This window comes from Rhinichthys klamathensis, unplaced genomic scaffold (assembly GCF_029890125.1).
Source record: "Rhinichthys klamathensis goyatoka isolate OS25496 unplaced genomic scaffold, OSU_Roscu_1.1 h1tg000090l_1, whole genome shotgun sequence".
Taxonomy (NCBI): domain Eukaryota; kingdom Metazoa; phylum Chordata; class Actinopteri; order Cypriniformes; family Leuciscidae; genus Rhinichthys; species Rhinichthys klamathensis.
The window spans coordinates 3,945,807-4,067,702 of NW_026606629.1; the positions used below are offsets into that span (position 1 = coordinate 3,945,807).

Here is a 121,896-nt window from a genome sequence, read left to right on the forward strand (position 1 = left end):
TGGGAACAGAGGTTGGGAGACCGGCGAGCTCTTTTGCATGCAGAACGCCAGTGAACGGAGCGTGCGCGAACAGAGCGCATCCGTACAGTGAGTGTGTGATGATGAGGAGAGCCTGAGCAGTGTGGCAGACTATCAGTAGGGCTCTCATTGAACAACACCCACCCCGGACCCGGTATGTGAGTCATGACAAGTCATGAAATGCTAAACAATGTAAAAATTAACACCTATCGTTCATCGTCGTAAATGTCTGCCGGGGTGTGAGACTGTTTTAAGACATGTCACAATACTGACATAATGAGAACGGCTCTATTGAATAGAAGCATGGGAATGAAGTGTGTCATGAGGAGTATGTTGTATAAGTAGAGCAGGGCTGGAGCTATAGAGAACATACTCAATAAAGTGTGCAGTGTGTTCACAAAAATCTTAAGAAAAAAGTCAAAAAAAGAGAACTTCTAAGATATTTATGAGAATGTTCTAAGTGCAGTTAAGGGCATTTTTCACATATTCGTTTAAGAACAATCTAATTAATTTTATCATAGGGATAAAATGACAGACTTGTTTATTTACTATCTTACTCATGAGTTTGCCTTTTTTAATACCGTAAATTAAAAAATAAAATTTAAAAAAAACTTTACACTGGTAAATCTAAAAGGGTTAGTTCACCCAAAAAAATTATTATCCCATTATTTACTCACCCTCCAGCCATCCTAGATGTATATGACTTTCTTCTTTCAGCCAAACACAATCATAGTTATATTTAAAAAATCCAAGCTTTATAATGGGAGTGAATAGTAACAGATTTTGAAGCCCAAAAAAGCGCATCCATCCATTATAAAAGTAATCCATATTATGCTCCAGGAGGTTAATAAAGTCCTTCTGAAGCGAAGCAATGCGTTTTTTTAAAGAAATAGATCCATATTTATAACTTTATAAACTAGAATCGGCTACCGGACGTGAGTTGAGTTCCGGTGGAAGAGTGACCTCTGACCAGACATATGACGTATTGATGATCCACGCAGAGGATAGAGCAAAACAAAACACTGGTCACGAATTAAAGTCTAAAACGAGAATTTTTAAAGAGAAATATCGGAGGAGCTTGAGTTTGTAGCCCTATTTGTTTGAACCGCGCGAGGCGTCTCTCACCTAAGCTTACGCTACTCCAACATCCTACATGTCATACGCCGGAACAAGACTCTTTCATGAACTCGCGGACAAACGTTAGCGAAAGCTAGTGATTAAAGTTGTAAATATGGACGTTTTTCTTACACAAACGCATTGCTTCGCTTCAAAGGGCCTTTATTAACCCCCTGAAGCTTTATGGATTACTTTTATGATGGATGAACGCACTTTTTTGGACTTCAAAATCTCAGGTACTATTCACTCCCATTATAAAGCTTGGAAGAGCCAGGATATTATTTAATATAACTCGATTGTGTTTGGCTCATATAAGAAGAAAGTCATATACACCTAGGATGGCTTGAGGGTGAGTAAATTGTGGATGCACTGACCCTTTAACAATATTTGCCCATCTATTAACCCTTTTTAACACTAGAACGGCCACGGCGGTCATTTTGACCGTTTTGAATTTTATATCTGCAATAACTTTGTTGAAAAAATAAATAAAATCCTGCTGGTACCTGACTTTTCCTAAAAGTGTCTGTATTTTCATTTAAAATGTTTTTAATATAAATTACACATAAGGCAAAAAAAAAATGAACATATTTACCTATTTCGGCCATAGACGGTCAGATTGACCGCACTGAATTTCGCGGTATTCTTTTGTTACATTACTCGCGGTTGACAGTGTCTATTAGGAAATAATCAGAAGATTCAATTGCAAAATGACATATATGTTTATTGAGAGCTGGTCAGATGCTGGGAGAGTTAAGTTGTGTAAATGTCCGGTATGAAGCCCTTGCGGCAGCACAGGGACGCTGGAGTGAGTGCTGAACCAGGAGTGCTGAACACGGATGACACACGGAAAACGGATACAGGCAGGGAACAAGCACGCAGGAAAAATCCACAACGATCTGACAAAGACTAGGCGACAACAGTAACACTAAAAAGGGTCGAATCGCTGATCAGTTGCAGCTGGCGCGTTGATCAGAGCGGGCGTGCTGATCAGCTGCAATGATCAGCGGCCACGCACACGCACGCACAGACACACACACACACACACACACACACACAACAAGACGAGAAAGGAGACAGCGAATTCATAAACCGTGACATTGTCTCTCTCACTGTCAAAAGAATATCTAAATAAGATACTTTTAGTTGTTATCATCTTGTTCTGAGTTATGTTGAATGGATATGGAAATAGCGCTATCTGTTGTGAATATGCGATAAGGGCTACTGATATTATTATTTATAAATGTATAATTAAACTTTTTTAAATGTACAGTTTGGTGTTGTTTTGTTTTTAAAAGATATCCTAAGACAATAAATGCATTAATCTTTCAATTGGGTATTTATCATTAAAGATATAGAGATTGCAATCTAACGGTCAAAATGACCGCTTGTGGCAGTTCTAGTAGTTATGGAATTCTGGCACTTCTAGTGTTAAGTAGCAAGCCCCTCATTATATTTTTTTTTCAACTTAAGGTGTTCTGAGATGTGCTAATGACTTTGATTGTTACAAAAAAAATTACTAGCTATATTGTGTAAGTAAAATCTTGTATTAGTATTATATGTAGCTAATGCTGAGTTCTTAAAGGGGTCATATAATGCCATTTTTGTACAAGCTAATATGATTCTTTAGGGTCTAAATTAAAAGTTTGTAATATACTTTAATTAAAAATTCTCATTAGTATTGTAAGAAAACACTTATTTTACCTGGTCAAAAACAGCTCTGTTTTCAGCACGCCGTTTCAGTGTATATGCCTTTAAATGATCATGAGCTTTGCTGACTCCGCCCCTCTGTTCTATGCGTACACCAGAGCCGGCTCTGGCGTACACCGTTTGTAACACAATAACCATAACACGTTGTTCAGTATAAACGTGGGATTATGCATTATATTGAGAACGTCATACATAGAAAACATGCCGTACCCTGAGTGTAAACCTTAGATGCATTCATTGTGAAGCATGCAGCTAGCGATTTACAAGGATTAATAGAAATATTAATATAAAGTTTAATAAAACGTTACACTCACTTCAGTTGTTCTAGAGGTTTAGCAGGAACACGAATAGATGGTACCGATCCTTTCAGGAGCAGCTTCTTAGCAAAACCAGCTTTATACCTCCTGGTTTATAAAGCAGTCTGGTGTGTGAAATGATTCGCGCAAACATGAGAGCATTGACGTTGCTCGTGGGGAATATTCCCTTCGAAAACAAACTCAGCCACTGCGTCTTCGGCGGTTCGGATTTAGGAACATTAAAATGACTGCTGTGTTCGTTATTACACCCAAGAACAGAACACCACAATCGCTTAGACGCCATTCTGCTCATAGACAGTGCTCCAGCATATCAACAATGTCCGCGCCGGTCCGCGCAGACTATGATTGACAGCTGGCTCACGAGCGAGGGCGGGTCTGTGTTGAAACGCGGCTGTCATTCAACAATCGCGGGAGGGGCGTGCGAGCTTGTGACGTCACAGGCTCGAACGGCTCGATTTGAGGCAGGGGAAAACATATAAGGAGATTAAAACAAAACCACTGGATGGATTTTTATCATTATATGATGGTTGTGTGCAGGCACTGCCAACACACATTTCAGTACAATCAACTTGTAAAAGTGCATGTACCATTATGACCCCTTTAATATTTGAAACCACCCAATAAATTGAATTAAACATCTGACCTTTGTTTATTTTAGACAATTTGGAGCATTAATAAGTTATTTACAATGAGAGAACATTCTTTTCAAAATATTTGCAAGTTTTGTCTTAAGAACAATCTTAAGGAAAAAGGTCAAAAATTCTTAACGCGATAGTTCATCCAAAAATGAAAATTCTGTCATTTTTTGTTTTGCGAATACAGCCCCAAAGAAGTCTTAGTAAAAAAAAAAAGTATGCTAGAAAAGTGTACATAAAGAGATCTGGAATATAGAGCATACTCAGCATAGAGTAAAAGAGCTTGATCAAAAAGTATGCTAGTAAAGAGTGCATAATATCTCAGATATGAAGTTTACCAGAGAAGAGTTCATAAGAGGTTTCTGAGAATGACATGCTAGAAAAGAGTATATAATAATAGCTTTGCGATTGAAGATCTCAGAGATGCTAGAGAAGGGTACACGAGGAAATCTCAGGGGAAAAGTATGCAGTGAAGTGTACATAAGATGATCTTGGGAATAAAGTATGTTAGAAAGAAGTAAATAGAAAAGCTTTGGAATATACTGTAGTATGTTAGCGAAGAGTTCAAAAGAAGCTCTTTTCAATGAAGTATGCAAGAGAATTGTAAAGTCGTAGAACAGGAATGCTCATTCTGAGTGAGCGTGAGTTGTAACACGGGCTGATACTGTGGACAGTGGATTGCTCTCTGTAAACACTGAGATGTGGCTCTCATGCTTTGTCCATGTGCCAAGAGACCGGCCACCCCCGCACCTCTACCACAGCTCCTTCTGACCATCTGCCTTCTCTTCGACTTGCCCAAGACACCAAAGGGACAGCACAGGCCAGAGGGAACCAGAACGCAATAAATAATTGCTCTCCTCACCCATGTGGCATCCCACAGACCCCTCAGTTTTCTGTCTTTTGGTGGGTCCTGATGCTCCTTTATAAACCGGTTTCATGGCTCTTTCTGCTGTAGGTTTAATTCCCTTCATCATTTATATAGAGTTTTATTAATGGAAAGTGTCACAAAGCAGCTTTACAGGGTGTCGGGTCTCTACTTCGGTCAGCAAGCGCAAGGTGACCGTGGACAGGAACAACTCAGAGTTAGATGAATAGTTGTCATTACGATATGAACAGTTTGAGCTTCACATGCAGGTTCACTTTTTGTTGCTTTCTAAAATGCGAGCGATTTTCAAAATGCCAGTGTTGAAGAGTATGCTGACCTCAGTAGTGTTCAGTGAATGATTTCAGCTGAAATCACAGTTAACTGAGAAGGGGCTTCCACTGAAGTAAATGGCAGTAAGTAATCAACTAAAGTTAGTCCTTTTCTTCAGAGTGGATCATGTCATTTGTTTTTAGATCACTGTCGTTTGTTCTATACTTCCAACACGACCCTGCTTAGCCAGGACTTAATATCCTCCACACAATGCATTCTGACACGGTTACATAAGAAGGCGTTTGTGAGCTATTCTTAGCGCTGCCTCACTGTGATGCGCTGCCTGGAATAAGAAAGCCCAGACCTGACAGAGCGGGAAACATTCGTGTCGTGAGGAAAATAAGGCTCCCGTCAATTTTTTCCCCTCCCTCTCTTTATTATTATTTTATTGCTGCTTTTGGGGCAACGAACAAGAGGCTGTGTGTGTTTGATAATAATACATTTGATCCACAAAACAAATGGCTGACAGTAAATACACAGTTGGATATAGCATACAGCATATGTGAATATATTATTACTCGTCTTTTTACAGTGATTTACTGAATTTTCATAATAACTGGTTGACTATATTTTGTCTGAAAAAAAAAGATATTTATTTGGATATTTAATTGTTTATGCTCGTTATCTTTATTATATTTAGATTCATCTAACTCTCACTTAATGTTTATCTTTAAAAAACCACTAAGGCCGTGTGTCCACCAAAGCGTTTTTCCAGAGACTATAGCATTTTTCCAATTGTTTTCAGCGGGAGTGCCACATTTTCAAAACGGCAGCAGCGTAACGAGACGCTGAGCGTCTATTTCACATTTTTACCGGTCGCCGAGAGTTGAAGAATGTTCAGTTGTGGGTAAATCGCAGCGCTCATCACTGTCATTTTTTACCCAGCTGTCCAATCACAGTGGAGGAGGGGCGGGACAAATACCACATCGACCAACCGCCACATTCTGCTTGTATAACGTCAACAGATGACAACAACAAGCATATTAACGGAACAAAATAATTTAAAACAAGAGCCAGAGCAAATAGTTTACATTGTGTCAACATTTTTATATAGAAACAGCACAGAAACAAACTATCTGTGAAATGAGAAACACTTCAGTGGATATTCCGTATCATAGCAAGCAAAGCGTCTCAACTGAAAAAAAACGCTCAAGCGCCCACAGCTAAGCATTTTCACCGGAGTGTCTTCAGCTGGCTAAATACGCTTTGGTGACACACGGCCTGATCATTTAAAAACACACTTAAATGCAATTTTTAGCAAATCTCAAAATGAACATCCATTGTTCATACTGTAAATTATAACGTTGTGTAATGCCAAAATTAGTTTGTTGAATTTAAAACAACTGACCTATTTTTTAGTAAAATTTTAGTTTCTACTGTTTTATTTGTTTATTTTTTTACATTTATTTAGACAAAATAGAACAGAAAATAATAGATATTTATATCGGCTTATCCGTATCAGGCAGAATTTTAATATCACTTCATCCCAAGTTAGCATATTTAAATTATCCAAAAATGTTGGCAAATGTTAGCATTCTCAGAGTTCTGCAGACACAGAGTCCATGTAGATGTGTGTGAGGGTGAATATTGTTGCAGTTTTAGGTGTTAGAGAGCCATCATTTCATATTGTGAATGCTGAAGTCCTAATCTGCCCTCTTTACCTCCTTTTCTTTTTCTAGCTCTCAATCCTATTATTCTTTCTGGGAAAACTCCTGAGATGTATAGAGTTCACAAAGCATCAAGATCTTTGACATGCTTGTCAAATAGTAGCATTGTGGAGGTGGATAAAGGATAGCAGGCACAGATTTCTCTGTTGAGGCACTTCATAGCCCTCCATGCGAAGCCTACGGTTTGTTCACCTCTCAGCAAACCTCTCCTGTGTGACCTTTCAGAGGAGGAGAGTCACAACATCCCCCAGCAATGCTGCACAGTCAGGCAGGTTCAGACCTCTCCACTTCTCATCAATCAATAAACACTTTATAAACACTGGCAGGCAGCTTTTTCTCTTCAGCCAGGTCATGACTCAACAAAAGAGATTCACAGGTCATACCACATGCTGAAAACTATTGCACGGCAGTATTCAGAGCCTTGGGAAACAAAAGCCATTTAAAGACTAGTTTTTGCTAAAAATATACAATTATTGATCAAATTAGGAGGATTTACTATGAGTCAAAATCTGCTAAGGGGTAATAATGGGATGACCGTTTTATTTTTCACTATTATTTACAACAGGATCAGAATTTTCATTGGTTTAAAAAAAGATTTTGTTATAAGAGACAATAAAAACAACTTTGTGCCTGTGCAGCTTCAAAATGCTGTCTGTCAGAGAAGATAGCGTGCATAATAATACACAACGCACGTGAATATAAATTTGTTCTTCCCTCGCTGAAATTGAATTGTAACGATCAAGGAACTGAGTGAAATACATACTTCACACTGCATGCTAAAGAGAATAAACGCAGATCCAACTGAAAAACTTCACCTGGTTAGTGAACATCGTTCAACATGGTGTTTTTTTGACGAACATTTTTTTGTGCACAAACTACGCATTCTGTTTCTGATATTCCTGATTTGAATATTTTCAATAATTTTCTTTTCTTTGCTTTTCTATTTTTTAAAATAATTTTGGCAATAGATGAACTATTAAATAAGTGATTAAAGAAGGAAGTAGTCCAATTTGACTCTCATATGCTGATGTACAGTATATTATAAACTTGACACGTGGTTTTTATAAAATGTAGTTTGATCACTATCTTTTTAAAAGATTAAGGCAGTTATCAATGTTTGGTAAAATTTGTTTAACTTGTCCAAAAAAAAAAGATAATACATTTTACATGATTTATTAAATTGAATTACCTCTCAGCAGATTTTGACTCAAATGTTGTCCTCTGCTCAATGAAATGTAGTGAAGTTTCTCACAGAAGTCCTTGTTGAGCGAGTAGGCGTTCCTGGAGTGTACTAAGCACATAGAAGTTGGCCATGTTCACCGAGGACAAGTTTTGTGATATGTGCCGTGAAATTTGCTCTGTGAAATATTTAAACTTGACAATGACTCACTAACTTGCTCCCTGCGTAAATGCAATATTCACAGCTGCTGAATTTATTATCTTAACCTACAGTATCAGTAACACCGAAATCAGGGACGGATTTTTCCCATTTCAACGTGTAGTTTGTACTGGTTTCAAGAGACCTGACCTTTATATTAACATGTTTCAAATGTCTGGGTTAATTCTGGATTTTACTGTTAACAGACAGCAGATTTTTTTTCTGAAACTATTGATTGCCGTTTACAATATGTTAAATTTGTTAACATTGGTTAATGCATACAATTTCATGAAATAACAACGATAATAGCATATTCATACATTAACATTAACCTATAGAAATGCTGTAAAAAAATTGTTTATTGTTTCTTCATATATACGTACTGTATATACTAACTATACTATACTAATATATAAGTATATATTAACTAATGATAATATGTTTAACCTTGTAAAGTTTTGGCAAAATAAAATTTGTATTCTTAATATTTTGACCTTTCATTGTAACCAAAAGTCAAACACTGTCCGTTTTGAATGGTATTTCTGTCTGGTCAGCATTGGGTGTGATGTTCTCTGGAGCTCAAACTTGCATCATTGTTCTTGCGCAAGTCTCTATCTAGGACAAGAATAAGCCAGGCGACAGTTTCCTGCAGGGTTGCAAAAGTGTCTGTGTTCTGTCAGGTGACATTGTGAAATTATTAACTATGTTTACGGTGTGTTAAACAGCATACAGCCTCATCTAAACACACCATCACTGCCTGTCTGGACTCTGCAGATGTGCTTTTAAGTACGTCACGCATTAGAGACCTTTTTGTTAATAATAGTCTGGATGAGCTTTGATTTTTATAGGCGGACCCTACATGAGTAAAATTGGAACATCTCTTTGACTGATCATCTTTGACTGTATGGTGAATATTTGGCTTGAACTTATGATGAATTCTGGGTTGAGCAGCTTGCGAACAGCTATCTAGAGCTTTCACTGATTAGCCAGGAATCTGAGTCAAATTTTGGAATGGATGGAGTGTGAAAGAGAAGAGGGATTTGTACTACATGGTCTTTTGGACTGCAGGGTAGTAGCTTAGAGTGCCTAATATTCTTGAATGATTTCTCAGTCTTATAGCGTTAGTAAACTCTCATTTTAATCACTTCTAATTTGCAAATTAACATAGGACATGGTTCTCAGAACATGTCAGAATTAAAGTTTTGTGGCTTTTCGTCCATATCTTTAGCACAATTTGGGGTTCCGATTGTCACACTTGTTACAATGGAACCCATATGTTCCAGCATGATTCTCCTACTCTGCAACAGACATATAGTCATTCCCGTGTGCGTGAGTGCGTGCGTGCGTGCGTGCGTGTGTGTGTGTGTGTGTGTGTGTGTGTGTGTGTGTGTGTGTGTGTGTGTGTGTGTGTGTGTGTCCGTGCATATGGGACACTTGCTGCCATGACCCTAGTGTGAGAGAGAGAAAGTTAATGAGTGAGTAAAGGGATAACAATGTTCCACAAGCATTTACTAAATCCTTTGCTACTAGTAGGCTTAAGAACTAGAGGGGACCTCAATGTCTTTTCCCCTCTAGTTCTATGCTCATTTTATATGCTTATTTCTCATACTACCACCTAAATGCAGTTTTACTTTCCAATTAGAGTTTGCTATTGATATGGTTTTTAAGATGCTATTTAGATATTTATATGACTGCCCTGCTCTTCCTTTCCTATAAGAAAGTAAATTATCTTGTATCTTTAATATCACAGTTGTTTTCCTAGACAACAATGAGAGATCACTTCTAATGAATTGAGTCTTTTCCCCTACATCTTATGGTTCTCATATTGTTCGCAATGAGAAAAATACCCCAGTATTCTCAGAATGTGTCTCCTTTGGAGTTTCAGAGGAGATCTTAGATATCGTGACATTTTGGTCGTATTCTCATCTTCATGTCGTTCCAAACCCATAAGATTTTTGTTCATCCTCAAAACACAAATGAAGATAGTTTTAATAAAACCTGAGACATTTCTATTCCTCTATTAAAAGTTCATGAAACCTAAACTTTTATGTTCAAAAAGTTCATTAAGGAAACGAATATGAAATCCACATGAATTGAGTGGATTGATCCAAGTCCTCTGAGGAGAAACAATTGCTTTATATGATGAACAGATTTCACCACTTTTTTTTTACATATAAACATTGATCAACACACATACATAGAGCACATCAAATATAGTAAACAGAAGCTCAAACCTGCTTGACGTGCAAGAAGCAATGTGGTCTGTTCCTGTGCGTCAAGTATGCTTGAGGGTTTTATGTTTGTTGGTTTTGTTTTGTTTTGACCTTATTTGTTGTGCTCTATGTATATTCAGTGATCAATGTTTATATGTGAACATAACAGGCTTGGAATGACATAAGGTAATTGAGTATTGGAATATGGAATTACATAAGTAAATGATGACAGAATTAAAATGTTTGGGTGAACTAACCCTTTAATGATGTCACAAACTGTGCTGCAATCGAAAGATTTCATTATGAATATGAACTCAGTTATTTTGCATCAAATTCTTAGAAGACCAAATTATCTGAGTTATGCCATCCACATTAACTAATAATAAATCACTATAAAATATCCCTTTAGTTCTCCTAATGAATTTTAGGAAAAAACATCTGAGAAAACGTTGATACTTAAATGAAACAACTAAGAATCTATCGGTCTGTTCCTCTCCGGCTAAACAGATCTGAGTGATCAGCTTCTGGAGGTGGTGGGTTTGGAGGGAGCCATCGAGATGGGTCAGATATACACGGGTCTCAAGAGTGCTGGGCGGCGCCTTGCACAGTGTTCCAGTGTCACCATCAGGTCAGTAGTTCATGCCCGTCCACATACACATTGACTAAGAGTTCAGTATTTGTCCAACTCATTGACAAACACTCTGACTTCTCGTGTCCATGACTCTGAAACGTCTCTCTATTCCCCCTCCCCCTCAGCAGGACGTCCTATCTTGGCCAGTGCGGCTAGTAAATCAGACCTTTGACCCGCTGTCACTCGCTTTGCCAACAGCTCTAGCATTCTGGACAGCTCGTACTGATGAATAATGATGTTTGTAGCATGTCTAAACACACACACTGCTCAGTCCTGACGTATGCTAATGAACCAGTGGAGACTCATCACGTCTGAGGTGCTAGTTCACAAGTTTGTGTTGCCCGGCTTGCTACGCTCCATTAAACACTCATAATGACCTTAACAGTTAGTGCTGAATTGAAGCGAGGTGGTTATTCACAATTTTCACTGCTGTTTCCTCACCTGTACAGTCTGCCTACGACCTAATACTTTCCGTAATCTGCATTAACAGGGCATTCATCATTGTCATTCTCCCATGCTGTGTTGCTTTAACTCGTAGTGGCCCTGCTGAAAAGACTAAACTAACTTTTTGTAACTGTGTGTATATGGAGATGGAGGTGCTGAACTGTGTGAGTGTGTTAGTTTAGAGAGTAAGGGGCCTGGCTGGGAATGGGGCTGTGGGAACAAAGAGCACAGTGTTTAGAGCCATCCAGGAAAAGTGTTGTATAGGAGCCTCGTGCCCGCGGTCTGCCTGGTCAATGACCTGACCCGTAACAGCTCTGTCTTTCTTTCCCTGTTCTTGTCTCTATGTCCGCAGGACGTCCCGGCTGCTGCCCATGCAGATCGATGGAGAACCGTGGATGCAGCCTCCATGCACGGTCAGCTCATTTGATTTTGCTTTCATTTACAGTTTTATTTGAATGTCTGAAACACACTCTTTCATGACCCATACCAGACAATTTGTCTGACACATTATGACACTACATTATGAATTTCTGTGGAAATCCAATTATTCTTAATCCAGAATTTCCATTATGAAATCCAGTCATTTCGATAGGAATCCAAAAAATCGAGGCAAAAGATTTTAAGAGTTTAAAGCAGCACTAAGTAGGAATTCCGTTTTTGTCAAACAGTGACCCCTAGAGTCGCTGTGGAGTACTTGTACTGTCGTGAATAGCACTCATGCAGAGATGGCTCGCACTCACGGCCGGATCCCCTCCCCCTGTACACCGGTACCTGTTCAGTAGGATGGACGCTGTAACTAGTGGAAATAAGGTATGGCCCCTTTAAGAGCTGCGCGCGCCCTGCGCCTCGAACACCACATGTATACGGCGCCGGGTTATTTCTGTTTTTTGCCGTAAAGCAATTCGTTACCTCGCGAGACCTGATATCACACGATACTCCCTAACACTCACTGTAGAGATCCACTTTTGCTACACGACAGTCGCGTGGTGTCGCGACGCCTCCCCACATTTGTACTTTGATGGGCGTTCCTCAGGTTTACTGCTATGGGCGTGGTTTTGAGCCAGCGGCCAGTCTAGAACAGAGGACCTGCGAGAGACTTCCCCCCGTCTCCATATGCTTTACTTCTATTGGATAGTCGCGTCGCGTTCAACGGAATTTGCATAAAGATGGGCATCGGCCAATCGGTTGCTCTCAGCAGTGTGGGCGGCGTCAGATGTTCGATAACAGTATATCGCTGCTCACGTATTTCGAACTTTGTTTTACCTCTAAACGAAGAACGAAAAAGAACTTTGCCGTGAGTATATCGGGGCCTTAAGAGTTTACTACTTGGTTTTTTTTTTCACGCACCTTGTTGGTTCTTTGAAGTTGCACCAGAATAACTCCACAATAAACACATAAAAAAAGTACATATTCTGAAAGAGACCACAGTATCTGTCTGCTCTTAAAGTTCACAAGAGCCTCTGATGCAATGTGAAGTCAGATACACCCAAAGCTCAATGATATGTGTCAATTCAGAGTAGAACCTTTTCTCCATCTCAGAAAATTGCCTCCTCCGATCTGTTGCAGCTTTGTACATTCAGCCGTCCCAGCGAGCAGACTGTTAATTAAAACACTGTCATGTCACACCCTGCCATTGACTGATTATGTCATTAAAAGAGGGGAATAAACATGTAGCTTTCCATCTGCACATAGCGCCAACCCAATGTCCTCCGCTATATATACATCTCTGTGAGCGCAAGCGCTATAAAAAGTGTGCCGCTGTGCTTTTAGTCCTCTCTAATTTGCCCAACTGTGCAGAGGGGAATATGGGATGTTATTTCAGTTTCAAGGTCAGCTCTCACGTTCTCAAATTTGTGCCTGTTAATTTGGACATGTGTGATTTCTGTCAGCTCATTTGCTGAATGTGAATGAGACAACTGCTTAAACCTGTGAGTGATTAACAACCAGAAGGATTTAGCCAACTGTTCAGATTTGGTTGTTTTCGGAGAGTAATCTTTCCTTCTTTCCTGCAGATACGGATCACGCATAAGAACCAGGTGCCTATGCTGCTGGGACCGCCACAGAAAACTCCCTTCTTCTTCTTCAAGAAGCGCAACAGAAGTCGGGACTAAATGTGGGACTCCAAAAATCAGCCACTCTTCTACAATCATACAAACACACTCAAGCATCTCCACCTTCCTCAGCCTCTTCTTTGTCGTTGGCTAGTGGGACCCAAAGAGAAGAGACTTTTCAAACAGCTTTGTGGAACAAATCAATACAAATACAACACTGCAATGGGCCTCTAATAGACTCCATCTCTCAACACAGCCTGGCTGAACCAGTTAAATGGACCTTCTCTGAGTGTCATGACCACTTCCTGTGTCTTATCATCCAGAACGTCTTATCACAGGCTCGTGACCTGTAAGCTATGACTCAATTCCAACCAAATTCTCCCTACCAGTAGGCCACTGCCTTGGGATCACACTGTGTGCCCTCTCCCTCCTCTTGAGACGGCTCGTCAGAAGATACTGCCAATTTCCAAGAGAAAAAGAGAGAGGGGCAGGACCAAGAGCAAGAGACTCACTCAGTAAATGGACAAGAAGTGTGTTCAAGTGAAAAGAGAAGGAGAGCGAGACACTCTGGCACAATAATGTTCTTCACATGACAGTTGGTGGTACACATATGGACGTCACTGGGCCCTGGCTTAGCCTAACAGGACCAGGGAACAAACTTTCCTCCTAAAGGAGCTTACTGAATTATACATCAGTGCATGCAAAGCACTCATTCCAGTGCCTCTCTAAGGCTCTACAACATGCCACCACTAAAGAGATGAAACGGCAAACTCATCCATTATGAAAATGTTTATGGGGGTCTTCTGATAGGGATAGGTTAGACTGGCCTGAAAGAGATGTAACATTTCAGCTTCCGTAGTTTGCCCCGGGCTTTTTTGGTGTTCGTCCTCAGGCCGCAAAACTGACCAGTGCAAGTTGTTACAGTTAGCTGGATGTTTATTTAATCATATACTCCCCTCTAAAACAACAGTGCTAGTGCTCAGTGTTGAGAATGGACCTATAGTCTTTTAAAAAGGAAAACCCTTAGAAAAGAGAATGTGTTCTAAAACAGTTTTACCAATTAGCCTATCATTTATTAGCAAAGTGGCAATTTGTGCAATAATTTTATTATATTTTTAAGCCAAATCAAAAATATTGTGCCATTAAGTTTAGGGGAAGATTCCATTTGATTTTCATTGAATACCCTGCTGATAAAAAACAGCCTATGCTGGTTTGCCTGTCTGTTGTCTGGTTTTAGAGGGGTTTGGGGCATTTTAGTCCGGCTGGGAGACTTGCAGGTTACCCAGCTAGACCAAATGAAGACCAACTTAACAGCCTATTCACACCAACACAAACATTTGGCATGAAAATGTTTGCATTTGTTTTGTTTGTTTCGACCAGAAAAATGGCAGACCAGGAGAATGAAAATGCAGCTTCACTCTCTAAAAGTAGGTGGCGCTTAGAGAAAAGAAGAAAGTCTGTAGTTTTATGTAACAGTAGTGGCTCTGCATATGTGACCTATAGCACAAATCTTATTGTTTGGTTTCTTCGTAGTGCTATGGATTAGAACACCACTCTGTATCTGTTGCATTAATGACATGCACTTGTTTATATCGGTCTGAACAGCTGCAATAACAGTCATTCATTCAATTGAAATGTTTATAGCACTGAATTTTCTCACCAAACATTCGTCTTGGCGTGAGCTAAGACCAGCAAACCAATTTAGGCTCTTTTATGCCGGTTTTGTCAGCAAGGTATGATTTGAATTAAATTATTTACAAATGGAACAATAAGGAAATAATGGTAATGCTTTATGACTTTAAGGGTCAATTCATTAACATTAGTTAATGCATTAGATATCAAGAACTAACAATGACGATGCATTTACAGCATTTATTAATCTAGTTTAACCCTAATTTATACTGTTCTTCGTTGTTAATTCATGTATATTCATAATAGATTAAATAATATTGATTTACACAGCCTAAATGTTCAAAAATCTATGAATATATGTAGAAATTAGCATTGACCAAGATTATTAAATGCTGTAAAAGTATTATTAATTGTTTGTTTACACATTAACTAATGTTAAGAAGTTGAATCATATGAGGTGTTACAAAAATAAGAATTTAAAGAGAATGTTCTTTGTATTTCTGAGAAAGTCTCCGCTGTAGCTTACTGCATCTACCTTTAGAGACGGGCTGAAATCGATTGAGCGCTGGTATGAACACTGAATCCTCTGGTCCTCGTCTGTCACAACAAGCTACTGCAGTGGGGTTTGATTTACTGCTGCATGGACAGAGCCTAAATTTAACTTCCTATTTCAGGGAGTGAAACACTATTCCTAATTGCAGCATGAAAACATCAGCTCACAATTTCAGGTCGACAGTTAAACGGGTGTGATAGCGATCCAGATGAATGAAAAGAATGTAAGTTACTTACCATTACAGTCAACAACAGTAACTTCAAGATCCAAAAAGTTAGCTTTTTCATCTTTTAGCCCTTCTGAGAAGGCCTGTGAAGAGTATTTAACCTAAAGATGCCCACTATGTATCAGTATTTGTATAATCCAAGAGCCTTGTTTGCATATATATGAATGTGTTTAAAGGTATAACTTAATATAGTATCAGAGATTAGCAGGGATGCCTAATGGGTCACATGATTGACTGTAGCCATCAGGCAGATGTGCCTGTTATAGATCAACATACAGTGATCATCAGATGCTTTCGCAGTGTGCTGTAGGGTCTAAAGGTCTGTGTTGGAACTGTATATATGTTTCACCAATACAGAACTGGGGTCAGATTGAATTAAAGTTCAGGTGTGGGCTTTGGAAACTGAGCTCTTACCAGGGTTAGCAGGTTAATGTTCCCTTTAAAGAACACTGAACCGCAGAAGCTACGCCAGTGTCCTAAAAAAAAACGAATCTCTCCATATGACCACAGAACTGACGTCCACCTCCAGTCGATGGCTTTATCATAGCAGTGAATGTTGGATTAGACTAAAAGAGCCCCATTGTTTCTGTGGTCATTGGACAGATGGTTTATCCAGTGTGACAGCCTGGTGTTTAAAGAACGGCGGTTTGGTTACGAGTGCATGTTTACAACTACTTTTCATTTTACAGTTTAGAATGATTTTAAACAGTCATGTATATATAGATATTGTTTATATTTTCTCTAAAGTTTAGCCACCGCATGCCTGCTGAAACAAAGAAGACAAAGACGTCTGCTTGAAGAGAGACCACGCTGATTGTTGCTACCTTATTAGTTTCGCATTATTATATTTTGGACCCTATCCAAGCCCCTTGTATCTATCCACTGTACTTTCCCTTGATCCGTTAGTAGCATGTTCATTGTACCTCTGTGGCGGTTCTTTGTTCTGTTTTGTATTTTGTAGACTGAGGTTTGGCGCCAATATATGCTGATCAATGGGCAACTGATGAATGTCACCTGGAAATGCCATTTCTAAATCGTACCAATGTCCCCTTCTGTCTCATTTCTGTGAATAACTGATAGCCTTAACTTACCGATACAAAATAGCGTTTTGCCTGGAGCAAAGAATTTTGCAATACAAGTCACTGAAAAATCAACCAAATGAAGAAAAAAAAGAGAGGTCAACATCTGTTTTGCTGTGTTGCAATAACTCATTTTTGTTAGTGTCATCACACTGGCCTATACCCGCTCTCAGAGAAGGGAGGTGATGGAGCGATGTCCTGCACATCACAAAGGAGCTTCATGACCTCTGGCACCACATCCGTCTTCATTTGTGGACTGACTGACTTTTATCTATTATTTTTAGCCGTCCTAAAACTGTGATTGCTCAATCTGCCCATCACTGTCTCTATTCTCAAAACAATAATCCATTTTTATCTGTCAAAACCGTGCTGCCTCTTGCAGGGTTGTGCTCTATTCAGAATTGAATTGAGAATGCCTTTTTAATTCTAATTAAATGCAGGATGCAGAATTGCATATCGAATGTGAATGTAAGAAAGCAGAATTATGAATTGAAAATGAATTGAAAATCAAAGAAGTTCATATAATTGTCATTTTTAAACAAAAAATCTTTATGTTAAAGTTTTGCAAAGATGTCTTGAAGTTTAAGGGGTTTGACAGAGAGAACTATTGATTGATTGATTGATTGATTGATTGATTGATTGATTTTCCAGGATGCTTTACCTGTGTTGAATTTCTTTGAATTACAATACATTCAATTACTCTTACTGTCATTCCAATTAAAATTCATGAGGGACATGGGCAATTCTTTTTAAATTTCACCCCATGATTTGAAAAGGAGCAGATTCTTCAGTTCTTAGTTTTGACCAACCCTGGACCCTTGAGATTTTTAAGGAAGGTGAACCACAATCCGAGACTTAAATATGATCTTCTAAGCATCATGTTGCCCTCTAACAGTGAGAACCAAACAGATGCTCTCTCTTTCTCTGCTCATCTTACCAGTCTCTTAGAGACAGTATGGCTTATCTCAGTGTAGCTCTATTCTTAGCTGGGACAGTTGAACAGGATTGAGCAACACTGATGCAGTAGAGCCCATATCAACTCTGAATGTGTTGTTCTACATGTGTGTTAACGCACTGTCTTATTCCTGCCTTAGGGTTAATGTGGTTTGTAGCAAGTCCATCTGTGTGGTAGGCAACAAAGTTCAAGAACAGGAGTCCTGCAGGGTGAGATGGGGTTAAAGGGTGAATCTTGCCCTTGACAGACCCACTTAGACTCTGTTACTCTGTTTCTTGTAAGCTGTTGGCATCCATGTTAATGGACAAAAGAGTTTTATTGAATAAACGGAGAGACTAAAGCTCTGTGTCTGGTGTCGGTCTTTGGGTGGCTCGATTGGGATGCTTTCTCACATTCGGCAAAGGCGCCGACACAATCCTCTACTTAACGTGATTGAATTTCAGTTCACACAATAAATCACCGAGTTCTGTACTCCTGCACTGATGATATGAGATTCTCGGGAGAAATACTGTGAGCCTTTAGTGCTGTACTTAAGATCCACTGACTTCAGTCCTCATGTTAGCATATTTTCACACTTGTTTCCATCTCTCAACAACACCTTCAGTCATGATTGCAGAAGAGTTTAAATCACACCATGTTATAATTGCAAAAAATTGACAGATTTTTTTATTCAATCTTTCCCAAGTAATGGGTGTGTTATTATCCCATTATATGCACAGCACTGCTGACCCTGCACACTGAAGTGAGAATCTGCAATGAGTACTGACTGGATTTTGTGGCTTCATAGACTCTCCTTTATGAGTACAACAGCTTGTCATTAGGGCAGTACCCTACTGATATGCATGCTTTAGGTGTTGATAAGGTAGAAAGATGTGTCTTTGGAAGGTATCGCCCCAGTGACAATGTTATTGTATTTTGATAACCAAACAATAAATCCTCCACTTGTCAGGTTTCATGAAATACATTAATGTTCCAGCTTCACTACAAATTGAGCTCAACATTATGCTACACTCTTAAAAATAAAGGGGTTTTCTCAGCAATGCCATAGAAGAACTATCTTGGGTTCCCCAAATAACCTTTCAGTAAAGGTTCTTAAAATAATTCTTACAATCTTAAAAATAAAGGTTCTTTATTGGCATTGATGGTTCCATTAAGAATCTTTAACATCCATGAAACCTTTCACAAAAGGTTCTTTATGGTGGAAAAGGGTCTTTAGATTATTTAAAATGATCTTTACTAATAAAAAAAGCGGTTATTTTAATAACTGTTCACTGAAAGGTTCTTTGGGGAACAAAAATGGTTATGAAAACACTCTATTTGTGGCATAATGTTGATGCAAACACCTGTTTTATATGAAAAAAAAAAACATTTTACAGTGAGGCACTTACAATGTTGACGCTAACTTTGTTGCCATAAACCCTAAAAAGTCCATACAAATTCATGCTTATATTATATAAAATATAAGCATCACATTTCTGCTTTTAAATCCTCCAAAAACTGGCCCATTTGCTTCCATTGTAAGTGCCTGACTAACCTAGGTTTTTTGTGTGTCTCTCTTTCAAAGAGAAAAAGGGGGGGAAATTAATTTGATAGATTATTAAAGCTAGGCTACAATATGTAATTTTTTGCAATATGTTAGCTAGGGGTCGCTAACCTCTTACAATAACAAAGGCGTTAAGCGGAATTATTGAACTTCTTGTCATGCCGAAGGATCTAATAATGTTTATGGAGAAGTGAATACATTGATGTTTTTAATATGACTATGGAGCAGGTCGCAATTGCTAATGAGAGACAGATCAGCGCCACACACGAGTCCCGCGGATATAAAGGAATAAGGACATTTCATTCTACCGAACTACCCGCAAGTGCTGTATTAATACTCACACAGGTCAGTTTATTTGATTAATTAAACTTGTGAGGTAACGCAGCACTGTTTCACTTGGTCTACACTATCACACTAAACTGCATTTGAGTGTGGTGAAAGTTATAATGTTATTCTGTGTGTTAGTTTGTCTGTATGAGACAGTAAGCTAGATCAACATTAGAATAACATACTGATCATATACTAACATGTCATCATGTTGAGCTATATAACATTGATTCGTTTTATACATTTGCTCACCTGTCTAATAAAGTACATAAAAAAGCTGCGTCTCTGTCAAGTCGAAATTTGTCACGGATGTGGAGCTCTCGGCATCTCGAAAACACCACGCTGATATTGATCCTCGTTTTATTTCTCCTTTTGTCCCAAAGTCTGCTTGCCATGGTCCATAATGTTTGAACGAAACAACAACAGCGTGAGCGTGCCACTAGACGTAACGCAGTTGTCCACGTCTGTCGCCATGATTACTATATCAGTACGAGCGGAAACCAGGGATAACGCGGATATTGACAGGCGACAAGTGAACAGGGAGTCAGGGACGAGCCATTATTTAAAATAGGAATTTCTCTGAAATTAAAAATCTTTGGGAACTTTTGGGATATTGTACGTACACAACTTCAGGAAATATATCACACTGTGCAAGTGATTTTTGGATAGTTTACAAAAATCTTACATATCTTTAATGGGAAAAAGTAAACTTTGCAGTAAAACTTTACAGTAAAAATGGTTTTAAGCCAGTTATTCATTTCTTTTGCTGTAGGAAATATCAATTTACATGTTTAAACATTTCTTTTGCCATTAATTGTAATAATTGAGTGATATTTTTGTATGCACAAGGAGTCTGACAACAGCTGGTATGATCCACACGGAGATCTGATCTCACCATCATCGAGTTTGTCTTTGATTACATGAAGAAACAGAAAAAACTGAGACAGACTAAACCCAGAACAACTGCGGCAGCATTTCCAAGACACTTGAAGAAACTAACCATCACAACCCTTCCAGTGCCATTTACAGTATCCGATGGATGCCCTGTGAGGCTGTATATGACTGTTTGTTTTTGTCAGGCAGCCCTATGGCCTCTGTGCTTGTAAATACAGCCCTGTTAGAAGAAAAATGCAGATGCCACAACAAGAAGCTGTGAGCTGGGACGAAGCCTACGCTTCTTGGATGTGCGGAGATAATGAGGAAGGAATTATCTCTCCATGAACTATTAATAGTCATCAAGTCCCATCATGTCTCTCTTTGGGAGAGCACCAGTAGCCTAAGGCTGCGTTATCCTTCATTCCACTTTATTAACTGCCTGTGTCAAGCAGATTATACAGAGTGCATTCCTTTATTCAGGACTCGCCAATCATATTACATGGGTTACATACAAGATTAAGGTTTAAACTTTCCGATTTTTCTTTGTTAGATATGATGTAGGTGTAGGGATCAGATTTGCTGCTCTGTCTGTCACTATTTTCATGTGCAGTACATCTCCTTCCATGGATTAGCCCACATTTTCAGAGAGGGGCAGGCTGCCAGAACTGTCACACTGGCCCAGTCATGGGCACAAATAAGCCCCTCTGATGAGCTGAGCCTCTCTGTGTATCATAGTGAGTGAGAGCGGATCACTTCAATATTCGTCCCTTGAAAATGTAACATATCAAAGAGAGCGGTGTGCTGCTGTGCCACTTATTCCAGTGTCACCACCACTCAGGATTTAGGAAGCAGAATGGAAATACAATATGCTCTTGGCCACCCCCTTCCTCCCACCACCCACCACATTAGTGAAAGGTGCTATAAAAAGGAGACCCTGGCAGCTCAAGGAGTGTCAAGCAGGAGAAACAATGACACCAGTAACTGCATATGCACATCTCTTTCATGCTATCATTGTCCTCTGAAAGTGGGCTCTGCTCGAAAGCCAGAAGGATTTTAAAGATTATCCTACTCAAACTTGACACATGTATTACTCTCCCACTCTTTTTCACAGAAACCACTGTTAAATATAGATTCTAGGACATCTGGCCTTGACCACAATAATACATTGTAAATCCCTTGCACATCACAAGATTGCGCAGTTCATTGTGATACCACTGTAGTAATAAATAATAATAATAATAATGCACTTTACTTTGAGTAAAATAATGTATTTTGTTAACTACTTGAAGAGACTTTCATGTTTTATTCAACAACATAAATTAGAATAACTTTAGTTTTTATCATAAACTTATAATCAATATTCTATTATACAAATTGTAAGTATTTAACTGACTTTTTGTTGTTTTGAGAAAACCTATTTTAAAATGTTAATTCAGTTTTTGAATATTTATTGCGTAGAAAAATTAATGTAGGCCTAAGTCTCTTCTGTTTACCACAGATATTATTTTATTCATAAACTGAAAAGGAATGTTCTAATATCGTATATGAAATTCCACAGGAAAGGAAACCCATGCCAAATTAATCAGTGTTTTAGAATAGTTTTATGAGTTATTTGGAAAGTTTGAGACATGAAATAACCATTGACTGTTGCATTTGTTTACCTCATTTTAATTGTCCTCCAACTTCTCTAATGTGTTTTTCTGGCGATTCTACTTATTGGTCTCTGCCCCTTTAAGAGCCTCTGGAAACGTGCGAGGAAAAATCTTGAAAGTGAATGAAACTCAGCCATTCATAAAAATAGGACTGACGGGGCTTCGATTGGTCGTTCAGCGCTTATACATATTCCAAGTTATTCTCGCAAACCATTGGTTTACAAATGTGAATGACGTGCCCTCTGAGCCAATGGGCTTCCAGAGCCAAATGCCTCTCGTGCCCAAGGGAAAACCGAGCAGTCCATTTACAAAAACCTCATTCAAGTTTTGAGTGTTGAAGAGAGCGCATGTATTGATCAGTGCGAGCGGACGGCATCCTTTTGGGATTACAACCTGAAACCGTGGTTTTTGAGTCCATTGCGAGCCGTCATCTATAGGGTGAGTTTAACTCTCATTCTTCACATATTTGCACGGCGTGCACTGATACCTGTATGAAAGCGGTTGTTTCTCCGCAGCGCGTAAGTTTAATCGTGGGATTCCAACGGCAAATACAGCTATCTCGCCTTGGGGGAAAGCGAACGCCATTTTCTCCAATAGAGGGCTTATACACTTTGGCAACCATTTTAATGCACGAAGTTTTTCCTATCCTTATTTTGCGCAGTTGCTGTTGTTACAGAAGCTTGTATGGTCCGCATTAGTGCACTAAACTGACATTTATAGGTGAGGTCGGTGCAGCCTGAACAGTGTATGGTTTTTCTGAATGGAGGTCTCTCGTTCTTTCCCCCCCTCACTGATCGAGTTTCACTTCATTGAGAAAAACAAGAGGCCGTCAGGGGGCTCCGAGTGGGAGGAGGTCCTCACCCCTGCTCAATTTTAGATTTGCTTTAAGCACTTAATTTAAGGGTATTTTTCTCGGCTATTTCCCCATAATTATACTCAAAGTATTTGAAACGTGTATTTTATTCTAAAATAAGAAAATGAGAGAGAGGGAGAGAGAATGAAAACAATTATTTTCTGGAGATTTACGTTGCTGGTCATATCATTTTCTGTGTTTTTGAGTTATTTCTACTAATCTATTTTTCATTTTTTTAATGCATTTTTGGAATAACTAAAGTGCGCTATTAAGTATCGTGAACGGGTGAAAGTGCGAGCTGTTTCGTTGTGCATGTAAACTAGTTTATGACTGAACAACTATTAGCCGCAGTCCGCGGAAGTTTTCCGTACGTTTATCTCTAGCAGATAATTATCAGTTATATTTTAGTTAGACTTCCTTAATTTCTCATCTATTAACATTTAATTGTAGGTGTACATGTCGATATTAAATAATATATTTAATATTTATAATTAATACAAATAAATGAAATAATTATAGAAAAATATTGTTGTGTGTTATCTATCTATCTATCTATCTATCTATCTATCTGTCTATCTGTCTATAATGTGTTTGTGTGTGTGTGTATATGTATATGTAAACTATTAAGTAAACAATTGTTGCTGTGTTGAGTCACATGAAAGGTTGGCATAATAAAAATAATAAAACAAAATATATTGTTGTTAATACTCATGATACTTGTGTATATTGTTTTGTTTTAATATATACATGTATGCTTAACACTTTTAATGAATACGTTTTAAATTTGTATAGTTATATAAATGTATTATTTATAAATAGCAAAGAGTTGTAATGTGGTGAAGCATCACAATAAAAGTTGGCATAGTCCTCACAGTCGCCCCTCCCAAGCGTGCAGTTGATACACCTAAGTTAGTATCCACTATCCATTCATTGTTCCTTGAATAGATGCTTGGCCAACAATTTTGTTTTTCTATGTTTATTCATGGACTAGTAATATAACTGGAATATCAATGTATCATGAAATGTATGGTTTCCATTTTCCTCAGTTTATCTTAATATGCTCATCACTCTTTTCATAGTATAATCATGGGCACAGATGGTTGGCTTTGCTTATGTAAGGTACATTCATCTCTACTGCAGATTGCATTACGCAGATCTCCCTCTCTCTCTCTTTCTGTCTCTCTGTCTGTCTTTACACATACGGAGGGATGTTGTGATGGCTAACAGAGAGCGAAGGGGGAGGATGAATACACAGGATCAGATGGATCTGAGCGTTTTGTCAGCCTGTTTGCAGGGCTTGGTGTTTTGATGTGGGACACACTTGACTGTCCAGTATAGATCTATTGAATGACTAATCTATTTCCCCCCCCCCCCCCCCTTAGAGAAAACCGACCCAAAGAGGTCAATATAACAATCGCTTTTAAGCGAAGACCCTTTTCTGGGAGCCTCCTTGAAGACCCAGGTGACATGGATGGATTTTATGACCAGCAAGTACCATTTATGGTCCCACCTAATGTAAGTATACTTCTGCATTTCTAAAAAACAAAAAATCTAAATTAAATTAGTCAACACTGACCAAAGTATTTTTCCACAGCAGAAGTCATTGCAATTGGAGGAACCGTATATACGACCAGTTAATGAGAGAAAAAGAAAATTAGTGGAGACTGAACTCGCTCAGGACACAGAGGGTAATTTCAACCTAATGAACATGACTAATGCATGTTTAGCAGATGGATCAGATTATTGGGATACATTAACAGTGAGAGAGCAGAAGTATATGTGCTCAAAGTAGTTTGATCGATGCTGTGATTGTTGAAGGCTGCCTTTCATTTATCAAATACTTGGATCGTAGTGGGTTTTCGAGCTCTCTGACTGTCTTGGGTTTGCCTGTCATCCGCAGAACTTTTCCAGGACCTCAGCCAGCTGCAGGAGATCTGGATCGCAGAAGGTTTGTAGCCTATTAATTTTCATGCATGTCACTTGTGCTTTGTCATGCAGCTGACATTTATATTTCAGACTCATGAACATTTACATTCATGAAGTGTTACACTTTGTCCCAGCTCCTGTTTATTTTTCATGACACGGTAGCCATTTAATTTGGTCTGTTGCACCAGCTTTGCGGCAGTGTCCAAAAAGTTGGCACTAAGATGGCTGTTCATTTTTAGAGGAACTAAATGTTGTCTGACAAAATGACTTTGATCTGCCAATTGTTTATCAGCAGGGAGCATTGTTTGCAACTCCTTAATGCTCTCCAATCTCTCTCCACAGCTCAGGTGCCCGATGACGAACAGTTTGTCCCAGATTTCCAGTCGGAGAGCTGTGAGTACCTTGAGATGTATTATTTATTCTCCTTGGCAGTGTACTTTGGATGCCGTCCAGAAATGGCTAGGGAAAACGGCAGAGGCTGAACTCTTGAAGCTATTTATTATTCATCTCTTGCTCAAATTTAAAGCCAAAATTTCATGGGAAACAAAGGAGATCTTAGACTAAGGATGGTACTGAGTGGCCAGATACTCTTATTGAATTTAATTTGTTGAAGATGCCAACAGTCAGTCTCACAAATGAAGCTCATTATATAGTTTATATTATATATTTTAGCATGCGATAATTTTTAAAGAAATTGATTTGCTCTTTAACTTGGTCAGACTCAGTAGTATTACATCCCCACACACTCAACCCGATAGTGCTTTGATTTATTAGGACTTCAATTGTCTTTCCTCTTTTCATTCTTGCCTGAATCCTCTCAGCAAGAACCCCCGCAACTACCTATTTTTTCAGTCAAATCAGCCGATTGGTATCAGCATCACATGATCCAAGCTCATAATCAGATTTCACACTTTCATGCACTCTGTTTAGCCTCTGGAATGGACCGAATTCCAGCGGGAAGGGTGAGAGGAAAAGGCTTCCCCTCACTGCCTACCTAAACCCATTGAATCCACAGCTACTGAATCTCATTTCATTGAGGGTTCTCCGTCCAAACGCACCTAATTTGTTAGAGCCTGGCCACAGGAATCAAAGCCAAAGGAAATACTTGAGGAATGCTTGGTGGAGCATTTTATGTTATTTTTCCCCCCGTTTTGTCACTGAAGTTTGTTTTTGTTTTCGTCTGATGTTGAGGCTGGGAGACAGGGTGTGTACCAGGTCATGCATTTTGGTCCAGTTTTGCATGTCAGCGTGGCGTTACTGAAAAGCAGAAGATTGTTTTGAACGTTTGTGGCATGCTGTTTATAAAATGAGGCACTTTTTGAACGTAAGCCATCGGTTTCTTCATGTGCAAGCTTTTTTTCAGTCTTTTCAGTATCAACGGGTCATCTGGACGTCACATGGCAGCCCATGCCCTCCTACACTATCCCAGTACCATATCAATGGGGAGAGGGCTCTTCTCTTGCAAAAACCCCAATGTCCACAGAGCAGAAAATCTCACTTTAATAGTTTGTGGAAGAGTGCATGTACCTTCACCCCAAATTAAAAATTGTCGTTCCAAACTCATAAGACTTTTGTTTCTCTTCGAAAGACAAATGAAGATATTTTTTAATGAAAATCCATTCCACAAAAACTTTGATGTTTCAAAAAGTTACACAATCACTTTTAAATGATGAACCGGTTTAATTTAGGCTTTTATTCACAACATATGGTCAATGCACATTGAGCACACCGAATATGGTCTTTTTTGGGCGGACAAACCCTTTAACGCATGCTTTTGAGCTTTCACGTGCCTACTGAGTGTCTCTTAAGCCCAGTACAGTCTGAGTGATTTATCTGGCTCGACTCGTGTGGATCCAGTTGCGTTGGCCATTATGTGGCGCCGGATATGAGAGCTTGATGCAGAGATCCAGGGGCTAATGGTTACAGTGCGGGGAGGAAAATCATTCACAATCATTGAATTACGACCACACTGATTCATGAGTATTGACTTGGCTATGATGGAAATCAGAGGGGAGTGCTTTGATTGCATGTGTTCTGCACCGTGATACTGATAGGCAGAAAGAAGAGCTTTTATGCTTCACAGTCGATTGTCATTACCCGTGAAATATGGGGGTTTAATGGTAGAGAAGAATCTCCTTCTGAAGCGTTTCACTGCACTTTTGTTGATGTGTTCGATTAGAAACATCTCCTTCTGCTTTTTTTTTCTCCCAGTGATGTTTCATGGTCCGCCACTGGCGAAGATCAAACGGGAACTGAGTCCCTCCAAAGAGCTCTCCCCCTGTAGCCAGGATAGAAGTCCCATGCCGTATGGAGAGAAGTGCCTTTATAGCTACAGGTACTTTCTTATATCCATCTCAGCATCATTAAGACCTTCTTGTCAACATGTTGAGTGTGATGACTGACTGTTCTCATTTTCCTCAATACAGTGCCTATGAAAGGAAGCCCACAGCTGGGTTTAAGCCATTGACTCCTCCCTCAACACCCGTTTCGCCATGTGGCTCCGCCAACACTCTGGGGACACGTCCGCTGCATGAACAGAGTCCTCCCCCTGTCTCCAACACAACATTAGGACAGCGTCTCCTTCATGGGCAGCCTTCAATGACCAAGACGTCGCCTAGCCAGACGACACTCCCTCACCATAGCCAGAGCCCACCTTTTGCAGTGCCCTGTCCACCCCTAAACCGTGAACCTCACTTCAATAATGAACCTAGGTCAGTCTCTACATGGTTTTAGAACTTCAGTGAACATGTGTATTCTATTTACTATATGGAATACTTTATATCTTACTGTTAGTATGTACAGTATGAAGGACAAAAGTGAACTACAATGAGGACTACAATACCGTATACATATTGGGATGTTATATTAGTGTTCGATTGGGGTTCGAAATGTTTTTAAAAGAAGTTCTAATTCTCTCCAAGATTGCAATTATTTGATGAAAAATACAGTAAAAATGTTAATATTGTGAAATATTATATTACAACTTAAAATAACTTAAAAAAATGTTTAAGTGTTTATTTGAAACATAATATTTGATATCTTTTGTAACATTATAAATGTCCTTACTGTCACTTTTGGTCAATTGAATGCATTCTTGTTGAAGAAAAGTACATATTTTTCAACAACAGAAAAAAATCTTACTGACCCCAGACTTCTGGTAGTGTGTATATATTGGTTGTTTATATAATTATTATTGTATTGTATTAATGATATATGACAGATGACCTTTCAGCAATGCTCACTTTGATGTCAAAAAAGTGGTGTAAATCACAGCTGGGGGGGGGGTATAATAATATGACCCCCGTGAGAACAGATTGGCTGGCATCCTGTCCTGCCACCTGTAGCTGAATTCCTGGGAGCTTACCAGAGAATGTGTGGCACATAATTTACAGCCAGTAGAAGAAGACTCTAAAGTGCTAGTGCTAAGCTGCTCCTTATCCTGTCTCACATGACCAAAACATTTATATTTTTTGCTGTTATCTTGCAGGTTTCAGCGGCAACTTTCAGAGCCTTGTCTTCCATTCCCACCTTCTGACACACAGGGAAGACCCAACTTCATGCCACAGGTCCCCAGCACTTCACCAAGAGATGGAAGGCCACCTTACCATCGGCAAATGTCAGAGCCTCTGGTTCCCGTGCCTCCTCAGGGCTTCAAACAGGAGCTTCTAGACCCCCGCTACGCTGAGCAAGGTGTTCCCAACATGGGCCCATCCCAGGCTGCCTTCCACCCAATGGCCATCAAGCAAGAGCCACGAGACTTCTGCTTTGACTCTGGTGAGGACTGTCCCATTTCTTAGAAATGGTTTTTAGGTGTTCACAATCTGGCTGGGCTTCTTGAGAGCTCTCTGGGTGAGGGCATGGAATGGGTTTTGTGTGCTTGCACGGGCCTGTGACTTTTAGCGTTGTTTAGTGAGGTGTATACGAACAAAAGCATGCACACATTGAACCTTTGCATTCAAAGAGACATTCAGAGAAGGCAGTGCTCATCATACTTAAAACTCTAAATTTTGTAAGAAAAATATTTATAATAAAAATTATTTGTTTTAACAATGCTGTATAAAGTTATATTTAATTATTGATTGTCATGACATTTTGGAAATATTGACATGCAATTAATTCTGATTCATTTTATTAATAAGTTAACCTGTAACTAATGAATTTGAACATTTTCAATACATTTACAGCCCTATTAACAAATAATCAAAGGTGAACGTGTCATTTAACAAGGTTATTTAGTCCTAAACACTGACACTCATATCTGTGGGTAATCCTCGTATTTGAGGGTAATCCACCTCAGTTTAGGGTTAATTTATGCATCCTATTGTCCAAAACCCCCCAGCTTAGCTCATCTTCCTGTTTGTGATCCATACATTCTTCTAGTGTTATAATATCCCTCTAGGTTTATGTTTGCAGGTTAGTGATGTAATTTCAAATCCTCTTACCGTCCTTTCTTGTAAATGTGTACGTCACATATTACATTTGCATGGGGGGCGGCTGAACTGAGTGTTTTCATCTGTACAGCAGCCTGACAGATGATGCATCTGATGCAATCAATGAGGATCACATACTCAAAGTAAGACAGCAAAGGGGCAGAGTGGCCTGCCGAATCACCAGGACACACAAGGACAGATAAAACTTGATTGTCATGGTCCAGTATCTCGTCACAGTGGCTAATCCTATTTGGTGACTCAGTGGACTCATTGCTAATGCTGCGTGTTTCTTTGGCGTGTTGATATGAGCTTAGCCAGCACTACCAGATGTGCAAGACTGGACATTCACGGCCCAGCTGTTCCATCTGAATCACTATTTTTCATCGTCTTAGCTCCCTCAAAACCTCTGTTCAGATGCCAAATCCAGAAGTACATGTCACTCTTTAAATCTCTATTTCTAATTAAGGAATAGACAGGATTTCAAAATAATAATAAAAACTATAATGGTATCTCAAGGATACTAAAATAACACTATTTTCTGTTTTCTTTTAGTTCAAAAAGTTAAAGGGGTGATGAACTGAGAAATCTAATTTTCCTTCAGCTTTAGACATCTAAGAGGTAATCATATTATAAGAATATCCTGTGAGTTTCAGAACTGAAAACGTCCTTGTTAGTCCAATAAAAGCTTTTATTGACACCAGGCTCAGCAAACGACTCGTTTTTCAAAGTGGGGAACTATGACGACAAAGAGGATAAAACACCACCCCCGCAGAAGAAGATCAACGCCTACTTCAACACGGCCGGTTTAGCCCCGCCCACCGATTCGCGCATTACACGAAACTCATTATAATATGCAAAACTGTTATCCACTCACAGCAGTGGGCGTTTACTTCCAAGTCTTCAATGCGAGACGCCCATAAAAACCGAGCGTTTTTGAGCTAGGCTCAAAACTAGGGTAGAAAATAGCCTTTTACCTATTCATTTAGATGTTTTTGAATGTAAAAACCAAGCGAACGTCATAAGTTGACCTCAGACAACAATATAAAAAAATTTTAAAAAGCCAGTTCATGACCCCTTTAAACTAAATGAAAATATTGCCTTGGAAACACTAGCTGAAATAAAATCAATTCATTTTATATATACATATATTTTATATCTTTTAATCAACAACGTTTTTATGGTTTTACTCGACCATAATAACCCTGGGAACAGTTAAAGGGTCACTTCACCCATTTCAACATTAATCTTTATTGAAAGTGGGTCATTTATGTAGTCGAAATGTAAAAGAAATTTTGAATTTGATGCCCTCTTGACCGAGAAAAGACAGAAAATAACTTTAGTGCGCATTTGTATGCAAGACAACAACTCCCACAATGCACCACATTGCACAGCTCCGCAAGCCACTCCCACTAATCCAGAACAGCGCAAACATCAGAGAAATCACTTTTCCGTCTACAAGGTTAGCTGCCACCAGAGTTAGAAATTCATTTCACACAAAATTTCTAGTTAGTTGGCTGTGGCGAGCAGGACGAGGGCGAGGGATGTGATAGGACAGCGCGAGGCCGGTGGCGCGAGTGATAATGAACGACACCTGTGAGACGCACCGGACCGGTGTCTCTCGCGTCTCTCACCGAGGAGCGGACGCATAAAACGAGGAGCGACGACAGGGCAGATCGAGAGAGGAACAGGCCTGATTTTATGTTGTGTTTTGTTTCTGTTGTGTGTGGCCAGCAGTGAGGGGCTGCTCGCTTATATTTTTGTTTCGTATTTGTTTATTTTACTATTAAAATGTTTAAATGTTTGCCGGTTCCCGCCTCATTCTTCCCACAACAACGAACCCCGTTACATTGGCAAACTCATTAGTGAATTACTCCTCGTTTGTATTTCTTTCTATATGGTGAATTATTGCATGATGATGATAAAGTTACCTGGATGTTCAGTCAGAACATATGCGGTGCGAAACTTGGATGGATCACAACACAAACGTCCGTGTGCTCGTCTGATTCAGAGGTTTCGTCCAGGTGATATTGCGATCGTTGAAATTCTCTGCAGCAGACGGACTCTATCTGTGTCCGTAGCGCACAGCGAGAGCCGAGAGCACGACATGTAGGCACCAGCAGTCCGCCCAGCTCGAGCCAGTCCGGGCTTCTCGTCTGCGCCGGGCTGGTCTCCTGCGGCGGCCGCTGCCGCAGCCGACGCCGCCGCCTCTTGTTCCTCCATCAGCCTCAGCTGCTCTTCGCTATATTGTGGCTCGTATAAATAGCCACGAACATCGGTTTCGAGCAAAAGATTTTCAAAATCCTCGTCTTCCATATCGTGTGTCGTAAATTCAGGCATTATGGTAAATCTAACTCCTTGAGCGCTTGTTAGCTTAGCTTGCTGTCTTCCAAGCAAGATGGCGGATTAATAGTTTAGTTTCTTCAGGTTTAGTCCCACCCACTGATCTGTAATAGGCCGGTGGGGTGAGTGGGTCCCACGCCCTTGAATAATAATGAGCTAAAGGCTGTAGTTTTCTTAATATGCAATGAAATTTATCTTCCGTCCTATCGTGACGCAAAATGACGATATTTACGTCACGATAGGACGGAAGTAAAACACTTAAATCCTTTTTTCTCCCATCTCAGAAAAAAAACAAGCAAAATTCCACCATCATTATAATATATGACTGGGTTTCTAACAATACAAACCTTAATGCAAATGGGTGAAGTGACCCTTTAACATTATTAATTTTATTTGATCTTTTATAGTATTTCTTTTATTCATTTAAATTAACTTCGGACTCATTTATGATTGGTAATTTCTCCTTTTTAATGGGCCCATTTTTCATGTTGTTTTGCAGAAGTGCCTAAGTGTCAGTCTTCATTTGGGAGAGCAGCAAGCTTCTACCAAAACCATGAGAGTAAGTGACCTCGCCATTATCGCATATATCACCTCACTGCAGCGTTGGCTTGCTAAAATCATCTTATCCTTTTTTTAATCTTACAGTATCTTTGTTTCCTCCCTCTGCCTGTAGACTTCTCATTTGACCGAGATCAACAGATGTATTTCGACGACACCTGCGTGGTTCCCGAGAGACTTGAAGGTATTCAAGATTTTCACCAAGATTTCACCACGGGTTGTCTATAGTTTTAATTGAAAGACAAGTGAATGGTCAAGCCATCTCAGTAGGTTTCAAATGTTCAGTCTTTTTTATTTTTGGCGTTGTTGTTTTTTGTGTTAAAAATCACTTAGGCACCCCCTTGTAGTATGGCGGTGCGAAATGAACACTGCGTCCACATTAGCAGCATGTGTTTTGGAATTTCTCGTCTGCTTGCTCACGCCACTGTGGCAAACTCTAATCCTCATCATTCTTGTTCCTGCCAGGGAAGGTAAAGCAAGAGCCCTCTGTTTATCGGGACGGCCCACCATACCAACGTCGTGGCTCCCTCCAGCTTTGGCAGTTTCTGGTTACGCTGTTGGATGATCCTGCCAATGGTCATTTTATTGCCTGGACAGGACGTGGAATGGAGTTCAAACTTATTGAGCCAGAAGAGGTCAGCACCTAAATTCAATATTTTTAGTTTCTAACAAGCACACACACCATGTACAATAGCCTTGCATATTCTCGCTTTTGGTAGCTGGGTTTTCCATGTAATTTTGTGTGAATTTTGGAATATCACACCAAAAATGATAATAGAAACACATTAAGATGAAACTAAAACTTCTTAAGGTGGATTTGTCGATTTTCAATCAGCTTTGAATTGTTACGATGTTGGTAGTCTATCTAAATGAACAATGCTTACACTTTCTCTTTCTTACCTGCACCGAGATTTTCTGGTTTATTTGACAGCTCTAGGGCTTTTATTAAAACTACAGATTGTACACTGGAAAAAAAAATCGGTGTACTTTTGAAACAGTTTTCACTCAGAAATTGCTAGTAAATTTCACAATTTACAAAGAAACGGCAAATGACATTGAATTAAACATGAAATTTTGAAGTAGATCGACTGAAATAGTATTTTCTTTTAAAGCGTACTTCATTAGTTTTCATTATTTGTGAAGAAAATCCATTTTTACAGTGTACAGTACATCTTTGTATTCCCCAAAACAATTTCTGCCTTTCTACTGTGTAGACAGACAAGTTTTATTAAAAACCCATTTTGCCAGTGGTGAATTACTCCTTTTAAGAAGACATTTAGACATTTCATTAAGGAAAACGCATTTACAAAATACATTTTTAAATGCATATTTTATCCAGAAAGTCATGTGGCTGAATTATTCGCCCAGATTATTGGCTCCCAGAACTATGACACACTGTTGCTCAAAGACAAAAGGCATCTGCCACTGATTGTAAGCAAACTTGAATTTTGTCAGAGAGTTTGACCGCTCTAAATCCCAAGTAATTTATGACATAAAGCAACATTGGCTTTCCCAGTGGCTAAAACTTCCATTTTTATTTGGTGTCAATTTCCCTGCAAGTGACACCGCTTTATTCATAAACTGTTTTTGATTCCATTCCAATTTTGGTTGTGCACATTAAATTGCTATCCAACTAAATAAAGCTTGGCTAATGAAATAATCATCGTCTGTGTTTTCAGGTGGCCCGACGCTGGGGCATCCAAAAGAACAGACCGGCCATGAACTACGACAAGCTGAGTCGCTCACTTCGTTACTATTATGAGAAGGGAATCATGCAGAAGGTAAAGGCAGGTTCACATTTCTTTTACTTTATGCTTTACTCATAATGACAATAGTTGCTCCAATTTTCCACGTTTTTTGTTTTTTTGATAATCTAATGCCTCATTTCTCTCTTCAGGTTGCTGGTGAGAGGTATGTGTACAAATTTGTGTGTGATCCCGAGGCCCTCTTCTCCATGGCCTTCCCAGACAACCAAAGGCCCAACCTTAAAGCAGACCCCGACGGCTTGCCCGGAGTGGACGACGACACTCTTCCGTTGGCGCACTATGACGAGGGGGCTTCGTACTTGGTAGACGGTGGCGAGCAGTGTGTTGCTGGGATGCCTTTCCCTGACGCTTATGTGTACTGAGCATGAACCCTTGATCTAACTGAAACACATCTGTCCCTCTTGCCTCGACTCCTTTTGAACTGTTGCCCACTTCCAGATTAACCCTCCCAATCATTAAAAAAGAACGAGGAGAAATCTGCGAGCCACCTTTTCTCTGGCGTCAGCCCACGAGGAGGTGTCAAGGAGGTGAGGAAAGTTGGTTTCCCACGCTTAAACCTTCCTCGTGGCAAACGGTCTCTGCCGCAGAGATGAAGAGGTTGAGCTGGAGCTGACCGGCACTGAAAGACTGACGGATCTCACTGCAAGAATTGTAGCAATTCTGTTTTTGACAATCTGCTTTTTAAAAAAAAGAAAAATTGGTAACAAACTATTAACAGACATCCTCACAGAAAAACCCTTAAATGCAGCACTATTTAATAGTTGCCTTTTTGGTCTCCATTTATTTTGTTTTACCTCCAAACCATGTAGACAAGAAGTCAAAAGGGCTTTGTTTTGCAAGGAGGAAAATAAAAAATGACCCATTTGTTTCTTTAGACTCTTTAGAAAGCTGGCTTTTATACACTTTTGTTGAACTAATGTGGACCGCTTTAATTATGCTGAGAAATACTGAACATGTTCTTTTTGTATCATTGGTTTCGTTCTGAATCCTTTGTCAAGTGTTAGTTTTATAAAAAACGTTTTTTGTTTTGTTTTTTCTTGCTGGTTAACCCAGGGGTTGTTGATGTGAAGTTAAACCAGAGGCACTCTTAAGTATATTTAGTCAGCTTCACAAGACTGTTAAACCTTTTTAAATGTATTTCTGTATGCCTGTTGATTATTTAATTTTACACTCCCCAAAAAGCCAAAATTTTAATTAGTTCATATAATTGTCTTACTTTCAAAAGGGATGCACTAGTCAGAATTTCTCCATGCTTTAGTGCAAGTAAAGGTCAAAAACATTTAGACTCTTAATTTTTTTTTTTTTTTTTTTTCTGCATCGTTCTATATTTTAATGCACCAGGAAAGCAGGGCCTTGCATGCAATAAGGTACAAGAAAAATACATTTTCCTGGTCAGCTACTCATTGCCAATCTCAAGTTGACAAAAGACCACTGCTACCTTTGCATGACATATTCAATGATCAGCTGTCCACTAACATATCGCTTTATGCTGGACAAAGAATAAATTGTGGAGTTATCTGCATTTGTATTCTCTCTCTCTCTCTCTCTCTCCTTTTTTTCTTTGGAAAGATGAACTTATATATTTTTGCAAAGTCTGCATTTATTTGATTTTATTGTATAAGCTGTATAGTTCTGCCTGTAACAGATATTCTATGTATGTTTTGAATGGATCCCTGTGTTGCAGTGACTGCACACCAGTGGTTACCAGACACCCTTTCCTGGTGGGTTCGAGAGCAGTGCCTTTAAATGAGAGGTGCAGCTTATAAAATAACCGTTTTCTCATCGAATGAGGGGCTTGTCTCAACGTCCACCATAGAAGGGTTGTCTGCACTTGTACAGGCTTAACCTTGTCCCCTCACAATGTGTACCTTACACTGCTGAGTTTATAATCTGTACTGGGTACAATAAACTGTTCATTCTGCTTCACTTGCACTCCTGTGTTCTGCTTTTTCTTCTGCCACATCTTACTAGCCATTTGAGTGACAGTAGTCACGTTTTGTTCGGTTCATTGAAACTGCTGAGACATTGCATATTATCAATACTGAAAACAGTAGAGCTGCTTAATATTTTAGTGGAAACCATATTAATACTTTTTTCCCAAATTTTTAATGAATATAAAGCCCATTTTAGATGATGGGCTAGCAATTGCTTTCTTGCAGTGAATCTGAAACTCTATTCTGTATCGATCGGCCTCTATTCAGTTAAAGGCCTCTTGCTGTCCCAGGGGCTGCGCTGTCCTTTCATCAGGACTTCAGATAGTTAGCTAATGTGTGTCTGCTCATATGATCATGCTGTAAGCCTTCCATCTATGATTATTTAATAGCTTTGTATGGATGGGTGAGTAGCATGTGTGATACTATATCTTGCACTTATGTCAAAACATCCACAGCCTCAATTATTCATCCAAACCCATTTATGTTTGCACAACACCGTGCATCTATACTATCATATTTTTCCTTTTTACACTGAGACACTAAAAATTGCACAGTTTAGTCTTGATAAATTTCATCCAGAAACTGAAAACGGTGATGATCCAGCTGAGGGTGATCGATGTTAGATCACCGTGGCAACATTCCTTACCCCCTTCTGCTCTAGAAAGACACTTAACCTTTGAACCCACCTACTTCCCTGTAAATAACACTGCAGTCAACACAACCAGTTTATTTCCAGCTAACTTCATGCTATTATATAGGCTATAACTGACTAATGCAATATAGAAGAACATGGGTGTTCTATATATATATATATACAAGCAATATATGCATTCATGCAAAGTGGCTAGTTCCATCAACATATATTTTGCACTGTGGTCTGCTAATGACTGTTTTAGTGAAGTATTGATTTCACTTAGCAAACCGACAGCTAATGCATACCATTTGCTTAGGGTACGTCTGTTAGTACAATGGAGCAAGACAGAGCTTAAGATGTGACATGATCTAACTCACTACTGTTTATTTTGCCTTGTAAGCAGCTGTCCATCTGCTGAGACAGAAATTAAATTAAGTGTGATTACAATACAAGCTCGAATTAATGAACTTCTTATTTTACTCGATTAATTAATTAATTAAATACTGTTTATGCATTGATATGCATATATTCTTAAAATGAACCTGAATGTAAACGACGGAAGAAATACAGGGAAAGGCAAAACGGTGTCCGATTCACACACAGTATGTTTATAAAACCAGAGGCATAAATTAATTTCCTTAATGTAAATTATATTTGTGATCTAAATGTTGTGTTTGTTTGTTTGTTTTGTTTTTATTAGCTTATTAATACAACTTTGTAAATGTAGCCTACTGGCCTACTGGGGATCATTCATTTGATGACGCAGCTCGTCAAGACAAGAATCGCTGAATTGTTTTTGACCGAATCTTTGAAACTATTCGAAAGAACCGATTCACATAAATGCACGATTAATAATCAAAGAATAACAACACTCTTAATAATAACAGTCTTAAAGGCACTTTAACCTGCTGAATATAACCGTCAGAGCGCATACAACTGTTCTGACGTTAAAATGGCTAATCAAAATCATCTAGATAATAACATAAATGACAGAAAATTATCATTCTCCTGTCGTGCTTCATTTTACTGGCGCCTAGTAACGTTATTGATTAAGTCATGCAGCTGCGCCTAATGATTAAGAGGGCGCTTTATCTGAGGTGGACATGCGCTTAGGCTGTTTTAATTTCGATAAATACCGGTGCAAACAAAGTCTAACGGATTTTGTTCTTGAATTGGATCATTTAAGTGTTCCAAATGTGGTATCCTCCACCTGTCGTCTTACCGTTCGTCTTTGAATCTTTGAGTTCCATCGCATATGAGGATCGTTCTAACACAGCCATGTGGCAGCAAGTCATTCCCTTTGACCAATATGCATATGCAGTGAACGGGATTGGTGGTAAGTCGAGCCCAAAGTAACGTACTAGCATTACTTTTGGTCCCAAAAGAGACCACAAATGACCAACCCCAGGCCAAAGTGGGGTTGGTCATTTGGGGTCTTTCAGAAATTTGCGTATTTTGAGTCATGGTTTTAGGTACATAACGGTCCTCTTTCGTTACCCCACAGTAAATCGCGTTTTTACCAACTTTTCCCTCTCGCATTTGTGTTCTTAATTTTAAAACCTCAAAATCGTACTGATTTGGAAATAGGCAAACGTAGGCTACCACAAACTGGTTGGTTATTATTTTAATTGGTTATCATAAACATGTATTTGCCTATAGCTGCTGATAAAAGGGAAGTATCGCATATTCACACACACACACACACACACAACTTTCGCGTTGAAAATAAGGTCGACCTCGACGACATTTTGTGCGCAGCTGCACGCGCATCCTCCGTGAAGGGCGCGCGCTGTTCAACGGACAACGCCTTAAAATTTGGTCAAAAAGCTGGACCTAGCGAGCATAACTGTTAGATAAGTTATTTATGTCTTAAATGTTAACTAGTTGGACGAAATTTGTGTGATGTCAGATAGGTGCCATTAGTTGACAGAAATGTAACTTAGTTTATAGAAGGTTGGTATTCGCCATGAAGTATGTGGTTAGTTTTTAAAACAGGCCTAACGTTATGCATTTTGCGATTGCGAACCGTTTCTGTTAATGATCTCTTTGCTGAATTTCTTACACATCTCTCAAGGCTTTCACAATGATCGATTGTATAACGTTACCAATGATGGAAGGAAGTTTCTGTTGATGAGGTAAGCAATGGTTGATCTTAAACATTCAATAAGAAATTTTACAGATTATTTATATCTTCAGTGCTTCCATTTTAAGCATTGACCTTTGAATCAATACAATTTGAAGTACCACTGTGCCTTGTTAATCTGAGAGAAGTAATTGTGCATTTTATAGGTCACTGTATGAGCTTGTCTGGGCCAATTATTACCTGGAACTCAAAGATCCAAAGTTGCTTGGGTGGTTCCAATGTTTAACACCAGAGGACAGGACCTTAATACAACGTAGGGGCATATAAAGTAACTTATAAAATGACCATTAATAATCAACAAATGTATGGGCAATTTTGGAAATATGTGAAATTGCTTTCTCATCGACAGAAGAGGGAGGGTATCTGCTATTTTTGAAGAAACACCCTGCACTTGAAGTAGCCAGACAGTACGTGTTTGTGAAACGTGAGTTTAGTTGGTAAAACATATATATTTTTGTCAGAGCAAGCGTTCTGTATAATGTGTAAAACTATTTCTTTCTAATTTAGCAAACACCAGAGGAAACAGTGTTCCCCCTCCAACAACTACCGGTATGTCATCAAACAGGTGAGTTTTTAATTTTCGAGTTTGTTTCAATTTGCTGTAGTTTGGTGTTCATATGATTTTATTACCATTCTGTTTCATGGTTCATCATGCTTTATTAATCATACATTTTATAACTGTTAAATATTAAAGTCTGCTTGAAATGAGAATTTCTAAATACATGGTATTCATCTTATTGTGAATTATTAATCCATGCATGTCATTTTTATTTATTTGTTTTAACCTAATATTTGTTTTAATAATATGTCAACTGTTCTGGTGAAACGAGAGACTTCTCTCTGGTGAACTTCTCCAATTTTGTAGTCCACTTAAACCCCTCCCTTTTCAATCTGCCTCCATCCAATCAACAACCAATTGATAGTGCCAAGTCCCACCCTATATATATATATATATATATATATATATAATGTATGTGTGTGTATGTAGTTTTTTTTTTTTTCACTTGGATGTGCATGACAGTATGGATAATGGTAATAAAATATTGATAAGACAACAATTATTTTAATGTTATGGCTGATCATACCGATAACGTCCAATATTAAAATTCTGTATTTTTCCTTGAATGAATAAAAAAAAAATAGATCACTGAAAGATAAAATCAGTCATTTTAAATGTTACAAGTGAATTTAGGAATCACAACATTATAAGAGACAGTATGATGAATAGGTGTTAATTTTGAGATTTTATAAATAGAAATACTACATTTAACACTTATTGTTGTTTTGAAAATTAAGTGAGCAATATATGATGACAAAGGTAATCTAAATGTAAAAAATAGGAGAATGAGCAACACAATTATCAACTGATGAATATATTTTTTAAAAATCTGATATCTACCAATAATCAATATGGAACCTATATATCACTAGGGGTGGAACAGTACACTGAAGTCACGGTTCGGTACAATGGAGGGAAAAGCAAAACAAAAATGCAGAAGAAAAAAATGTATTGTGCATGTCTCAGGCTGTACCACCTAGGTTATTACTACATTTGACAGGGTGGCCGCGGGTCCTTAAAGTCTTAAATAAAGTTTTCCTAATAAAAGGCCTTAAAAAGTATTAAAATGTCTTGAATTCAGATTCGATGGGTCTTAAATATTTCTGGTCACATTACCGCTAACATTTCTCCAGTGTGACGGACCCAATGTCCGTCAAATAACCAGTGAAGCATCGAAGCGGGAAAATTCACGTTTATTTTTACGTTTCTGTCAATTTGAGGTGTCGTTGCCGCAACGTGTTGCTATGGGTTGCGTCACTTGCGTCAAGTTTGTTGTGTCTTGCTTCGGACGAGGGTCTAAAACTCTGGAGTAGGCTAATGTATGGACGGCAGGCGTAACCGTAGCAAAAGTTATGTGTTTTAAAATGACAATGCACTAGTGTAAACATAGGTATTCCACAGTCTGCTCGGGAACTGATGTTCTCGAGCCAAATATAGTTATTTCAGTGAGTATATTGCTCGACGGCAGGAAGGAATGAACAAAACGGTTTTTTTTTTTTCAATAATAAAAGGTAGTGCGTCGATTCAATTAAAAATATTACAGAATTCATTGAAGCCTGTTTGTAATGTATAATACACCGACCAATCGTTATCTGGCACAAGAAGTTAAAAATTTCATTAGACAATGTGAAGTGGAGCGGTAATTTTCCAGTCATTCATGAATCGTTTGAAAATAGATGGACAAACGAATTAACATTTATGAAGTGATCTGAATTAAACAATGGATGTTAATTGACTACAAAGCACTGCACAAAACCAGCACCAAAAGTCACATTACTGGTAAGTAGGTCTAGTATTAAAGTCACTTTTTATTTAGTCTATGTATATTGATGCGTTTACCATTTAATCAAACTATCATAGTTGGTTAAATGAAACACAGGCGCGACCTACAGGCCTATTGTGTGTAGTCTCTTATGTGATCAAGCCTGCATTTATTTGATCAAAAATACAGAAAAATATTATTACCATTTAAAATGTTTTTCTATTTTAAAAATATCATTTATTTCTGTGATACAAAGCTGGATTTTCAACAGCCATAACTCCAGTCTTCAGTGTCACATGATTTTTCAGAATGTCAGAAACAGTTTTTTTTAACCTGTGATACTTTTTTCAGGATTTATTGATGAATAAAAAGTTTAAAAGAACAGTATTTAATTAAAATAGAAAGTCTTTACTGTCACTTTTGATCGATTTAGCACACATCAAAAAATAGCCCATTATTTTTTTTTTTTTTTAAAGAAAATAAATATTACTGACCCCAAACTTTTGAACGGTTGTGTATATTGGTACAAAATATTTCTATTTTAAATACATTTTTCTTTTTTTAACTCAGAATCCTGAAAAAAGTATCAAAGGTTATAAGTATATTATAAATTGTGGAAATATTTAACAATATTACAGTTTTTTCTGTATTTTAGATAAAATAAATGCAGCCTTGATGAGCATAAAAGGCTTCTTTCAAAAACATTAGTGTCCAAACTTTTGGCCGGTACTATATATATATATATATATATATATATATATATATATATATATATATATATATATATATATATATATATATATATATATATATATGCCCCTTTTTACATTTGAGCCCCTGAGGAACTCTCTGCACGTCCCTGATAAACAGCGATTGATAATGTATTTCTGGTAGCGCTGTTGAGACTCGCTGCCTGTCTGTGAGATTTTATAGTGAGAAATCAAAACAAATGAGCATAACAGCACACATAAAAAAACTCACAGAAGATAAAACATACTACAGTTAAAACTCAATGTTTAGTTTTTTGTTTATTAAATATCATATAGCTATTTTGCTGAATCTTCTCACGATTACAAATGTTACATTGATTCATATTGATTCATACATTGAAGCATTATATCTGTAGACACCCTGTTTGAGTAATTCATGTAATTAACGTATTACTATTGGAGCATTTTCTCTCTCTGTGGGGGGGGGGGGGGGTGGCTGGGCTGTCTTAAGCCTTGTATTTTTTTAATAAGTTTTATTAATAAAGTAAAGGCATAGAACCAGTTTATTTGTAGTGCATTGACAATAGTTTTTATATAATTATTTTAATAAATTAATACAAAAAGACTAAAAGACCTTGAATTTATAATTAATTTGCTATATTTCAGATCATTATATTTGTTTTCCTTAATTTTAATTAACACAAACTTTATAATTCAGAGGAGAATAAAGTTAATTTCTGTATAAAATCATACTACCATTAAAAAACACATTTAATTTATCTTTTTTTAATCAATGTAGAATAGGGCTGCAACTAACGATTATTTTAATAATCGATTAATCTGTCGATTATTTTTTCGATTAATCGATGAATCGGATTTAAAAAAACAAAAGCATTAATTTCCAATCCTTTATTAAAAAACAGAACTGACAGTGCAAATTCACCGTGAAAAAAATCCAGTGCAAAAAAATGGACTAACAAAAAACATACACATGTATGCTTTACATCTGCCAAATAATATACAGTATATAGGCTTTTTAAAAATAAACTGAGCTGCTGTCAGAACAATAAATAATTGATAAAAAAATAAAGAAAAATACAAATCAGAAAACTTAACAGGATTTGTTTGAACGTCAGAACTTGTTCTCTACACCACACTAGCACTCACTCACAAACTCTCACACTCACAGATGCACACTCACAAACATGTGTTTTGTTTTTGTCAAAGATGTTATAATCTTTAACAAAATGTTTGACATTTTTAACAAGCAAATGCACCTATTATCATTATATACCTATAATAGCAATAATAATAATTATAAGCAGGGTTCCAGACTGCGACCAAATTGGTCGCATATGCGACCATTTTTTGAGAATGTGCGAGTAAAAATGTTATGTGGTCGCATTTGTGCGAGTGGACGCTTGAGCAACAGAACGCCGTTGTATCAGCTGCTGCAGTCCGTAACTTATGTTCAAAATGAACGAGTAGGCTACATCATGAATCCATTTTCCAAACCGTGTTTTTGACTTATTCTGAATCACTACGGTACGCCTATAATAAGTAGGGGTGCGCCAAAATATCGATATGGCGATATCTCACGATATTTACTCCCGCGATCGATTCTCGATGCGCTCTTGCCAAGTATCGATCTTAAAAGCCGTTATAAAACGCTCTATTCATTATCCGAGTTGACTGGATTTGACTAGCTTTCATGAGGCACACACGCAAAGTCTCTCGCTCTCTCCCTCTCTGCCGTGCTATGTATGTTATGCGCGCAGTAGGCTGTTCTGTCTCGCATGCGCGCTCTAGATTCCGGGAGATTTTAACTAATTTGCGGGCATCAGGGTGACGCTATTATTATGCGGGAGACTCCCGGAACTTCCGGGAGACTTGGGATGTCTGGCTTTGCAAAAGTCCGCAAAACGGGAAACACGACCACATGTACAGACACCTCACGCGGCATCACCCGGAGCTCTGTGAGAAAGCCGTGGTTGGTGCTGGCTCGAAGCCGACACACCCCGGCGTAAACATTTTTATTACTACTGATTGCAGCAATGTTACACTAAAATAGTGTCTGTGACTGTTTTGTTGCAACTGATAAGACACAAGTTGTTTTTGTTATTGTGTTTCATCCCAAAAAAAATAAATGGAGATTAATTTTCCTAATTAAAAAAAAAAATTGTATTTCTTAAAACATGATATATTGTGAGTTATTACTGATAATATGTCGATTATCGCAGTATCGCCATATCGTGATATTATCGGTATCGTGAACAATGTATCGCATATCGTATCGTATCGTGAAGTACCCAGCGATTCCCAGCCCTAATAATAAGTGTTTATATTCTGACTATTTTATCCCGGGGTCGTCTCGGCTGCGGAGTAGCCCAGTGCCTGCGTGACTCGCCATAGACATTAACGGAGAGAAGTTCCGTCTACAATGTTCTTCCGCAAGACACGTGCAGTTTATTTATTGACGAACGTAGACGTCACGCGCATTGCACACTGATGGTGAAACGCGCCAATTACGAATTCACGAATTAAAGAGCATATTGCAGGTTAAAAAAAAATCTAAATTAATATCTAACCTTGTATGAAAATACCATATGAAAAGGTAATGCAGGATTTAAAATGTTTTAAAACGACATAAGGGCACACATTTAGTAGATAAAGTGAGCGTTTCTTTGACTGCTCGTAAAAACCGTTTTTTTTCCAGCATCGCGTCATTTTACGTCACCAGAGGGAGGGAGCCTCAGCAGCGCAGATAGGTTTGTATTCAGTAGAGCGGGTAAATTTGCTTTTTTATACTCAGAATGACAATTTGGAATGTAAAGAACAACATATTATACAGTTATTTGTTTTATTAGGAAAATACCATGTACATAAAAAGAATTGGGCTTTTTTTCACGTTTTATAAATGACTTCACATTATATGTACATCTTTTGGAACAAACAAACTAAAAACAAAAAAGCAATGAAAACATGTAATGCTTTGAAAGCACAGGATTTTATGTAAAACTTTTTGTTGTATTTTTTATTTCCTGGCAGCTAATGTTAATGTGATATTGTGAATATGTAAAACCTCTTGTTCTTGTGGCATCGAATTTAAAAAAAAGTCAGTAAGAGCGGTCGTGAATCAGTGTTTTCGGTAGTTTTTATATTTTAATTTATCATCGTCATCATTGTAAATTATTGTGTTTGTGGAGGTTGCAAAAACTCCGGCCTGTCAGGACATCGAGTCAGGTTTCCTAACAAGAAAAGGGACGGTGCTGTCTATCGTGCCTGTGTGCGGTTTGTGCAGCTGTAGAGACAGGATTTCTCTTCCGCATCGGCTTCCAAAAACGCGATCGTGTGTAGCGTACACCAGATCTGAGGAACAAAAACGTGTATATCAGGAATAAAAATATCTATCTGTCTCTCGATGAGCTAAGTTATATTACGTAACGTTAGTCCGGACGGATATTAATGAGCATGACATACGCGTCTGATCAATAGTTTATTCTGTTATTGGTAAATTCCAATACTCCTAGATGACCAATAATAGCTTTGCTATTACCTGATACGATGGTAATAATCGATATACACCTCACATTTTACCAAACAGAATGAACGATGCACTGTTAACTCTATTACACTATTAATTAAAACTCACAGTGAACAGCATTAAATATAAAAACACATATGCCTTACCTTTTTGTTGCAGTGCAGTTTTTATTGCAGTGGTATAATGTTTTGCCGACAGCACTACAGTCCTCATTTTTTTATTGCTGCTTCCATTCTCCTGATTGCTATTTAATTTCTTCGTTAAAAAAACATCCAGGGAAGATTGAATAGGCCTGTTCTTTTAATGTTTACTCAGTATCTGACAGCTAGGCTAATCAAAAATACGCGTGATTAAGTGATGCAATAAACTGCGGCTGCGCACACTCACTCCACACAAGTTTTTTTATAATAATACTTTTGCAATAATGTGTGTCTCCTCTGACCTTTGTTCTGTCTAACATTTAATCCTGGCCTGTCCCTGCTCTCTCGGCAGCATAGCAGGCTCATAATTGTAAGGCTGTCGTCCGTGGTCTGTCATACGAGTAAGTCCGAAATGTCATTGCGATCCATTGTTTTCCTGTTGTTTGAATGGTGAATCGACCGCTCTCCTGCCCGTTACGTCACGCCCATTTTCAGATGCGGAAGTAAAATTCTCTCACAAAAACGACTCCAGAAGCCAATGTAACGTATTTATAAGTATATTTTAAAGAAAATCTAAGTACTACATTGTTTTTCTATACATTTACTCGTTGGGTCCTCTAACCTGCAATATGCCCTTTAAGGCATATAAAAATGATATAAAATGGTCTCACGAAACACAGAGCCCCTTCCTCCTACGTCTTTTCAGCGGTTATATTTTCCTCTGTCGAGCGATTACTCTCATGATCGCTCGACAGAGGAAAAGGAAATTATTATAAAATGCAGAAGGTAAGGAGTGTGAGATTTCTGCTTTTAGTTACAACTATAAACTTTGAAAACGAAAAATCTGTAGCAGTTTATTATAATACTCAAATCTTTTAAAATGTAATGCATACATTTGAATGTTTAATGATTTTTAAAAGATAGAAAGATGATAATAGATGGATAGATAGATAGATAGATAGATAGATAGATAGATAGATAGATAGATAGATAGATAGATAGATAGATAGATAGATAGATAGATAGATAGATAGATAGATAGATAGATAGATAGATAGATAGATAGATAGATAGATAGATAGATAGAATATGATTCAAATGTAAATAGATAGATTGTATATAATTCAAATGTAAAATGCTTAAAATTACTGTGCAAAATCCATGAAAATCCTGAAATTTGGCAATGATAATTAATATTTTACAGGTATTTCTGCTGCAACCCAGAAAGCCTTTGCTAGCCTTGGTCCATTAAAACCACTATTCATCAGCATGCATTGATTAATCCCATGGCATGTAGCAAAAAAAAAGAAAAAAAGGTGCGACCAAATCATATGCTGGTGCGACCAACTGAGAAAGTTGGTAGCACCAGTGCAACCAGTGGAAAAGTTAGTCTGGAGCCCTGATAAGGGAAGATAATATCTCTAGTCTATCCTAATATTAATTATAAATACAATGTATATAAAATATAAATACAATATTAAATAATATTTAAAAATACAAATACAATGGATTGACCATCTCCAATGGTGTGTAAGGTATTTTGCAGCTTATCCTTTCTGAGCATATCGTGTTTTTCTGAGTCATTACTCATTAGAGTAAAGTAGGGATGGTTCGATACCACAATTTTGGCTTCGGTACGATACCAGAACTTAATACCCCGGTATCGATACTAAATCGATACCACAGGTTAAAAAAAAAACAGTCTCAAAATTTAAGTGACACTTAAAAAAAACACTGCTTGAAACTCTCCACTACCAAATGTGCAAAGAAAAGGTATCAAAATGTAAAAAAATAAAATAACAATTCAGTCAGGGAACATACAGTAGGTTAAATTTTGATTTTGAAAAAAAAAAAAACCCTGAAATTATACAATTAAAATAGGTTAATATATCTATACTAATAGATTAACATATAATAATAATAATAATACAATAATGAAATGACATGCATCAACAGAGAATTATCAACATTTATTGCATTTATTCATCTTGGTTTGGTTACTGTTTGGGTTCATATTAGTTTAATGCATTGCATATAGTAATGTTAACATGCTAAACATGTATTAGTATATTTAATTTGCTAGGTCATTTAATTACTGATTGATATAGATGAATAAATGCTATAATACTGTTAGGTCAGGTTACCTAATGAATGTTGACAAATGTAGCTTAATTGTAATAGTAATATTCATATTACTACTATTACTCTATCTCTCTCTCTCGGCTTATTCCTCTAGGGGTCGCCACAGCGGCACTAATATGCCATTCATTTTACGATCACTAATACTATAGCGTGTCATGCAAGCAGATTTGAGCTTTCGTGTTTACCGTATCATATATATAATTGATAAGCTCTTACGTATGTGCGCTGTTCAGTGTTCAATAAAAGTCTAAATTAAATCAGTTGAATGATGGACTAACCTGTCGATCTCTGAACTCTTTGAACAAGTTAAGATGAGCAACGGATAAGTCAAGTGCTTAGGCAGATTTGATGTGTTGCCTCCCCGTTTGCAGAGTGGTGCATTGAGATCTGTTTCTTTACTTTTCTCATTACTTTTGTAGGCAAAGTAATGCCTTATTTCACTCATACTGCTCTCTCTATTTATTAATTTCGGGCGTTCCTCTGTTGTCGCCGTTTGCCGGTTTCGCATGACCCGCGTCAGTTTAGGTAGCGCCCTGCCGCCTAGCGGTGAACTTCGAAACAGCAGCGCATCAAATACCGAATTGAACAAAATTATGATATTGTACCGTTTGAAATATAATATATACCGGTATTTTTGCAGTACCGGTATACCGCGCATCCCTAGAGTAAAGATTGAAAAAAATCAGTGCTGCAAATTGTGGAAAAAATATTCCCCTCCCCTTGTAGTGGTAGGCTATTTGGACAGACAAGAAAGTGTTTTCATCGTCTGTCTATCTGATTCAAATCACAGTCTGCTAATTCAGTGGTAAGAAACTAATTGTTGTTTTTATTTATATCTTATATAGTAGGCCTAATTATACTATGTAGTGTACCAAATTACTAATGCTCAGACACACTGGGTCTCTTTCTCTCTCGCACGCGATCTCGGACCCACTCGGTCTCTCTCTCTCGCGCGCGCAATCTCGGACCACTGGTCTATATAGAATGATATAGACGGACACACTCGGTCTCTCTCTCTCTCTCGCGCAAGCAATCTCGGACCCACTCGGTCTCTCTCGCGCTCGCTCCGCGATTGAGCGACAGTGCTCCGCGCTCAACTCCATTTTTTTTTAATACTCAAACATTTCCGTGTCGCGCGATGCAACGAAACGATTATGTAATTCGTTGCCAACTCTTTCAGAAATCGATTTTAATCGATTCGTTGTTGCAGCCCTAATGTAGAATGTATAACTTAAAAATAAACAGATTAGTGCACTCTTTGAGGACAAGACAAGAAATGAAAACCAATGCAATACGATGAATGTCCAAAAGATGGCACCCACAGACTGTTTTTAAATGGGTTGGATAAATAGATAAGATAACAGCTGTCATCATGACTCATGAATGTTTTGCTGGTCAAAGGGAAAATATATATAGTTCTGATTTTTTTCCCCTCCCGTTTATCTACAGCTCAGATCTAGAATTCTGAAGTGAAATAAAGTAGCGCTGTAATCATTTAATCTGTAATCGCAAGTGAGTAACCTAATATTGAAGCTTGCTGGTTTAATTAATTGTAACTGACTTGGAAACCAAAGTTTTCCCAAACTTGCGATCTTAAAGAGGCCGGCGGGTCCTCTAACTCTTGTGGGTCGCCACCACTTGCCATACTCGTCCTCAGTGCTGCTATCTCTGACTCACTCTCTGGACCGTCGTCGACCTGACAAAAGACGGAGCTCGCCTAAGTTGGGGCTACAGATTATGTGTTCCTAAAGAACCCGCGTATCTAACAGTAGTTCCGCATTACATTAATTAATTTGCACGCAAGTTTTATTTATTTTTATACCGCGTGTTCTCAGTGTAAATTCATGCACCGAACCGTGACGCCCGTACCGTTTCGGTTCAATACGAATACATGTACCATTCCAACTAGGGATGGGAATTGAAAACCGGTTCCACTCGAGAACCGGTTCTAAGTTTTACGATCCCTTGATATTGTATGCCCTCAACGTTAACGAGTCCTCTTATCGATGCTCCTGCTCTGTGTCAGCCATAGTATGTAGGCTACAGACCGTGAACTCACAACTGTCCCTTTTGTCCTTTATCAAGCACCATAGCACGGCGTCCAAAGCGAATTTTTGTACCGCCAAAGTCTTATTTGATCGGTGAGTAATGTAGATGAACTGCTGCGCTTGTGACAGGGCCATAGACTGTAAAAAAAATATGGACGTAGTGTCCGTGACGTCACCCGTAGGTTTCTGAAGAGCGTTTTTGAAGCCTAAAGTGGGCGGGGCCAGCCGTCGCCATCTTGGCAGCGCGTCACCTTTCGTCACTACCGGATAACAGAAAATGGGCAAAAAGGCAGGACGTAGGTGGAGCTACTGGCCTCGCGTTAAAGTGGCAGCTGATCGAAGAATTAAAGCCAATAGTTTAGTTCATGTTTTTGCCCAAATATTATAATAGGTAAAAGACGTAACTAAAAGTGAGACTGTATTATTATTCTGCTATAAAAATGTATTATCATGCAGTAACTTACAATATTGCTCTGAGCTTGTGCGTGTGACAGTGATTCATGCGCATACATGTCAGTCAGCATGGCATCGCACGTCAAGTTTGTAAAGAGCTTTGTTCAGTCCATTTCAAAATCTGATTTTGGCCACCTCTCAATTATTCAAATGGGTTAAACCAAAGATATTACCTCAGAAGTTCAAGTAAATGCACTAGAAATCCGCGCTCATTCAAGGGTGTGCATCTACTGCATGGACGGAGAGAAAGCACTGACACCTGCAGGATTTCATCTGACGGTACTTTCAATAAAAAGTTAAATAAGCATATCTGTTCCGTGAGAGCAACAGTAGGCTACCGCATTTAACGAGTGTGTATGGTCTCTATATCTATAGACTTTTTTTTTTAGCAAGGAAATTGTCAGACATCCATTAACGTTAGTGCATGCGAGGAAAACAACTGAAAATACAGTTCTCTCCATACTCGACAACGACGGAATCCAACGGCGTGGGCGGAGGTATAATGCGTGTATTAAATTGTATGAAATAATCCCGAAAAAAGCACAAACACGGCAGAGATGGCAAGTACAGCAGCTGCTGGAATAAGCTCAGAGTGACGTTAACAGACAGCAGACAAACGGCCGCAATCCACCTGTCACTCAAGTGGCCACGCCCTTAATTATGCAGGCTTAATATAATTTAAACGGATGAGTTGTAAAAAAAAATTCACCCCCCTCACAGTTGTCATGAAGGGCAAAATAAGCTATAAAGACCAAAACCACTTTTTGCTCCAGGCTGTAAACACGTTTTTTTCTTCTGTAAAGTTGGGCATTTTAACATGGGGGAGATACAGATTTGACTCACTTCTGCAGCCTGCCCCAAGCAGCCAGTCGATGAATTGCAGTTTAATTCACTTCCGTGTTGGTTTCAAGAGAGAGACAGGGAGGTTGCCGCTTGGACAGGGCGCATGTTTAACTGAACGAGCAGAGAGAGAAAGAGCCCCGGTCGCGCACGCGCACTCTCTCTCTTCGGAGCAAGGCGGCTTCACCGTCTCAAAACTTAGCGCTGTCTTGCTCTCTCCCTCGCGCATATTAACCCTCTGGGGACGGATTGGGCAGTACCGCCCAAAATGGCATACTTTTACAAATGTTTAAATACCTTAAACTATTAATGATAGAGAGGTGCGGTCTTTTTTTACCGTCTTCCTCAGATTCCGCTGAAAACAGTGATAACTTACCCGGCTTGTAAATATACACACTTCCTTGTTGCGCAATACCACTATGTAAAAGGCCAATGAAATCGATGTTTGGCAGATTCCGCGAACAACAACCAATGAAAAAATTGCCGATGGAGAAATATTTTTCTTATCCAATCAGAGGAAGGTTACCATGACGTATCTAGCAAATCAGAGGACTCTGTAGCCTTGCAAGGGGTGGTACTATATAGTTAGGGATATGACGCAAACAGCGTTGAATGGACGGAGAGAAGGAGAGAGAGCGAACGGAGGCTTACGGAGCGGATTATCAGAGAAAAATGAGAGCGAGACAATTATAATATATATATTTATATACATACAATTATAACATTATTTATTGTTTTAGCACTTTTATGATGGCAAGCAGTAAACGATTTACGGTGGAACAAGCTCTGGAACAATTACTGGAGAGTGACGAGGAGAAAGCATTGCTTAGAAAATTCTAAGCATTCCTAAGAAAAACGCCTGGGACTATTTGTAAATAAAGTTAAATTTTTCATTGTTCTTTACACATTTTATTTAACAATTACACATGTCTGTCAAGCAAAGGCTTTGACAAATATATGTTTTGTTCAAAAACTGTTCACTATTGTTGTGTGATGTGTGATTTTCAGAAATAAATGACAAAAATCTAATTTCCGTTTTTGAAATTCTCTAGTTTATTGTACATTTTTCACTCATACTTCCTTTATAAACACATTACATGCATGCTTATGTTAGCTTAGGGTCTTCTGAATGCATAGATACCAAACACATAGTGTTCCATCTCCATTACATATGGTTTATAAGCCCAAATGTAAAAATAGAGAAAACGGACCAAAAAGGGCTTAGTCCCCAGAGGGTTAATCAAAATAAACAACACGATGGTAAGGTCGGGAGACTAAAGTTTCATGTGGAGCATTCGGAGATTTGTTTTTCCTGAATTAGGCTACCGCTGGGGGTGAATAATGCTAAAATATGTTGCCTTATCTTCTCTGAAAAGCGTTCCGCACATTCAGCTGACATAAACCACACTTTAAATAAACGAAAAAAACTATCCAGTGATGAAATGTTTTCTGTGATGACACATCTTGTGGGATGTCCCAACCGCCGGCACACGTCCGATAATGACACGTCCAATTCGTGAACTAATGACTCATTTGAACCGATTCGTTTTAATGAATGGTTAAAACAACTGACCTTTCCAACACTGAACTCACGGTACGTTTAATCGGTGTATAACTAATCGGTAACACTTTACAATAAGGTTCCATTTTATTACATAAATTACATAAAAAGTACAGTTTGCTTACTCAAGTGTAAGCTTTTAAACAAATAAAACCACTTGGTTTTTTCCCCCCGAAATAGCATGACTACTTTTTTCCACAAAGTGCTATCAGGAATCGATAAGAGAATCGTTAAAGAATCGGATCGATAAGATTTTATCAATATCAATGCCACTAACGATTCTGCTTATCAATTCCCATCCCTAGTTCCAACCCTATGTATCACACATTCTGAAAGTTGCCATGAAACTGAATTATGACTTTTTTCTTCTTTTTTTCTGCATTGTGATGTATTGTCCGTTCTGATTTTACAGATTATCAAAAAAGAAAAATGTAGGTTGGGGACTTGGTTTTATGCATTAGTTGAGTTGAGTTGAGTTAACTTTATTGTCCCCGAGGGGAAATTTTGCTTGGGCGCAGTGCAGAGTTGTTTCATAAAATAAACATCATACAAAACATCACAAATTACAAAACACATCAACAAAAACAGAAGCAAATATAGACACAGAAGAAAAAGGGACATAATTGACAGCACAATTCCATGGATTAAAGTGCAAGTGCTTAAGTGCTAGTATGGTATTTGCAGATTACTCCATTGTATTGAAGTTTTATGTAAAGTGCATATGCTAAGGTGCTAGTATATATATTGCACATTGCCCTATTGCACTGAGATCACAAGTAAAGTGCTGAAGTGCTCACACAGTTTTATTTCACATCGTTCAGCAACTTAATAGAGACTGGCACGAATGATAATTTTAAGCGATTACTTTTGCATTTTGGCACACGGAGTCTTCTTCCCGATGGCAAGGTTTCATATTCAGGAAAGAGGGGATGTTGAGGGTCTGATTTAATTTTCATAGCCTGTTTTATAACTGCCTGATCATACAGGCTCTGTATAGGCTCATATTCTCTCCTCCCTATAACTTTCATGGCTATTTTGTGCATGTTAGCAAGCTTATTTTTCACCTTAACTGTTAGGTTGCCAAACCATGCAGTAATTCCATATCGGATGACACTCTCTAAGATGGCATGATAGAAGATCATCATGATACGACTGCTCACACCACACAACCTTAGGCGCCTTAAAAAATATAGCCTCTGCTGTAGTTTGTTACACAGGTTATCAACATGTGTATTCCAACAAAGAAGACTGTCGATGTGGACACCTAAATATTTGTATGAGGACACCTGAGTTACTTCCTGGTTTTTAATGACCACTGGCTTGTGGTCTGTAACTTGCCTCGGGTCAAAGACCATCTCCTTTGTTTTTTGGATATTTAAAATTAGTTGGTTGGTGTCACACCATTTAACAAATGTGTCATTTAACAAAAGTTGTTGATTGAATTTTGAGATGTGGCCGTTATGTAGAGATTTGTGTTTTAGGTCCAGTTACCCAACATTTTATGGTGCCTTTCGGTGTCAGAACTGTAGGACCAGTTGTCCATTTGGTACCAAGAAGTGTAGCCATTGTGGCATTCACGTTGCAATTTCTGAGGACAAAGTCTGTGTGTCAGGTAAGATGATGTTCGAGTCCTTCTGTAGGCTTTTGAAACTTCATTAGCAGCTAGAGCACTGATTATTACTTTCTGGTTTAGAGAATGAGAAACAACTTGAGCTGCTGCCAAACAGTGTGAAAGAAGAGCTGAACGTCTTCACTGCTCAAAGTGACGTCACAAAGCAGAATATTAATTTAGGTTGCATGCAGAGTACCTTAAACGCGCAGAAAGCTACACACAGACAGAGTTTTAATGATGGGAGCCCTGCTGCACATCATCCTCCATACAGTAAAGGAATGTGTCCCCATGCCCAGTGCCTGTCTCAGCTGTGGAAGGAAGTAGAGAACCGGGAGGACACCAAACACTTCAAGGACACAACAGCCCAGGCGAGCTTCTCCCTTGATATGGAGCTGGATAAGCAGAGTCATGTTCAGAGAAATGACTATATCCAAAAAGATCAACACCAATTGTATGATCAAATGGACAAAGCAGATGACCCCAATCTGGATCAGGAAGGGATGCCAGAATACTACAGTTTCAGTAGCACCAGCTTGGACCACACCGTATGGAGCGATGGCAGCCGAAGTACGGAGGCAGGCGACGATGATTCAATCATGGCCACCAAAGGCAGTACAGAACTGTCAGATGAACCTTCAGACGCCACTATGGCCAGTGATACTTCTGCAAACTCCACTGATTGTTTCTCTTGTCTCAGCAATACTTTCGATCTGGCTGATGAGTCCGGAGACAGTCATGAAGACCTGCGAAAGAAGCAGGACTCAAGATACGAGCAGCCGATAGAGGAGGTCAATGTGGGATCTTCCGAATCTGGTACTTCAGTTTCTGTGGACCAAATAATAGATGCCTGTGGTGATTTCAGAGCCTGCTTCACATCTACATGTGCAACAGAGCTTGGTCAGATCTTCCAGGTGGAAAATGTTGCCACTGACACTGACTTGCTAGCTGTCAGCCATGAGAAAGATACACAAACTGTGCAAATGGCCACATCTGAAAAGAACACCATTACTGAAGTCTACATGTCTGACTTGGATGTCCTCACAGAGGTATCATATATAATCGTGCGCCTAATGGAGCGCTTGGAGTTGTGATCTTTTCAAATGAGCTGTGAATAATGTGCTGATCATTTACTTCTAGGAATTCATAAAACTTAAGGAGACTGAGAAGGAGCTGCTAAGGAGTAGAAAGGCAAGGTAATGTGCTCAAAAATTAATCATGTCTTTCCAAACCCTCAAGACTTTTGTTTGTCTTTTAAAAGATAATAATGTAATCTGAGCGATATCTGTCCCTCCATTGAAAGTCCATTCCACCAAAACTTTAATGCTTCAAAAACTTAATGAAATGATCAGTTACATTTTTTATTTTTTTACTTTTAACCGTATATTTTTAATTTAGTGGCTATAAGTGTCTCTCAGTGTCATTATTGTAAAAGTGTAATGTTGTCCGTACTACTGTAGCAAGCTGCACGAGTGTTCAGAAAGCTGTTGTCATGTGATGAATGTTACTTTCTGAAATGAGAGATTATGGTGATTGCTGTATATGATTTCCTTTTGTCTTTGAAATGAACAAATTAGAAGAAAAATTCTCCAGTAAGACAAACAACCTGGGGATTTGGCTTTCTGAGACTTCAAGCGCCCCCTTGAGGAAGACAACTTTGTATTAGTTAGCTTTGTAAAACAGTGCTCCAGTCTTAGTCCATGTACTGCATCAAAACATTTGTTGTTTTTTAAGCAGCATATATTAAAATAATCAAGAAGTTTCATGTGTCTTCTCAGCCCTGGTCCTGGTCCTGGTGGTAACCACTGCAGGAGAGTCTGTGGGTGTGACTGTGCCCAGCGAGTGAGAAGAACAGAGCTGCGTCTTCTCGCTCTTCAGTTTGTCATGTGTCAACAGCACTGCTGGAGACGCTACTTCACCTCCCCACTAGGTGAAAGTGCTCATCAAGGGTAAGGGATCGCTCAAGGAAGAATTTCTATTACGAGAATTCACTATTTTTCTATTGAGGTATTCTATACTAACTTTGAGGTCAGCTATTTATTTATTTTTTGTGGTATTCTATACTAACTTTGAGGTCAGCTATTTATTTATTTTTTGTATGTACCTCAGTACTGAGGCCCTGCCAGACAGCATAGCAGAAACTCTGAATACACTACAGAAAGATTACCATGAGATGAGGAGACGGATTCTGACAGGCACTTCTCTGGATGACCTCAGGCCCCTGTCAGTAGATTCTGAAAAGATAACTACAGGGACAAACTACAGCCCAGCATTGGTATGACAGAATTTGAATTTGGAAATGTATTGCATCTGAGATTAGTAGGTAATACGGTCTCATTTCAGGTACTTGATGCCCATTTAGACTTATTTGACAGTCCAGAAAGGTAAGTGGTCCTGATGTGTCAAATAAAAATCATTAAAACTAACTAACCTTTACACAAAAATTAAGTTTTCTGACTGCCTCCCCTGGTATGAGTTCTTTATTGGAATGCTGGAACATACTGCTGCCACATTACACATTTCACAGCCAGGACGCTGGAGGCGAGTGGTTCAGTCAATTCTTTGCTAGATTTTCAAGTCAAAACCTCCCTGAAATATCTGTAAACATGTATATACTACCATTCAAAAGTTTGGGGTCAGTAAGATGTGTGTAAAATGTATACTATTATTTTTATTCCTATTATTCAGCAAGGGCGCATTAAATTGATCAAAAGTGACAGTAAAGACATTTATAATCTTGCAAAATATTCCTATAAATTTTATTATCTGAGAATCTTTTAAAAAAATTACCACACTACATATTAAATCCTGATTGTCACAACTACTGTTTAACGTTGATAAAACATGTTTCTTGAGCATCAAAACAGCATATTTCAATGATTTCTGATGGATCGTGTGACACTGAAGACTGGAGTAATGATGCTGAAAATTTAGGTTTGCATCACAGGAATACATAACATTTTAAAATTTAGTAAAATAGAAAACAGTTATTTTAAATATAGTAATATTTCACAATATTGCTTTGGGTTTGTACGGTCATGGAAAAACCTAGGAAAAGTCATGAAATTCCCAGGCCTGGAAAATTTTAAAAAAAATTAAACCAGAAAGATTTGGAAAAGGCATAAATGTTTCACAAATATATGTATAATAGAATGTTTAATTTGATGTTGGTTGAACAAATTACAATACTTAGCTTTCATCATGTTCTCTGCGTGGGGTAACGTCTTGCCCGGTTTCAGCTTATTCTGTATTAAACCACATAACTCTGCTCAAATTCCCCACAATTAATGACCAGATGTTAGATGTTTCATGGAATGGTAGATCATGAATATTTACCTCAAAAAGTCCTGTATTGGTAAAATGTGAATGAACCTTGATTAATGTTTTGCTGTATTTTTTAACAAATACATGCAGACTTGGTAAGAATAAGAGACTCTTTCGAAATCATTTAAAAATCTCACCGACCCCAAAACTTTTGAACAGTAGTGTAGATGAATAAATGTATGAATGACACCGTTTTGATCCTATAGTAGTGCATTCCATTGTGGCTTTTTGTCCCCACATAATATCAGCATGTCTGCCTTTGCAGTGGTTGGTAATGTACATCATATTATTTATTGCCGATTGATGCATGTGAAAAAGTTCATATTTGTTTACGGCCTCATACATGTTCAGAAGTGCCAATTATTCTATGATTCTGCGTAGTACCATTGCAAGTGGTCCCGGAGTGGATGAAGAAAGTAAAGAGACGAGAGCACTGAACTCTGAAGTTTGTCAGGACACTGAAGCTGCTCCGGTAGTTAATTCACATTCTTCCCTTCCATTTATTTGATAATTGTGATAAATTAATAATTGTACCTGAAATATATGAGTGTGTTACATTTAGAATAGTCAGTACAGTTTGTTCTCTGAATAGGATGAAGCAAAATGTGATGGCAACAAGAGAGATGAAGTCGTCTTTTCACACAAGCAGCCAGGAGCTTCCACTGAGACGACCCCTGGTATGAATATCAGATTGAAGAAAGAGAAATAAACTGGAATTGTATTACAGTGTGTTATATGGTAGGTGCCATCAAGGATCCAAATGGCAGCGAAGCTTGGTTTGATGCAGAGGAGGAACTTGGGTCTCCAAATCAAGATGGAAAAACGGAGAAGCTGATTGCAAAGAGGGAAAGTATGAACTACAAAATTAAGCACAAAGGTGTAGTAGGTTAATTGAAACTATGCGTGGTAGTGATGTCTAGTGAATCTTCTTTCAACAACACCCATTAAGGCCTATACTTAGAAGTGCAGTTTGAAAACTCAAATTCTGTTCTGGAAGAAAGCCTCATTGCTGTTTGATTTGGTTGACTAAATAATCTTTGATCAATATATACTTTTTCTCAGGGACTGATGAAGATGATTCAAAACAAAGTTCCATCTTGTGCGTTACATGCTTGCCAGACAATGTCAGTGAGGTAGGGTGCCCACAAATGTAAGCTTTTCAGTAAAGTTCATTATGGCCTCTAGAGGGCAGCAGACACCACTAAATGTTGTTTTCTTTAGCATGAAGTGCTGCTTTGGTTTGAGAAGTACAATGCTATGAATGTCAGTATCTCCACTTTCAGCAACAATATGAGGTAAGCATTCTCAACATGCTGATTTGATCCCACATATGCCCAAAAGCTAAGATTAAACACTGGTTCAAAGTTATAAAATAGCAATCAATACCAACATCATTATTAAACTTAGTATTTACTGCATTTCAATTTCTCTAGACACTATTTAACAGAATCTCAATAAATGTTATCAACTTTGTGTCTACTTAGTGAGCAAACCGTTTAGGTTAACTACAGTGTATTAGTGTAAATAAGTCCTGAACACTCTCAAAAGGTTTCCTGCTTCAGGTGTGTTTGATTAGGGTTGGAGATGAACTGTGCAGGACAGTTGATCGGCAGGAGCAGGATTGGGCACCCCTGCTTTATAGACTTTGTAGTAATGCTGAATGCTTGTAGTTCCAGACTTCCAAGCATCGTTAGAGATTATAATTAATGAACCGCAATCTTGTCTGTGCTTATGTAGGGCAGCTATTGTTTATCTCAAGAGCTCCAGCGACGCCAAGGCAGCAGTTGAAGATCTAAATGGTCGCTCCCTCCAAGGTCACACTGTCCAGGTGGTGCAACTCTGTCGGGCTGCTTTAGCTGAGCCTACACTGAGCGATCCGTCTCACAGCACCTCAGAAACTGCAGGGGATGGACTTGGAACAAAGGGCGTAACCTACAGTCCATCACATGGAGTAAGTATGAAGTGGCAGGCATTTTAGAAAGTTTGCTTTGTCCAGAACTAGTTAGATTTCAGTCACTGTAAGGGATTTTAATACAGTTTCTTTAAATTATTGCTTTTGATTTTCTGTTCCAAACCCTTGATATCTGTCATGCGTATGTTTTTGACTCAGGGGCCGCGTTGTAGTGTGGACAGGTTGACCAATGTGTGCGACTCGCCTACAGCCTCTGGTACATGTGTGCCACAGCACTACGCCACAATGGGAAGCTTTGACACAATCATGGCCCGGATGTCGGAGCGCCACCCAAACATAGGCCGCCAAAGGATCGTGGATGCCCTGCTGGAACTGCGGGCCAAGCATCAGGGCTTCCTCAGTGGCCTTCCATTGAGATCTATAGTGGATATGACCTCTGAGCTTCTCACACAGGCCTCTACCCCCACATGCATTTGAGTTTGTGCTGTTTTAATCAGTGGTTCGTTCCCTGACCAGTATGATTGGATTTCACTTGGCAGTTCCATTTTTGCAACAAACTTTTGTTATGTATAAACATTTTGTTGTAATCTGTTGTTCCCAACACCTCCTCTTAGTTGAATGTTGATCCTGGAAGTGGAGGAATTAATACGTTTTTTTGAATTTCAGGCTTTTAGCTCTGCTATTACCAGAGTTATGATAACTGCATATATATAAGTTTCCTTGTGTTTCTTAAATAAAACTGCTTTCCTGTGCATTCTTTAATGGTTTGATTAGTGCAAAAACAGGCCAAGTCTAAAGCTACACTATTTAAGTTTGAACATTTTAAGCCAGGTCAAGGCCCTTTTGCAATTGTAAAAATGGCCAGTGGTGAAGGAACTCTTTTTATCACTCCTGTCAGCTCGGGGAAAACCAGAACAACCTTATATTATTTGAGCTACCTAATACCACTTCCACAGCTCTCAGTGTAGGACAGGTGGCGATGTAATTAGTGATGGTCACATGACTGCTGACTCCACTGGATGAACTTTCCAAGCCAGATCTTAAAGGACTTCTGTATTTAATATACTACTGACCTATCAAAAATATATTAAGTTTCATGATTTATCAGTTTAAAGTGAGATTGGTTGATTTAGGTTTAAGAGCTAATTCTAATTTGCTACAAAAAAAAAAAAGTCTATAATAAAGGTTTTCCCCCCTCATACATGACTATCGCCGTCCTTCGCCTGATTGGTAACTACTTTTGAATGACCTGTTAACTGTCCAATCGGAGCATGCTTGGAAGTCGCCCCTACTAGCCAATCGCAGTTGCAGAGGGCGGGACTTGTATGAAAACTGATTGGGGGGGGGGAAGCTAAGTCCTGTCTGGTTTCCCATGGGCGGAGTTTTAATGTCAGGGACGCGGCAGGCACTCGACTACTGAACTTTCACGCCGAAAACAACCGGAGGATGGATAAAAAACGGCATGTTCACGAAGTTTAAATGTTCTTGCGACTGAAGATTTGAAAGCCAGTAATGGATGCAGTGCAGGCTGAATTATTGCAGTGGACCTCAGACAGAGCGCGACAGTAACCAAATAACTTCGAATGTGGATTATTGTTCAGACGCCGCTCGGACTTTCACGTTAATTACTCATGTGTTTACCAATGCAGTTCTCTGCACTGGACGCTAACTTCAGTCATGGATGTGCCGCTGTGATGTGGAGAGGATGGACAAAAAGAAGATCTCAGCCACTCACTATATAAAATAATACAATCTTTTTATACAATTGGACAAAATCTCTTTTGATGTTGAACGGGGTTTTGATTTTGCAAGGAATAATGTGGAAACTTTGCCCATTTACACGTCACCCGGCTCTTCTAGTTTACATGGTCTTGGAAATGTTTATTCACAGCGTCAATGGTAAGTGTTTAGTGAAAGCACAATGTCGTCGGTATTTAACTCAAAGGGACTATCGTTGAGATAAAAAATAAACTTGCATTTCTAATCTGCAGGACCAAATACGAAAAATAATTTAATCAGATTAGTAAATGCGAGTAAAGAAACTGAATTTTGTGAAAGTAAATAATAAATACATGTAAATGTTTTTTTTTTTTTTTTTTTTACTCAATAGTTTCTGTAATAATTAATTGCATTTATTTGTTTATTTATCATTTCATTTATTTTTGTTTTTATTTCTCCATTATGTTAACGAGGGGTCGGTTTGTCATAGTTACTTTTCTGAGCAATTCCGTGTCTTTATTGCGATGCTTCTCTTGTTTGTATCTAGTCCTCAGTTGTAAGTGTCTAGATGATAGAGTCTGAATTATGCGCAGATTCAAAATTCCTGTTTGACTTGAATTGGACTCTCTTTTTCCCGCTAGGTCTTAATGTTTGCATGAGCGGCAGCGCCTCATCTTGTGAAGAATGTTTCCTCATTCACCCGAGCTGCGCCTGGTGCGCGCAAGAGGTGCGTGCGCCCACATTCCTGCCACACATTGGCTGACACTTAATTTTTGAGTGTGGCTGTGTGTCTCACTCTCAAACTACTGAGCTGCCTACCTAGACGGTGTTATAGGCATCATAGACTCATTCAAATGTCGTCTGGGTAGGCAGACAAGCCATTGCTTTATTAATTTTAATGCACTTAATTGAACTGTCGACAGGTTACTAAGACCCTGCATTTGTGGGTTTGCTCATTTATTTAATGGTTTCCTTACATTGCTTAGACCGTGATCTTTCTTTTTCCCTGATTCAGGACTTTGGACAGGCCAGAACTCTCACCTCACGATGTGACTTTAGCCAGAACTTACTGAAAAGAGGATGTGATGCTCCTTTTATAGAGAATCCCAGGAGTGGCAGCTCTCTGTTGCTGAGCAAACCCCTGAGCTCCAAAGGTTCTGGGGTGACCCAGTATGATGTCATCCAGATATACCCACAGAAGATCTCTCTCAGCTTAAGGCCTGGTATGCATCTATTCTGCTGATAGATTTAGAGGAGAAAAAGAATGAAATAAAATGTATTTGTAGATCAATTTATATGGTCTGTTAATGTAGTGACTCCTACTTCCATTCTTCAGGTGACAAGATTTCCTTTGAGGTACAAGTGCGCCCTGTGGAAGACTACCCTGTTGATTTGTACTACCTGATGGACCTCTCACTCTCAATGAAGGACGATCTGGACACAATCCGCAACCTGGGCACCAAACTGGCTGAGGAAATGAGGAAGCTCACTAGTAACTTCCGCCTTGGTTTTGGCTCTTTTGTGGATAAGAACATCTCACCCTTCTCCTACACAGCCCCCAAGTACCAGGACAACCCATGCAATGGGTAAGAGACGTCTCTTACAGATCTGTGATGAGCTGTAAACAGGTTTGGGATTGGCTTTCCCTTTGTTATGCAATGAAAGAAACTGAATGGAAGGAACAGCTACTCGTTAGTGAGAACAGTTTGGAGACACTTTCTCATCTGGGGAAGTGAATATGTCTTCATTTATTTATCTTGTATTACTAAAAATAGCCCTGCTTTAGCGTAGCCTTGTCTTGGAGAAAAGTGCATCATTGGAAATTCAAAAGCCCTTGGCATGTCACAATTTTGGACTTATCCAAAGTCTTATGTCACACTCAAAAGTCAAAACTTAATCTAGTTCAGATAATCCTTAAAAGAGAATCCTGCTGTCACTGGTGGTTATCATTCTGATCCAATGTAAAATAATGGTAGACTTTGAAAAGTGTGACGGAGCAGATTGAGGTTGCAAAGCCAGTACAGCACATGTCCCAGAGAAGCTATTACTCCATGCAGCCTGCAGCCCATCATGCATCAGTGGCCATGTAGGTTATGCACTCAGCCCTGTTGAATGCTCACTGTACCACAACAGAAATCATAGGAACAGACAATATGTCAACAATCATGTCCCTTGTTCTGCAACTATTAAACCTCAAATATTATTTAAAAACCCTGACATGGCATTGGCGTGTTATTTTCATTAATTTGATGCATTTAATTTAAAGACTATTTATTATGTTTGAACATACTAATATTATGTACATTTAAATAATCTATAGAAGTTTTTTTGTTCTGAATTTTGAATGTATAGTAGTATGATATCAAAAAGCACAATATTAGGATTAATTTAAGTTATGTTTTTAGTATTGCTGTTTAAGCTCCTGGTGTTTATCGTTCCTCTCTTATTACAGATATAAGTTGTTCCCAAACTGTGTCCCCACATTTGGCTTTCGTCACCTCTTGTCTCTTACGGACAAGGTTGATCGTTTCAACGAGGAAGTGCAGAAGCAGATGGTGTCGCGTAACAGGGATGCACCAGAGGGGGGGTTTGATGCCATTCTGCAGGCTGCAGTTTGCAAGGTAAGCAGTCAGTCAGGACTGGTCATTTTGCTGCTTCTTCAACTCCCTATAGGGAGACAGCTTTGCTGTCTAGAGTTTTATCAGAAGAGATACAGGTGTGTCTGAGACTTAAAAGAGACACGCTAATATTGCCTGACATCATAGGCTGTAAAAATATTTGCTTTGCCATGAAAGGCACAATCACAGCATGCATGAGAGAAAGAGACTGCGGTTTACGCTGAATGAAAGAGGAGAGCCTTGCCCATTTATCCGCTATACGTGTTATTTGTTTGTGAGACTAATGAGATCTTGCGTTTAGTGTTGAATTTGCCATGTGTTTCTAAAGCACTAGTTAGCAGGTGCTGTCTGCTAGATTGTGTAGATTTTAGGTAAAACTGTGTAAGAACGGTGGCTAATCACCAATTGTAAACCCCCTTTTGCCTTAAATTAACTTTGAAAAAGAAATTGAAATGGTCCTGTTGAAAGATTTTGTATTTTCACTCATAAGATTCATTTACATTGTGACTCTGCCTTAGATTTAATCAACTCTGCCTCAGATGTAATCAACTCTATCTGTGTCTGTAAAGGTGTGAACCAAATGGTCCATACAGGCCCACAGAAACTGATTGGTGCGAATGACAAAGAAACAGCATTGCTCAGAGTAGATTGCAGGGTAGATCAATCTCCTGTGGGAGGCCCTAACAGTTTTCTATTGTGTGTAGCCCATTTGTTTTCATGTATAAAGTTCTGTCTCACAGACAAAACTTTGGGTTAAGATTGTTGAAGGGCGACATGCTAACATCGCTGCTGAAGGACTGCTACACTACAAACCTTCAATAAATTCTTCTCCCCACAAGGCCAAATACAGCAAAATCTAACACTGTGTTGACATGAATGTTTAAAAGTATCTATTTAGTCTTTAAATTAATATGAGGCCATAAAAGCTGCTTGCATAATAAAAAATATATATAAATGATGAAACAATTGAACAAAATGTTTCACAAATGTATTTCATCTACTACTTTATACTACTACTACTTATTTTTAAATGAATGTATTTCTGGAAAATGATCTTATACAGTATGTGTGTTTGATTTGAAAAAACGCTGATAATGTCCATATGTTGATACATATTCTGACAACTGTAATATAACTGAACTGATCCATCAACTATAAATAAAACTGTAAACTATATCCATCAACTAACAACAAACTAATTGGAATAATTATTAAAATAAAAATCCACTGTGTAACAATTATTGAACGAACATGGTATAGAGATGCAAAAAGATATAGGCTGGTATAAATGAAGTTTGGTGTCATTGTGGCAGGAGAGGATTGGCTGGAGGAAAGAAGCCTATCATCTCCTGGTTTTTGCCACCGATGACGTCCCCCACTTGGCTTTGGACGGCAAGCTCGGTGGACTAGTGCATCCTCACGATGGACAGTGTCACCTGAACGACAAGAACGAGTACAGCGCTTCAACAAAGATGGTAAAGCTTTTACACCACAAAACCAAACAAATGATCAGTCTTCAAATGCGAAGACTACATGTTGTTTTGCTTTGGATAAATGAACTGCAGACTCTCTGAATGAGCTTTGTTTTCTTTAAACATACTTAAAGGGGTGGTTGATTATGATTTCACTTTTTTAACTTTAGTTAGTGTGTAATGTTGCTTTTTGAGCATAAACAACATCTGCAAAGTTCCAATGCTCAAAGTTCAAAGCAAAGGAAGATATTTGCTTTTAAAGAAATAGTTTTTTTAAGGACTACAACAAATGGCTGGTAGGGACTACACAACATTCCTCCCGGGTTAGTGACATCACTAGCCCTAAAATTTACATAAACCCCGCCCCCGGGAACACGATTTATAGATTATCATGACAGAATATGCTAATCAATGCCTAGAAGATAGTTAACTACACATCAGCTGCATAAATTCTCCAATTAACCATTCAGGAATGTCTTTCTACATGTCACTTCTTCTTGAGTCACTCCATCATTGTCTGACTACGGTTTGAACATAAACATTTTCAGTGCATGTCTGTGTGAGGTAAAAGGACACAACCTGTTGAAGCTCCGCCCTCTGTGACGGAAGTAGCAGCTCATTTGCATTTAAAGGGACAGACACAAAAACGGTGCCTTTTGCTAACCCTCAAAAAGTGACAATTTTAACATGCTATATACAAATATCTGTGGGGTATTTTGAGCTGAAACTTCACATACACACATCAAAGACTTATTTTACATCTTGTGAAAAGGGCATTATACCACCCATTTAATAACTAATTGCCCTTAACTTCCATCAGCTATAAATGCTTGATGATAACACATAATGATTGTCTGAAATGCTTGGTTAAAACCTCAGCAGGTCTGTGTTTGCTGAACAGCATAACAAATCCTTCAAACTAGCCATTGCAGATAATTCAGTTTTAATGGGAAGCTTTTGTACACTTATTGTTTCCTTCTCCTTTCACCATGTGATGTCTCTTGAAAATTCGTAACTTTTTTTTTTTATGGCTTTGAACTGGATAAATTGTTATTCCCCGTCTATGTCAAAGTGCAAGAACAGATGCGGTGCTCGTTTAGCAGTTTGGTCTCCATCCAAAGTAGCTGAATGTTTTGAGAGTGAGAGAGATCGCTCAGACAGAAGGAAAACAAACAAAAGCAGTGTGTGCCTTCTACTGCAAACTAGGATTTAATATTTACGCATCCATCTTGTTCTGTAAGGAAACGTTACTCAAATGTGCTTAACACATCGATGTTCATTGGTTAAATATATTGAGTACAAACTCCCTGGATACTCGGGCAGTTTAGCAGAGAATGCTGTAGCTGTATTCAGAGGAAATGGGTGGGAAGGATAACGCTAACCGTGGAGGGGAATCAGAAGAGCGATGATTTCCTGACAGAAAGGGTGCTGCAGGGAGTGAGGGATTGCTTGAATGTATCTTACTGATATATGGACATGTGGCGTCTCTCCACAGGACTACCCTTCACTTGCTCTACTTGGAGAGAAACTGGCTGAAAACAATATTTTCCTCATCTTTGCAGTGACCAAAAGACACTATGTTCTTTACAAGGTACCTCTCGTTCCTCATAAACTGTATTGATAGATGTTGAGCTGTTTTTGTTTTGTGTTTAATGTGTTCTTAATGTATTTTTACCCATAGAATCTCACTGCGTTGATCCCTGGGACTACAGTGGAAATTTTGGACCAAGACTCCAAAAACATTATTCAGCTAATTGTGAACGCATACAATGTAAGTTTATAAACGCAACACAGTTTGACTCAATGACTGACTCATTAAGACAGTCGCTGCTTCCGAAATCGCATACTGTCTGAGCAGGAACTACATTTGAATTTGAACTTACTTCGCGACTGTTAAAAAAGTACTTTCTAGTATGAATGTGGGTAGTAAAAAAAAAAAAAGAACTCATAAATCCTCTCCCGTGGCCTCATGGGATATTAAAGTGTTGAACAAATGCGCACTTCAGAATCTCGCCGGAAGTTGTAGGTCATTCGGGGACTTTTCACTTACTGTGAAATACTGCATTCGGATATACTACTCTGGTGCCGTACTGTTTTCCGCATACTATATTGTAGGAAAGTATTTGATTTCGGATGCAGCGAGTGACTTGCCGCCATCTACTGGTGGGTTTCCGCTGCACTCCACATTGGAGTGCAAGTCTTTAAGGTAGGCACAAGTGTTTTTTATTTATTCATTGTTTATTTCCTGTGGCAGTGCAGGCTTGTTAATAACTTGCAAAAATACCTCAATAGCCCTTTTTTAAAATGGCGCATTACAAATACATTCCTTGATGCACTACGATTGTAAGTATCACTATTTTCTGTAAAAAATGTACTGTATGCTCCATCTATTTAAACAAGCTCTAGGATTTGTGGCGTTGATGTGATCTATATATTATTTCTTTATACTATTTATTCAGCACCTCCAACCTAAAACATTATCCTGTGCCCCTTTATAGTCCTATTTGAAACACAGGTGGCAGGTGCACATAAAAGAAAATGTGCTCTTGGTGACCCCAAGACTGACCCCTTCATGCTTTTATTTCCTTTCAAGAGTGTAGAATGTGTATTAAAAGGTTCAGGGTTGAAGCTGTGATGTATAGTGACGGCCCATTATGAATGCACGGTTCATTTTCAGGCAATGTGGTCAACACACTTCAGAGTCAGGCAACTGTTTTATCAACACAACAGCATAGTAATAAATAACCATCACTCACCTAAAGTATTCTATGTAAATTGATTCCAGTTTAATTGGCAACTGAATTAATTCCCCCTGGTTTTCAGCTAATAAATTGTTAGAAATTGAATTAAGAACAGATGATGTTGTGGAGTGTTATTTAGAAAACCTTTGGTCTTTTGCTGTGTCTTCACTGTGTGATCACATGATTACATAAGGTAAGGAATTTCCTGTTTTTGTCATTGCAGAACATTTGATGGGCTCGTCCATGTGTTTGCTTTAGTTCACACAGTAAGCTTTGCAGTCTGATATTTCTGGCTTGTGAAGATCTGATACTCTGTGTTTGTTGCTGCATTGGAAGATCGCTGCTGTTGTCCAAGAAATGGTCTTGAAAGATGTTCTTTGGCTGAAGAGCTTGTTTTTTTTTATGTAGCTATATATTGGAGGAAATTTTTACACTAGCATTTTTATATGACCTTAAATTAAATAAGATCAAGTGAATAACATGAAAGACTACATATACCACAGTTCAAAAGTTTGAAGTCAGTACAATTAAAAAAATATATATATATATACTTGTATTCCGCAAGGACACATTAAATTGGTAAAATAAGGCAGTAAAGACATTTATACTGTTACAACAGTATACATTTTGAACTCTATTCATTAAAGAATCCTGAAAAAAGTATCATGGTTTCCACAGAAATATTAAGCAACACAACAGCTTTCAACATTGATGATAATAATAAGAAATGTTTCTTAAGCAGCAAATCATCATACTAGAATGATTTCTGAACGATCATGTGAAACTGAAGACTAGAGTAATGATGCTGAAAATTCAGCTTTGCCTTCACAGGAATAAATTAGTTAAACCGTATAGAAACAGAAATCAGTTATTTTAAAAACATTTCACAATATTACAGTTTTTACTGTATTTTACTGTATATTTAAATACATGCAGCCTTGTTGAGCATAAGATACTTCTTTCAAAAACAGAATAAACATACTGACCCCAAACTTTTGAACAGTAGAGTAGTTTCACTGGACACTTGGGGGAAAGAAATTAAATACCGGTAATCAGTTTGTTACTGATGACAAACACTGACCAAATATCAAGTTAGGGTTTGACCCAGATGATCCAATTCCTCATCTCTCCTGACTGTCAGTTTACACCAAAATATGCCAAAATACCAAAGTCTATGATTATTGTTATGGATATGATCTATTTTGGTGTTGTGTTCAGTGATAGTATTTGATCCAAGAATATGATTGAAAGTTTGTGGTTTTACTTTTTAAAGCATTATAGAAACCAAATGCAGTATATAATTCTTGGACATCTCCATTACCTTTCAAACTGTTACTAGTGAATGTTGGATTGCTTTGTTTCTTGGATCATTTGCTTGATTTTTGTTTTCATTTTTTCATGTAGAACATCAGGTCAAAAGTTGAGCTGAGCGTGTGGGATCATCCTGAAGATCTCAGTCTGGCCTTCACCGCCACATGCCAAGACGGCCAGCCCCTGACCGGCCTCCGCAAGTGTGCTGACCTCAAAATTGGTGACACTGTTAGTACTTTATATTTTATCAAAGCATGATTGTGCCTTTTACAAAAAATGTTTAAAATGGTTCACAGTTGATCCTGTCTCTCAGTCTACAACCTGAGTGTATGAGGTCTGTGGCAATGAGCTCAGATCTTATTTATACCTCTTGGATGGAGCACAGGATTCTGTATGCTATATCCTGTTGCCTAGTACTACTAAACTGATGGCAGTTGTACTCTTAAGGAGATCTTCCTAAATGTTCAGATCATGTTTACACAGTTTGAAACTTGTTTTTTTCTTCCCCATTTGGCCTTTGTTGACCTGTATATAATGCCCTGGATATGAAAGCAACATATTTTCTTTCACTATCTTTAAGGAAGTGAAAGACAGTGACAGAGAGTTAATGGAAAGAATGTCAAATGTTTATTCTAGTGCATGACTTTTTTTTTTTTTTTTTATCTCAAATCATAAATTTGGCCATATTCACACCAGAAGATCTAGTATTTGAGTCAGAAATAACTTTGAAAAGTAAATGCATTGACAGGAAGATTTCAAACACTCCCTACGCACAGATTCGGGCCATTTACAGATAATTGGTATCGCAGTGGTTTTCAGCAGGTCCAAGGAACATGGCTGAAATCACACACTTTCAGGCATATTGTTTAGCACTTCCTGCGGTATAGACGATGTGTTGTTTGCTCAATGATAACATGCAGGATTTGAATAACATGCCGTTGTCCGCACTCTCATGCCATTATGCAGTGTCAGCCACAGCAGACTCGCTCTTTGTTTAGAGTGAAAAAGATGAAATTGCTTGGAGCCCTTTCAGAGTGTTATTGTAACTAAATTTTACAGTATCATAACACGCAGATTACTGAAGCAATCAAGGCCACATGTTGTATCCAACAGTGCTTGTATAATTAACGGTTACTCTGAAAGAATGCTTTTTATTTTTCAGTGTTCACAAGAGGATGGTGTTTATTGTCATTGTTGGATCTCCCATACATTCTTAATTAAATGGACATTGTAAAACTTCTACACCATGCAGTGATCTGACCCTCCAGTTTCTCCTGTACCATTCCCATTCTGTCTAATTTAATGTTGAGAAGGAGCGTAAAAGGAATAGTGGAGGGGTACAACTGAATAACCACAATGAATGGAGCAACCCAATTTTCTCTGGCTGCTCCAATAGGCTGGGATCTTTTTGTCTCATCCACGAGTGCCAATCATGCCTTTAGAAAGGGGGGCACAACCCAAACAGAATCCCTTGTATCTCTCACAGTCCTCCACCAAACCCTCCGAGGAGTCGGATGCTGCATTTCAATGGGCTCGCACAATAGCGCTGAGCTCTTTTGGGCGAGGAGCTGTGGAAAAACACGGGCCTTAGATACAGAGGCGGTAGCCCAGATTCTAAAGTTAAGCTTAGATTCCTTTCACAGAAGTGGATTCAAGCCCCTAGAGACTACTAAAATGTCCCATACATAATACATTGATCTAATCCTATATTAAGCTGGATGGTGTCCCAGGAAAAATCAGTTTACTTTAGGATAGACTTTGTTTGCCATGGATTTTTAAAGCTTTGCTCACTGTTGTGCAGATGCAAGAACACTATGGAATGTGGTGGGTGTTTTTGTAGAGTCAGGAGCAGTGATGGCTCTTGTGTTTTAAAGTGCAAATTGATTGATTATACATGCATACATATATATATATATATATATATATATATAATGCTTATGCATATTAAATATATAATCCAAACACTTAGAAAAGTAGTTGTAGTTATGTTTATTATTACACTAATATTAATAGTATAATAATAATAGCCTTTTTTTAAATGCATTTTATATAGTAATAAGTAAGTAGACAATGTATATCAAGCTGGTAATCATAAAATAAAACCTAACAGGGTGATCGGGAGATGTAATTTTAGGATTATCCAGGTGTTATTTTTTTGTATTTAAATGTGCCTAATTGAATGTTGAGAATATTTAAATGCAATTTTAGTTTTTATTGATAACTTTTACAATTGGCTTTTAATTTTATATTTTTGGTTTTCATGAAATTTTAGTTTAGTACATAGAAATTATGTGCTTTAGGGTTAGTTCACCCCAAAATTAAAATTCTGTCAGTAATTACTCACCCTCATGTTGTTCCAACCCCATAAGACTTTCGTTCATCTTCGGAACACAAATTAAGATATTTTTGATTAAATCTGAGAGCTGGATCACTCCTCCATATATGGGCTCCATGCGCAGTTCCACTACGTGAAATCTCGAGGCCAACAGAGAAGGAAATGAATAGTTAAATAAAGTCGTTATTTTTGTTTGTTTTTTGCGCACAAAAAGTATTCTTGTCGCTTGATAAACTTAAGATTGAGCCACTGTAGTCACTCGGACCATTTTAACGATGTCTTTAATAACTTTTGGGCCGGCCAGCTTCGATCCCTTAAGAAGCCTATGGAGGAGTGATCCAGCTCTCAGATTTAATAAAAAATATCTTAATTTGTGTTCCGAAGATGAATGAAAGTCTTACGGGGTTGGAACAACATGAGGGTGAGTAATTACTGACAGAATTTTCATTTTGGGGTGAACTAACCCTTTAATTCATTATTAAAAAATATATATTTTAGTTTTATAGCACAGTGAATACTTCATGTCGAGTTATAGATTTTTTTTTTTCCTGAAGAGTCATGTTATTATCTGCTGTTAGCAGTTTAGCATTCTTACTGCATTCTCAGACACAGAATGTCAGACTATGAAAACCATTAAACCCATTCTGACTGATGCTTCAGTTTATTCACATCTATTCAGGACTTCTGCTGCTCTGGCTTTAGGCCTTTCACAAACTACTTCTGCAAACACACGGATTAGTCTTGGATCATCACTAAATGTAGAACATTGCCAGTGTTTTCCCAAGTCTTCGACTGGTTTGCGTTTATATTAGTAAGCAGTATACAGTTTTGGCCATTGATTGCCTAATTATATGTCCTCTTCCTCTGCCCAACTACACAGATTTCATGGAGTTTTCTTATGCCGTCTGTCTTCATCTAATTGTTGAGTTCTTGTGACTCACATGTCTCCTTAATCCAATTCTGCAGGTCATTGCCTCATTGAGGAAAAACGTCGTCTTTCTGTGCCTTTGCCTGACCCCTAATTTTTCCTCTTTTTTTTGTGATGCCTTTCAGCGTGGTCTTTAAGGAGCACGTCAATGCTGGATAATTTGTGATAAAATATTGCTATGTTTGATGTAATGTTAAAATGCCGTTGATTTTTCAACAGTTGATATTACTTGCACAATTTCAGAGTCAGTAAGAATTTGGTACAAAAATTTTGAATAATTAGCACATTTTCTTGCTTGCCTCCCATTTGTCAGGTTTTCACTATTTGATTTGTACACTAAAATGAGTTGGTTTCACTTTATTTTGATGGTCCCTTTAACACATTCTGTTGACTAAGTAACGTTGCACCTATGTCTACTAACTCTCATTAGAGTGTTAGAGTACTAGTAGACTGGTAGGGTTAGAATAAGTTGACATGTACTTGCAAAGTTATAGTCAGTAGAATGTCTGTTGGAGGACCATCACAATAAAGAGTTAGCAGATATTCAAAAGGGACCATCAAAAGTTACTTCGCTGTAGAGAAACCAGTGCGATCAAATTTACAGCAACCCCTTTTCCATTAAAATAACTTTGTTCTTTCATTGTGATTAAGGGTACATGTGAGCCTCTAGTCTACCTCCATCAGTATGACCCTCTGTGGCCCAGTGTTCGGCTCTGAGCTTTGAGCTCTCGGGTCTGGAGGGCTCACTGATCTGAAATGCTACTTCAAAGCGTTCAGACTCAGCATGTTGGGCTTGCACTCTTCCCTGGGTGGTTCTGAATCAAAGGCCAGCCAGACTACATGTTTTTAAAGGTGTCGGGTTCTCTGCTCCAGAGGATCCACACATGACGTTTTCTCACTTCTGGGAAAAGAATTGATAAACTGATAAATGCTTTTTTTTTTTGCACTGCATCTTGCATAATTCCAGTGCAATTGTATGAAACTTAAACAGTCAAGTGGAATACTAAATCTGAGAAATGAGTTTCATCTTACCAGAAATTGACTGATTGCAGATCAAGTCTTGGCTAGTTTGGATGAAACCTCTTCTAGACTTCCTTCCTCTGGGTGGTCATCATCAGGGTGGAGTTTGTCTTTTCTCTGATCTGATGGTCCAGCATTAATCTGACCGCTATGATCTACATCAGTTACTGAACCCTCTTATCTTCAGAGATAAGGTCATGCATGCCACCAGGAAGAGAACTCCCCTTCCTTTGAGTTAGCATTTTTTAACCTTTTCTTCGGTCATCCCAAAATTAAATTTTTTTTTTATGGGTTTTTAGTTAAGTGCCTGAAATAAAGTCTGTGGTGAACACAAGTTCAAGATTTTTTTTCTCATTTCATTATACAATATAAAATGCATCACTTGTGAATTTTTTAATTATTATTTTACAAGTGGCTAAATGGTACTACAGAGGCTCTCTAGAACATCACATGACAATATTTAAATGTTATCACACCAAGCGCACAAGCTCATCAACTCGCTGTACAGCCACTCACTAAAGCCTTGTTGTGTTTATACTCATGCTGTTCTTACTCGAACTCTCCAACTTGTTGATTTTAAATAAATATTGAAAGAGTTGCCAGAAGCTTAGTGATTGTGTAGTTGGTTTATATTTCAACCTCAGCTTTTTACTTCTGGTCATTGTATTTAGGCCTCAACATTCATTGTTCATTTGTGTAGATTATCTTGATGAACAAAACATGTAAGAATCAAACTTTAGTTGATCACAGAGCTTATTTTCTGCAATCCAAAAGTCAAAGGAAAAATCCTGCTGGCTTTTTGTCAAGGGAACCAGGGTGATGCTAACTTCCAGGTTGGCCTACAAAATGATGTCATCCCTGTCATTTTTTTGTGTATATTTTGTCTTAAATACAAGAAAATGAGTTGTCTGTTTTCTTGCAGGTTTCCTTCAACCTAACTGTAGACGCTCGAGGATGTCCTCCGAAAGGCACCAAGAAGAGTTTCACCATCAGGCCTGTTGGTTTTAAAGACCGTCTGGAGGTCTCTGTGGACTACCGCTGTGATTGCAGCTGCACGTATCACACAGATCCCAACAGTAGCCGCTGCCACTCCGCCGGCACCTACAGCTGTGGGATGTGCCGTTGTGAGCCCGGCTACTTGGGTGCCCGCTGCGAGTGCCAGGAGGGTGGGGTCGACTACCAGCACCTCAGTGTCTGCCGTGAGGCTGAGGGCAAGCAGGTGTGCAGCGGCCGCGGAGAATGCAGCTGTAACCAGTGCCTTTGCTACGAGTCCGAGTTTGGCAAAATCTACGGCACCTTCTGCGAGTGTGATGACTTTTCCTGTGCCCGACACAAGGGCACACTGTGCTCAGGTAAGATGAATTTAATCGCTTTTTTGGTCGTCGCAATATATTTCAAAGAAATCTTTGCACCTTAGTTCCATAATACAGTTCAACCTGCACCTTGCAAAGTGCATTGAATTTTCAGGACAAGTTATGCCCATATCCTAGTTTTTCAGCATTGTCTCAAGACATTTGCCCATTTGGCTTGCCCATGGGCCTCTTTAGGATGCCACAGGGGTGTAGCCATCATTTCAGAAGTGAGGGGGACAAAAAAGTCATGTGTGATACCAGTTTATTCTAACCTTTGTCTAATTGAAAGATTGAAAGGTTTCTTCTTTTTATATTTATATATATATATATAAAATAATAATAATAATTTTATATTTTTTTCCCTATATTTCTCTAATGACAATTTTATAGTTGGTTTATGTAGTATTTTTTTATAATTGGTTTTATACACTTGTGCATTAAGTCATCAAGGATGGAACAGTTAATGAGGCTTTTTATCACAGAATAAGGCAGAAAATATATTTTATCTTTGTTATATATTTGTTAAAATAGACTTTATAACAATATAATATATATGTCAATTAGCACTGCATTATTCACATACTTTGTTATTAAAATAACCAGTTATGACTTAAAACCCACATAAATCTTAGTCACAGTCAACGTTCATGCTTTTTATTCAGCTACAGCGATAGCTGGATGCCTTTTGTCTATATAAGGGATTTCCTGGAACGTCATAAGTTATTAATAAGTAAATAATAATTCCGTTTTGGACTATTTGCACGAGAGACTCATGCCCTCCGGGTTCCTAATGAAACATACATTACATGAGTGTTTATTGCTCCATAATGTTCACCTCGCCTCATTTTGGATATGAATAAAATGTCAGTTCATGCATTGACTATCTTGCCTCTTTGAATTTAAATCGAGATTTGTCCACAATGGCCAATAAAAACCTCTGTGAACACACTTGACCGAAAAAAGGGCAGAGGACGAATTTACGTTTTATTAAAAGTTGGCATCATTTCTATGGCCATGAGATGCCTGATTATTATTATTATTTTATCAATTCTTGCCAGAGAGCAGTTGGCTGGCACCCCATCTCTCTCTCTCCACACGACGCATCTCTGCCATGCCACAGTGAGAGCTTTGTAGCAGGCTGCATTTGTTTATCCATGCACACAATGGCTGGTCTATAGTAATGAAGCTCTATGTTTTTCTTTTCTTATGTCAGCAGGAACTGCCGGCCCAGCACAAAATGGATATTTGTTGAGCCTCTGTAGCAATAATGTAATTGGTAGAATCGAGAATATGTCCCATTCCTGCTATCTCAGCCATCGAAAACTCTTCTCGTCCGCTGTAATGAGTTCTAAATGAGTCTGAGTAATTATGCGCTCTCATACCGCTTTGCCATGGTGAATTAACTGGGACAATTCTTGTAAACTCGCTAATAATGGCTGTGGGAAAAGGCAACCGTTGATGAGAGTTCTCTGTAGGTTTCGTTCACATGTTAAAAGGCCCATAAACATGCTTTGTGGTGTTTTGATTTGGCCATGCTCCGGTGAGAGCAGCTTGTTTTACAGAGTGTGATTTGCGAGACTTTTTGGATTTAATATAAAATTCAGCATGCATGCAGTTTGTTTAGCATGCTGGTGTTTATCTAGAAAGTGGGACAGGTTTCTCAAACAGGCGGGCCAGTAAGATGAACATAGTCCTCCAGGGTAGGGTTTCCCAAATGGTGGGAACTGCTGGGTGGTTGTTAAAAATCTAATAATCAAGTCATAATTTTTTTTTAAATTAAAGTAAACTAGTGCAATGCCCGTGCAAAATCTGTTTTTGTGTGTTTTTAGTAATTATTGGTTTGGTATGTTTGAGTTGCTGAATAGCCTAGGCTACTATTACACAGGAGCCTAAACTCCTGTGTAACGAAAACGATAACGTTAAGCGTACCAGAATAAGATATAATATTCAGAATTAAACAGTGTAGCTGACTTACAGATTCAGTTAACATCCACAAATGAATAAGTGCGACGATTCAGGGGAGGTTCAGACCTTGGCTGGAGCAGCTACACAGTCAACTCAGAGAAAACGCTACGCTTGAGCAAACAGTTTGTGAATAGGTTACTACAAATGATGGCCGTGAATAAAATATAATATTCAGATATTTTTAAACCACAACCCTCTAATGTCAGAATGTTTATTTTGGGGAGTGGACACTCAGTGTGCAGTGTGAGCCAGAGTGGACAGCGGCTAGAGTGGCAAAAGCCAATGTGTGCTTATTTTACCGATATATTTACCGATATCTTTTGCATTTCTAGTCCAAACAACGTCAAACTCGGCACTGCACTTACTCGTGCCCGTAGCAAGACACCTGTTAAGTTTGAAATCCGTCGGACTAACGGTTCGAGAGATATGCGAATAACAGATATGCCCGTTCAAAATCAGTTTTTGTACGAGTTTTTAGTAATTGTTGGTTTGGTGTGTTTGAGTGCTTATTGTTACAATTACACAGCAAAAGTTCAGTGACATTTTTATTTGTGCATGGTAGAAAGCAAATACTGATACTGACATAATGACACTATAAATATGGAAAATTGAACTATATAACTAACTACTGACAACTAACTACTCCTGAATAACTACAATATTCAGAAGTAAACAGTTGAGCTGACATAAAGGAGAACTCCGGTCAATTTTAACATTGAGCTCATTTTTTTTTTACATTTGGAGTGCTGTCAGTACAGACAAAAACGACAAAAATTGGTGTTGCCTACACCGTGTTATCCTTTTTTTTTAAATTCGCACCCTGTTGACTTCAATGGGGCAAGTTCTAAACCTGCTTTTAGCCTCTTAACAACCTTAATGTGTCATTACAAGTGCACAGCCATGTGAGTGGTGTTATTAATGCCTGGCTCACACTACAGGAGTTTTAAAATCCTAACCGATTGTGAAATCTGGTTGCAGCTCACACTTAAGGAGAATCTTTGCAGATTTTCTTCCCTCAAATCTTAAACATGCTCACACTACAAGATTTGAAAATCGCGGCGCACCACACACACTACACAATGGTATTAAGATTATCGTGCCAGAGGACGCGCTCACGTGATCTCACGCAGCAGATCGGAAGCAGAAAAGTGGATGTAAACAAAATATCTGTCCTTCATATCAAGTCATATTCGTGAAAAGGTTGCCGTGACCAAGGAAAGGGAATTAAAAAAATTATTTTAAAAAATCATCCTTTTTCTAGGCTATTTCTAATGAATGGCGTCAGCTCTGGTCAATACAATGAATCAATGCCATTGATCTCTATGAAGTGAAGCATCAGCTTCGCGTTGCCCATTAACAGCTTGTTTCATTACATCTATATTTGAATGAATCCGCATTTTTTTTTTACAATTCCGTTGAATGAATAGTTTAATGACTCACTCAAAGACAGTCCCTTGTCGCCACCTAGTGGCGTAACAATGTAACTGGACTGATCGAGTGCCGAGTAAATGGTAAAATATAAGCAGAAAGCCTTTAGTAAAGAGAGATTCGAGGATCGAAACTAACTGTTATATAACAATGGCCTAAAAAGCTTATTGTCAGGTTTATGTTCTGTTATTATATTATGTGGACCCTTATTTGACATTATCTTTTGTTTAGGCTACTATGGGTTTTTTAGTTTCGGTTTCATTACTGAACATGTAGGCTACTCGTCTTCGTGCCTGCTGACCACAGCGTAACACTTATTTATTTAGCAATAAATAAATAAATGAAGATAATACCGCATATCGCGCTGTTGAGTCACTCAAAATTACAGTAGGGGTTCAATCTTCAGCTGGCTGGCAGGAGCCGCCACTGGCAGGTCACGTGACCTGTCAGTGGCTGGCTGGCTGGCAGCTGCCAGTCTGAGCCTGGCATGTCACGTGACCTGTCAGTGGCTGGCTAGTTGTCTGGCAGTCTGCCTTTGGCAAGTTTCAGAAACCATTGATTTTTGTGTTTTGTGTTCCTCTCTTTCTAGCTCATTTATTAGGAATCTGTTGATATGATTATGTTCTTTAGTATGATTGATGTTTTGGGGACTGTTATCCCAATATAACCAGTCAAATGGCCGTGATCCGACTGGCAGCTTACAGACGCTTGCTCGACGCTCATCCAGTCAGTCGCGGCTCATAGTGCGTGTATAACGCGTTGCCTGACACTCTCGCTGCATGGAAATAAATTGTTTTCTTATTACGAATGTAATGTCACGCATCTATTCTTGTGTATGATTGATGTTTTGGGGACTGTTATTCCAATATAACCAGTCAAATGGCCGTGATCCGACTGGCAGCTTACAGACGCTTGCTCGACGCTCATCCAGTCAGTCGCGGCTCATAGTGCGTGTATAACGCGTTGCCTGACACTCTCGCTGCATGGAAATAAATTGTTTTCTTATTACGAATGTAATGTCACGCATCTATTCTTGTGTATGATTGATGTTTTGGGGACTGTTATTCCAATATAACCAGTCAAATGGCCGTGATCCGACTGGCAGCTTACAGACGCTTGCTCGACGCTCATCCAGTCAGTCGCGGCTCATAGTGCGTGTATAACGCGTTGCCTGACACTCTAGCTGCATGGAAATAAATTGTTTTCTTATTATGAATATAATGTCATGCCTTTATTCTTGTGTATGATTGATGTTTTGGGGACTGTTATCCCAGTATAACCAGTCAAATGGCCGTGATCCGACTGGCAGCTTACATATCAAACATGTTTGATATGATCGGGGCGAGCCCGATTTGTGTGAGAGCAGATCGGGAGGTGCAAGATTCGATCTGTGAACGCCTCACATTACCAGATAATCTGTGCCGAACATCGGAACCGATCGAGGTCCTCGACAAGATTTTTTCTCCGATTCTCGGGAGGGGTAAATCGGGCATAAATCGGCCTAAAACTCCTGTAGTGTGAGCCAGGCTTAAGAGTGACCACGGTCAATCTGACTGCAGTAAATGTGAAAGATATGAATAAAAATGATGTTAATTCAGCCAGCTCACATACCTGTATTTACTTCCTGTTTTCGTTCGAAGTCCACAGTAGTCGATTGTCGAGTTTGCGCGCGCGATCATTAGTTATATTAGTTACCAATGATCGCGCGCGAACTCGACAATCGACTACTGTGGACTTCGAACGAAAACAGGAAGTAAATACGGGTATGTGAGCTGGCTGAATAAACATCATTTTTATTCATATCTTTCACATCTACTGCAGTCAGATTGACCGTGGTGACTCTTAATAACACCACTCACATGGCTGTGCACTTGTAATGACAAATCAAGGATGTTAAGAGGCTAAAAGCAGGTTTAGAACCTGCCCCATCGAAGTCAACAGGGTGCGAATTTTAAAAAAAAGGATAACACGGTGTAGGCAACACCGATTTTTGTCGTTTTTGTCTGTACTGACAGCACTCCAAATGTACAAAAAAATGAGCTCAATGTTAAAATTGACCGGAGTTCTCCTTTAATGTTTAGCTGACAGAATGTTTATTTTTAAACCACAATTTTTAATTCTCATATTCTCATATTTTTGGTCTCGGCAGGCTATTTCCGTCGTAGTTTTATCAAAAATATGGTTAAACATTGTGCCTGGGGCATTTGTAACACAGATACGCGTTTCCCAGAGAGGTTGGAGGGGGGTGTCCATTTTTTCCCCTTCCCAAACCGAAGTCAAATCCTGACGAGTGTCGTCTAGCACACGCTGCTAATAAATACAACGTTATACTCGCGTAGTCCGTTTGCTTTGTAATAACGATTATAGAAGTGAATAGAGACCTACCCAGCTTTGCATGAACAGTGTTGCTCCTTGATATTGTTAGTCCCAGCCTCCGTCTCCATTAGTACGATATGTGGTGGTTAATTTTTTGACTGTGACCGGTATCCTTTTGCCTCTATTTGGATGCCTTGTTGTTCCTTGCGTTTCACCTGTATGTCATGAATATAGCCTTCGAACGTATATTGCAGCCCCTTTTGCCTACTTCTATCGGACACTTCATTTGCTGCTTTATAAAAGTTTGATAAAATTTCAGCAGGAAGAGCTGTCACAGCATAAGCCATGTTGATACCGGAGCCCAGATGAAGTTTGTTTGTCGGACGTAGCAACAGTAACTAAGGGGGGCGGGGCTTAGCCAAAGGCGAATTCATCTATCTATAAATTACAGGAACTTTTGCTGTGTAATTGTAACAATGAGCACTCAAACACACCAAACCAACAATTACTAAAAACACACTCAAAAACTGATTTTGCACATGCAAACTGTCAAACCGATTAATCGCGATTAAAAATATATACAGTACACACACGCGTATAATATACAGTGTATGTATGTATGTATATATATACACTCACCGGCCACTTTATTAGGTACCCCATGCTAGCAACGGGTTGGACCCCCTTTTGCCTTCAGAACTGCCTCAATTCTTCGTGGCATAGATTCAACAAGGTGCTGGAAGCATTCCTCAGGGAGTTTGGTCCATATTGACATGATGGCATCACACAGTTGCCGCAGATTTGTCGGCTGCACATCCATGATGCGAATCTCCCGTTCCACCACATCCCAAAGATGCTCTATTGGGTTGAGATCTGGTGACTGTGGAGGCCATTTTAGTACAGTGAACTCATTGTCATGTTCAAGAAACCAATTTGAAATGATTAGAGCTTTGTGACATGGTGGAAGTAGCCATCAGAGGATGGGTACATGGTGGCCATAAAGGGATGGACATGGTCAGAAACAATGCTCAGGTAGGCCGTGGCATTTAAACGATGCCCAATTGGCACTAAGGGGCCTAAAGTGTGCCAGGAAAACATCCCCCACACCATTACACCACCACCACCAGCCTGCACAGTGGTAACAAGGCATGATGGTTCCATGTTCTCATTCTGTTTACGCCAAATTCTGACTCTAACATCTGAATGTCTCAACAGAAATCGAGACTCATCAGACCAGGCAACATTTTTCCAGTCTTCAACTGTTCAATTTTGGTGAGCTCTTGCAAATTGTAGCCTCTTTTTCCTATTTGTAGTGGAGATGAGTGGTACCCGGTGGAGTCTTCTGCTGTTGTAGCCCATCCGCCTCAAGGTTGTGCGTGTTGTGGCTTCACAAATGCTATGCTGCATACCTCGGTTGTAACGAGTGGTTATTTCAGTCACTGTTGCCCTTCTATCAGCTCGAACCAGTCTGGCCATTCTCCTCTGACCTCTGGCATCAACAAGGCATTTCCGCCCACAGAACTGCCGCTCACTGGATGTTTTTTCTTTTTCGGACCATTCTCTGTAAACCCTAGAGATGGTTGTGCGTGAAAATCCCAGTAGATTAGCAGTTTCTGAAATACTCAGACCAGCCCTTCTGGCACCAACAATCATGCCACGTTCAAAGTCACTCAAATCAACTTTCTTCCCCATACTGATGCTCGGTTTGAACTGCAGGAGATTGTCTTGACCATGTCTACATGCCTAAATGCACTGAGTTGCCGCCATGTGATTGGCTGCTTAGAAATTAAGTGTTAACGAGCAGTTGGACAGGTGTACCTAATAAAGTGGCCGGTGAGTGTATATATATATATATATATATATATATATATATATATATATTATAGCCTATACACAGACATACATCTATCTATAAATTACAGAAACGTCTGTCTGTGTGTCTTTTATTCGCATACCTCGGTAAAAGCACACATTGAAGATGTTTTGAAGGTTGTGGTTTAAAAATAAACATTCTGACATTAGAGGGTTGTGGTTGAAAAATATCTGAATATTATTTTATTCACGGCCTCCATCATTTGTAGTAACCTATTCACAAACTGTTTGCTCAAGCGTAGCTTTTTCTCAGAGTTCACTGTGTAGCTGTTCCCTGAATCGTCGCGCTTATTCATTTGTGGATGTTAACTGAAACTGTAAGTCAGCTACACTGTTTACTTCTGAATATTACATTTTATCCTGGTGCGCTTAACATTATCGCTACTGTGTAATAGTAGCCTATGCTATTCACCAACTAAACATAAAAGACACTAACTGCCTTTCATTGTCTCTAATTGTAATCTGCACAATGACAACAAAGTTGACTAATGTTAATCTAATCTAATCTAAACTCCTGCTACCTGTACACAGATACCCAAATACATGTCACCTAATATCACCATTATAAATTGTTTTGCAACCATGTTGTTCAATTTTCCATATTTATTGTATGTCATTGTCAGTATCAGTATTTTCTTTCTACCATGCACAAATAAAAATGTCACTGAACTTTTGCTGTGTAATTGTAACAATAAGCACTCAAACACACCAAACCAACAATTACTAAAAACTCGTACAAAAACTGATTTTGAACTGGCATATCTGTTATTCGCATATCTCTCAAACCGTTAGTCCGATGGATTTCAAACTTGACATGTGTCTTGCTACGGGCACGCGTAAGTGCAGTGCCAAGTTTGATGATGTTTGGATTAGAAATGCAAAAGATATCGGTAAATATATCGGTAAAATAAGCACACATTGGCTTTTGCCGCTGTCCACTCTGGCTCACACTGCACACTGAGTGGCCACTCCCCAAAATAATTCTGACATTAGAGAGCAAACTGTTTGCTCGAGCGTAGCGTTTTCTCTGAGCTGACTGTGTAGCTGCTCCAGCCAAGGTCTGAACCTCCCCTGAATCGTCGCACTTATTCATTTGTGGATGTTAACTGAATCTGTAAGTCAGCTACACTGTTTAATTCGGAATATTATATTTTATTCTGGTGCGATTTAACGTTATCGTTTTCTCAGAGTTTAGGCTCCTGTGTAACAGTAGCCTAGGCTATTCAGCAACTCAAACATACCAAACCAATAATTACTATTAACACACAAAAACTGATTTTGCACGGGCATTGCACTAGTCTAAATAAATTTGAACTTGAGATATGGCTTAGTCTGATTATCACATCACAAAAGGCTGTGATTTATTCTGATGCACTGCGTGTTTCTGGGTGAAATGCAGCATTGTGTTCATTAACACATGAGCAGCTCATAATCCAGTGTTTTCAGTGTCTCAAAATGCCTCAGTTTTGCAGTAAATGCTGTTCCACATAAACTTCATATCTACATGTCACTGCTAATATGCCAGGATCAATTTGTCACATTTGTATTTTTTTTTTTTTTTTGTGGACAAAAATGTTTTCAGCATTTTAGGAGATTTGTAATGAGCATCATTAACTAAACAGAATTAAGGGTCACTACAGGTTTTTTTTTTTTTTTTTTTTTTACCAAAATAAGAGCTCTAGTTTTTAATATTTAACTTAAAATATTTGAGACACATTAATATTGTAACTTGTAGTGTAAAAGAAATTTACTGTCCAATTTTGTCTATGTTGTTGTCTATGTTGTTGTTATTATTATTGCCATTTTTTTGTATGACCCAAATTGTTTTGGATGACCCAAATTGATGGGTGGTTAGGTTATTAGGGTGTAGTGCTGACACCAACACATTTTTTTTTCTTTTTGATGTGTAAAGTGCTCGTTTATTTTTAATTAACTTATTTATTTTGATCTAAAACTCAAAGATGAATCAGTCAGTGAGTGTTTAGGATACCTGTGGTTAGGAGCTTCTTCCTGTGCCACATTAGTACTGGATCACTGGGCTTGGTGAGCATGTTGTGACTCCTGAAGGTGATTGGCTGATGGCTTCTTATTACAGCTGGGCAAGAATAAACTGTTTTTGTAAAGATGTTTTGTAACCCTTTGTAGACAAACAGTCAATATATAGGTATATATAATAGCGGTTATTTTTCAAAGTTACTTTAAAGATATTTTTAAATCCATTTAAATGTAAACATGACTTTAAAATGAACAAAAGCACTCTTATTATTGGTCTCTTAAGCATAGTTCAATTCGATTCAAATTTATTTGTATAGCGCTTTTCACAATACATATTGTTTCAAAGCAGCTTTACAGAAAGTGCATTTCAGAAATGTAAATAGAAAAATACAGTTAGTTAATCATGTATTAATTAGGGCATAACATATCGCCGGCATTGAGTCGTCTCTTCACAGGCGTTTAGTCATCTCATCGCAGGTCCTTTGTTCATACAGCTGGAGTAAACAAAGTATTGTTTTTCTTTAACCACACTCTTTGATGGAAGTGCTATTGAAATGGTTTACTCAGCTGTTATCTTAATTGCGTATCACATACCGCACCCTGTTGTTACCTAAAACAGCATTTTGTTAGTAGTAGTTGCAGAAAATAAAGCCATAAGAAAATGCAACGGTCACCCGGCCTGGATCATTGAATCATGATGTTAATATCATTCTGTAATATAGATTTCCCTATTTATATGATATATGAAGCCATGGAAAAACTAATGTTGAGTCAGCCGGTCATTATCCGCAAAAACAATCCTTCACAGGGTGAAGACAACCAACGCAAAAGTGATGCGTATAACACAGATACTTCTGGGTCAATTATAGTTTTACGGATAAAATATTTCACAGCAGAATGCTGTGATCAGAAATAGAGCTGTGTAATAACATAGAAAACCTGAATTTCATATCAAGTTTGTACATTCAGCTCTAAATATATTCATTTTTGTGTATTGCGGATCAGCGTGGCCTTGTTGTCATGCTGATAGCAGCCTGAAGTGCTCCCACAGACAGACAGCACTGCGCTGATAAGACATCTGTGTGTCCTTTGTTGCGTTTGAATGATTAGTTTGTGCTCTGCTGTCATAGTGAAAGACTTTTGAATCTGCTGAACTGACTGGATTTAGTGTGATGGCTGCTGGAAGTGCACAAGGTTTTTTTTTCTTGATATTCTTACATACTTCGTTCACATGCTTCATGTCAGTCAAAGGTTTACCATATTAAAACTTATTATTGTACATATGTTTTGAATCTCTGCACAATAGCTTTGAGTGTTTAGAAGTGTGAGCATGACAGTATCTTAAAACTATTTAGCCCGTAGTAAACCTTTGCTTTGTAGTGCTGTTCTATACATCTGCTGCTGATTTTAATTTCTTATTTACACAGAGACCTAGATAGTAACTAAATGCACCAGACATATAAATGTGCCCTTTTTTTCTTTACATTTTCAACGTTGTTGTGTAGACTTAGTCAATTATCATTTTAAATGTGAGCATGTGTGTGTTTGTTTTAAAGGTATCAGAAGGTGAGGGAACTCAAAAACTTGAGGCAACCAGTTTCAGGACTTTTTTGAGTTTACTTAACTTAACAATTAAAGTGTCTTTGCTTTCATCAAACACAATATACTAAGTTCTATGAACTTGCATTTTTAGCATGTAGAGTAGCACTTTAAATTAATATGAGCATTGATATTTCATAATTGTGATGTATAACTTTCTTACACCATGTCTACACCAGACGCTGGTGGCACGACGCAACGCCACAAAAGCGAATAGAACCCATTATAATCAGTGATGCTGTCTGCAATGAATGTGGCGCAAGCCGCGTGACAACAAATTCTCAAGCGTAAACTGATGCCCCGTTCTAGTTGTGATGTGGTACTCCAAGCGCTCGCGCTACTTCTGATACGAAGGACAAATGGATTTGCATCGATCACTTTGTCGTGTCCAGTGTGGACAGCTTTTAGCTGTTGCGGCGTGACTCAACATACACGTTAGACTACTACCTGACGTGACAAAGTTTGTTGAGCAAATTGAAAATAATAGATTTAAGAATATATACCATAGAGAACACTAACGCTAAAGGTGACTTGACACAACAGAACTTTTACAACAAAATATAATCGAATTAATGTAATGTAAGAGAGAATAAACAACATCGTAACATATATTACAACAGAAACCCGTTATTATAAATTATTTGTTTTACTGTATTTTTTTATCAAGAAAAATGCAGCCTTGGTGAGCATTAGAGACTTCATTCAAAAGCATTAAAAAAGTCTTACCAACCCAAAGCTTTTGAATTGCAGTGTGTATAGACAGTGTTTCATCAAAAACATGTATCGTCTTAACCTGAGAAAAACATGTGAATCTGTTCAATCTCATGCACTTGACCTCAAGCAGTATACAATTATACATGGGCTTTCAAACAAGTGTCACTAACTTGTAATAACATATCAGGAGTGATGGGATGTTTGTTATTGTGGTCATATATGTAGTTTTTCTCAAAAACATTTGCAGATCCAAGAAATATGTTAGACACCTAGCCTAGTTGTTTTTGAAGCTGTTTTTTAAGATTTGTACAACTTTCAGATGTTAGCTTGTATAAGCTTTAGCATGGAGCAGAATAGACGTTGTGTGTTGAATACCAAACATATGCTGTAATTTGGACATAACGTGGTTCCGTTTAACTTTTGGCGAACAGAACATTATCCACCAACTCCTCTTTCTAACTGTACACAGAACATTGACGTCTGTTTGAGTTTCTTTTTCCACACCCCTGCATCCTCTCTTAACTCAGTAAATGACATCAGCACCTGGCAACACACTGACCTTAGATGCAAACAAACAGACAAGACCTTCACTGCTTTACTGTCATCATAAATGCAGGAAAATCTGGCATTCTTTGGTTGACAAGATTGGATATAAACACTTATCTGATTTTTGTCATGTTGTGTCCTGTGGGACTTTATCAGAGCAATGTGGTCACGTGTTGAACAATAGAGCTGCAAGAACCATAAGCAAAATTGGACTTTGGAATAGAGGTCAATGTTCACTCCTTAGTCCATTGACTGTGATGAGAGCACATTTGCTAGCAGAACTCCTTTGTGAAATGCATGTTTTTGATGTGGCAGCAAGATGCATTTCCATTTCTATGGGGATGAGAGTCCTGGAGTTTGAAGTACCTTTCATGGGTAATATTATTAATGGATATGCACACATTTTTGTGTGATGAAAATGGTGTATGTAGATCCCCTCTGTTGAACTCAATAGACTCCTCTACTTGCAGTTTACCAAACAGTGGAGTTTGTTGGACTTTGACTCAATCCCTCAGATGTGCTCCACTCCCTAAAACCGTCCCCAAATGCACCAGCAAAATGAAAAGCTCAGTTAAACAAACCCAGTCCGGATGGAAAGAGGATCGTCTAGATTCTAGAAGCCTCGAGGACCTGGATTAGCGTGCTAAACAAATAAAGCATCTCCCATGGATCCTGCTTCGCTTCTGACAGACTTTTCTGCCATACTTTAAATGCCAAGCCTTTACACAAAACATTTCAAAAGAATAGAATGTCAAAAGATACTCGTTATAGGTGGTTTTCAGTTATTCGTCCTTTGAAATATCACGCCTTATGAATGGATGTTGCATGTACATTCACGCCCCAAATCTTAGCTACTTCGTATTTTATTAGAAAGTAGGATGTAAGATTGAAAATTGCATTTAAAAAAACCATTGCCCTTCTGGGCAGATAGGAGTTTGAGCTGTCAAACAGAAGGTTTTATTGATTCATGAAGATGTTTTTCTGCATGTCACTGCATGATTTGTGCGGTGGTTCATATTTGAGTGACACTAACCTGATGCTTTTGGTGAACCTTCAAACGTGATAATAGTCCATGCTTTTTTTTTTTAGTTTTCAGTCAGATCCGAGCAGATTGAAGTCTTGCAGTGTCATCAGTACACTGCAATCAGTCAGTGCTAAAAAAAACAAATCTCATCTGTCACTTTGTGTGTCGTCTCAAGCGTTGGTAAAACACACCCAAACTTATTCATCTTGGTCTTGTTTAGTTGGTTTTCAAATCTGACTTTAAGTGACCACATTGCTACAATGGGATTACTACGCCTTTAATTGACCTGCTCTGGGCAACAAATTGTAACAGGATAATGATTTTTCCATGCGAGGTACCATTTGGGAAAAGTTGACTAGTCTGTTGTTATAGACCAGTACACACAGTAACCTGACATATTACCGACATCCTAACAACAATTTAAGGCATTTTTTTCGGCATTGAAGTATTTATTAATTGTTGGCACGAAAATTGCTTCGCTGTTTTAAATGTGTTTAACCTCCTCTGGAAAGATATCCAATCCAATTTTGGAATGCAAAGGTGCGGGTAAGATTCGTGATAAGTCAAAGTCTGCCTATCCTTGTGGACACAAACACTGTCTCTGCAGTCGGCTTTGTGACTAGAAACACTGGACTGTCAAAAACACTACACTGTCTTTCTATCTTTGGTTTCAAATACATGAGATTAGTCAGTATTTTTATTTAGACAAGCCACAGAACTGTTATGCATTTCTCATTTAAACCTGTTTATAGATGTTTTTTAAGAGACTTTAAGTTCTAGACATGGTGTTTTTTTGGCTTATCGCCCTGGCACTTCCCACACTTGTGCTTTACATCAGCAGAAACGTGTAGTTCATTTAACAGTATTTAATGTAAAACCTTACACCATACCAAACCAGCAGTGACGCATGCACAGAAACATTAGCTTGTTCCTGAGTAGAAAACGTATGTACTGCAGGCCCAAACTATAGTGATCCGTTCATGTTTTTAAAAGCATTATACATTACTTTGTGCATTGTTGTCCCCAGCCTACCTGTTTATTTAAAAGGCGTCAGAAGACAGTGTTGCAGAAGAAAACAGTATTTATCTTGTATGCCTACTCTGTAATTGTTATTGTCACTGGAGCATGAGATGTTACCCTCCAGTCACATGAGACAAAACTTCTGACTGCGTTAATTTTCTTAAATATAATTTCTCTGCTCTCCACCAGAGTTCAGATGTGCTCATTAAGTGGAGAAACATGTGAGTTATTTCCTGATTATTTTTTAACTTATTTTATTCTCTTCGGAATACAATGAGGTTTCCTGGTTACTACGGAATCTTGTAAAGAGAACAGACACCACATGTCAGGCATCTATAGACCTTCTGTTTTTCCTGCCAAGACTTCGTCACCACTCGAAAGGCACAACTACAAGAGGCAGCTTGCCGTGTCTTGGCCTACATACTTACATTGCACATCTTTCTTTATTGACAGATGAGTTGTACTTTTTTAGCTAAACCATAGACTGTAAAAAAAGATGGACGACGCCCCTTCGCTCTCTTCCATTGTTGAGAAGTGAAGCCGCCAGTGTCCCGATATGGCGCTGACATCTTGGGACTTGAGTCTGCGCAGTAGCGATCTCGGGACCAGACCTGCGCAGTAGTGAGCAGGAAGTAAAGCCAATTTTGATGTCTGTTGATTGGAGTACGACAAGAGGCTTGTTAAAATAAAGTAAATACAATCTCCTCAGTCCTCCGAAGATCCTGAAAAAAAAGTCAGTTGGTGCTTCAGTGACTACTTTGCTCAGAGAACCTGTCAATCATGACGTCACACCACCGTTTTTATAGCATCACGTAACTAACTAAAAACAAAACTTATTTTATAAACAGACACTTGAACTTACATCATCGTGATGAAAACGACAGCAAATGACAGAAACCACCTTTGGAAAAAAGATATTTGAAGTGTAATTTAATTGTTTAGTCTCACTTCCCGTTGAATAACACGTGGAGGTGGGGTTTATGACCTATACTAGGACCAATCGAGACGCTTTGGGCACTTTTCAGGGCTTGAGCTAAACAAGTAAAGTCAGACAAGTTTACATATAGATTTTGTGTGCGGTTAACAAAAGAAATAGCACATGCAGAAATAAGGCATGGAAATAATTGAAAAACATTAGCAAGGGGCAGTTATCTTGGTTTTGGCAGCTTCCATATACACTCACCTAAAGGATTATTAGGAACACCTGTTCAATTTCTCATTAATGCAATTATCTAATCAACCAATCACATGGCAGTTGCTTCAATGCATTTAGGGGTGTGGTCCTGGTCAAGACAATCTTCTGAACTCCAAACTGAATGTCAGAATGGGAAAGAAAGGTGATTTAAGCAATTTTGAGCGTGCCATGGTTGTTGGTGCCAGACGGGCCGGTCTGAGTATTTCACAATCTGCTCAGTTACTGGGATTTTCACGCACAACCATTTCTAGGGTTTACAAAGAATGGTGTGAAAAGGGAAAAACATCCAGTATGCGGCAGTCCTGTGGGCGAAAATGCCTTGTTGATGCTAGAGGTCAGAGGAGAATGGGCCGACTGATTCAAGCTGATAGAAGAGCAACTTTGACTGAAATAACCACTCGTTACAACCGAGGTATGCAGCAAAGCATTGTGAATCCACAACACGCACAACCTTGAGGCTGATGGGCTACAACAGCAGAAGACCCCACCGGGTACCACTCATCTCCACTACAAATAGGAAAAAGAGGCTAAAATTAGCAAGAGCTCACCAAAATTGGACAGTTGAAGACTGGAAAAATGTTGCCTGGTCTGATGAGTCTCAATTTCTGTTGAGACATTCAGATGGTAGAGTCAGAATTTGGCGTAAACAGAATAAGAACATGGATCCATCATGCCTTGTTACCACTGTGCAGGCTGGTGGTGGTGGTGTAATGGTGTGGGGGATGTTTTCTTGGCACACTTTAGGCCCCTTAGTGCCAATTGGGCATCGTTTAAATGCCACGGCCTATCTGAGCATTGTTTCTGACCATGTGCATCCCTTTATGGCCACCATGTACCCATCCTCTGATGGCTACTTCCAGCAGGATCATGCACCATGTCACAAAGCTCGAATCATTTCAAATTGGTTTCTTGAACATGACAATGAGTTCACTGTACTAAAATGGCCCCCACAGTCACCAGATCTCAACCCAATAGAGCATCTTTGGGATGTGGTGGAACGGGAGCTTCGTGCCCTGGATGTGCATCCCACAAATCTCCATCAACTGCAAGATGCTATCCTATCAATATGGGCCAACATTTCTAAAGAATGCTTTCAGCACCTTGTTGAATTAAGGCAGTTCTGAAGGCGAAAGGGGGTCAAACACAGTATTAGTATGGTGTTCCTAAGAATCCTTTAGGTGAGTGTATATGTCCATTATTCACACACAAGAAGAATGTTTCTTGAGCCGCAAATCAGCATATTAGAATGATTGATTTTTGAAGGATCATGTGACAATGAAGACTGGGGTAATGATGCTGAAAATTCAGCTGTGCCATCACTGTAATAAATGACTTTTTAAATTATGTTAAAATAGAAAATGGTTATTTTAATAATATATTTCACAATATTTACTAATTTCTGCTCCAATGAAAGCAGCCTTGAGTATAAGAGATTTTAAAATCTTTTGAACGGTAGTGTGCATTTTTTTTGCCATAGTAATGACCTAGAAAATAAGATCGAGTAATGACCTAGAGGAAAACTGGTCAATTGGTGCATGAAACACTTTATTAGATCAGTGCTTGATCAGAGGCCTGTAAAAACCGGATGACTCCTATTAAAGACCATGGCTTCCTTGTGTTGTCTCCAGATGTATAATGTTGTGTCTCTGTGGTCAATGTCACACATATACTCGAACTCCTCAGAGAGGTCATGGAAGTCTTTAAACACTACATCACAAAACGTGGGTCAGTATAAGTCAAATTTTGTTTTTAAATTCTCCTTTACCCTTTGTCATTTACAACAGCTCCTTTTGGCTCTATATTTAGCAGTTTTTGAAAGCTTTTCCTTAAATTATTTTGTCTTGAACTTTCCACTGAAAATATGGAGTTGAGTTACTCACATCATGAAATGATTTCTTCCGTTTCAACAGCACTTGTTTGTTTCTTCTTTCGTAGGGAAGGAAGAATGACCACTGAGTCTGTGGTGACACGTTTTCGTAAGTCGTTGAGTAGCCTGCTAGTTGTTTGATCAGCATTTCTGAAAACGGCTCACTCTCGCAGCTCCAGACGGGGAAGTGAGATGCCCCTGGAGCAGAAGTGTGTTCTGCTGGTGGTTCCTCACTGGGTGGAACTGGAACGTGGCATAGTTTGCACACCCTGTGCTCTCACTGCACTCCAGTGATTACAGGGCTTTCGGAGTGTTTTTTCCAGATCCAAAGGACGATCTATTTTAAGTTGCCACCACAAAAAAGACAGACAAGCCACAAACCATGACCATATAAAACCATGTTTGTATCTGAACTCAGTCGGCAAGTTCTTTCACTCCTGCTAACTACATTATGCTCACAAAAAAGAAGCGTAGCATTAGGTTTTGTGGTTGAATTATGTTTTGGTAACTTAAATCTTTACATGCTGTACTTCACACTTATTGACACAATAGTTTAACTGCAAATAAGCATTATTAGTTTGGTCTTTGATTTATACAAGTTTGTTGAAAACCATTTTAGTTGTGGTAGTTGTAGTGATAGTTGTTGTAGTTCTGCTATTAGTATAGTACTATTGGTTAGTAGAGGAACTCCTCTGCATTTTCTTAAGTCACTGGCCATTGGCAGGTATGGCCAAAAGTTAGTTTTAGGCCCTGCTACAATGCGTTAAATCTCTTAAATTTATTAAATTGTTCTTAATGTACTACTTAATGACTTCAGCCTAGACTGGAAGATTGTGTATTGTGCATTTTTCAGCAAAACATTTGGCTTTCTGTGGCTTGAACAGTCTATATGCTTTGGATAGAGAGCTAGAATAAAGTAGTAGTCGTAGTCTCTGGTGTTAGCAAACACAGTTCATTCACTCTCCTCTATAAACTGAGATGAGTGTGATGATACACTATAGCTCAAGAATCTAATTTTAAATGATTTAAGTAGAGTGAAATGAAGCGTGCAGCTAAAATCTTACAATATAAAGAGGAATGTTGCTTCAGCAGCTGGATGTACACTTCCTGTGGGACTACAGAGGCTAAAGGGGTCTTTATCACAGGAAGGACAGGTCAGGGTCAGCATATCAGTCGACCAATAGCGATACAGTGACAAATGGTTTCTCGGAATGTAGCTTGTTTAAATAACATATTTGATACTGAACGGATTTAAATGTTTAAGGAAGTAAAATGTTCTTTTAAGTAAGCAAAAAAATATATTGTTGAAAAGTAGAGGTCCTACATTTAAATCTTACTAATGGTTTAATTTTAGAAATGGAGAATGACTAAAATCCAATTTAGGATTTTTAGGATAATACTTTAAGGTATTATGTGATTTTTTAATACTTTTAGTTAATAACTACACTGGTAATATGATGTTTGTACAAGAAACTAGAACAAACATACACTCAAGCATGCAGACAGGAAATATTTAGACTGGTCACTTCCAGCCTTTGGAAGTATTTTGCATTGGGAAGCTCAGCGTTATTTTCTTTTTCTACATTTTGTTTGCTTTTCCTTTCCACTTCAGTTTGGTGTATGAGCATGCTATCAATACGTTTCATTGCTCATTCATTAAAATTAATGAAGATTACAAGCCTAAAAATTTTCTTTACAAAATGTCTGTCATGTTAATCTCAATCTGTTGTTTTAGTAATTTATGTTTTAGTAATTTAAAGGCAGGAAAAAGGACATTTTCATCACACAAGGATGGCTATGCCCTTCACAAAGACTTCACAGCAATAGAGCTCAAGTTTACACTATTCAAACACTGGATTTTACAAGCACAGACTCTGTGTTGACTGTGAAACTTTGCACCCTTAAATAAACCTGATACTTGAGGTCAACGGTAATTGACATATTTCAGTGCTTGCGTGGCTTTGGACTCACTCATGTGTGAATTTGTCGAGTTTAACTGTGGATGTGGTAGAAATGGGCTGAGGTTCATTCCCTGAGGCTTTCAAACATGGATCTGCCTTTCTGGCATGGCAACAGCACATTTATTCAGTGACCTAAATAAAAGACTGGATTCGGGAATGCTGGGAGAGCAGGTCTGCATCGATTCTCTAGCATTTTTTATATTGGTAACACTTTACAATAAGGTTCATTAGTTAACTACCTTAGTTAACATTAACTAAGAATGAACAATACTTCTGCAGCATTGATTAATCTTAGTTAATATTAATTTCAACATTTACTAATACATTATTAAAATCAAAGGTTGTATTTGTTAACAGTACTGTAAACTAACATGAACAAACAATGAACAGCTATTTTTTTGATTAACTAACATTAACAAAGATTAACTATAGTAACAAATGTATTGCTCATTGTTAGTTAATATTATTTGTGTTAAGATTATGACTTGATATTCTAGCTCAGTGCGTAAAATATGAAGACTCTCTTAGTTCTGAATGTCTGTGGGAAAAAAGGGAAGCCTGCGAATGATGTTATTTTAGAGTAACTACTGTCACACACACCTTTAGAAAGCAGGTGTGGAGAACACGCCACAACACGTCTTTGTTCATGCCAGATTTGTTCAGAGGGTCATTCATTCAGTAAAGGTGTACTCTGTGATTACTGTCTCAAACAGAATACACCCCAAGGCGTGGCATATTACATTTAACTATCAGGACTTTTTTTTCTTCCTTGTATTACTCCCATAACCTTAACAGACTTGGACTATTACTTTAAAATACGTCTTTCTAACAAAGACCTTTAATAATGGACTTTTTTTGTTCTATAAAAAAGAAATGGGGAACCGCGTGAAGGTGTATTGTATCTCTCAGGAAAACTTTGTGTTTGTCAGAGAAGAATTCAGTGGTTGCACATTCCTGGATTGTTTTAGTTCTGCTGTGGCACCACAAAGAAACATTTATTGTGTGGGAGCTGACCAGCATGGCCTCAATGGACCGTGTGTGTGTGTGTCAGACACATCATCCCTCACTATACGTATGTTTTTCACCTAAGAGTGTCATGTAACTTCATACTTTTCTCACGAGATTAGTTTGACAGCATCTCCCACGGTAGTTCATGTTTCTTATCAGTAGCAGTTGTGAGGATGTGCTGTGTCTTTAAAGGGATACTTCACCCAAAACTTTCCCCATTACAGTAAAACCGTACAGTTGTACATTTTAATTACTATTCAAATCATTTTAAATAAAATAATAATAAAATCATTTTAATGTTTTAAAATGTAATTAAGCAAAAATTCTTCAGTGTCACATGATCCTTCAGAAATCATTCTAATATGCTGATTTGGTGCTCAAGAAACATTTCTTAACAATGTTGAAAACCATTATAAATGGTTATAAACAGTTATAAATAGAAGAACATTTATATCTTAAACATTTTGACCCCAAACTTTTGAATAGTACTGTTATTCACTCCCATATTATTCCAAACCATATGCTGTTAATTTTCCTTGGAAAACAAATATTTTGAAGAACTGTGAAGCAGCTCTTGCCATACGACAGTAGAGAATATTACGTATTTCACTCATTTTATGATGTGTTTGCTTGACACCCTCTGGTCACTGTGAACTGCATGAAGGTCCTCTTTCTACAGAAAATGTCTACTTTCTACAGGGAAAAAAATATCAATTAATGCAACAACATGAGTATAAGTAAATAGTGGCAGAACTTTCATTTATGGGTAAACGGTGACTTTCAATGCAGTTCTTCTCATCTTTCCTGCAAGTTAATATGCCCAGCACAATGTGGAGACCTCTTTGGACTGCACAAGCACAAAACTGCAACTATGGAGTATGGGTGTTCAATTTTTCCAACGTTTTCCTGTTCTTGTGCAATCATTGCTTTGAGGCTGCAGCGGCAGCTGATGCCACACCAAGTGTCCGTTACTGCTTTCAATCTGTTCACAGCTGTTTTGCCATGAAAGCGTGTCTTGTTTTTAGATCCTTTTCACAGTAAGACCCTTCACGTTTTCGTACTCTACTATATCATAATGTAAACTTTCAGTCGGGTCATTCACACAGCGACTATAGCACATTTGCTTCAACACACAAAGAGTTTTGCTCACGCTCAGTGATGGAGACACATGCCAAGAATCCTCTGAGATCTGCATGTAATCAGTCCACTGGAATGTGCTCGGCCGTGGACAGAGAGACTTCAGAGAATGTGGGAGAAGTAGACAGCAGTCATCTTTGTGCCATGACAGAGAAATGTGGAACGCTTGTGTTTCCATTAATGTCAGTAAATGATGGTTCTATGCAGACTCTCAATGCGTATATTTGTGTATACAGTATTATACGATTCTGAGAGGTCTTTGTGTTTAGACCTTGTCCACGCGCCAGTGAGTTAACCACATTTGTTAGTGCAGGATTTTTGCACATAGCAGCTTTTTGACTGAATGTCACAAGTTATATGAAGTTTATTCTGAGCCTATCTTTCCCTGTTTTCCAGGTCATGGGGAATGCCACTGCGGTGAGTGTAAATGCCATGCTGGTTATATTGGAGACAACTGTAATTGCTCTACAGAGACGGCTTCCTGTGTGTCAGACGACGGGAAGATCTGTAGCGGGCGGGGCAGCTGTGTGTGTGGGCGGTGCCAGTGCGCTGAGCCAGGGGCGTTTGGGGACACCTGCGAAAAATGTCCCACCTGTCCAGATGCCTGTGGAACAAAGAGGTATATGACTGAGGATGCTCAAACTGACTTAACCAAAGCTAATTTATAAGTATTTTCAGTTTCTAATGATTCTAATGTAACGCTGTCTTTAAAAGTTTATACGTCATTGTTTAAAAAAAATTGCTAAGTGATTTTTACTGCATATTGCAACCGATAGCATACTGTCTGTTTCATCCTTCTGTTTCTTTAAATTGGTCCTTTCTGTTTCTAAAATTTAATTTGCTACATACTAGTCGCATTCCAGTGAAGAATTGCAGTACTTTGATAATATTTACACCATCAGTCAAAAGCTTGGGGTCAGTTATGATTTTTCTTTAAAGAAATTCCCAATATTACTGATTTTACTGTATTTTCTGTACATTTTACAGACTCCAAACTTTCAAACGGCAGTGTATGTAACACCAAGATTTGCTAGGTCCTTTCAAACACTGGTATAAGCATGATGGTTCTGATATATATCAAAATGAATCTGTACTATTAACAAGTTACATTGAAAAGCACTTATGACCCACTTTGTCCTTCATAAATCATGAGTTCTTACTCCATTGTTGAGTTGCTGAGCTTAATACTCAAAGACACTAGAAAGCAATTATAAACCTATTTTTTTCACTCGTCCCATGTTAACATGTATAATGTTTAAATATTGTGGTTATACTTGTCAGAACAGTGTGTTTTAATGTTTTTACCTTCTGTGGCATTAGGAAGCATGCCACATCAGATGTTATTCAAACTGCATACATTAACACATGTTCTCTATTAGATTGATCAAAGCTGACTGACAGGGTCTGAGATGTCTTTTCTTTTTCATTGACTTTTGTTTAGACTCAAGCCTGTCAAACTTTTTAGTATTGTGTTAGTTATAGTTTGAATGATCTTTCTAAATGTTTCTCCTCAGGGAATGCATCGAGTGTCATCTTTTTAACACGGGGAGACTGGCCGACAACCAGACCTGTCAGCGCATGTGCAAGGATGAGATCATGACCGTTGAAACCCTTAGTGAGTGCACACTCAAACACTTGACATTGAAAGATTTTTTCTAGTGTTTTGGGGCGGCTTCTCTATCACTGTATCTCTCCACCCTGCACAGACACATGTTTTCCTCTGAGAAAAACTGATTGAAGAAAATGCTTTCTTTCCTTCTTTCTTTCTTTCTTTCTTTCTTTCTTTCTTTCTTTCTTTCTTTCTTTCTTTCCTTCTTTCCTTCTTTCCTTCTTTCCTTCTTTCCTTCTTTCCTTCTTTCTTTCTTTCTTTCTTTCTTTCTTTCTTTCTTTCTTTCTTTCTTTCTTTCCTTCCTTCCTTCCCACTCATCCATGCGATACTAAACTTTACCCAGTTATCAAAACATGTTATTTACAGCTTGTGCATGTGAGGAAAGAATTTTAATGATTGTTATTTTCATACCCCTGGTATAATAAAGCAAGCAGGTAAGTGAAGAAAATGTCTTAGCACGATTTTACAAACCACAATAATTTTTGTTATACTGGTTGAAACTCTTCACATCCTGATAGCAATCAATAATAAAAGTGGTCTAAATATTAAAATATGTACATATATCTTCTGTGGAAGTCTCCGAACCAAAAAATTTTCATCCAATCATTGCATTCGGTCCGAATGCAATGATACGATGTCCTACGGTGTGCGTTTATGTTCTGAAGGAGGCGTGGCTTTGGAGAACGCTGTGAAGGGAGGGTGGAATCTCATGCTTTCAAAGCTAACTTAACTTGCTATTGCTAGTTGCCTACCTCACCTTCAGTGGTTCTATATGGCATCTTATTCAAAGATTCAAAGACACTTTTGAGCATAAGGGTTCATTTACTTTTACTGTGAAAAAAAAAAAAAAACATGACAACTGATAGCTTATGTTTTTTTTTTTTTTTTGTCTTCACCATTTTTTTACGTGGGATAGTCAAAGGGGGTAGATGATATAATGAGATCGGAAAATTCTATCAACATGCACACTAACTGCCAGCCAATGTCATCAACACACTGGTTACTTAACTTACATTTTCCTTAACTTCAATCAGAGAGAGAACTTGAATCCAGCTGAAATCATGAAGGAGCTCAGTTCATAGATCTGTCTGTTTTCCCTCTCATCAGGACACACTGTTGGTCGAGCCCCACAGTTTGTGCTTCCAGGTCATGAATGTGTTACTCGCAGCAGGGTGAAGCACGGTTTGTGGTGTATCATGGCCAGCTCTGTTTATGTTATTATCTGGAGAATGTGAGTCTGGACGTCTCTGCAACACTCACTGTTCTGTGTCCCACTGAGAAAGCCTGTGTTTACTGCTCTTCCTCGCAACCCTGCCATTAATTCAAACCACTAATATGTAAAATGCACAAACTACTAAAGAATAGCACTTTGGAAAATGAATAAAACGTTTAGCTTTGTCATATGTGGATCTTATTATTTAATTTAGATTTTTATATTATGTTTTTTGTTTTATTTATTTATAATTATGAATGTTTTATAAGAGTTCAAAAGCTATTAATAAAGTTTATGAGAACTTCTCCAGGGCTTTTATTATAGGTTTTATTGCAGGAGGCATTTTTACATGGGTTCAATGAATGAATGAATGTTTATTGTTGAGCAATATGATGCTGGACTCTGAGATTCTCTGAGATATTGCAGTGAAACATTCAGGATGCTTGTGAACTCTTTAAGGCCTTTCCATGTCTCCCCTAATTGTAAAAGAAGGCATTATAGATTTGATGTTTCACAACATTTCTCTGTCGTTTGAGTCAGCTGACTGACTTAATGGACTCCACATGTGCATACCGGAAACTTCCAGCTCTTTTAGAGAAAGAGGCTCCATAGTTAAATGACTGTAAGGAAGGGAGAGACTTCCTTTTTTTTTTTTTTGTCTGGGATTTTAATTGATAACATTTTAAACATTTAATCTGGGTCCTTGTTGAGGAATGCAAGATCTGGTCCAAAAATATTTTCAGCACGTCAAGATTATGCTATTGTCTCGACATGTACTGCTTTATCGGTTTGTTTCCTCAGGCACAGTTTGGACCGCTGTTTTATTGAACCCAACTCCTCTCTCTATTTCAGAAACGGATGCTCCCAACACCGTTCAATGCGTGTATAAGACCGAGAATGACTGTGTGATGAAGTTCACTTATTCCGAACATGCCAACGGCCAATCGGTCCTCACCGCTCTTAAAGAGCCAGGTCAGTATTTAGCACTACCTCTATAATAAACTGCATTCTGAATCATGTTAAACACTCATCTTGAGGAAGTATAAGAAGAATTTGATCAAAATAATATTTTTTCGTTGTTGTTGCTATTTCTAATCCAAACACTGTTTCTAACGAGAAGGGTTTCAGCTAAACTTCACATCATACATTATGGCCATGCATTTGTGTGTTTACAGAATGTGCCGTTGCCCCAAATGCCATGACTGTGCTTCTGGCAGTTGTTGGCAGTATCTTGTTGATGGGCATCGTGCTGCTAGCCCTCTGGAAACTAGTCATTACCGTCCACGACCGCCGCGAGTTTGCACGCTTCCAAAATGCACGTTCACGGGCGCGTTATGAGATGGTGAGAACTCAATCTACTGCACTAAGTTTGATGGAAATCATAGCAATCAGATATTCGTGACAGTGTGAAATGTGCTCAGAAATACTTGTCACAATACTTACTGGTCAAAACTTTTGCTTAAGGTGTGTGTGTGTGTGTGTATATATATATATATATATATATATATATACACTCACCGGCCACTTTATTAGGTACACCTGTCCAACTGCTCGTTAACACTTAATTTCTAAGCAGCCAATCACATGGCGGCAACTCAGTGCATTTAGGCATGTAGACATGGTCAAGACAATCTCCTGCAGTTCAAACCGAGCATCAGTATGGGGAAGAAAGTTGATTTGAGTGACTTTGAACGTGGCATGATTGTTGGTGCCAGAAGGGCTGGTCTGAGTATTTCAGAAACTGCTAATCTACTGGGATTTTCACGCACAACCATCTCTAGGGTTTACAGAGAATGGTCCGAAAAAGAAAAAACATCCAGTGAGCGGCAGTTCTGTGGGCGGAAATGCCTTGTTGATGCCAGAGGTCAGAGGAGAATGGCCAGACTGGTTCGAGCTGATAGAAGGGCAACAGTGACTGAAATAACCACTCGTTACAACCGAGGTATGCAGCAAAGCATTTGTGAAGCCACAACACGCACAACCTTGAGGCGGATGGGCTACAACAGCAGAAGACTCCACCGGGTACCACTCATCTCCACTAAAAATAGGAAAAAGAGGCTACAATTTGCAAGAGCTCACCAAAATTGAACAGTTGAAGACTGGAAAAATGTTGCCTGGTCTGATGAGTCTCGATTTCTGTTGAGACATTCAGATGTTAGAGTCAGAATTTGGCGTAAACAGAATGAGAACATGGAACCATCATGCCTTGTTACCACTGTGCAGGCTGGTGGTGGTGGTGTAATGGTGTGGGGGATGTTTTCCTGGCACACTTTAGGCCCCTTAGTGCCAATTGGGCATTGTTTAAATGCCACGGCCTACCTGAGCATTGTTTCTGACCATGTCCATCCCTTTATGGCCACCATGTACCCATCCTCTGATGGCTACTTCCACCATGTCACAAAGCTCTAATCATTTCAAATTGGTTTCTTGAACATGACAATGAGTTCACTGTACTAAAATGGCCTCCACAGTCACCAGATCTCAACCCAATAGAGCATCTTTGGGATGTGGTGGAACGGGAGATTCGCATCATGGATGTGCAGCCGACAAATCTGCGGCAACTGTGTGATGCCATCATGTCAATATGGACCAAACTCCCTGAGGAATGCTTCCAGCACCTTGTTGAATCTATGCCACGAAGAATTGAGGCAGTTCTGAAGGCAAAAGGGGGTCCAACCCGTTACTAGCATGGGGTACCTAATAAAGTGGCCGGTGAGTGTATATTGAAATGCACATATATATATATATATATATATTTACTTATTTTATTTGTAGTGTTGCTGTTTGCACTGTGTGTAAGTTACCTAAAATGTAAATAGCTTGAACAGGCAAATCCATGCAATCACACAGACAACTAGGCTTTGATTGAAACCATGAGGCCTTTTGGAAAACATCAGTCAGCTGGGAGTGCAGATCAGTCATGATGATCATTCCAAGGCTCTGTTCGCTCTGCCCTTCTAACCATGTGCATTTCAATGAACCCATCTGACCTATTTACTCTTCTGTATGTCTCTCCTTGTCTTCCTCCTAGGCATCTAATCCTGTTTATAAACAGTCCATCCCCTCTCACCCAATGGAGACAGTTTTCCATATGCACAGTTCCAAGTCATGCAACGGAGGAGTCCACTGATCAACCTGCATTTGGACTGGGGGACATGGCAGGACCTGTCCAGCACGCCTCTGCTCTACAGTGGAGGACAGAGACAGCAAATTTATTGGTCTTTTGCAATGCAAACTTTTTTTTCTTTTTTTTCTGAGAATTAGAACTGATCTTTATGCGGTTGGATAATGAACGTTCATTGGTGAGCAGCAGTTGGACACATGCCGAATATGAGAAGAGGATTGGCTTGACTAGTTGTCCAGAAACCTTCATGAGCAATGGACGTTGACCTGCCATGGGGCGCTTTGAATATAACTCCTAATTTTCTCTAGTTCTAACCATACCTCCTGCTCATTATGATGGATTTGCTGTGCAATGTTTTAAAGGCAAAGAGACTTTTTTTTTTCAAGTGTATATATTTAACAGTGTGCCTTTCCCAGCCGTTACATATTTTACATGAATTAAATTTATTTAGCACATGTACAGTAGTCAGACACCATAGAGTGTGCATAGAACTCAACAAAAAGCTAAATTATACAACTCTTTAATGAAGAAATGGGTACTAACATAACCAGAACAATAATTCTCTTAACTCTTGTTTTGCACATTGTATATTAGGTTGAGGTTTTATCAAGTAAAGAAAGTAATGCCACTCTACAATACTATTCTTTGGTGTATTGCCACAGGTTGCACATTTTCATAGTGATTTTCAACTGTACATTGTGATGCAATAACACTGCCTGCTGATAATTCAAGAGTGTCTCGTTTCTTTTTGGAACGATTACATTTAGTAGCTTCACACCCATCCCATCAGGACCTGGACCAAGTAAAAAAAAATTAGACACTGCAGACCCATCTGCCAGTAAAAACTTCTTAGATTGACCCCATATCAATAGTAATGTTTGTGTCAACTTAATAAAGGCACAAAAAGGGCATTATTAAGGGTGTTTTGCGCTCAGTGCAATGGAAAAAAACAAGGGTCTAAGTTTAACTTCTTTTAACATGAGCACCTCATTTTTAGAATGCTGTCACACATGAGACACTGAATAGATATATCTGTGCACATCATTATTTCTTAAAAATTCATGTGCCATCTTAATCTTTATCAAAATAATATTGATATTTAATACAATATGATGACATCTCTTCTGTTCTCTGATGATGTGTTTACTGGCGCGAGGGCAGGACAACCTGTCACTCACATGACATCACAGCAATAGTAAACAACAACTATCCAGTCAATTCCCCATGGAAAAAATGAAGTCCCGCCCTACATGTTCTCTTATTCGAGAAGCCGTTTCACTTGGATATATGCCACTATAGGGAAGAAAAATTCAACTACAAAATGCACTGTAAGAAATTATAGTCTGTTCAGACCCAGATTCCACTCCAAGAAAGGTGGTTAATCTTATTCATTCCCCAAAATGGCTTAATTATTGTATAGAACAACAAAGTCAACAGTTTTGTTGTTTCTGCACCATTTGAGTGGATCACATCGTGAGCAAATGGTCATCAATTGTAGAATTGGAGCAGGTGAGGGACCCTGAGAACCATCTCAGACAATGGAGCATCTCAGCTTTATTAACATACAGACCACAGCTGTTACAACAGGAACCACTTGATTTACATAAGGGGTGGTACACTGTCATGGGATAAAAGGTTTGAGATTTGGATGTTCTGGGTTCATTCCGGGTCCGATTGTCCCATGGTGCTACATGTACTTTGTCTCTGCTACGCTGCAATAAACAACTTCATCAAGATCCTTATCATTTGTTTCTTACACATTTACATGCATAGTTTGATTTCAGCCAGACTAAAGCAATAATTTGTCTTTTTAAACTGTCATGCAAATAATTAGTTCTGATGAAATTGGGGGTTTTTTTATTGAGATTTTTTCCCCCATAGTCAGTCTAACAGACCTAGGTGATGCAATGTATAAATCGGCTTTGTCCAGAATGTAATCCTTCAAATATTAAATTACACCTTGCATCGTGTAAAATTGGACGGACAGCTGTAGCTCAACTATGCAAAAACTTGTACTTTCAAACATACTTTCTTTTTTTTTTTTTGCTTGATGCTAACGCAACATGTCAGCTCAGCAAGGAATGACACAAGCACCCTTCTCTAAGCTGATGGGGAAAATCTGACTTAATACTCAAGCAAGGTTGCAGCCGCCCTTGATCTAAGCAGGCCGTGCACCTGGTCTGGGTGAGGCGCTTAATTGGCTGATGTTTGTTTACCATTTATTTATCATATTCTCCTGTGACTTTTGGTAGGTCAGATCAAATGGGCAGCTTGTTTTGAGCTTCAGGTTTTTTTTTACCTGCAGCGAAGAAGATTGGGAGTATAAATCAGCCATTGTGTGTGCGTGTTTGGTGACGTGTCTCAGGACAGGACTCATGTTCAGTTATAGAGAGCAGCTGTGTTTGCGATGGGGAAAGTGCACACGCCTTTTGAACCTAGTTGAAAACCACTTTCAGTGATGATTTACTGTGAAATCCCATGAGACTGTCTCTAGGACATCTTAAAGAGTATTTTACCAAGTCTGGTGGGTTGTCTACTATCAATCCAATCAAAGGTATGGAGAAGGGTCTTACATTTCAAATGTTCCTCTGCGTTTAGAAGTTGTATTTGCTGTAAAAGTCTGCACGATAAATTTAAATCTTTCTCCAAATCAAAATCTGGTCCCATTCCATCATTTCCGTGTTCTCTTGCCACACAACACAACCATGGCTGACATTTTGAGCTGAGACTTGGGGTTGGAGAAGTACAAATGTGTATGGAGCTCCAGTGGTTCTTCCCTGTTGGGATGTCAACCCTGTGGTTTGCACATAAATCACATGTTCTCCGAGTTTGATGAACTGAATGCTGTTTTCCTCCCAAGCAGTGAGCCAGAATCAACAGCCAGAGCATTCAGACAGAAGTGAAGTCATGTCACCGGGAGAGGACGCAGCTCTGAACACAAGAAGGGAAAGTAGGGTTGTGTGTTTCGGTAACGTCTAGGAGCTGAACAGCAACAGATGTGACTGTGAAGGCCTGATCTTCTGCCCCCTTGTGAAGTCTCTCTCGTTTTCCTTTCATTTATTTCTCATTTCGTTCAAATAAAAAGGTGGTCCTAAGAATTTGAAAAATTTTAAGCAAAAAACAAAAAAGATTGTAAACTATTTTTAGGTCACTAATTATATAAGTGATCTGTGACCGTTGTTCGTGTGATTTTGAACAGACAGAAGTTCTTCCATTGAAGAACAAGATTCTCATTTTTATCATTCTTATTTTTTTGTTATTTCTGATTTAGTTTTTTAGGATTCTTTGATTAATAGACAATTCACAAATTTTTACTGTCATTTTTGATCAAATGAATGCATCCTTAATGAACAGAAGTATTAATTTCTTTCAAAAAACTAAAATAATAAAAAACATACATGACAGTATAAATGGAAGCATCATGCAGTTATCAACCTATCTATAGATGTGTCAAACGTGTCTTTCATTTCCTTCATTTCCAGGGAGATGTGATAACTGCCAACATTAATCTTTACTGGAATGCAAGGTATGTCCTGCATCGGTCACCGTGATTTTGCCAAGTAAGACATGTTCCTGGATCAACATTCCTGTCCCAAAATGTAGTCCTTACCCAATCCCTACCCCTAAACCTAACCCTACCCATAACTTTTCCCTAAAATCAGAGGGTAATGATAGGTGAATAACACTGAGGTTTAAGTACTTCACCCTGGTTCTAAACCTAAACTTGACATAAACTGTAAACTTGTCCCTCAAATCTGATTGGTTGATTGGAAAGGTGTTCCAGGATCAACAAAGATGTTGTTCCAGGAACATGTGGTAGGCTACTTGTGTTCACCATTCTGCAGCACTGAGGTCTGATACTCATCTAATGAGGCTGTGTCTTTGACTCACTAAATGTCTGCGTTCAGTGAAGGAATTTACATCCACTCTGTTTGATTCAGAGTGAAGTTGGCGTGAGCCACAGTAAGCTCATTCAGCACTGGTGATCAATCATTTGTGATGCAAATGATTTTTGTAAACTGAGCCCTACTCGCCTTGTGCAGATTCGTAGGCAGCATGGAAGTTTTTACAGGTGCCATTAGTATGTTTATCTATAAATAATCATGTGGGTATTTCAGAGACTTTTGTCTTTATGCCTGAGTGTCTGATCTTTGTCAGTAACATTCACAGGTCCAAATCTCAATTGTCCCTCAATGAAGTCAATAAATCAACCCTTTGTATGCCAGTATACTTTCATTGCCATAAGCAGAACCCAGTCAAGGATCTTTAATGTGATCAAAAAGGAAGTAGGGTATATTACTATATACTGTATATGTCCTGCTCACATTATCTGCTGTAAAAATAATAATTTGTGCGATTATTATTTATTGATTTTTCATCAGCTTTTAACTGCATCCAACCCCACATTTTAGCAGATAGACTTTTAAAGAACTACAACATTAACCCAGGTCTAACAGCCTGGTTAGTTGACTTTTTAACCTCAAGATCCCAAAAGGTTAAGGTTAATGGTGTCTTATCTGGTAAACTTTTATCTTCTACTGGCTCCCCTCAAGGATGTGTCCTCTCTCCTCTTCTTTTTGTATTATACACAAATGAATGGCGTTCACACTATGATGATAGACAGATTTTAAAATTTGCATTGTGTCTCTTTTAAATGAAAATGTGATTGATCATGGACCAATAGTGAAGGATTTTAATGAGTGGTGTAAGTGTTCCTTTTTAAACATAAATGTGTCTAAAACGAAAGAACTAATTATTGATTTTAGGAAACAGAGCCCATTTCTCCCCCTCACTATCATTGATGGTCAACCCATTGAGAAAGTACAAGAATACAAGTAGGCTACCTTGGCACAACAATTGACAGTAAGCTATGTTTTGATTCTCACACTGATGCTGTTTGTCAGCGAATGTATTTTTACCGTAGATTGAGGAATTTTAACATTGACTCCACTCTGATGAAAATGTTTTATTCTTGTTTTCTTGAGTCTGTTTTAACTTTTTGTTTTATCTGTTGGTTTGGTTCCTTGTCTACAAAGAACAAAAACCGACTAGAGAGCAATGTTAGAACATGTAGCAAGATTGCCCCCCCCCCCACATCTACTCCAACAGAGTGGCCAAGAAGGCTATAGCTATTGCAGCTGACCCCAGTCATCCTTTGTCCTGCCAGTTTAAGCTACTCCCTTCAGGCCGTAGGTACTCCATGTCCAGATGCGGGTCAAATAGATACACAAACTCTCTTATCCCGACTTCGATCTCGATATTAAACAAATTGCCAGAACTGTTTTAATGTACTTAATAACTAACTTATTTTCTATGTATTTTTAGAGATTATGTGGGTTTTATACCTTGTGGTTGTGTTGTGTGTTGTGCCTTGTGTTTATCTGCTGGCTGTACAAATAATTGCCCCTCGGGGACAATAAAGTAACCTTGACCTTGTAACATTGAATGATCACACAAATACTAATATCAGTCCAGATTTATTTAGTTTGATCTAGATTTCAAAAATGAACAAGATTGACTGAAAATGAACTGCTTTTAAATCACGGAGCCTAGAGAATACTTCCATTTTTCGACATAATTATTTGCAGTGATTAATGACACTACAGTTTTGTAACATAATTGAAAAAAGAACAATAAGAAAAAATACTATTTTACAGAATATGTTCTTAGGGAATAAGGATCTTTTGTGGAAAGAAATATAGAAGAATTGTGCTGCTCTGTCCTATAGCACTATCTACTGGATGAAGTGTCATAGTGCATGTCCACAGGCCTCAACTTTTATTCTGCTCTTATTAGTGTTCACATAGGTCCTCTTTGTTTAGGGGTCACTCTTGGCTTCTTCCCGGTTGAAAGTGACCGAAGCCTTAAAATTTAACTTTTTTTCCCCCAGTTCAATAATATTTTTCGATTATTATTTAGAATTTTTAAAGGTTTGTTACTATGCAATAATTATAAAATTTTTATGAGCATTTTTTTCCCATTAGTTAATATATATATATATATATATTTTTTTTTTTGTTCAATAAATGCAACATTTCACATTAAAATAGAGTGCAGTCCTTTAAAATAAAAAACATTGAAGTGAGAAAAGCGCCATCCAGTGTCGTTAAAAATACAAATGTGTGTAATGTCGTGTAACCGCCTGTAGGCTATACTATAGCTCCCTATATAAATACATAGAGAGGCATTTTGATTCCCATTGTTTTTTTAAGACATAATTTCTCCATTTTTTTTATTTATATATATTTAGATATATATTTAGACTTTATAAAAAAATACTTTTTTGATATTTTTAGATATTTTTAGATATCTTTGTTAGATAAGTATCAGGTTTTGCATTATGATTACAATCAAACAATAACATTTGGTTAGAAAGAGAACACAATGCAAGCATTTTTGTTACTCAGTATTTAATAATTAACAAATCTAATAAAATAAGGATGAATAGTGATGATTCAAAACACTCTATACAGACATTTTGCAACTAATTGGTATTTTATTCAGTTTAATTATATAAATGGTAATAAAACTTCAGAAGGGAACAGTAATTAAGATCTAACAGCACAACTTCTTTGGCAGTTTTCATGTCTTTCGGGGTGTGTAGGCCTTTCACAGACTCACAGATTTTTTTTAATGTTCACATAGCTAATACAACAAAAGTCACCAAGCGTCATCCCATTCCGATAAACCAAAAAAATTCAATAATTCAAAACGTAAAAGTTTTTGGTCATTTTTGACCGAAGAGGACCAGAGAGTTAAAAGTCGTCTATTCAACTCATATAGACATATGTTATATGTCATATAACAAGACATATGTAGCTATGAGTTTGGGACATTAATGATGACAGATTGTAAGTGAACTATTCGGAGCGAGACATAAGTGACTCATTCATTTGGAGTGTGTGAGGGAGAATGTGGCCTTGGGTGTATTGGTTGGTGCGTCTTTGTGGTTTCTATGGTGTAGACTTAAGCAGGATGTTGTGTCATGGAATTACATGTCATTGTATGAAATTCTGTTTCTCTCTTCCAGAAAGGTTGAGGCAAGGTTTAGGTCAGAGACAATGTGACCTGGAAACCAAGATCAGCTTTGACATAAATTTATTTGTTCAGTAGTATGGCATTTCTGTGAAGTTCACTAAATAAGCAGATGTATTCAAGTCATATCCAACTGATCTTTTTTTCTGCGTGCCACAGTACATCTTTTTTTCTTCTACCTCCTATCCACTTTTAGTAAAGAATTACGACCTCATATACTAAAGGCCAGCACGGTAAACTGTTAATCTGGAAGCAATTAAGTAGGGCAAGTTAAATAGTATATTCTGTTTGATGAAATGATCTAATGGAGTGATCTAATCATTTCTTCACTAGCCTCATAACAAAGTATGCATGGCATACAAGCCAAAATTAATATCATAAATAGTTTTTATCCCATCATTGAAACAGATAAATGTCCAGAGTTCCCGGCTGAACTTTTCTTTGGCAGTTTTCATGTCTTTTGGGGTGTGTTAGGCCTTTCCACAGACTCACAGATTTTGAAATGGCCTGTATTAAACCACAAAATGAGCTGGACAGTGTTACAGTATGGCATGAAATCATGAAAGGGGGAATGAAAATAACCATTTGCAATTCATGTAGTAGGCAGGACTGTGAAACAACACTTCTTAAATTTAAGTCAGAGTACAACAGACGGGTGTTATTTTGATGAAATCTGCAAGCAATTACTCCTGACTGTCTATGTTGGAAAAATAAATTCCATTTAAAAATGAATAAATACATTTATACAAGAAGACAACAAAAAAAAAACGAGAAAACAAATTATCCGAAGGTACACACGGATCCGGGCCAGTCTGTTTCTGCTGTTTAATTTTATTCAGAGTTTTATCCCACGCAGAGACCTCAATGATGTAATTTTACATTTAAAATAAATATATATAACACTTAAAATAATATATATTGTTATTTTGACCTTTTTTTTATTTTACTTTGTAATGTTTTAAGCATTCAAATATACAAAAAAAAAAAAGAAAATTTGTTAATTTGTAGTTTATATGATATTCTATATAAACAAAGAAAATACTTCATCTTTTCATCAGACTGGAGATGAGGTGTCTCTAAAATATGTCTTCTTGTATAGATTAAAACATTTGAGTTGTCTTAAACTAAAATCTGAGATCTGTTATGTTACAATGTTTCAATTAAAGTGTAGCAGTGATTTCATCACTACAGGCTGCTTCACGCTCTTACTCATTACACATGTGTTTTTAATTTTAAAAACAGGGCTTCTGGCATTTGAATGTTGCTAAATATGTTACCAAATCATTCAATAAAAAAGTATTCATAAAAAGTAACTTGGATTGGAAATATAGCCTATATATATACAGTGCTGGTCAGAATTATTTGCCCCCTTGGTAAATATGATCAAAGCTGGCTGTAAAAAATAAATTGTTTATCCTTTTGATATTTTATTAAAGAAATTAGCAAAAATCTAACCTTTCATTGAAGTAAAAGAATCGAAAGTGGGGGGAAAAATCACATTATGAAATAATTGTTTTTCTCCAAAACACGTTGGGAACAATTATTTGCCCCCTTTTATTAAATACTTTTTGCAACCTCCTTTTTCCAAGATAGCAGCTCTGAGTTTTCTCCTATAATGCCTGATGAGTTTGGAGAACATCCTTCATACAGAATCTCTCCAGATCCTTCAGATTCCCAGATCCATGTTGGCGCTTCTTCTCTTCACTTCAGCGCACTCATTTTCTATAGGGTTCAGATGATGGACAGATGAAACAAAAAAAAGAGCTTTTTGGCACCAAACACATTAAGATGGGTTTGGTTCATACAGGGATAAAAAAAAGTACCCCATGTGTAAAATGAAATACTCTGCTGTATTCTGCTGTATGAATGCTGAGCCTAATTTTCTGCCAGAGGTCCTGGACATCTTGTTCAGATGGCATCATGGATACGATCAAATACCAACAGATAAAATATCAAAACCTGACAACCTCTGCTAGAAATCTTATAATGGGCCATGTTGGGATCTTCCAACAGGACAGTGATCCAAAAACAAACATTAAAATCAAAACAAAAATGGGTCACTGAGAACAAAACCAAGCATCTGCAATGGCCATCCCAGTCCCTGACCTGAACCCTATAGAAAATGAGTGCGCTGAACTGAAGAGAAGGGATCTGGGAATCTAAAGGAATTTTTTTGTAAAATAAAATATCAAAAGGATAAACAATACAGATTTATTTTTTAAAGCCACCTTTGATCATATTTACCAAGGGGGCAAATCATTCTGACCAGCACTGTATTTGCAATTGCAATCCAAGTAATTTGCAATCCAAGTTACTTTTTTATCGAATGCTTAGGTAATGGACTATTTTTCTTAGTGAACGCAAACCAATATTCAAGACCATTCAATTATTTATTATAAAGTAGTAGCTAGCCTATAAGCTTCTAGCAGGACATATGGCTCTGCTCTGGGGTCTTCCCCGATCCAGCCCTCCGCACAATCGTCGTCATTTACTGAAATCACACGTCAGACCACACCTAACGGAGTCGAGTAGGCAGGAAAACCATTTAAACTCACAACACAACATGATGTGTTTCACAGTTCATTGGGTGACCGCTGCACTAACATATGATCCGCTGCGGAGTGAGAGAAATGCGCGTGTTAACGGCTGTTTTCGCCGTTATATGTGTCCTGAAGGAGACTGAAGCTTGGGGTTACAAGAATGGGATACTGCACAACTCTATCTGGCTGGGTATTTATTTCACTTGTTCTTACTGTTGATCCAAACTGTGTTAAGTAGAATCATTGGACATGACTTGTCAATATTTTAAAAGTGCGGTTTCTTAACTTTTCCCCTCAAGATTATAAAAAGCAAAATCTTTCATTTACTGCTCAACAGGGTTTATGTTCTATAACTATAGCCTATACTGCATGTGCTGTGCGCTTTAGAACCATATGAGAGGTTTATTTCTGTGAAGGCTGATAGTGCAGCCAGTCTGAAGGACCTTGTAAACACAGGGAAATGACTTCATTCTGTTACTGTGTAGGGCAGGCTACTGCAACTTACCCCAGGGTACCTCAAAACACTTTCATCAGGATCCAAGAAACTCACTGGCATTTCTCTGTAGATTAGAGTTGTTTGTTAAGACACAGGACAGAACAATCTGAATTTGATAACTATAGCATTACACTCTTTTCCCGTGTAAAACCAACATTTACCAATGTTTTAGTTGTAGCCAACTGTGATTTGGGTTAAACCATTTAAATAAGTAGTTAGTGTGTGAATTATGGGGGATAAATAGTATGGCCTACGACTGGAACCACACACACACACACACAAAAAAAGGTTTTGTAGATTTGAATTTATAGAAGTAACTTTTCATGAATTAACTTTAGTCGGTACTACATATAGTGATAAAATATTAGAAACAAAATGATATTAGCCTTCTTGTTGTGCTTCATCGAAGTACTCCTGAAACTTAGGGAAGTTTGGATAATGGTTACCTCAGATGAACCCCACTTCTGCTCTTTAGCGTATATGAAATCAGGTAAATGCATGCTCTGCACTGATCTATAGGCCAATAGACCTTTACCGCCAGAGAAACAAGCACGCAGCCATGTTTAGAAATTTAGTTTGAACTTCCGTTTCAAACGGAATATTCCTGTATATTCCTATGGCATCGCTGCCAAAGAGTAATAGCTGGTGAAGTGGATTTATTAACGAAAGTTATCATGAGCATTGTAATGTTTGAAGCTGATGACAAATGTCAGTAGACCGGGAACATTTTAAAACGAGCGGTTCATTCATAAATCCGTAAGATCTTACCTTCATGCGGTGGAAATACAAACCGGAAGACAGAACACAACGGGCGCAGCGCTGAAAAGGGGCGGGGCTACATAACTTCTATAGATCTATATATTCACCTTATTGATCAATAGACCAATTTCTAAAGATGGCTGCGTGCTTGTTTCTCTGGCGGTAAATGTCTATTATATCAGTGCAGAGCATGCATTTACCTGATTTCATATACGCTAAAGAGCAGAAGTGGGGTTCATGATCTGAGGTAACCATTATCCAAACTTCCCTAAGTTTCAGGAGTACTTCGATGAAGCACAACAAGAAGGCTAATATCATTTTGTTTCTAATATTTTATCACTATTATGTAGTACCGACTAAAGTTAATTCATGAAAAGTTACTTTACATAAATTCAAATCTACAAAACCTTTTTTTTGTGTGTGTGGTTCCAGTCGTAGGCTATACTATTTATCCCCCATAATTTACACACTAATAATTACTGGTTCAACTTAATGGTTGAAGTTAAATGGTTTAACCGAAATCACAGTTGGCTACAACTAAAACATTGGTAAATCGTCGTCACGGTTATGTCATTTGCAGCTGTGTGCGCATTGTGGTGGCAGAAAAACAGTTGTAAAAAGTGGAGGAAAATGGGCCAAATCCACGTAATAAGAGAAAAACTGTCTTGTGCTTTGGATTTCAGAATCGAAATGCAAAAAAAGATCAGATTGGTCGAAAGATCCGATAGATCGGTCTTCATATCTATAGAATACCGTTATCAAAGATGCTCTGTGACGCTAAAGACATTTAAAGTTGCAAGCCACTGGACTGTTGAAACATGCGATGATTAGATTACCATTAAAGCATGGATTTGATGTAAACATAGATCTACATAATATTCACATTATGCAGTTCATAGGGGCATAAGTAAATGTTACTTGTGGTGGCAAAGTGGCTTGACATCTACAACACATCTGAAAACACTTAGGGCTAAACAAGCTACAGTATCTTGCTACATTCATTCTTCAAACTTTTCTCAGAGACATGTTTGGAGCTCACTAATGGTTGAAGTCTTCTGAAAACCTGGATGTTTGAGGCCAACACAGTAAAATCACTGGCTTATAACTCATTTGAGACAGGATCCAACTTCCTCCAACCTATGCATGCGTGCTTAAAAACAACTGCAAAACAGCATGATGTTCTGCATGTGAGGTAAAAAGAGGCCTCATCTGGTTTAGTAATCTTAGCAACAGAAACTGGATGTACATCATATTTGTCCCTTACGGATGTCCTGCACAGTAAAATATATTATATGTTGGGTAAAACCTTCTAAAATAAGTTCCTTGTTTTAGTTCTGATGTAATTTGAGTAGACAGGCAGAATCATTGTTCTTAGACGCTGAACAGACCCAGATAACTTCAGTCCTCGAAGCTGATAGTGTTGCCAAATGAGACCCATCTTCTCTCTCCTTACAGAGCAAGCAGCTGGAGTTTACCACCGCGAATCTCGCAAAGGAAGATATCAGCTGACGTATAAGGAAGCCAAGGCTGTGTGCAATTTTGAGGGGGGGGCTCTTGCTACGTATGATCAACTGGAGGCTGCTCGACAAATTGGTTTGTATCACACTTACAAATCTCACTTGGATCAGATGTCAAAATAAACAGCTAGAGAGGGTCTGGTCCAGGTTTTATTGTATAATCAGAAACTATTTTGAATCTGTCAGCAAGCAGAATGATAATCAACATTCTCACAGTTAGATGTATAAAATATTTGCACACATCATAAACAAAGCAATGGACATTCTCCAGTGCCACCCAGTGTTTTGTTTAACTGTAGACGTCTTTGTCATGTGTTGCCTGAGCAGTAACACCTGTTTTCTTGTAAGATGATTCCCTTTTCTTTGCAGTAAGAGTAAATTTGATCCAGACTTGGGCTCTGATCAGTAATGACAACATTGTATGGTTAGTGCAGGCCTATGGCACTCTATGCAGGAGGTCTGCTTTGCTTCTTTGCATCTTCAAATTGTGCCCATGGCTCCTCAGAACACAAGAGCCCTCTATTCTTCATACCCTTGAAAAAGACGAATTTCCTTCAATTGTTAGCTTTGAAATAGAGAACATTTTATATTCAGTCTCTACAGAATCTGTTTGTGAAATACTGCAAATGCAATAATATGAACATTGAGAAAAATAAATAATGGAAATTTACATTACGTATATTTTTATCATTTTAATGTATTATGTTTAAACATTATTAATCATTGTTAATATTGCATTTGGTAACATTTAATTAGACTGTATCTCCTCCTAGACCACCAAACTCGGCTCAGACCTTCAGGCTGTTCTGACTTGAGTTGCTATCTATCTATCTATCTATCTATCTATCTATCTATCTATCTATCTATCTATCTATCTATCTATCTATCTATCTATCTATCTATCTATCTATCTATCTATCCTTTCTTTCTAACTTATCTTTCTTTTTTAAATAATCTTTATGTCATTCTTTCTTTTTCTTTCTTTCTAACTAATCTTTCTTTCTTTCTAATTAATCTTTCTTTCTTTCTAACTAATCTATCTTTCTTTCTTTCTAATTAATTTTTCTTTCTTTCTTTCTAACTAATCTTTCTTTCTTTCTAACTAATCTTTCTTTTTCTTTCAATCTTTCTTTCTTTCTAATTAATCTTTCTTTCTTTCTTTCTAACTAATCTTTCTTTTTCTTTCAATCTTTCTTTCTTTCTAATTAATCTTTCTTTCTTCCTAACTAATAATTCTTTCTTTCTTTCTAACTAATCTTTCTTTCTTTCTTTCTTTCTTTCTTTCTTTCTTTCTTTCTTTCTTTCTTTCTTTCTTTCTTTCTTTCTTTCTTTCTTTCTTTCTTTCTTTCTTTCTTTCTTTCTTTCTTTCTTTCTTTCTTTCTTTCTTTCTTTCTTTCTAACTAACTAACTAATCTTTCTTTCTTTTTTCTTATTTTCAAACTAATCTTTCTTTCTAACTAACTAATCTATCTTTTTTCTTTCTTTTTTCAAACTAATCTTTCTTTCTTTCTAACTAATCTTTCTTTCGTTCTTGACTTTCTTTCTAACTACTCTATCTTTTTACCTAATCTTTCTGTCATTCTTTCTTTCTTTTTCTTTCTTTCTAACTAATCTTTCTTTCTTTCTTTCTTTCTTTCTTTCTTTCTAACTAATCTTTCTTTCTAACTAATCTTTCTTTCTTTCTTCAAACTAATATTTCTTTCTTTCTTTCTAACTAACTAATCTTTCTTTCTTTTTTCTTATTTTCAAACTAATCTTTCTTTCTTTCTTTCTTTCTTTCTTTCTTGCTTTCTAACTAATCTTTCTTTCTAACTAACTAATCTTTCTTTCTTTTTTCTTATTTTCAAACTAATCTTTCTTTCTAACTAACTAACTAACTAACTATTCTTTCTTTCTCTTTCTTTCTTTTTCAAACTAATCTTTCTTTCTTTCTTTTTTCAAACTAATCTTTCTTTCTTTTTAACTAACTATTCTTTTTTTCTTTCTTTTTTTCAAACTTATCTTTCTTTCTTTCTTTCTTTTTTCAAACTAATCTTTCTTTCTTTCTAACTAATCTTTCTTTTTTACCGAATCTTTCTGTCATTCTGTCTTTTTCTTTCTTTCTAACTAATATTTCTTTCTTTCTAACTAATCTTTCTTTCTTTCGTTCTCTCTAACCAATCTATCTATCTTTCTAACTAATCTTTCTTTTTTACCGAATCTTTCTGTCATTTTTTCGTTTTCTTTCTTTCTAACTAATCTTTCTTTCTTTCTTTTTTTCTTTCTAACTAATCTCTCTTTCTTATTAATATTTATTTACTGGAAACATGGTAAAGCATGTTAAACCATGCTAGAACAGTTTAAAACTTTTTCAAACTTTCTGGCTAGGCTTTTTCAAGGCAACTTAAAGTTTGTCTACGAACTTTACCGTCTAGTTATTAGTTGAATTTCTAATTAATTGAATTTGAGATCATTAAAAGATGTTTTATACTAACAGATATTGTCTTTCTCCCAAAGGGTTCCATGTGTGTGCAGCTGGATGGTTTGACAAAGGACGTGTGGGCTATCCGATTGTTAAAGCTGGTGTCAACTGTGGTTTCGGGAAGGTCGGAATCATTGATTACGGATACCGGCTCAACAAAAGTGAAAAGTGGGATGTCTACTGCTATAACCCTGAGGGTGAGTTTGAGAGGTGGCAGTTAGGCAAATCTGGGTGGATTAAGTCATACAAAGAGATATTTGGAAAAATCCAAAAATTGTATTATGCAAGCCAGGCCAGCAGTTAGTGATGTCACTTTATAAAGAAACACTTTGTCCCCTATAGACTGAATACGTAATACGCATGCGCAGGACGTCACCGTTTTCACGAATTTTCGTTTTTGTAGTTTACATGGAGACGATAATGGTGTTGTGTAAACTGCCCTTAAAAGACGTAAATGAAATTTGTGTATATTCGAAAAAAAAAGATATAGGGGCTGTTTACATTCAACTAAAAATGGCCATCCATTTACACAACAATGGCGTTTTGGGGGCCTGAAAATGCAAATGGCTTTCAAAGTGCAAGTTTTTGAAAACTATACCGTTATCATCTCTGTGTAAGCGACAAAAAGTCCAATTTGTGAAAACGGGGACGTCATGCGCATGCGTATTATGTGTTTAGTCTTTTTAACCGCATTTTTAATTGTTTTCATGGATCCGTGTGAACAGGGATCGTTGTGACAACGTTGTCGTCTGTATGCTAAAAACGCAAAGAAAAACTTTTCCAGTACATTATTGTTGTGTAAACGTACCCATAGATTGTACTGAATGCCAGCTTTTTTTTCTTTTCTTTTTTTTTCGTCCACAATAAGGATTTATTAAGTCCACTTGTTATATAAACAAGTAACTATGCTTCTAACAATAGGTCAAGAGCTGTCGTACCAACTTTGTGATGCTGTTTGTGAATGTTCATTGAAACTATGGTTTTGGGAAATAGAAATGATTGAGAAATGATAACTATGGAACTTGCGACCATAGTTGGCTAACAATGATTTTGGGAAACACCCTTAACTGGGACTGAAATGTAGTCATTAGCGTGGTAGTAAGGTATAAATCTCCATAGTTTAAAGACCCTTTCTTTTTATCATTTTTCAGACTTTCATTGGTCTCTAAACTATAAGGGTGGGATAAATTGTGGTCTAGACAAAGACAACCATGACTAAACATTGAGGGGAAAAGGTGATGGCTGTTTTATGGCACGCGATGACAGATGGACAGTGAATCGCAGCACAGGACATTATTCATATAAGTTACATTTCTTGTAAAATGCTTGCTTGTATTCTCTGTCTGTTTTTTCTTGTGTGAATATGTAAAATGTTTCTCACTGTGAGTAATCTTAACGAAGCCCCGTGAAAGTTTTACAAGGTTTAGTAATGTTTTACCAGAGACCCAGCTGAGTTTGTGACTGGCTCTTTTCTTCTGATTTATCATAATGAGCCAGTGAAAGATGGAGAGCTTGAGTCAGCAGTGATCTCAAAGAGAAGTCAGAGAGTAAATGGTGACCACACACTTTCAGGTTGAGATGTCCTGTCAAATGTCCTTTTAGACATGGCATTCTAAGTAAGCTCCCAATTGATCATATAAGCAGTTATTACACCTGACCGTCATCTCATCTGATGAAATTGTTAATAGATCAACACACACACGTGGGTTTTTTTTTTCATGTTTTATGGGAACTATCCATAACCCAACCCCTAAACCTACCCATCCCAGAACACTTTCTGCATTTTTACATTTTCAATAAACTTCCCTCAGTATTTATAAGCTGTTTTCTTCATGGGGACAAAAAAATGTTCACACAAGGACAAGAATTTCGGATATTGCCATCTTTGTGGGGATATTTTGTCCCAATAATGTAGGGAATACTTGACACACACACACACACACACACACACACACACACACACACACACACACACACACACACACACACACACACACACACACACACACACACACACACACACACACACACACACACACACACACACACACACACATTTGAACTATTTATTTAAGTCCACTTAAAAGAAATGATTTACAGGGACACAAATACTATAGATGCAGTCAAATGCATGCACATAATCAAGGACCAGTGGCATACAGCAGGTCTTCACAATATTTAGCGTCACTCAGTTGTTATGGATACAAGTAGCACCGTCTCCGCCAGATATGACGGCTGCCTATAATAGCAGACAGAGCACAGTACTTTGCTAGCCGTTTAGCCCTCTTTTTGGGCATCCCTAGTTGTTGAAGCCCCCTTACAACCAGCCTGTGTGTGTGTCCTAAGCTGCCAAATATGAGCACAAGAAGTCGGCTCTGATAACCTAATTCTGAGATGATGTTTAGAAGTGGTTGATATTTAATCATCTTAGTCATAAAGGCTTCTTCCATACTAGAGTCAAAGGTACATGCAACCTCCACAACGAACACCTCGCTGATCTCCTCATTAATCACAACAATATCTGGTGTATTTGCAAGCACATGAGAAAAGGTTTCAGAGCTATTACAATTCTGAAACATAGATGATTTTACACAAGAATGTTTGTACATTTTTACAGCAGATAAGAAATGGCTTGATATGTCCTTCACTATAAGATCCACTATTCTGTCGTGGCGTGCGATGTACATTCCTTTATAGGCATGGCAGCCATTCAAGATGTGTGGCAGTGTTTCAGTGATCTGTTCTGAAGTGTGATGCAAACAATGAGGTACCTGAGTTGAAACCAGATAGAAATATTGAGTCTGGTTGGAAGAACTTGTAGTCTGGCTTTTACTGTAAAAATGATAATGTCCTCACAGAGTGCAGTATTCTTAAAAAAATGAGTGAGAAACAGAGTGATCAGTGGAGGAGAGACACACAAGTTTCCCCTGAAGTTTCAGTCCAGTCCATTGTTGTTTCTGATGATGTTGGTGTAGGTCCAGGAGAGTTGGCCGGGCCCCTGTGGATGTTAGGGTGTAGCTGTGACCACTAATGTAGGGAATACTTGACACACACACACACACACACACACACACACACACACACACACACACACACACACACACACACACACACACACACACACACACACACACACACACACAAAGGTTTTAAATAATGATTTGACAAAGCATTGCCTGAAAGTTTAATTTAGATATTTAGATAGATGATTAATGCAATACAAGACAAACATGATGGGTTGGCTTATTTATAAATAAATAAATGAACAAATTTATAATAAATGAATACAAATTTATAGTCTAAATTTAATCTGTATCCAGTTTGTTTTATTAGATTTTTTATTTATTGATATTTATTTATTTATTCATTTGATTTTTCATTTATTCATATTTATTTATGTATTAATTTGTACACCTGTTGTACTGACTTTGCAGCAAAGGAGTGTGGAGGAGTGCACACAGATCAGGAGAAGGTTTTAGATTCTCCTGGTTATCCAGAAGACTACCAGGATGAGCAGATTTGCTACTGGCACATTCGTGTGCGCTACGGCCAGAGAATACGCCTGCAATTCCTAGACTTTGACATTGAGGAGGATACAGCTTGCCTCAGTGATTATCTGGAGATCTTTGACAGCTATGATGATGTTTCAGGCTTTGTTGGCAGGTAAATAATACCGTAGTTGTTTATGTTTTATTCACTATAGGCCTTTTAAGTTACATTTGCTGAGAGTTTCCAATTTAACAAAAAAATAAATGTAATCCAAAAATAATAGAATAACTTTGTGTCTATTCTGGATAGATACTGTGGGGATGAACTTCCGGAGGACTTCATAAGTACAGGTCTGTTGTTGTATTATTTTAAGTTCAACCGTGCTTCTCTTGCATTCAGTTTGAATGCATTTATTGTTATTATTTTATTTCTTCTTTATGGTTAGTGAACTAGAGATCAGTGATAGTATCTTTGTTTCTGTGTTGTCTCTTGCTCAGGAAACGTCATGACTCTGAAGTTCCTCTCTGATTCTTCTGTGACGGCTGGAGGGTTTCAGCTACAGTACATCGCTGTGAACTCCTCTCAGGAGTGAACTCCTCTCCTCACAGCGAGATCATGCTGACACCTTCTCTTGACCACTGTTTAATACACCAATCACACTTCTTTTTACAAGTGTATATATATTGCTTCTTTAACCACAGTGCAATTTAAAGCTAATAATAATCATAAATGTAGGTGTATGGGCATGTGCACATTTCAAAAACTCTTATAAAACAGTTTTCAAAATTGTATTTAATGTTTTACAGTGTTTTAATGTCAACAACATTTAACCAAAATAATTCAATTGAAATCTCTTGGCTTTAATAGAAATAAACCCATTGGAAATGTAAGGTTTAAAGACATGATGTGCATATTTTTGTGTGAAGTGCGTTATTTCCTTTTAAAATAATCTGATAAATTCAGGTGGTACAACTACAGTCTACAGTATATATACAATTTTGGTTGTACCCCCTGACATAAAAATGTATTTAAACATTTTGAAATGTTATTTAAGAACTGAATCTTGTTCATGACTCAAAAATATACATTGCATCAGTTTTGAAGGAT

General features: G+C 38.1%; 5 protein-coding genes across 13 annotated transcripts in view; all 5 read left to right on the forward strand.

The window, feature by feature from the left end:
• Positions 1–14,396, forward strand: part of LOC130085888 (diacylglycerol kinase gamma) — a 203,275-nt gene extending 188,879 nt beyond the window's left edge. For 3 of the 4 annotated variants that reach the window (XM_056251876.1, XM_056251875.1, XM_056251878.1), the window contains 3 exons: positions 10,754–10,874; positions 11,674–11,734; positions 13,334–14,396. In XM_056251876.1, the coding sequence (XP_056107851.1) occupies positions 10,754–10,874; positions 11,674–11,734; positions 13,334–13,432 (281 nt within the window). In that variant the 3' untranslated portion in view covers positions 13,433–14,396. The remainder of the gene's footprint in view (positions 1–10,753; positions 10,875–11,673; positions 11,735–13,333) is intronic. The other variant, XM_056251877.1, reaches the window with a different exon arrangement.
• An 8,112-nt stretch (positions 14,397–22,508) lies between these two features.
• etv5a (ETS variant transcription factor 5a) lies at positions 22,509–34,823 on the forward strand. 4 transcript variants are annotated; one of them, XM_056251879.1, is made up of 13 exons: positions 22,509–22,653; positions 24,451–24,583; positions 24,663–24,756; positions 24,969–25,016; positions 25,337–25,387; positions 27,206–27,329; positions 27,421–27,705; positions 28,482–28,768; positions 32,264–32,323; positions 32,438–32,506; positions 32,788–32,957; positions 34,002–34,109; positions 34,220–34,823. In XM_056251879.1, the coding sequence occupies exons 2-13, from the start codon at positions 24,536–24,538 to the stop codon at positions 34,448–34,450; spliced, it is 1,575 nt and encodes a 524-aa protein (XP_056107854.1). In that variant the 5' UTR covers positions 22,509–22,653; positions 24,451–24,535; the 3' UTR covers positions 34,451–34,823. The 4 variants fall into 4 exon arrangements, with proteins under 4 accessions (XP_056107854.1, XP_056107856.1, XP_056107855.1 ...); XM_056251881.1 differs by having other exon boundaries at positions 34,002–34,103; XM_056251880.1 differs by having other exon boundaries at positions 24,666–24,756.
• Positions 34,824–37,759: 2,936 nt separating this feature from the next.
• rbm44 (RNA binding motif protein 44) lies at positions 37,760–59,988 on the forward strand. Its single transcript, XM_056251883.1, has 18 exons — positions 37,760–37,992; positions 38,731–38,791; positions 38,946–39,052; positions 39,149–39,223; positions 39,307–39,364; positions 54,040–54,170; positions 54,252–55,216; positions 55,308–55,363; positions 55,979–56,116; positions 56,277–56,442; positions 56,511–56,551; positions 57,873–57,963; positions 58,084–58,168; positions 58,234–58,368; positions 58,554–58,624; positions 58,713–58,786; positions 59,229–59,442; positions 59,602–59,988. The coding sequence occupies exons 1-18, from the start codon at positions 37,851–37,853 to the stop codon at positions 59,878–59,880; spliced, it is 2,889 nt and encodes a 962-aa protein (XP_056107858.1). The 5' UTR covers positions 37,760–37,850; the 3' UTR covers positions 59,881–59,988.
• Positions 59,989–60,788: 800 nt separating this feature from the next.
• Positions 60,789–103,223, forward strand: itgb5 (integrin, beta 5). 2 transcript variants are annotated; one of them, XM_056251885.1, is made up of 16 exons: positions 60,789–61,137; positions 61,211–61,302; positions 61,764–61,849; positions 62,138–62,345; positions 62,459–62,708; positions 63,575–63,743; positions 65,054–65,215; positions 66,708–66,803; positions 66,894–66,983; positions 69,358–69,492; positions 74,470–74,899; positions 96,943–97,165; positions 98,061–98,161; positions 100,221–100,340; positions 100,544–100,710; positions 102,400–103,223. In XM_056251885.1, exons 1-16 carry the CDS (start codon positions 61,085–61,087, stop codon positions 102,496–102,498), a joined length of 2,481 nt encoding a protein of 826 aa, XP_056107860.1. In that variant the 5' UTR covers positions 60,789–61,084; the 3' UTR covers positions 102,499–103,223. The 2 variants fall into 2 exon arrangements, with proteins under 2 accessions (XP_056107860.1, XP_056107859.1); XM_056251884.1 differs by having other exon boundaries at positions 60,789–61,302.
• Positions 81,807–121,679, forward strand: tnfaip6 (tumor necrosis factor, alpha-induced protein 6). Of its 2 annotated transcripts, XM_056251887.1 has the most exons (7): positions 81,807–81,810; positions 112,133–112,257; positions 114,778–114,915; positions 117,336–117,497; positions 120,735–120,963; positions 121,099–121,139; positions 121,287–121,679. In XM_056251887.1, the coding sequence occupies exons 2-7, from the start codon at positions 112,134–112,136 to the stop codon at positions 121,379–121,381; spliced, it is 789 nt and encodes a 262-aa protein (XP_056107862.1). In that variant the 5' UTR covers positions 81,807–81,810; position 112,133; the 3' UTR covers positions 121,382–121,679. The 2 variants fall into 2 exon arrangements, with proteins under 2 accessions (XP_056107862.1, XP_056107861.1); XM_056251886.1 differs by lacking the exon at positions 81,807–81,810 and having other exon boundaries at positions 112,059–112,257.
• Positions 121,680–121,896: the final 217 nt, after the last annotated feature.

Bases quoted from the DNA above. Each gene is read 5' to 3' on its own strand.
- itgb5 (XM_056251885.1), top strand. From the start codon at position 61,085: ATGTGCCGCTGTGATGTGGAGAGGATGGACAAAAAGAAGATCTCAGCC. The intron at 63,744-65,053 runs GTAAGCAGTCAG...TCATTGTGGCAG, and splicing joins TGCAGGCTGCAGTTTGCAAG to GAGAGGATTGGCTGGAGGAA. The intron at 100,341-100,543 runs GTCAGTATTTAG...GTGTGTTTACAG, and splicing joins CACCGCTCTTAAAGAGCCAG to AATGTGCCGTTGCCCCAAAT.
- rbm44 (XM_056251883.1), top strand. From the start codon at position 37,851: ATGTGGTATCCTCCACCTGTCGTCTTACCGTTCGTCTTTGAATCTTTG. The intron at 39,224-39,306 runs GTGAGTTTAGTT...TTTCTAATTTAG, and splicing joins ACAGTACGTGTTTGTGAAAC to CAAACACCAGAGGAAACAGT. The intron at 58,787-59,228 runs GTAAGCATTCTC...GTGCTTATGTAG, and splicing joins ACTTTCAGCAACAATATGAG to GGCAGCTATTGTTTATCTCA.
- etv5a (XM_056251879.1), top strand. From the start codon at position 24,536: ATGGATGGATTTTATGACCAGCAAGTACCATTTATGGTCCCACCTAAT. The intron at 27,706-28,481 runs GTCAGTCTCTAC...GTTATCTTGCAG, and splicing joins CACTTCAATAATGAACCTAG to GTTTCAGCGGCAACTTTCAG. The intron at 32,958-34,001 runs GTCAGCACCTAA...CTGTGTTTTCAG, and splicing joins AACTTATTGAGCCAGAAGAG to GTGGCCCGACGCTGGGGCAT.
- tnfaip6 (XM_056251887.1), top strand. From the start codon at position 112,134: ATGATCCGCTGCGGAGTGAGAGAAATGCGCGTGTTAACGGCTGTTTTC. The intron at 117,498-120,734 runs GTGAGTTTGAGA...CTGACTTTGCAG, and splicing joins CTACTGCTATAACCCTGAGG to CAAAGGAGTGTGGAGGAGTG. The intron at 120,964-121,098 runs GTAAATAATACC...TATTCTGGATAG, and splicing joins GTTTCAGGCTTTGTTGGCAG to ATACTGTGGGGATGAACTTC.